Source organism: Paroedura picta, chromosome 4 (assembly GCF_049243985.1).
Source record: "Paroedura picta isolate Pp20150507F chromosome 4, Ppicta_v3.0, whole genome shotgun sequence".
NCBI classification, from domain to species: domain Eukaryota; kingdom Metazoa; phylum Chordata; class Lepidosauria; order Squamata; family Gekkonidae; genus Paroedura; species Paroedura picta.
In genome coordinates, this window is record NC_135372.1 from 137,156,384 (window position 1) to 137,300,562 (window position 144,179).

Consider the following 144,179-nt stretch of genomic DNA (forward strand, 5'->3'; position numbering starts at 1 on the left):
AAAAACCACCCTTGCCACTGTTTCCTTTTCTTTTAGGAAAAAGCCACTCTGAGCGATTGTGTTTCAAAGTGCTTTTCAAAAAGGCTGCCTCCCCGGCACACAAATACCCCCAAAGGTTCACAGAAATGGTTTGAACATTTTAAATATGTGCATGTGTAAGTCGGCGGCGGGCCGAAAACCTGAGGGGCAAAGCAAAACAATCGTGCCGTTGCGGAGAGGAGCAGGTGGGAGCAGTGTGAAGAAAACTGTTGTTTCCAGTCTAACGAGGACCTTGTGTGGGGGCGATGCGCTGAGAGGAAGTTCCTATAGCTATGGTAGTCCGTGGCTCAGTGGCGGAGCATCTGCTTGGAAGGCCGGTTCAATCCACAGCATCTCCAGGTGGTAGGTGGTGTGAAGGACCTCGCCCTGAGCCCCTAGAGCAGGGGTAGTCAAACTGCGGCCCTCCAGATGTCCATGGACTACAATTCCCAGGAGCCCCTGCCAGCGAATGCTGGCAGGGGCTTCTGGGAATTGTAGTCCATGGACATCTGGAGGGCCGCAGTTGACTACCCCTGCCCTAGAGAGGTCCTGCTAGGCTGAGTATCCAGGCATTCTTCAGTGCTATTCAGTCACCTCTGCCTTAGGACAACCTGTGAATTCAAGACCTTATCGTTAACCGACTTATCGTTAACCGACTTGCTCATATCTTGTATGCTGAGGGCTGTGGTTTCCTGGACGGAGTCAGTCCATCTCCAAGAATCATAGAATCAAAGAATAATAGAGTTGGAAGGGACCTCATGGGTCATCTAGTCCAACCCCTTGCACTGTGCAGGACGCTCACAACCCTATCGCTCATCCCCTGTAACCTCCCAGCTCCTTGAACCTTCACAGAATCAGCCTCTCCATCAATGGCTATCCTGCCTCTGTTTGAAAATTTCCAAAGATGGAGAACCCACCACCTCCCGAGGAAGCCTGTTCCACTGAGAAACCGCTCTAACTGTCAGGACTTCTTCCGGATGTTTAGACATCCAGCCAGTGCTGAGGCACTGGTTGCCAATTGCTGTCCGGATCCGGTTCAGGGTTTTGGTTCTAACCTTTAAGGCTTCAAGCGGGTTGGGGCCCACATACCTGAGGGACCGTCTGTCACCCTATGTACCCCGCAGGGCTCTATGCTCTGTGGGAGAAAACCTACTGGTCGTTCCCGGCCCCAGAGAAGCGTGCCTAGCCTCAACCAGGGCCAGGGCTTTCTCTGTCCTGGCCCCCACCTGGTGGAATGAGCTCCCACAGGGCCTGTAAAACGGAGCTCTTCCGCCAGGTCTTTGGTTGAGGCTGGAATTGGCAAGGAAGAACATTGCCCCCCCTGGGGGTTTGAAGTAGTCATCATCACCCTCTATTCCCCAATGCCCTTGTTCGGGTAGGGGAGAGTGGTACTTTCCGCCGTGTTGGGTATTTTTATAGTCTTTTAATGGGGGTTTTAATGGGGGATTTTAAGACTATTGTTACCCGCCATGAGCCTGTAGGGAGTGGCGGGATATAAATCGAATAATAATAATAATAATAATAATAATAATAATAATAATAATAATAAACTGAAAGCACACCAGAAATACACACCAGAACAAATCTAATAACAGATATAGCAATAAGCCATCTTAAAGCAGTATTGTTCCAACCAGTAAAGGAGGACACAAAAGATGTAAATAATATATGACAAGAACAAAAGTTTAAAAATTTAAAGGAATGGAAGAGGGGTCTTCCATCCAAGCTGGCGTTCTTTCTACATACAATTATTGAATCCAGTTATAAAAAATATTATGTGGGACACCTTCATCCAATTCTTTTTTTAAAAGATCTCTATCTGATGAAAGAACATTCTTAAATGAAATATATTCTGGAAATTGTATCTGTATAAAATTGATACTGTATAAAACCATTCCAGATTATCATAAAGTTATATTTCTTTTTTACTTCCCTGAACTAATCTAATTTTATTTGTAGGTTTCTCAAGTGTTGCCTATTCCTTATTTTTGCACGCCATCTCCCTATAGTGTTCTTTCAGCAATGGCTAATAAGCAATCTTTTCTGCAACTAAAATATAATTGATCAGTGTTTTCTGTTTTCATTAAGATATATGGTGAGAAGGGCCAATTCAACAGTAGGTTTTATTTGTTCCTGGGTGATTTTAACTATCTCGATAAATGTTGATTTCCAATATAATTAGACAGGACCAGCATGTAAACATTCCCTAATTCACCACAACCTCTCCAACAACTTTTATTCTCAGTTTTCATTATGTGGGCTATCCTTACTGGAGTTAAGGACCACCTTTGAGAGATATTTCATGGCTGTTCTTGTAAACCATTTGAAATTGATTTAAAAGGAAATCATTGAAACATTTGTTTCCAATCCTTGCTATTAAAATTTGTATTCAATTCTACTTTCCAGGTCTTCTTCATCACCGGTACTGGTGTTTGTCCCTGCTTTAATAAAATCTTGTACATTTTAGTAATTAATTTCCTTTCCTCCTTATATATAGTTTGAATTAGTTCTTCAGATTCAGTCATTGGTCTGTTTGATCTCTAATTTCTTTCATTTAGAGAAAGCTTAGGATTTGAGGTTTCAACAGGCATTTTATCCCTTTTAGAACCCTTTATTTGGTCCATAATCGACCATTATTGTATAATCATGTTGTTAGAGTTAATTGATTAAGAAAGGGATATTTGCACCATGAATTATAATTTTTAACTGAGATAAATATTTGATTATATGAAAAGGGGGTCAAAGGAGAAATCATTGGAAATAATACCCTTTTCCATTTCCCCCATACCAACAGAGGGGCATGAAGTGTTGACAACGAGTTCCCTTTCAGTTTTTTTTACTAAGAACAATACCAAATATTAAATAAGATCGCCCCATTTCTTTAACCAACTTATCTCCTTAGAAGTCGATAAACAAGGAATGAAATGTCTCAATTGATAAGCATCATAATACAAAGAAATATTGGGAATGCCCCATCCTACTTCTTGAATAGAATGATAGCTGAGAATTTTAGCCATTCTTGGTTTTTTCAAGTTAAAAATAAATGGATCAATTTTTAATTGCCGATCCTTCAAAATCTTATCCGAAATATGAAGTGACAGCACAGAATAGAAAAGATAATTTTGGGAGAATAGACATTTTGATCAGTGCAATTCAAGTACTCACCACTATATTTTGCTTTGCCCATCTAAACAAACCCATTTTTATCTGCCTCCACAGTAATTTATAGCTATGATACATGTTTTTCAATTGTTTGGCATAGATATTCCAAGCTATCTTAAACTCTTATGTACTATTGATATATTTAAGATGTGAGAGGCCTGCAATTGCCTTATAGGGAGAATATTGCAATATAACATATCAGATTTAGTGAAAGTAACCCTGAGACCAGACATTTGATTAAATGTTAATAGCTCTTCCATTAGAGATTGTATAGCTTCCATCAGATTTGTGAGAGATAACATATCATAAGTATACACTGTTAACAGATGTTTTCTCCTCCATATTTTATTCTTATGACATCTGGATTCAATCTGATTAGCCAACGGCTCCAAAACTAATATAAAAAATAATGGGAAAAGTGGGGAGCCTTGTTTGGTATCCCTCTCCCTGTATTGGCTAAAGAACACAGTGAGAACGAAGGCGACATTTTGCACAGAAAAAAACCAGCACCGTCCCCCCTTTCTCTGTTCCCCCTTTCTGCACTAATCCGCCTCCTAACTCGAGAAATTGTTTGCGTATTCGGGCTGGGTGCGACGCCTGCCACCAGCACTGCCCGGAATACCTTTTGCCGCAGTTGCATTAGGCTTTGTTGAATTATATCGATAGTGTCTGCTTCAATTTAACTGTCACTGGAAAATGCCACCGGTAAACACAGAAGACAGGATTTTGAAGGTGCACAGCTGCATCAGGGATTTTCAGAGGTGAAACCGGCATGGAATTTAGGAGGAGTGGATTTTATTTATTTTGTGACTCGTTAGCAGCTGCTCCAGGCCAGGTCGGCTCACGGCAACTTATATTAAGATAGGAAAAAATACAATACATTAGAATAGCAAAACCCTAGTTTAAGCAGTAGGTGCAAACTTAAATGGAATGGGAGAGGACAGGAAGGCCTGGAGGATCATTGTCCATGGGGTCGCGATGGGTCGGACACGACTTCAAACCTAACAACAAAGTTTAAGAATCCCCAACAATAAAACAACAGGGGCAGATACTACCTAATCTAGTAATTCCATGTCGGGTAACAGAACCCATGCAGCAGTAAGTAACAATAGGATGCAGTTTCCAAGATGGAACAAGAAGGCAGGGGAATGGAGGATGCTTTAGGATGCTTTGGGCAGATCCTGCGTTGAGCAGGGGGTTGGACTAGATGGCCTGTATGGCCCCTTCCAATTCTGTGATTCTGTGATTCTGAGGGGGGATGGGACCCAAGATCTTCCAGCCAACCCTAACCCTGACCAAACGCCTGGTGGAAGAGTTCTGACCTGTGAAACTATGATAGCTCCAACAGGGCCCTCAGCTTGTCTGGGAGCTCATTCCACCAGGAAGGGGCCAGGACTGAGAAGGCCCTGACCCTGGTCAACTGCTTCCCCTATCGAGGTTTGCTAGCCTTAGGTGGGGCCTGGAGATCTCCTACTATTACAGCTGAACGCCAACCCATAAGAGATCAATTCCCCTGGAGAAACACTGGCCTCCCTATTAGAAAACTTGACCAAGCCCCTCCCCTTCGAAGGATTTTAATTTTATGAAGGGACGGCTATTAACTTATTTAATTTTAAAACCTAAGGTATTATTATTATTATTATTTAAATTTATTACCTGTCACTCTCAGCAAAGCTGGCTCGTGGCAGGTTATAAGACAAAATAAGTAAATACAACCCCCTAAAAAACCCCGCTAAAACACAACAAATAATAAAATATAAAACCAGCAACAAACATGACGGCAAACCAACCCCACACCTACCCCCCTGGAGACTAGAGGGGAACTGCTGGCCACCACTGTTACAATGTAGGTAGGTAGATTTATTTAACTAATGCTTTGTGGTATGACATATTGGCATATTGAATGTTTTAATTATGGACATTGGGAGGCACTACTAAGGGTGTAGGGGTGTTATCTCCTTGACTGGGGTGTCTCTCCTTGTCTTAACTTGGAAGCCGCCCTCTGATCACCCCTCTCTATCTCGCTTTGTCCTCTCCCTCTCTTCACATGGCCTTCCATGGAGACACATGTCCCTGTAGGTCTTTCCTGTAGAGACAATGTCCTCATACCCCCCCCCCCCACACACACACACACACAGGATGCCAGACAAGTAGGCCATTCATGATACGATTCTCTCTTTTCTTTTGCCTGTAACCTGAATGTGAACTCAAATAGTAAGTTTACCGTTTTTTAGACCCTGACCTGGTTAGCCCAGGGAAGGTCAAGCCCATCAGATCCTGGAAGCTAAGCAGGACTAGTATTTGGATGGGAGACCTGCAGAGATTTGGAAGGTAGTTCCCCTAGAAAGCACTAGGGGTCATGATGCAGAAGTAGGAAATTGATTGTGTGTGGTCAGTGGCATGGCTGCTGTTGAACAGAACAGATTCTGTCCAAGCAGGCATGGGAAATTCTTGCAAACTCTGTTCTCTGAGGATAGATTCAAATGAGTAGCCGTGTTGGTCTGAAGCAGCACAATGAAATCAGAGTCCAGCAGCACCTTTACGACCAACAAAGATTTATTCAGGGCGTGAGCTTTCGAGTGCAAGCACTCTTTGGAGTGCTTGCACTCGAATGCTCACGCCCTGAATAAATCTTTGTTGGTCTTAAAGGTGCTACTGGACTCTGATTTCTTTCTGTTCTCTGAGTGTACTTTTCCAATCAAAACATGCAAGAGGTTCCTAACCGTCACAAAGCATTACCTCAGGGGGCCAACTCATGTTTAGTTTACAATCCACAAGTACCCCAAAGTCTCGTTCACACACAGTGCTACCTAGAAGCGTATCCCCCATCCAGTAGGCATGCTTTCCATTTTTCTGACCCAGATGCAGAACTTTACACTTATCTTTATTAAATGGCATCTTGTTCTCATTTGCCCATTTTTCCATTGTGTTCAGATCTCGTTGAACTCTGTCTCTATCTTCCGGAGTATTTGCCAGTCCTCCCAATTTGGTGTCGTCTGCAAACTTGATGAGTAGTCCCTCCACCCCCTCATCTAGATCATTAATAAATATGTTAAAAAGTACCGGGCCGAGCACCGAGCCCTGAGGGACCCCGCTACTCACCTCCCTGCAGTCTGATGAAACAGCATCAGTATTAGTATTAGGAGTAATACAAAACCAGTATCCTTAGAAGTCCCACTTAAAAAAAAAAAAAAAGACCAGACTCATCCCCAGCTTTTTGTTTTCCTCTCATGAGAGCTTTAAAAAATGAACACATATTAATTAATTATAAGCTATTGCAACAACCCCACAGTATGCATTTTGACAGGAATTACAACTGTTTTCCATCTTTACTTACCAACATTCTCCCCCTCCCCCCCCCCATATCTGCAGACTGAGAATTCACTTCATGCTTCTGATGAAATAGATTTTAGCTATGAAAACTGGAACTACAATATACTTTATTGGTTCTGCCGGAACAGGATTCCTTTTTTGTTTGTTTTTTGCCTCAACAGACTAACCCGGCTCTCTCTTTCGAATTTGTCTTTTCCAATGACTTTGTTCAAAAATTTCAGTAGGTCTTCGCTTGAGTTTGTTTTCACCCTTGCTGTGAGTTTTGGAAGAAAAAATTCTTCTGGGCATGAAAATTTAAAAAAAAAACAGTCTCCTTTCTTCCTACACCCTTTAATCTTTCAGTTGCCAGTTATCTCTTTTATCACCCAAAAGGCAACAAAAATCTTCCATCAGCCCTCAAAATCTATCATGTTAAAATAATTCCTCAGAATAATCATGGAATCCCAATATGGAGTGAAGCCTTTAATAATAACTTAGAAAACATCCAATCCTCCTTTTTCCGAAACCTATTAGGAGTCCCAAACTGTGTGGCAAATCATACACTTGTCGTAGACCTTGGCCAACAGAGTCTTGGCTTCAATCAATCCTTTAAATATTGGTTAAAGATTCATTTCCATGCCCAACCAGGTAGTCTGCTGATTAACTTTATAATTGATCCTTATTCTCTTAACTGGTTAAGTAAAATCTCAAAGAAACTTCAAATTATGGGTCTGGACATCCCACCCCTTAGCATGCAAGAAGAACTGCTTGTTGTCCTATGCCCCTTGCAGGGCTTTACGCTCTGCGGATACTGATTCGTTGGTGATTCCCGGCCCTAGAGAGGCATGCCTGGCCTTAATCAGGGCTGGGGCCTTTTTGGTCCTGGCCCCAACCTGGTGGAATAAGCTCCTAAATGAGCTGCAGGCCCTGCAGGAGCTTTCTGTATTCCGTAGGGCCTTCAAAACGGAGCTCTTCCGCCAGGTCTTTGGTTGAATCCAGGACAGTGAGGAAGATCATGCTCAGGGCTGGTGTTAGCACCTGGGTCATTGCCAGCAAGGCCCCATCTCCCTCCCCATTAGTGGGTGTATCAGTCATTTGGGCACGGGGATAGAGTTATTTGTCACCTTGTTTGCTGTGGTTTCTCTGTATTGTATAGGTTGCTGTTGTTGTTTTTGTTAGTTGCAAAGTTGTGTCTGACCCATCCCGACCCCATGGACAATGATCCTCCAGGCCTTCCTGTCCTCTACCATTCTCCGGAGTCCATTGTAATGGCATGTCCTTTTAATGGGGTTTTTAAAGGGTTAAAAGCTCGGTTTGTCTCCCCCCACCCACCTGCTCACTCCTTTAGGAAAGGAAAGAGACGAGCAGGCTGGTAGTTAAGTGCAGAAGGGTTTCTGTTTCAATTCATGGGGGGGGGGGATGACAAAACAGGAGGACTCAGATCTATCTGAATTCAGCAGAATCTACAGCAGAAAAAAAAGTAAGTGCAGAATCAGCCCTAGAGTATTCTGCCCGTGTACATGGAGGATCAATTCGGGCCTAATAATTAATGGCTATTTATGGACCTTTGCACCTCCATGAATTTGTATAATCCCCTTTCAAAGTCCTGCAAACCACTGGATATTACCTCATAGTAGTTTAGTCAAAAGTGCGTCTAGTCAAGGCTATGGTCTTCCCAGTTGCAATGTATGGCTGCGAGAGTTGGACCATAAGGAAGGCCGAGCGTCAAAGAATTGAGGCTTTTGAACTCTGGTGCTGGAGAAGACTCTTGCGAGTCCCTTGGACTGCAAGGCGAACAAACCGGTCAGTCCTAGAGGAGATCAGCCCTGACCGCTCCTTAGAAGGCCAGATCCTGAAGATGAAACTCAAATACTTTGGCCACCTCATGAGAAGGAAGGACTCCCTAGAGAAGAGCCTAATGCTGGGAGTAATTGAGGGCAAAAGAAGAAGGGGGAGACAGAGAATGAGGTGGCTGGATGGAGTCACTGAAGCAGTCAGTGCAAACTGAAATGGACTCCGGGGAATGGCAGAGGGCAGGAAGGCCTGGAGGATCATTGTCCATGGGGTCGCGATGGGTCGGACACAACTTTGCAACTAACAACAACAACAACAAGTTTAGTCAATTAATTAATTATGCAGCATGTGATATAAATTGAAGCTAAGGCATTCAGCAAAGGGATCCAAAACTCCGCATTTAACCCCCCCTCTCCCCAATCCAGATTAATTTAGATCACAATGCTTATAAAGTGTGTGTGGAGGGGAATTGTGTTTTTGCTGCTTTTATAGATCCTTGGGAAATATTATCTTGACGCTGAGGTGTTCTCCTCCTCTCCTACTAAGGAGAGACAAACACAGAAGAATTAGATTGTGAGGTGAGGGAGAGATGAACGCATTCCAGGTCGGTTGAGTTTAGGAACAGCTCTTGATGAGGAGATATTTTCCTGAGCGTCATGGTTTTAGAAGTGTGCAGCTGTGGAGAGCTTTCCAAGATAAAAATCGCTGTGAAAATACTGTGGCAAACAGCATCAGAAAGGACTTAACTTGTGTTTGCAGGGCAGAACTGCATTAAAAGCACTAAGCCCCCCCCCCCCCCCCCCCCATCCTCCAGTGGTCCTGAGTAGCTGAAAAGAGAAAAGGAGGTAATCATAACGGATTCCCTCACATCGCTGCAGCACTGTGGTGCATTTTGTTTGTGGTGACCTCCTGACCCTCATGGAGGATTTTGGATAAATAGAAAACTGCTCAGGAAAGTTAGAGAAGGATCCACGTTGTCAACCCCTTTTGCGAGATTTTTTCTGGATCAAACTCTGGAAGCTTCACCTGGGTGGGATTGGAGGATGGTCTTCAAGTTCAAAAGGTGTGTCATCCTGGTGGATTTCTGTCCAAATTCTTGTCTTTTTTTTAAAAAAAGCACTTCCTGGTTGTCTTAAATAGCACTCTGATGCTTATTCAACAGGATAATTTATCCATCCCCTTACTCCTTCCCTTTCCTGACAAATCATTGAAATACCCTCCAGAAGTTCAACATTCTGGCAGATTTCACTGCTGGTTTAAAGACCACTAGCCAAAAAGAATGCTGAGTTTATTGCATTTCCTGAAGGAAAAGGTAGACAGGACGCTAAAAGATCTGTGTTGATTTCTTTTTCTTGCTATCCTGAGGGGAAAACACAACAGGGCTGGTTGTGCACTTGCTTTGTTTATTCCATTGTGGATCCTGCTGAATTCAGATCGATTTGAACTCGGGTCTTCCTCTACCCCCCCCCCCCCCGAAACAGGGAGTGTTTTGCACTTGATTAGGGAAGCTCAGAAGGGAGGGGGAGCCAGGCATAGCAGGAGCCTCTTTCTTTCTTTTCTTGAGGGGGGAGGAGGATTGGAGACAGCAGAGGAGGGGGAATAAATGCAAGAGGCTTCTGGAGCTTCTGCTGAGATAAGTTAGGGCTTCCCCTTTGAGGGGGAAGCCTTGCAACGTCAGAACCAGGAACTGATGTCCTGGCCAATCACTGCTTTTCTGCAGTGATGGAGGCTCAGTAGCAAGTTATTTCGGGGAAAACAGGCAGCTGCATGCTTCCTCATGCTGATTTTTCAAATATCGAGGGTTATATCCACTCTAGGATATCGCGGGGGAAAGGTAGGGTCATTCTGGATGAATCATGCTTGTTGCAGAGGGAACATTTTAATCGCCCCAAATCAAAATGAAAATCGCATTCAGTGCAGACAGCAGGGATTGAATCAACCTGGGATTGGGATAAAAGCTCCGTGCAGATTCAGCCCAGGTCCCCCACCTGAGGCTTCTCATGTTTTCTCTGATAAAAAACATAAAGTAAGGGGAAAGAAATTGTGTAATTTAAAAAAAATATTTTTATTTATTTATAGTTAGATTTGTTAACCGCCACTCTTGGACCCAGCTGGATCATGGTGGTTTACAAAGCATTAAAAAAAAAAACCACGTAAAAACAATACCCACAGCAAAACCCCTAACCCAGAGGGCGGTAAAATCACTCTCTGCAGGAAACCCATTTTATTCCCACTCCCTCAACCCCCACATGCACAGCCGTCAACCCTCCAGGGGGATAGCTTCAGAGAGTGCCTGGCCCAACCCATTTCCACAAGCCCATACAGGGACAGAGACCTGTAGTCCTGTATAATAGTCTTATAATCTAGGGCATTACATAGGGTACGCACCAAACCCTTCTACAACCTTTTTCCAAGGAGCCCCTGAAATAATTTTTTTGGCTTTGCGGATCCCCGGAAGTGATGTCATCTGACCACGCCTCCCTGCCACACCCTCCTCTGGAAGTGACATATCACAGGAAGTGACATCACCACCTCTGTTAGCAGGCAGGCTCAAGGAGGACTGAGGGGAGGACAGACAGGATGTGGCTTAAGGCGGGAGTAGGCGTGCAGGCTCCACTCCCTCCCAGGTGCAGAAACCACAAGAGAACTCACACTAGGGAGGCGGAGCAAGGGAAGTGGTTGGTTCCTTAGCTTGTGGCTGAGTCCATTAATGCAGGAGGGGAAATGCTGTGGACCCCTCTGGAGCTCCTATGGATCCCTGGGGGTCTGTGGATCCCCTGTTTGGGAATCTGGACCCCCATAAAGTCTAATTTGTCCTAGGCTTAGGTGGAGAGACACCTTCTTGACTTGGAGGTAATCTGACAAGCTAAGTTTTTCCTTGTATTCGAGCTGATTTGGAACACGTGACTGGGTTTGTAAGTCGAAGAAGAGGCTTGTGTGAGAGAGAAAAATTAAAGTCTGATATCATGAAAACTAAGAGCCTCTTGTGGCGCAGAGTGGTAAGGCAGCAGACATGCAGTCTGAAGCTCTGCCCATGAGGCTGGGAGTTCGATCCCACCAGCCGGCTCAAGGTTGACTCAGCCTTCCATCCTTCCGAGGTTGGTAAAATGAGCACCCAGCTTGCTGGGGGGTAAACAGTAATGACTGGGGAAGGCACTGGCAAACCACCCCATATTGAGTCTGCCATGAAAACGCTGGAGGGCGTCACCCCAAGGGTCGGACATAACCCGGCGCTTGCACAGGGGATACCTTTACCTTTTTACCTTTTATCCTGAAAACTAAACCACAAGCAGGGCTCTACAGTATTCGGATTAAAGCTGTTACAAAAAAAGAAACTTTGTGGGGCATATGTGCAATGACAAAATCTAGACAAGTGAACTTATTGGGTGTTGAAGTGGCTTGGGACCTGAGCCAGCTCAATACTTTTGGCATATGCAAGATCTGCAGTCCGACTGATTTTAACAGCGTACGAAGAATATCCTACAGGGGCATTGGAGGAAATATGTGTTAGCATATTTAGAGTAGGAACTTCCTGATATTTTCGAATCTCCTCCTGTGTCCTGTTTGGCTCAATTGGAGACTTCCTGCTCCTTTGAGTATACCCCCTGCCTGCTTTTCCTCCTGAATATTAGTCAGTTAGACTGTTAGGACTATCTCTTTCCTTCCCCATGGACAAAGTTTGTTTCTCTCTTCAATAAAACTATTTTATTCTTTTAAGTAGCTGATGCTCAGCTCTCTTGCCTATGTAAACTCTGCTAACAAATACAAGAGGTGGGGGGATTTGCCTGCTCCCCCGGGGGCTGTTTAGAAGTATAGATCGCCGTCTACCTATCTATTGGCGTATAGGGTGTTTTTACGGGGTTTTATTGTATTTTTACTGTTTTATCTTGTGTAAACCGCCGTAAGACCACTGGAAGCATGGCGGTATTTAAAAAAAATAGAACAGAGAAAGGAGGAAGAGTAAATTGCTGGCAGATAGAGAGTGGTCTCTGGAACAAAGCTCCAAGAACAAGAAGAGAGAGGGAGAAAGAGAGTCAGAGGTGAAGATGTGAGAGAATCAGTTTGAGAGGGAGAACAGGGAAAAGAAGAGAGAGATGGACAAACAGATATGGAATAAGGGACAGAGGGAAAGTTTCATATTAGGAAGCCCTTTTGTTGGCCCTCCAGAGGAACTGGTTGGCCACTGTGTGAGACAGGAGGCTGGACTAGATGGACCCGTGGTCTGATCCAGCAGGGCTGAGGTTCTTATGAAGGCCTCAGCCTCTCTGCCCTGTTGCTGGCCCTCCAGAGGAACTGGTTGGCCACTGTGTGAGACAGGAGGCTGGACTAGATGGACCCCTGGTCTGATCCAGCAGGGCTCTTCTGATGTTCTTAGGAAGGCCTTGGTCTCTATGCCCTGTTGTTGTCCCTGTAGAGGAACTGGTTGGCCACTGTGTGAGAGAGGAGGCTGGACTAGATGGACCCCTGGTCTGATCCAGCAGGGCTCTTCTGATGTATTTATGAGAAATTGTTCAGCTAACATGGAGACAGCGTGGTGTGGCAGTTAAGAGCAGCAGCTTCTAAGCTGGAGAACCTGGTTTGATTCCCCCTTCCTCCCTCACATGCAGCCAGCTTGGGCTAGTCACAGTCTTATTAGAAACTGTACTCACAGAGCAATTCTGTCAGAACTCTCTCAGCCTCACCTCCCTCACAGGGTGTCTCCTGTAGAGAGTGGAAGGGAAGGTGATTGTAAGCTGCTTTGAGACTCCTTTTGGGCAGTGAAAAGAGGAGTATAAAAACCAACTCTTCTTATAAAAACACACACGAAGCATAATCACAAATTAGGGATAGTATGAATTTCACATGAACCCGCCTGACAGTTCGATTTACTGTGCCCATCAGGTGCAGGGCCGATTTACCGGTCTGTTCATTTCATGCCAAACATCCAGGAACGGCGGCCGGACTGGTTTCCATGTGATTTTTGCAAAACTGAACTCACATAAGGACACTGGCAATTCAAACTGATTGGCAGCCATTCTCATTGTTAGGAACTAGTTAGATGAAAACTGAAGGCTAAGGGTCTGTTAAAGCCCAGCAGTTGTTTATGACAGATTTAGGAATAATATTTTAAAAATTGCCTGCAGAGCAGAACAGTCATGCAGGGAATCTGGGTGGGGATTAGGAGAACACATTCGGGCTACCTGAGAACACGGGTGCAGAGAAATTCAGATATCCTGTACTGCATGCTTTGTTTTTTTTTTAGGAAAACAGTGAAGTAACATAAGATCCCTGCTGGATCAGACCAATGGTCCATCTAGTCTAGCATCCCATTTCACACAGTGGCCTACCAGTTCCTCTGGAAGACCAAACAACACGACCTAGAAGCCAAGATCTTCATAAGAACATGAGAGCCCTACTGGATCAGACCAATGGTCCATCTAGTCTAGCATCCCATTTCACACAGTGGCCTACCAGTTCCTCTGGAAGACCAAACAACACAACCTAGAAGCCAAGATCTTCATAAGAACATGAGAGCCCTACTGGATCAGACCAATGGTCCATCTATGCAAGCATTCTGTCTCACACAATAGCCAACCAGTTCCTCTGGAGGTCCAACAACAGGACCTCAGGACCTCAGCTTCTGAGGTCTTCATACAAACACAAGCAGAGACCTGTTGGATCAACCAGTGGTCCATCTAGTCCAACACAGTGGCCAACCAGTTCCCCTGGAGGGCCAACAGCAGGGCATAGAGGCTGAGGCCTTCATAAAAAGAGCTCTGCTGTATGAGACTAGTGGTCCTTCTAGTCCAGCATCCCATCTCACATAGTGACCAACCAGTTCTTTGGGAGGGACAAAAGCAAGGCATAGATGACAAGGCCTTCATAAGAACAGCTCTTCTGGATCAGACCAGTGGTGCATCTTGTCCTGCATCCTGTCTCACCCAGTGGCCAACCAGTTCCTCTGGAGGACCAACAACAGTGTAGAGAGGCTGAGGCCTTCCCAAGAACATTGGAAGAGCCCTGCTGGATCAGACCAAGGTCCATCTAGTCCCACATCCTGTCTAGCCCAGTGGCCAACCAGTTGCATTTTTTAGAATCTGGGTCAGATTTGATTTTGACTCTTGGAAGCTTCTACCCTGGCAATCTTGTTGGTCTTTAAGACGGTACTGGGTTCGAATCCTGCGCTTCTACCACAGACCAATGCGGCTTCCCACCCGAAGCTATCTTTTAAAATCTGCTTTCCTTTCTTTCCTTTCTGTCTATTGTTGAACTCAACAAAGACGGTGTGTGGGTGTTAAGTATTGCCAAGCCATTTTCAACTTATGGCGACCCTATGAACCAAGGTCCTCCAAAACTTCCTACTATGAACGCCTCGCTCAGGTCTTGCAAACTAAAGGCCGCATAGTCCTTGATCGAGTCAATTGAGCTCATGCTGGGCCTGCTTCTTTTCTTTGCTGCCTTCAACGTTTCCTAAAATCCTCGTCTTTTCCAGTGACTCTTGTCTTCTCACAATCTGGCAGTGTTCAAGCAAAGGCTGGATACACACTTTTCTTGGATGCTTTAGGATGCTCTGGGCTGATCCTGCATTGAGCAGTTGGATCCTGCATTGAGGGGTTGGACTAGATGGCCTGTATGGCCCCTTCCAACTCTATGATTCTATGAATTGGACCAAAGTATGACAGCCTTGGTTTAGTCATTTAACATCCTAGGGAGTGTTTAAGAGGCTTGATTCAATGAAGATTAACTGAGTTTGGTTAAAGATTTCTTCCCGTCTTTCATATCTGTTCCACTTAATATTTCTGGTAAGAGCTTGGAGGAGGAGCTGGTCTCATGGCTTAAGTGCCACCCAGCGCTTAACACCCACTCATGGTGGCTGGTCCCGCCCCTGAGTGCCTTCTCCTCCAACCAGCTTGCCTGTCTGTCCAGTGGCCAGCCAATCGCCTTCCATTCCCCCACCCCTGACCACCCCCTCCTCCTTCCACTTTCCTCCGAGGTTCGGAGGCTGCAGATCCCTGCCATGTGAGAGCTGTCCCTGCTGGTGAGTTCCTTGCCCGGGGACCTCCAGCCTTCCCAGTTCCTGTGAGGAGGGGGAGGCTATCTGCAGAGTTCTTCCACCCCCACCCCCCAATCTAGCGCCCATTGTATTCCTGAATGCAACAAGCAAATATCCCTTGTTCTCTAAAATATTAATATATCGTTTCATAGAAAGGAGTGCTTTTGAGACAAGAGTGATTCTCCCAATCCCTCTGGGGAAATTGCACCTTTCCCCTCTTATAAGGAATACCCCAACTCTTCCCTCTAACTGACTCAGGTTATCTATAGACGGACTTAGAAACCCAATCTAGAGGTGGGAGTTGCACATGTAAAACCCACATATGACCGTTCTCCTTACAATCCCGGTGACAGCTCATTCAAGTGTTCTTGGCCTAAACTACCTCACAGGATCGTTGTGCGGATAAACGGCAGAAGGGAAGAACTCTGCATATAACCGGTATCTCCTTTGTGGAAGAGTGAGAGAAAAACTCAATAGATCTATATAGATTTTGTTTTTGAAGCAGCTTGAGGTTCTACCAAACAGATCAAGGACACAAATCTAAGAAAATATTTTTATTGAGTTTCTTGCGGGTGGAGAGCACGGTAAAGGGAGCATACATCCATCACTGGACCGACAGGCATGGTAGCAGATCTCTGCAGATATTACAGGGTTTAAAAAAGGCCAGTTGTTGGTAACCCATATGCAATTATTTGTTCATCTGACCTCATTACCAGTGCAAAACACAGCTTGCGAGCGAGAGACGAGACGTGGATGTAATACGGCCGTAGGCATATTTATCTAACCGCCGAAGGTGGCGGGGTCATTGCGATTATAATAAGAGTGCCTTTCATTTCGAGCAAACGATCGGCAAACATGGTTATTTTTTGTGTGATGGCAGAACAAAGCGGTGGCAGATTTCTATTTGTTGTCGTTCTTGTTGTTCAAAGAATGCAACGTGATTTAGAGCAAGGACGCTCAGCGCATGGAGGCGCGCCTGCAGTTCTCCGACAGACGAACTCTTAAGTCTTAATTCCTTTTCGCACGCAGTTAATTGGCTGCTGTTCAGTTGTGAGAGTAGGCAGTACTCAATATGATTAACCGGGAACGAAAGAGCATCCAAGGTGTATCAAGTTGTATTTACAGGCAGGCCGGGGAAATAACCGAGCGCCTCGTCTTCTTATAAAATAATGTTATCTAGATGTTATTTCCCCTCAACAGCACCCAGGCAAGGATACTTCTGGATGGAATCTCTCCCAAGGCTTCAGGTCAACCTTTTGACCATGGAGGAACGCCTGGAATAATTTTTCAGACTTCAAGGAGCCCGGAAGTGATATCAGCTGGCCACGCCCACTGCCACACCTCCAGAAATGACATCACTACCTGCAACCTTAGCCCTCCTTTTGCTCCCTCTCCCACTTTTACCACTACCGTGATGGCTCTCCCTCATGTAAGCCAGAAAAACTAGCAGGAGCTGAGAAGACAGCCCAGACCCCACCCACACCACACGACTTCAGAGTTTCTGTGGACTCCCAGGGGACCATAGACTTCTGGTTGGGAAACCCTGCCTTAGGGTCACTGATTCTATCCCCCAAGACCTATCTGGCCACCCATCCATAGCTCACCCCCCATCCCCCGCCTCACAAATGAGGGCAACTAGTGGATGAGCGATAGGGTCGTGAGTGTCCTGCATAGTTTCAGGGGGTTGGACTAGATGACCCAGGAGGTCCCTTCCAATTCTGTGATTCTAGAACATATGATATTTCATGTTGGTGCATTAGAGACCATACGTGTTGGCACAAGAAGTCTCAGAGTGAACACACCCTAAAATAGGCACAGAATGCAGAAAACATTTGGATAGATTGAGATGGGTAGCCATGCTAGTCTGTCTGTAGCAGCAGAGAAGAACAAGAGTCCAGGAAAACCCTAAAGCACACTTTTCCAACCCTTTGACCACGGCGGTACTGCTGAAATATTTTTCAGGCTTCGAGGTATCGGGATGTGATATCAGCTGGCCAGACGTCTCTGCTGTACACATTGGGGGGTCTTTGTGGTACTGTATAGCAGGGGTAGTCAACCTGTGGTCCTCCAGATGTCCATGGACTACAATTCCCATGAGCCCCTGCCAGCGAATGCCAGCATTCGCTGGCAGGGGCTCATGGGAATTGTAGTCCATGGACATCTGGAGGACCACAGGTTGACTACCCCTGCTGTATAGTACCTCAGGACCGTGGTTGGGAAACCCTGCCTTAAAGGCTAACACATTTGGAGCTTCCGTGGGCCACTGCCACAAATTTGTTAGCTCCTGCCACAAACCCTGCCACAAACTTGTTAGCTCCTGGGCTCTGGGTTGGGAAACAGCAGGAGATTTTGGAGGTTGAGCCTAAGAGAGATGCGGTTTGGGGATGGGTCGGAGTTCAGTGGGGTATAATGCCACGGAGTCCACATTGCAAAGCAACCATTTTCTCCAGTGAAGTGATCTCTGTAGCCTAGGGATGTTTTGTTATAACAGATCTCTAGGTGCCATCTGCAGATTGGCATATAGTCTTTGTAGAGAGAACAAGCAGAAGAGCTGGTTCTTTAATGCCACTTTTCTCTACCTGAAGGAGTCTCAAAGCAGTTTGCAATTCCCCTTCCCTTTCCTCTCTCCACAACAAACCCACAACAGACACCCTGTGAGGGAGGTGAGGCTGAGAGAGCCCTGATATTACTGAAGAAGAAGAAGAAGAGTTGGTTCTTATATGCCACTTTTCTCTACCTGAAGGAGTCTCAAGGTGGCCTCCATTTGCCTTCCCTTTCCTCTCCCCACAACAGACACCCTGTGAGGGTGGTGAGGCTGAGAGAGCCCTGATATTACTGAAGAAGAAGGAGTTGGTTCTTATATGCGACTTTTCTCTACCTGAAGGAGTCTCAAAGTGGTTTACAATTCCCCTTCCCTTTCCTCTCCCCACAACAGACACTTTGTGAGGCTGAGAGAGCCCTGATATTCCTGAAGAAGAAGAAGAGTTGGTTCTTATATGCCACTTTTTCTAGCTTCTAAACTGCGTTGAAAGTGTATTATCCAATGTGTGCAGAAGGAGCCCCGGTGTTCCCATTTGGCAAACTTAGGTGATTGCTCTCAGTATTCCGCAGTCTCAGGTGAGTTGTTCTTGGCATTCCACAGCTGAGGGTGCACCTGCCCATTTATCACCAATTTTGACAGATTTGTGTCCTTCACTATGTTTCCCCCACACACGTACAATTGAACCCAAACAAAGGGTAACCATATATCCTGAGTTTGTTATTCCTGTTTGCTCCCTGAATCTGTTAAACCATTAGGCTGCCTACTAATGTACTGTTCACCCTCTACCTATAAGGATGGACTGGTGATTCCCATTGTATTGGGTCTCAGGGAGTGTGCATGCGTAAGAAAGCTTACCCCTTGAAGAAAACATTTTTGGCCATAAAGGTGCCACTGAGGAGGCCGCCACTGAGCCTGAAGTGGCAGACTATTTTTTTTTTTTAGTCTTTGTGGTATCACATGACTCAAGTTGAGTTTTTAAAACAATGTCTTACTGTGACACTCTTACCCAAGGGCACCTTGAGTCAGCGTGGTGTAGTGGCTAAGAGCAGTAGCTTCTAATCTGACGAGTCGGGTTTGATTCTGCGCTCCCCCACATGCAGCCAGCTGGGTGACCTTGAGCTAGTCACAGCCCTGATAAAGCTATTTTGACCCAGCAGTAAATATCAGGGCTCTCTCAGCTTCACCCAACTCACAGGGTGTCTGTTGTGGGGAAAGGGAAGGTGAGTGTAAGCCGCTTTGAGACTCCTTTGGGAAGAGAAAAGCAGCATATAAGAACCAACTCTTCTTCTTCTTCTTCAGTAATATCAGGGCTCTCTCAGCCTCACTCACCTCACAGGGTGTCTGTTGTGGGGAGAGGAAAGGGAAGGCGACTATAAGCCACTTTGAGGCTCCTTTGGGTAGAGAAAAGTGGAATATAATAACCAACTCTTCTTCTATGTCAACTGCGTTGCAGTGACGTCACCTCCAGGATGTTGGGACGTCTTTGTCAACGGGGCATTCTGGTTTTTGTGGCAACAATCCTGAGTGTGTCCAGCCTAGACCTCCCCCTACTGCTGGTAAGTCCCTCCCTCTGACCAGCTGATTGGCAGCAGGGGTCGTTTGCACTGGGACAAGGAATTCTATTCCCCTGGTGGGGGGTTGGCAGTCCTATGAGTGGCCAGCATGGAAGGCTTTTAAGAGGCATGGCTCAGTATTGGGTCACGTACGTATCAGGTTGCCATCTCCGGGTTGGGAAATACCTGGAGATTTGTGGGATGAAGCCTGAGAAAGGAGAGGTTTAGGGAGCATGGGGGATGGTGTATAATGCCACAAAGCCCACCTATTCTCCAGGGGAAAAAGAGTTGATTTTTATACCCCACTTTACACTACCCAAAGGAGCCTCAAAGCTTACAGTCGCTTTCCCTCCCTCCCCCCAAAACAGCTGTAAGGTAGGTGAGGCCGAGAGAGCTCTGACAGAACTACTCGGTCAGAACAGCACTATCAGGACTGTGATGAGCCCAAGGTCACCCAGCTGGCTGCATGTATAGGAGCGGGGTATCAACCCTGGCTCTCCGGATAAGACGTTGCCGCTCTTAACCACTGCACCAAACTGGCTGGAGATCAGGTGTAATCCCTGACATTGTAATCCTGGCTGCCGGGAGCTCAGTGGTAATCCCAGAAAACCTCCAGCGAGCACCTGGAGATTGGCAACCCCGTGTACGTAGCATGTAGACTTCCACTGGTTCTGTGTCTGCTTCATGAATCTTGAGCAGCAGGGCTAAGACTGACCGCTCCGTAACCTCTTGGTGAGTTTGTCCCTTGTCATTTCCCCCGCCCCTGTCGCCCCGCTGAGCGTCAGCGCCAGTTTAGCAGTGAATTGGAGAGTGCTCGTCTTGTGTACAAATGTGGAGACCCCAGCTCAAAACAGCCAGCCTGCCTGGTCCCTTTGGCCGTCATGCGTGCATCAGGCGCCAGCCTCCCTCTGCGTGCCCCCAGGCCCCTCGAACCTTCTCTCGGGCCCACGTGCCAGCCTCCCAGCAGCCGTCCTTTCAGAACCGGCCAATGGCTCTTTCCGAGTTACTTCCAGCATTTTTGGAAAGAGCTGTGGGGCTGGATCTTCAGTTTCTTAGGGCACAGGAGTTTCATGAAAGCCCTCCGGAAGCTGTAGTGGCACAGCGGGTACAGGACCGGGTTGATGGCCGAGTTGATCCACAGGAGCCAGAAGGAAGTCTCGTACCAGTAGTCGGGGATGCAGTGGCCATGGCAAGCCGCCCGGATGATCATGAGGAGCGTGTACGGTGCCCAGCAGAGGCCGAAAATGCCCACGATCACCGCCAGCGATTTGGCTACTTTCTTGTCCCGGCTGAGCCTGAAACGTTGGGTCATGTTCTGCGAGACGGCCTTCATCCGCTTCTCCAAGGAGAGGGTAGAAGCCGAATGCTTATAATTCCTTTTGGTTGAAGGTTTCAGTTTGTTGCCCGGAGGCTCAGAGCTCTCCAAGCTGGACGCCTGGGAATTTTTTCCGGGCACGTCCTCCTGGCCGTTCTCCTTTTGCAGGTCCCACTTGGGCACCTCCAAGGTTTCCGCCGGGTGACTCTGCTCCCACTTGCAGCATTTCAAGGAGACCTTCGTTTCCGGGCTGATTTCTGTCTCCTCCATGAAGTTTTGGCTCTGGTTTTCCTGGAGCACGTCCAGCCGGATTTTGGTGCGCCTGTGAATGTTCAGGTAGATGCTCAGGTTGAAGAACATCACGCTGAGGAAAGGGGTGAAGAACTCGATGGTGGAGGCGGTGATGAGGAAGTACCAGTTGTAGAAAAACTCCGCGTAGCATTCCCCATCAGGAATGATGCTCCGGCCAGATATGTACTCCCAGCTGATGATGGCCGGCCCATAGAGGAGGAAGGCCAGGAACCACACCAGGGTCATCTTGAAGACGGCTTGTCTGGTGTCCCCTTGCTGAGCGCGGTAGGAGACCTGCCAAGGAGGAGAAAAGAAATACATCCATCAGCTCTGGGCTTAGGGTTGCCAGCTCTGGTTTGGGGAATTCCTGGAGATTTGGGGAATGAAACCTGGGGAGGGGAGATTGGGGGGGGAGGGTTATAATGCCATATAGGGTTACCAACCACCAGATGCTGGCTGGAGATCTCATGGGATTACAACAGGTCTATCGCTGCAGAATCTATTCATTTGTTTAATTGCAGTCATTGAGCAGCATCGAAACATAGGTAAAACCATGGTAAAAGGTAAAGGTAAAGGTATCCACTCTGCAAGCACTGGGTCATGTCTGACCCTTGGGGTGATGCCCTCTAGTGTTTTCATGGCAGACTCAATACGGGGTGGTTTGCCAGTGCCTTCCCCAAAAAAACATGGTAGCGTAAATTAATAACTAAGTCGTTTAAAATTGACCAAGGATTTCTGCACTTTACTGAAGAAGAAGAGTTGGTTCTTATATGCCGCTTTTCTCTATCCAAAGGAGTCTCAAAGTGGCTTACATTTGCCTTCCCTTTCCTCTCCCCACAACAGACACCCTGTGAGGGAGGTGAGGCTGAGAGAGCCCTGATATTACTGAAGAAGAAGAGTTGGTTCTTATATGCCGCTTTTCCCTGCCCGAAGGAGGCTCAAAGCGGCTTACATTTGCCTTCCCTTTCCTCTTCCCACAACAGACCTATGACGGAAGTGGGGCTGAGAGAGCCCTGATATTATTGAAGAAGAGTTGGTTCTTATATGCCGCTTTTCTCTACCCGAAGGAGTCTCAAAGCGGCTTACAGTCACCTTCCTTTTCCTCTCCCCACAACAGACACCCTGTGAGGTAGGTGAGGCTGAGAGAGCCCTGATATTCCTGCTCTGTCAGAACAGCTTTATCAGTGCTGTGGCGAGCCCAAGGTCACCCAGCTGGCTGCATGTAGAGAAGGAGCGGAGAATCAAACCCAGATTAAAAGTCTGCACTCCTAACCACTACACCAAACTGGCAATATAACAAAAATATAAGAAACAGAATTATCTTTCTCTGCAAGTCAGAAGATAGCTAACAAATCGTCAGTATATCTAGAGAACAAAAGTGAAATGGGAGTATTTCTGATATCCCAGTAAATATCGCAATGCAGTAGGATATGAATCATGTATCCGAACGGCAAGGACACATTTGATCCTGCATAAGCACATGCTGAAAACTTCCACTAAGCAGTGCTGATGGAAATGCATTGAAATGAGCTCTCGAGAAAGCCCATTGGAATCCAGCAAGTGTTGAGAATGGAGTGGTAAGAAATCCACCCTTCAAGATTTTAATAGCCTATATGGGCTTGGAAGGAGGACCGCCCCCCCCCCATTTTACAACTCAATATGCATGTCGTTGATTAGCCTATTTGCTCACCGATATCCTGGCAGCAGAATAAAATGACAAAGCTCAAATTTCTCCCTCGATTCTCTCCTTCAAAGTGATCTGCCAGGTGTGTGCAATTCACAACAACAGTAACAGCAACAATAACAACAATGATCACAGCAACAACTATGATATTTTTTTTATTTAGCCTAACCTGTGAGGAAGGTTAGGCTAAGAATGCATTACTAGCCCAAGCCAGCATGGTGACATGGTTAAGAGCGGCAGCTTCTAACCTGGAGATCTGGGTTTGATTCCCCACTCCTCCACTACATGCAGCCAGCTGGGTGACCTTGGGCTAGTCACTGTTCTGTCAGAGCTCTCTCAGCCCCACCTCCCTCACAGGGTGTCTGTTGTGGGGAGAGGAAAGGGAAGAGGATTGTAAGCCACTTTGAGACTCCGGGTAGAGAAAAGCGGCATGTAAGAACCAATTCTTCTTCTTCTTCTTCTTCTTCTTCTTCTTCTTCTTCTTCTTCTTCTTCTTCTTCTTCTTCTTCTTCTTCTTCTTCTTCTCCTTCTTCTTCTTCTTCTTCTTCTTCTTCTTCTTCTCCTTCTTCCTTCTTCCTTCTTCCTTCTTCCTTCTTCCTTCTTCCTTCTTCCTTCTTCCTTCTTCTTCAGTAATATCATGGCTCTCTCAGCCTCACCCACCTTACAGGGTGTCTGTTGTGGGGAGAGGAAAGGGAAGGTGACTGCAAGTCGCTTTCAGACTCCTTCGGGTAGAGAAAAGCAGCATATAAGAACAAACTCTTCTTCTTCTTCTTCTTCAGTAATATCAGGGCTTTCTCACCCTCACCTCCCTCACAGGGTGTCTGTTGTGGGGAGAGGAAAAGGAAGGCAACTGCAAGCCACTTTGAGACTGGGTAGAGAAAAGTGGCATATAAAAACCAACTCTTCTTCTACTTCGGTACTATCCGGGCTCTCTCAGCCTCACCTCTCTCACAGGGTATTTGTTGTGGGGAGAGGAAGGGAAGCTGATTGTAAGCGGCTTTGAGACTCCTTCAGGTAGTGAAAAGCAGGTTATAAAACCAACACTACTTATTCTTGCCCAGCAACCTTCTAAGGCAGGCCGAAGATTTGAACCTGGGTCTCCGACAGAGTAGTCCGACACACTTAACCACTACACCATCTGGGCGCTTCTTCTTTTTGAGGTAGAATAAGAAGTTCCTGCATTTATGTGCTTCATTTATACCATTCCTTTTGTCCCTGGGGGGGGGGACCCACTTGCTCCCCTTCTCTGTTTTATCTTCACAACCACCCTGTGAGGTAGGCTAGGCAACGAGTGTGAGGGGTGTGTCTCCCGGATTCTAGCCTGGTATTTTTACCATTACACAACACTGTAATACATCCTGGTTTCTCGAACCACCAAAGCTATGTCCTTACACGTAGAGTAGTTAGTATTTTCTGCAAGGATGCTAAGAATACGGGAGCACCAAAATTGTTCTGAGGACACCAGTACTCTCTGCTCAGATTATTCCCCGCGATGCATTTGCGTAAAAGCAATATTAATTATATCGCTGATGTAAAAAAGGCTTTTACTGCACACCATTGTTTTGTTGTTTCCCCAATTAGCTCATTAGCGGCTGTGTCAAAATGGATGGTGCTAAATTAAATGAGGCCTAAAGAGCCTGCCCTGGTCACTAAAACGTGATTTTGCAAAGGGTGGATTCTAAAAGGGTGGGACTAGATGGCCTGGATGGCTCCTTCCAACTTTATGAGTCTATTATTCTTATCCTGGATGGATGCTTGAGGCTGATCCTGCACTGAGCAGTGAGTGGACTAGATGGCCTGCATGGCCCCTTCCCATGCTAGGATTCTAGGAGTCTAGTTCAGCAGTGGGATGGGCTGCCTAAGGAGATGGGGAGCTCCCCCTCACTGGCAGTCTTCAAGCAGCAGCTGGACAGATCCTTCTCCTGGATGCTTGAGGCTGATCCTGCCTTGAGCAGTGAGTGGACTAGATGGCCTGCATGGCCCCTTCCCATGCTAGGATTCTAGGAGTCTAGTTCAGCAGTGGGATGGGCTGCCTAAGGAGATGGGGAGCTCCCCCTCACTGGCAGTCTTCAAGCAGCAGCTGGACAGATCCTTCTCCTGGATGCTTGAGGCTGATCTTGCACTGAGCAGAGAGCTGGACTGGATGGCCTGTATGGCCCCTTCCCACTCTAGGATTCCAGGAGTAGTTCAGCAGTGGAAGGGGCTGCCTAAGGAGGTGGGGAGCTCCCCCTCACTGGCCGTCTTCAAGCAGTGGCTGGACAGATCCTTCTCCTGGATGCTTGAGGCTGATCCTGCATTGAGCAGGGGGTGGTACTAGATGGCCTTCATGGCCCCTTCCCACTCTAGGATTCTCTGAGTCTAGTTCAGCAGAGAAATGGGCTGCCTAAGGAGGTGGGGAGCTCCCCCTCACTGGCCGTCTTCAAGCAGCGGCTGGACAGATCCTTCTCCTGGATGCTTGAGGCTGATCCTGCACTGAGCAGGGGGTGGGACTAGATGGCCTTCATGGCCCCTTCCCACTCTAGGATTCTATAAATCTATTTTCTCACCCTACCTGGTCTCACAAAGTTTTGTCAAGGCTCATAACTCCTGGAACACTTGGTTACAAAGTCCTTGGGGAAAGGGCAGGGGGAATGAACAAAACCTAATATAACCCAAGCATCTGATTAGATAATAGATCTTCCCCTGGTAATTTGTTCCCACTTTTATATGCCTTTAAATATCTCTGCTTATCTCCCGGTGAGATAATTGAGTTTTTAACATGTGCACGATAATCCATTAAAATATCGTTATTTGCGATTCCAAATCTTCACTTGTCTTTCTCTGTACCGTGACTTTGAACCGCTGTTAAAAGTTTCAAGCAAGTCCTTTCCCTGTTCTTTTTTTCTTGGGGGGGGGGTCTGTTAGTTAATCTTAATTTTCACAGGCATCCATAATATATTCTCTCAACTAGGGTTTGGGAGAGTTTCTTGTTTCATAAGAATGCCAGCCTTTTAAGAGGTTTAAGGTTAATTCTCGCCATATTATATAGAAAAGTTTTCAACTGGGTGGATAATCTCTCAATGGGGGGGGGGGGAGTGTGCAGTCAACAATTCTTTCCAGACCCTCAATCTGTCCTTTTATTCCTGTTAGCTTTGTATCCTTTCTCACCTATCATGAATTCTTTGCAAAATAATAATCTGAAATCCCTTGCCCTGAAAAGACCAAATTTTACACTCATGTACAGTAAAACCAAGAGCCTCTTGTGGCGCAGAGTGGTAAGGCAGCCGTCTGAAAGCTTTGCCCATGAGGCTGAGAGTTCGATCCCAGCAGCCGGCTCAAGGTTGACTCAGCCTTCCATCCTTCCGAGGTCGGTAAAATGAGTACCCAGCTTGCTGGGGGGTAAACGGTAATGACTGGGGAAGGCACTGGCATACCACCCCGTATTGAGTCTGCCATGAAAACGCTAGAGGGCGTCACCCCAAGGGTCAGACATGACCCGGTGCTTGCACAGGGGATACCTTTACCTTTTACAGTAAAACGAACAAATTAAATACTGTTGCAAACTTGGCTCTTGATCACTGTGGATCAGGATTAGGTCTCTTGAGAATTGTAAATATCCCCTTTAGGAATGTTGAAAGTCAGGAAATGGTTTTGTCCAAGGATCCATCAGGGCTTGGAAGAGCCATAGGGGAGCCAGCTCTATGCTCTGGGAAATTTGGAGGCAGTACCTGGACAGGGGCCCAGGGAGGGAGGCCCGTTTCAAGGCCCGTTCTTAGCAACGGGCCTTGAAGCTAGTTCGTGAATAAAGCAAAGACAGGATAAGCTCAAACAAGACAATTACAGAACACCATTGGTGGTCATAGAATAGAATCATAGAGTTGGAAGGGGCCATACAGGCCATCTAGTCCAACCCCCTGCTCAACGCAGGATCAGCCCTAAGCATCCTAAAGCATGTACAGCTCATGTACAGCTCTTGGCTCAAACCAGTTCAATACGTCATTAACTCCCTTCAGCCTGTGTTGGACAGTGATACCCCTTTCTCACAGGGAAACCTTCTCTTGCCCCCAGAAAACCTCTTAACTTCAAACAATTTCTCACCTACATGGACATGGACTCTGGGACCAAGCGGTTGGAATATACAAAAGATCTATTGTGTGCGTAACTGAGCAGAATATAAGGAGTATCCTGCAGGGGGCATCAGAGGAGGTGTGGATTTTAGGCATAGTTAGAATTGGAACTTCCTGGTGATTTTCAAATGATTCCCTCCAGTGTCCTCAATAGGAGATTTTCTGCTTTTGTGACCACTTTCTCCCTGCTTCGCTCCAGAACAACAGTTGTTGATTAGAAGAATGACTGTGGACAACAGTTAGTTAGACCTTCGGTTGGTTGGTCGGTCAGTCACTCTTTCTCTCTCTCTCTCCATAGTTGTTTCTTTTCTAAATAAAAACTGTTTTATTCTTTAAGCAGCTTGGTGCTTTGCCCTCTCTGCATATTCAAGCTCTGTCAACACTAACAGCACCAGCCGTATCATCTCAGGGTCATTCACAGGTTCCTTCCAATGCTAACTATGCCATCCAATTTCAGTGTTTCCCTTCTATTCTTTCTATTAGACAAATGACCCAACTCTTTGTCGAGTGACGATTCTGTCTGTCTGCCACCATCTGTTCAGACACTAAAATCTGCAGCATGTATTTGGGTTAAGAATTCCGCCTGCTTATTGAGTACATAGTATTGTGTGAATATCAGTCTTTAGTTTGTCAGACTTTATTACTGCCTGCGAAAAATCTTTCTGCTCGTGTCTGGAATGACTATTTCAAAAAGACCCAAGCGTTTATCTGACAAATTACCCTCCCAGGAGAGAAAGTCTTGGCCTGGAAAAGCAAAAGTTTTTAAAATTGTCTAAGGTATCTGTGCTGCAACAAGGATTTTATTGTGGGGAGTTAGATTCAGGTGACTAGTCGTGTCAGTCTAAAGCAACAGAATGAAATTTGGATCCAGTGGTCCTGGTAAGATCATAGAATCATAGAATCATAGAGTTGGAAGGGACCTCATGGGTCATCTAGTCCAACCCCCTGCGCTATGCAGGACACTCACATCCCAATCACTCATCCACTGTCACCTGCCGCCCCTTGAACCTTCACAGAATCAGCCTCTCTGTCAGATGGCTATCTAAAAATGTAAAGGTAAAGGTATCCCCTGTGCAAGCACCGGGTCATGTCTGACCCTTGGGGTGACGCCCTCTAGCGTTTTCATGGCAGACTCAATACGGGGTGGTTTGCCAGTGCCTTCCCCAGTCATTACCGTTTACCCCCCAGCAAGCTGGGTACTCATTTTACCCACCTCGGAAGAATGGAAGGCTGAGTCAACCTTGAGCCGGCTGCTGGGATTGAACTCCCAGCCTCATGGACAGAGCTTAATGACTGCATATCTGCTGCACTTACCACTCTGCGCCACAAGAGGCTCATGATGGCTATCTAGATACATAGATGGCTATCTAGCCTCTGTTTAAAAATTTCCAAAGATGGGGAACCCACCACCTCCTGAGGAAGTTTCTTTTGAATTCATTTCATCCCATTCGTTCTGGTCCGTCCCTCCAGGGCAAGAGAGAACAACTCTGCTCCATCCTCTATATGGCACCCTTTTAAATACTTGAAGATGGTTATCAGATCCCCTCTCAATCGTCTCCCGTCCAGGCTAAACAGTCCAAGCTCCCCCAATCTTTCTTCATGTCTTGGTCTCCAAACCCCTCACCATTTTTGTTGCCCTCCTCTGGTCACGGTCCAGTTTGTCTACATCCCTCTTCAACTGGATTGCCCAAAACTGAACACAGAGTTTAAATATGGGTATAAGACTTGGTGTCCATGCACACTTCTTCAGATATTCTGGGAAGGGGTCGAAGTGGGCTGTGGTCCGATCAAGGAGCCTCCTCCTCTCGGTGTCGGGAGCAGCCCTGCTGGGGAACCAAATGTTAAATAAACCTGGAGAAAGAGGCTGGACTGCTCTCAGTTCAACCCTCCTTCTGGGATTTCTCTTTGCTTCTCCAGAAGCTGATCTAGCCATCAGCGATTCCAAGCCAGGCCTAGACATTAGCTTGACCTATAGCATTGCATTGACAATTGAAGCCTTCCTGGACCTGGTTTCCACTCCACACTTCCAGCACCTTGGACAGCGCATCTGGCTTCTCCTTGACTCTGCCTTTCAATCGTCTACTTCAGTGGTCCCCAACCTTTTTTAGGCTGGGGACCGGCAGGGCATTGGGCCGCGCCCGCAGGGACCGCGCCCGCGCGGGCCACGCCCACGCTTCGGGCCGCGCCCGCGGATCGGGCCGCGCCCGGCCGCGCCCGCCAGCCGCACCCGCGAGCCGCGCCCGGCCGCGCCCGCCGGCCGCACCCGCGAGCCACGCCCGGCCGTGCCCGCGGATCGGGCCACACCCGCGGGCCGCGTCCGTGGATCGGGCCGCGCCGGCGCGGCCTGCACGGGCGCGGCCCGGCCCTGATTCCTTCTCCCGGCCCTCCCGCAGTAAGTAGCTTCCCGGGCCGCAAGCTTGCGGCCTGGGAAGTTTTTTACTGCGGGGGTGGGTGGGGGGGGGGCGGGGAGAGGGAGCCGCGGCCCGGCGCCATGGCCTTTGCGGCCCGGCGCCGGGCCGCGGCCCGCAGGTTGGGGACCACTGCTCTACTTGCCGGCATCCTTAGTTGATCCTAACCAACCTGAACTGCTTTCTGGGGTTTTGGTAATGATTGGCAGATATATTTGCCTCTTGCGCTTCTCCTCTGCCTCGTCTCCGATCCCTCGCCTGCAGGGACTTGGGCTTCACCCTCTGTATGCTTGGCTCTCTCAAGCACTAAATACATCCCGTGAAGTTGAAACTAACTTATGGTGACCCCAGCAAGGGCAAGTGAGCAGCTGAGGTGGTTGGCTACTGCCTTCCTCTACAGAGTCATCCTTGGTGGTTTCCCTTCCAAATACTGACCCTGCTTAACTTAGACTCATGGTGATATCAGCAAGGGACTTGCAAAACAAGTGAGAAGCAGAGGTGGTTGTCCATTTCCTTCCTCTACAGAGCCTTCCTTGGTGGTCTCCCTTCCAAATACCAACCTTGCTTAGTTTAGACTTATGGCGACCCCACCAAGGGACTTGCAAAACAAGTGAGAAGCAGAGGTGGTTGTCCATTTTCTTCCTCTACAGAGCCTTCCTTGGTGGTCTCCCTTCCAAATACCAACCTTGCTTAGTTTAGACTTATGGTGACACCAGCAAGGGGCTTTCAAGGTGAGTGAGAAGCAGAGGTGGTTGTCCATTTCCTTCCTCTGCAGAGCCTTCCTTGGTGGTCTCCCTTCCAAGTTCCAACCCTGCTTAGTTCAGACTTATGGCAACACCAGCAAGGGGCTTTCAAGGTGTGTGAGAAGCAGAGGTGGTTGACCATGGCCTTCCTCTGCAGAGCCTTCCTTGGTGGTCTCCCATCCAAGTTCCAACCCTGCTGAGCCTCTGAGATCTGATGAGATCAGGCTCTACCATGCTGCCTTCCCTCTCTGCAGCATGGTAGAAAACATTTACCCACCATTTTGTACAAGACTCAAAGAACATCAGCAAGACATGATAGTTCTAGTCAGATCTGGGGCCGCCAATGGGGCCAGACAACAGACCCTTGGATCCAATATTCTGTCCGCTCTTTGCAAGTCGGGACTCACCGCTCTTGTCACCGAGACGAACCGGTCATAGCTGATCAGCACAATGTTGAATACAGAAGTGGTGCAGAGCAGGTAATCCATCACCAGCCAGAGCTTGCAAAAGCTTCTCCCAAAGGTCCATTTCCCAGTGAGGACGTAGGGGACGTACAGCGGGATGCAAAAGGCACCTGAAATCAGAGAAGTTGACTTAGCTTTCCAAATGTTCTCTGCTGCATCCAACATAAACTAGGCATAGACCGAGGGTGGTGTGGTGGTTAAAGAGTGGTGTACTCTGGTGGGTGGGGTGTGATTCCCCATTCCTTCCCGTGCAGCCAGATGGGTGACTTTGGGCCAGGCAGGATTCTCTTAGAGCTGTTCTCATAAAGTAGAATGTCTGTTGTGGGGAGAGAGGGAGGGGAAGGAGATTGTAAGCTGCTTTGGGACTCCTTTGGGTAGTGAAAAGCGGCATATAAAAAACCAACTCTTCTTCTGCGTCTTGGTCCCTCAAGGTCAAGAGGGATGGCATCAGCATACCTTGAGATGTGGCAGCTACCTGGGCCCACAGTTTCTGGTGGGAGCATGGCAGCCCCCCCCCCCCCCCAGTCACATGCTAGCCATCCAACATCCCTGCTCCCTGCTCTCTCACACTGCCTGGGCCATGCAAAACAAAAAAGGGAAACCAAAACCCAACCTAATCTGAAAAGTTAGGGACCTAAAGGTGGAGCCGCAAAATTAATGTTTAAAATTTGCAAATATCCTTAACACTATTTCACTCCCTTATATATTTGGGAAACAGCCTCCTGGGAGGAGACTGTCCAGGGCCCTGTCCATCCAGGTCCTCCCATATCTGGCCGATAACATTCTCCATGTAGCTGAAAGCTATTACTGCGGGTCCTCTCCTCTGCTGCCTAAAGGAACCTTTCCCTGCCCTCCTCTAAGAACCTTTCAAATCCTTCAAGAGAGCATTCATGTCCCCTCTCCACCTCCTCTTCTCCAGGCTGAACATTCCCAAGTCCCTCAGACTTTCCTCCTTGGAGGTCTCCCCCTCCAAATACACTTCTACCATGGAGGTGAGGCATTCATCCCACTGGTCCAGGTCTCCCCAGTGAGGAGATCATTTCACTAAGCCTGCTTTGCCACCAGCTCTTTATAGAAGCCAAGACCCCAGCACAGCTTCCCATCATCATTCAGGACCATTGTTTCCCAGCATCATTATTCAATGAATGAATGAATGAATGAATGAATGAATGAATGAATGATCTCATCCATCAGGGCTCCTCTGATGTTCTTATGAAGGCCTCATGCTGTCTGCCCTGTTGTTGACCCTCCAGAGGAACTGATTGGCCACTGGGAGAGACAGGATGCTGGACTAGATGGACCACTGGTCTGATCCAGCAGGGCTCCTCTGATGTTCTTATGAAGGCCTCAGCCTCTCTGCCCTGTTGTTGGCCCTCCAAAGGAACTGATTGGCCACTGGGAGAGACAGGATGCTGGACTAGATGGACCACTGGCCTGATCCAGCAGGGCTCTTCTGATGTTCTTATGAAGGCCTCAGCCTCTCTGCCCTGTTGTTGGCCCTCCAGAGGACCTGGCTGGCCACTGTGAGAGACAGGATGCTGGACTAGATGGACCACTGGTCTGATCCAGCAGAGCTCTTTTGATGTTCTTAAAGTCAAAAGCCTACGTATACTTAAGCCCCACTGAATAAACTAGGCCTTCTAAGTAGACTTCCCTAGAGTTTTGCTTCATATCGCCTCCCTTTGATTGTTTAAAAGCTCTGCTTCAAAGAAAAGGCCGCGGACCTTCCCTTGCCTCCTGCATCAATCCATTATGTCTTTATTTATTACTTTCTGCTCTGACCACAGGGGCACGTTTTCAGAGTCTAACATAATTCATATTCAGGCAGGCGTTCCCCCACTTTCTCTTTGTACGCTGCAAAGCACCAGGTGTGAGTTGAGGCTTTTATGTTCTGCAAAAGTGACAAACTGACATACCAATTTTCCAAACAAGAAAAAATAATATATTGCTTATACATAAAACCACTGATTATGAAAATATAGAGTCAGGCAAGAAAGACCTGAGCAAACGATCAAAGACAGAACAACCCTCTTTTCCTTGGTCTAAATATGGATGTTTTTTTTTTTAAGCGAAAAAGGAGAAATAATAGTTTTGTTCTGGACTTATCTTATGCAGCTCGTCTTGGGGACGTCTGCCCATTATGTTTTCTCCCAGTCTAAATCCAGCCTTCCTACATAAGAAGCCATCCCATAACCACGAGGTGTGGCTGCCCAAGAATACTGGGCTGCCCGCTCGGAGCTGCCTTCACTTAGCTTTCGTGAAAATTTATCATGCAGGCCAGCCTAATCTGCCTCGTGTTTATCTTGCTGTTGCTCCAGCATGGAAGGCAGCAAACAGGGCTCTCCTATATTGTACTCTCAGCACAACCCTGCGAGGTAGTTTAGGCTGAGAGAGAATGAGAGAGAGAGAGAGAGAGAGAGAGAGAGAGAGAATGTCAGCTCTTGGCCTCAGATCAATCAACAAGCTTCATGGCTGAGTGAGAATTCAACCCCCAGGACCTTCAGATCCTAATCGGAACCTGTATCCACCATTCCTCAGGATGCCAGCCTCCAGGTAGGACCTGGGAGTTCCCCCAGTTTTACAGCTCATCTCCAGGGGACAGAGATCAGTTCCCCTGGAGAAGATGGCTGCTTTGGAGGGGGGACTCCATAGCATTATAGCTCATCTCCAGGGGACAGAGATCAGTTCCCCTGGAGAAGATGGCTGCTTTGGAGGGGGGACTCCATAGCATTATAGCTCATCTCCAGGGGACAGAAATCAGTCCCCCTGGAGAAGATGGCTGCTTTGGAGGGTGGACTCCATAGCATTATAGCTCATCTCCAGGAGACAGAGATCAGTTCCCCTGGAGAAGATGGCTGCTTTGGAGGGGGGACTCCATAGCATCATAGCTCATCTCCAGGGGACAGAGATCAGTTCCCCTGGAGAAGATGGCTGCTTCAGAGGGTGGACTCCATAGCATTATACTCCACTGAGGTCCCTCCCTGTCCCAAACCCCACCCACTCCCAGCTCCACCCCCAAAGTCTTCAGGCATTTCCCAGCCCAGAGATGGCAAGCCTAACTACACCACACTGGATTTTCACATGGTCCCCATCTCTGTTTCTCCTGTCTTCTTCAATCAAGAGTATAAGACCATTTAACATTCAGAGCAGAAAAGGCTTACTGGCTCCCACGGATGAGTGGCTGTGTGTTTTTCCCCCAGTTTGAGAACTACCAAAGGTCACCGGACATCGATCCCATTAATGTCAGAATTAGGCAGGTTGACGTCGATCCATTACAATGGGCTCATTCAAATGCACCGATAGTACCTAATTTTGTGCGTGAAATGAGACCAGCCCAGGTGCAGGAGCTGTGTACAGTATTATTGCTCAGAGCCACGATAATGAAGAGATCATTACGCATCAGCTAATTCGATAATGGATCAGTCCAGCTGGGTATGACCTCGATGACACATCAAGAACGAAACCTGTTTTCAGGAAAATGATACTTTTCTTTTGTTCGGCAGAGTCAAACGGCGGGGGGGGGGGGGAGAGTGGGGTGTTGGGCTCCTTGTTTAAAATTGCACTTGATTTATGCGGCTGATAATTCTGCGGCTGATCGTTGTTATCTCCCAGAGATACAGGATTGTACACTTTCCTTACTGCTTTTTAATTTGCTCTTTGTTTTGTGGATTCGAGCAGGTGCTGAACAGTCCTTGTCTAGTGTTAAGAAATAATGTAATCTTATGGACCCCAGGACAGGTTAAGGTACGCTGAGTCTTCTGCTTTCTATCACCAATTATGCATGGGGCAGAGGGGCCAGGCTGGTGGTGACAGGGCAGCAGGGCTAATCCCCGCACATGCACGACATTGCCGTCCTCCCGACCCTGGCCTGAATCAGGGCCTCAAATGGCCCGTGGCAAGGGAATGTGGATTCTTCTGGTTCCAGTTTGGAGAGCCAGTTTGGTGTAGTGGTTAGGAGTGCGGACTTCTAATCTGGCGAGCCGGGTTCGATTCTGCGCTCCTCCACATGCAGCCAGCTGGGTGACCTTGGGCTCGCCAAGGCACTGATAAAACTGTTCTGACCAGGCAGTGATATCAGCGCTCTCTCAGCCTCACCCACCTCACAGGGTGTCTGTTGTGGGGAGAGGAATGGGAAGGCGACTGTAAGCCGCTTTGAGCCTCCTTCGGGTAGGGAAAAGCGGCATATAAGAACCAACTCTTCTTCTTCTTCTTCTTCTTCTTCTTCTTCTTCTTCTTCTTCTTCTTCTTCTTCTTCTTCTTCTTCTTCTTCTTCTTCTTGTCTTTCAGAGGCTTAGCCGGGGCAGGCCTTTGAGGCCCGGCTCCTCCCCCATACCTACGGTGTCCCTGTAGGGACACTAAACACCGCATTTGGCTTTGTGGTGTTGTGGAGCTGAACAGGGCATTTCTATACCCCCATGATGGTGGGATAGCGGTGGCAGTGGTCATTGAGACATTGGCATGATTGCTGCCTTTAAGTATTTGAAAGGTTGTCACTTAGAGGAGGACAGGGGAAGTTTCCTGTTGGCAGCAGAGGAGAGGACCCACAGTAATGGGTTTAGACTATGTGGAGAACAGTGCCGGCTAGCTATCGGGGGGGGGGGATTTCACAGTCCAAGTAGTTCAGCAAGGAGGTGGTGAGCTTCCTCTCTCTGGTGGTCTTCAACCAGCGGCTAGACAGATCCTTCCAGGCAAATTCTACGTTGAGCAGGGGGTGGTCTAGATGGCTTGTCTGACCCCTTCCAACTCTAGGATTCTTTGACATTTGCTGAACTGAGACCACAACATTGACCACTCCAAGAATAGATATGAAGAGAAACCAGAGGGAAACATGTTCACAGAACAAATGCATTTGAATCCAGTAGCACATGACAGGTCAACGAGACATGGGTGGTTTCAGAATCCCCAGGTTTTCTGCCATGATTTTATTCTGTTTCAATGATTTGATTCTGTTGTTTGTGTTGTCTTCACCTGTCTTGCCCTGATGTAACACAGATGCTTTGGTTTTATACCCCAAGATTGTTTCCTGCCACCATGTTTTATGCCCTCCTATCCTCCTTCCACATTCCTTCTCCTCCCTTTTGTTAGTTCCCATAGTTCTCAGACTTGTTGTTCAGGATGGCCAAGTGGTTATCTCAATATTTTGACTCCTTTGAACTGTGCCGAATTCAAATTCCCAGGGGAGGGGGAGCGAACCCCTATATTGCTTGTTCTCTGCTTTGTACCTCAGTCCTGACTATGCCTTTGCTGTAGATGCTTTCACTTTTCCTAAATAAAAAAACTTCTATGAGTTTACTTATTTAGAAATGGAAGTTTCTCACAGGTGGGCATAAGTTTTTGAGAGTCAAAGCCCTCTTTGATTCTCAAAAGCTTATACCCCCGAAAATCTTGTCCATCTCAGAGGTGCTTGAGGACTCACATCTATCACAGCCACTATGGCTACCCTCTGAAACAATTATGTTTCTTGCTTTTCTTAGCAGGAATATTTTCTTTGTCCCCAAGGTCCAGGAAGAGGTATGCACACATCATTCCCTCGCTTAATAAGATTAAACCAGCAGCTGTAGGAGTTAATCCATCCACTGATCAATATGATATCAAGTTAGTGTCTCCAACCATTATGGTCTTTATAAGGCAAAGAGAGATGGATTTGTTGTGGAACTGCGGCGGAGAGGGATGAATGGTCAAGAATGGCCCTCATTTCTTTCTTAAGATATTATTGGCTTTTCTTCAGTACAGAGTAATCTAGTTTTGCTGTTAGCTGACTTATTTTTTGAGGAATTCTTGGCTCTTCCCAATGGGATCATCCTTGAGATGTGTATGTTTTCCATCTGCTTTTAGGGAAGGCTTATTTTTTTTAAAAATACCCTTCCTTCCTTCCTCCCTCCCTCCCTCCCTCCATTCATTCCTTCCTTCTTTCCTTCCTTCCTTCTTCTTCCCTTCCTTCCTTCCTTCCTTCCTTCCTTCCTTCCCTCCTTCCTTCCTTCCTTCCTCCTTCTTCCCTTCCTTCCTTCCTTCCTTCCTTCCTTCTTCCCTTCCTTCCTCCTTCCTCCCTCCCTCTCTCCCTCCCTCTCTCCCTCCCTTCCTTCCTTCCTTCCTTCCTTCCTTCCTTCATTCCTTCATTATTGAATTTATACCCCGCACCTCCCTACAAGTTGGCTCGGGGCGGCTTACAGAATAAAAAGGTGGCTGGAACACAATGGCTGGAACACAATAAAACAATAAAATCAACAAGCTCCCCTCTAAATTAACCATAAAACAATGTAGCAGCAACAATCAATTATGCACCTGTCGGGATGGGCGTATCGAGACCCCCAAGGAATATGAGTGATGTCATACAGAGACGGACAGTAGCAGAGCACCTCTGAAGATCTCTTGTCTCAAAAACCCTATGGGTGTCACCATACGTCAACAGAGACCTGATGTCCCCCCACCCCCAAATGAACCTAATTGTCCAGTAGAAACATGGTGACAATTGACAGCAGCTGTAGGACAGCTCGCAGTAAAAATAAAACACTCTTTACTTAAGAAAAGCCAATAACCTCATCTGATAACACAGCACTGGTCAGAGGAGGGGAAATAATTTCTGCACACATGACTCGGTCTCCTCTTCTAACCACATGCTATGATGAAAAGAAAATGATAGAGCTAAGCAAGTCCTGAACAAACGGAAGAGTTTCCACCTGACGTCTCCGGATAGATAGGCCAGGTGCCAGGTGAACATCTGTGGGGTTCCAAAGTCAACGTGCAACGGCAGGAAAATATTTCTCTGGTGGCTTCCCACCTCACCTCTGAAGGAGAACAGGGAGCCTCTGCAAAAAGCTTTTGGCAGGCAGGCAGATTCTCTAATGAGAACAGATGCCGGCTTCTTTCTGGAAGCCATGGAGAAGTGACTATCGGGGAATGCTTGCGAACACTGGTTTAAGTCCAGAGAAATATATGAAGCTGCCTTGTACTGATTTAGACCCTTAATCCATCAAGGATGGAGGATGGAGCGGAGTTGTTCTCTCCTGCCCTGGAGGGATGGACCAGATCCAATGGGATGAAATTAATGAAAAACAAATTCCGTCCAAACATCAGGAAGAAGTTCCTGACAGTCAGAGCGGTTTCTCAGTGGAACAGGCTTCCTCGGGAGGTGGTGGGTTCTCCATCTTTGGAAAATTTTAAACAGAGGCTGAATAGCCATCTGATGGAGAGGCTGATTCTGTGAAGGCTCAAGGGGGTGGCAGGTTACAGGGGATGAGCGACAGGGTTGTGAGTGTCCTCCACAGTGCAGGGGGTTGGACTAGATGACCCGGGAGGTCCTTTCCAACTCTATGATTCTAAGGTCAGGATGCTCTACTCCAAGCTTTCTCAACCAGGGTTTCGTGAAACCCTGGCTTTTCTTGATGGACCTGGAAGGATTCCCCGATGGGTGAGAGTTAATTAATTTTAAATATATATTTGAAATTTGTTAAACATTTAGCAGGTGATATGACCATATACAGTCATGTCAACCCGCCTCCCCTCCTTGCAAAATGGCCAATCATGAGCCTGGAGGGGGTGGGAAGGGGAGGGGCCCCAGATGGGTGTGTCCACAGCGCTGCTCCTCAGCCATATTCTGCACGTTCACACCACTTCTGAGGTTTCTCAAAACCTGAAGAACCTATCAGGGGTTTCTCAATGGTAAAAAAGTTGAGAAAGGCTGGTCTACTCATACTGGCAGCGTTTCTCCAAGATCTCAAGCACAGGTCTGCTCCCTGGTCCTTTTAGCTCAGTGGTTCTCAACCTGGGGGTCAGGATCCCTTTGGGGGTCGAACGACCCTTTCACAGGGGTCACAGCAGGGTGAGCAGCTTGGCCGAGGGGGGCACCGTCCACACAACAGCCTTGCGGGGTAGATTGAGCTAGAGCGTTTGTCTGTCTGAAGCAGAGGAAAAGAGCGAGATTGGCATGGTGGGACAAGAGGCAGAAGTGAACTGAGAAACTCTGGAAAAAACCCAATTTATAGACAATCATCATGAACAATGGATCTTCGCACCATTGGTCAGTTTTGGTTTGATTTCTGTGAAAGAACACTTGCATCATTTTATGGTTGGGGGTCACCACAACATAAGGAACAGCATTAAAGGGTTGTGGCATTAGGAAGGTTGAGAACTCCTGCTTTAGCTGGAGATGCCAGGGATGGAACCTGGGACTTTCTGCGTGCCGAACAGAGGTTCTGCCACGGAGCCACGGTCCCACAGAAGTCCAGTTTACTACATCCTGCAGTTTGTGAAATCTAGGCTACCGCGAAGCTACTGCGTTATCCTGCTTTCTACTTCATTGTTTTTGAGTTAAGTAATCCAGCATTATGGCACTGCTCAATGGACACAGTCTTTGTTGCTTTGTTCTCGCGTGCATCAAGTGCCATCAAAATGCTGCTGGCTGACGGAGACCTTATGAATTAATATCCTCCCCAACGTCCTATTGTGAACAGCCTGGCTCAGGGCTGGCAGGCGGAGGGCTGTGGCGTCCTTGACGGACTCAGCACGGTTCTTATAAATCTGCAATCTGCCTTCCCTGAGTCTCGGCGAGAAAGGCAGGTGTCGAAGTCAACACGCAAGCCAACAAAGTGCAAGAACAAAACGGCAGGTATTTTTACAATGTGAGCCTTTCGCCAATTGCTAGCCCAGATCTCAAATGACAACAAGGGCTCTCCCTTTCCAAAGAGCCTTTGTTTCTTTCAGCAGGGCCACATAAACCTAACTCACCATATGTAGGGAGTCAGTGTGATGTAGGGGCAAAGGGCGGCGGCTGATTCCCCACTCCCCCACTTGCAGCCGGCTGGGGCTCCTCACAGCCCTGATAGGACTGTTTCTCACAGAGCTCCCTCACTCCACCTCCCTCACAGGGTGTCTGTTGTGGGGAGAGGAAAGGGAAAGGTCAGATGCTTTGAGACTCCTTCAGGCAGTGAAGAGAAGGGTATAAAAACCAAGGGAAGGGGATTGTAAGCCCTTTGCTTTGAGACTCCTTCGGGTAGAGGAAAGCGGAATGAAATAACAAAGAACAGCCCCCACCCCAGAATGTCAAGTCGCACCTGACTTCCGGTGACTTCAATAAGGGCATTCAAGGCAAGTGAGGAGATGGTTTGCTGTTGCCTTCTTCTGCAGAGCAGCTAGATTTTAGTTCAGTAGCATTTTAGAGACCTACAAGATTTGGGGGGGCAGGGTGTATAAGCATTCAAGAGTAAAAGTGCTCTTTATCAAGGTACGGAAAACTGATTCCTCAAGGCTTCTGTCTCCAAAATCTTATTGGTCTCCACAACTTCCTTTATGGTTAACTGGAAACATCTCCTTGACTTCTTGCAGAAAGGAGAAAAAATGTGTGTCTCTCCAGAGTAGCAAGCTGGCAGGGCCTTATGAGAATTGTAGTCCATGGACATCAGGAGACCCACAGTCTGGTAACTAAGTCAGCATATCTGTTCTTTTTCTTTTCCCTTTTTTGGTGTGTGTGTGTGGGGGACTTTCCCCCACCTTTGAAACCCTGTATAAAAATTTCTAACAAAAATTCTTTGGAAAATCTTGTGGGTGCAACAGGACTCAGATTTAGCTGTGCTATTGCAGACGAATGCTGCTACTCTCCAAAACTGCATTCCTCTGCAGACTTTCCCTTGGCGATCCCCCATCCAAGTCTGGACCCTGCTTAGCTTATTTGCTCTGATACGATGGGGCTATGTCAGGCCACCTGCCAAACTGCAGACAGCTTTTGGCTGCCGCAGCAAGGGACTATTTCTTTCTTTCTTTCTTTCTTTCTTTCTTTCTTTCTTTCTTTCTTTCTTTCTTTCTTTCTTTCTTTCTTTCTTTCTTTCTTTCTTTCTTTCTTCCTTCCTTCCTTCCTTCCTTCCTTCCTTCCTTCCTTCCTTCCTTCCTTCCTTCCTTCCTTCCTTCCTTGCAATTAATTTTTTTTATTAAGCAAGAAAGAAAACAAAAACAAAACATAATTGCAAATGATACTAGACTGTTCCTCTAACCTGACCAAGTGAAATTGTCAGCGCTCATTCTATGATGCAGAATTATACAGATAGCCCACCGCTACAATATTAAGTTTTACAGTTCTTCGCAAAGACCAGAAAGTATTTTTTCATAAACTTCCAAAGCAAAGCCCATTGTTTATAACATTTTCCGGTATATTGTTCAATATATTGTCCAATAGTGGACAATTTAGCGACTCCAATTTAGCGTAATCCATCAATTTTCTTAGCCACTTGCCAGGTGAAGGGATGACAGAGATTTTCCAGCGTTCCAGAGAGCCAGTTTGGTGTAGTGGTTAGGAGTGCGGACTTCTAATCTGGCATGCCGGGTTCGATTCTGCACTCCCCCACATGCAGCCAGCTGGGTGACCTTGGGCTCTCCACAGCACTGATAAAACTGTTCTGACCAGGCAGTGCTATCAGGGCTCTCTCAGCCTCGCCCACCTCACAGGGTGTCTGTTGTGCGGAGAAGAAAGGGAAGGAGATTGTAAGCCGCTTTGAGCCTCCTTCGGGTAGGGAAAAGCGGCATATAAGAACCAACTCTTCTTCTTCTTCTTCTTCTTCTTCTTCTTCAGACAGACTGGAGGTCCCTGGGCTTCAACCAGGGCTTTTTTCGGCCCTGGTTCCAGACTGGTGGAATGAGCTCCCAGAACAGCTGATGGCCCTGACGGAGCTAAAGCAGTTCCATGGGTCCTGCAAGATGGAGTTCTTCCACGAGGCCTTTGGTTGCGGCAAGGTGGGGCAAACATGAAGGAAGATCTAACCCCTCCTTCAGAATGTTGTATTGTTATATCCGCATGTGTATGGTTTGGGAGGGATGGGGGGAAGTGTGAGATGATGGCCGGTGTGGCATTGGGGTTATGGGAGGGTGGAAGAGGATATTTTTTTACTGTTGGATTGGTTTTACATATTGTGATCTGTTGTGAGTCCGCTGTGCTGGAAACAGCGGAATATAAATGCAATTAAAAATAATGAACAACACAAAGACCAATCTGCATACAGGAACAAAACCCTAATCTCCTTAAAAAACTTCCCCTCTAGAAAAACCCCAAAAATTAATTCCGAGTTTTTTTCAAAATTAGATTTCAATCTTTTTTTGCAATTCCTCAAGAACGTTATTCTGATATTGTCTTGCCTTCTTATAGTCCCACCAAAGACGGAAAAAATCACCCTTCTCGTGTTTGCATTTCCAACATAGCCCTCGCCTTTCTCTGCAGTCTTCCTTGGTGGATTCTCTGTCCAAGTAGTGCCCCTGCTCAGCTTCCCAATCTGATGAGATCCAGCTAGACCAGCCTTTTCCAACCTTTGGACTATGGAGGAGCCCCTGAAATAAATTTTCAGGCTTCAAGGAAGTAATGTCGGCTGGCCATGCATTCCAGCCACACCCCCTGGAAGTGACATATCACTGGAAGTGACATCACCACCCAGGAGGACTGAGAGGAGAAGAGATAGGAGGTTGTTTAAGGCAGGAGTAGATGTGCAGGTGTTTAACCATAAGAGAACTTACTCATGCTTGGGGGGAGCAATGAAAGTGGCTGCTTTCATAACTTGTGGCTGAGTCCATTAAGGCAGTAGGTGAAAGGCTGTGGACCCCCTCTGGGGCTCCCTTGGACCCCTGGGGCTCCCACGGACAACTGGGGGTCCATGGACTCCTGCTTGGGAATCCCTGGGTTAGACCACCCCATTAACAGAAATGCTAATTCTATGAACGTAGACAGATTGTAAATGGATGGACAGAAGGGATTGTGTGCATGCTTGGCTCTTGTGCCCCTTTCTTGCATTCTGCAGGGGGTTGGACTAGATGACCCCAGAGGCCCCCTCCAACTCTATGATTCTATTGTCTTCTTTCCCGCGATCCCCAAATACGCCAGCATAAAATCAACAAAAGATCCGCAGAATTCTAAACCAGCAAAACCAAGAGCAACCGTTTCAATTACACAGTACTTGAAAAACATCAGACAAACGGACAAAAATAAAAGCAATCAGCAAGGTGAAAAACCATCAAGCAGATTACTAATTAAAAGCAGGCGAGACATTTTAAATGCCTTGAATGGGCCTTGATGGGCCTTCCAGTGATTGGAAGTGCTTTTAGGAGCACATTGTGTCGAAAAGGAACACTCTACAGACGATTTATGGTGCAAATCAGCACCTCATCTATACAGCCATTATGAGGTTCAAAAATGTCATTCTGTTAAGAGACAGCTTGGATTTATGTTAAAAACGTATGGTCTTAATACAACTTATGCAGCTTGGGACCCACATACCTGAGGGACCACCTATCGCCCTATGCTCCCTGAAGGGCCTTACGCTCTGCGGGTGAAAATTTACTGGTCGTTCCCGGACTCAATTCTTTGATGCTCGGCCATACATTGCAACTGGGAAGACCATAGCCTTGACTAGACACACTTTTGTTGGCAGGGTGATGCCTCTGCTTTTTAGGAAACTGCCGAGCGTCAAAGAATTGAGGCTTTTGAACTCTGGTGCTGGAGAAGACTCTTGCGAGTCCCTTGGACTGCAAGGCGAACAAACCGGTCAGTCCTAGAGGAGATCAGCCCTGACTGCTCCTTAGAAGGCCAGATCCTGAAGATGAAACTCAAATACTTTGGCCACCTCATGAGAAGGAAGGACTCCCTGGAGAAGAGCCTAATGCTGGGAGCGATTGAGGGCAAAAGAAGAAGGGGATGACAGAAAATGAGGTGGCTGGATGGAGTCACTGAAGCAGTCGGTGCAAACTTAAATGGACTCCGGGGAATGGTAGAGGACAGGAAGGCCTGGAGGATCATTGTCCATGGGGTTGCGATGGGTCAGACACAACTTTGCACCTAACAACCCTTCCCCAAGGAAGTACGTCTAGCCTTGAGCAGGGCCAGGGCCTTTTCGGTCCTGGCCCCGACCTGGTGGAATGAGCTCCCGGGTGAGCTGCGGGACCTTCCAGTGTTCCGCAGGGCCTGCAAAACGGAGCTCTTCCGCCAGGTCTATGGTTGAGGCTGGGGTCAGCAAGGATGATCGATACTCCCCCCCCCCCAGGTGTGAGTTATCTTGACCTCCTTCCTCGCCCCTTTGGTAGTAGGGATGGGTGGGGGTTTTCCCGCCATATTTGTAATTTTTATGTCTTTTAACAGGGGTTTTAATTGGGGTTTTTATGTTGGACATTGTAACGTGCCACCTGCCGGCTTTGGAAGTGGCAGGCAATAAATCAAATAATAACAACAACAACTTTGAACCTGTCCTGTTTTTTTATAGGAATTACTGCTGTAAGGCCATTTTTGTGAAGAGATTACTCTCAACCTTTTCTGAAGGAGCGTAAGTTTCTACTAAGACACTCAATCTCTATCAATAAGTTGTAGTGACGCTTCGTATAAATGAAATGTGTTAAATGGAGCGATGGTACTAGTATATTAATATTTATGATCGGCAATATTGTGATCTTTAACTTTAAGAATGTGCTAATTACGTACACAGCTGCGTGGAATTAACCGGAGAGTTGTTTGTTATAATAGCTAATATTATCAGCCTTCTCAGAGAACATTCCACAGCTTATATCAAAACAAGGCTCTGCGTCAGACCAAGAAAATATGAAGAAAACTGGAAACACCTGTGCCAAGGAGGCTACCAGGTTAATTAACAAAAAAACCCCTCTTCAACTGTTCTTTGGAGTCCTCTGGATTGATTTCGTTTTCAGGGATCTTTCCTCCTAATATAATAGTACAGGGGTAGTCAAACTGCGGCCCTCCAGATGTCCATGGACTACAATTCCCAGGAGCCCCTGCCAGCGAATGCTGGCAGGGGCTCCTGGGAATTGTAGTCCATGGACATCTGGAGGGGCGCAGTTTGACTACCCCTGGTATATGTCCTAGCCATTGAGGAAAAATCCTTGAAAATGAAATAAAGCCGGAGGTCATTTTAGCTGGACTCCAAAGAAATAAAATGTTTGGGGAGTTTTTAAAGAGCCTACTAGCACAGGTGTTTCCTGTTTTCTTGCTTATTGCTGACCTGTGGTCTTACCCTCCCTTGTATTTGGCTTCAAGAAAATGAGAAAGCTGGCATTGCCCCTCTTACAAGCTTAGAGATATAAACAATAAGGTAAGATTCTATAGTAAAGCTGATGATGTTATGGAACACTTAAATTGCATTCAGCAAGGTGATGTTTTCAAGTCGTAATTGCTACAGTTTACTTTCGGAAAATCCGATAGGAATCTCTGAGGAAGATCACCACAAAATGGGCCTAGATTTTTCTATAAAGGAAAAACCATATACACCAATATAGGATGGGGGAGACTTGTCTTGGCAGTAGTATGTGCAGTAATATCAGGGCTCTTTCAGCTTCACCTCCCTCACAGGGTGTCTGTTGTGGGGAGAGGAAAGGGAAGGTGAATGGAAGCCACTTTGAGCCTCCTTCGGGTAGAGAAAAGCAGCATATAAGAACCAACTCTTCTTCTTCAGTAATATCAGGGCTCTCTCAGCCTAACCTCCCTCACAAGGGTGTCTGTTGTGGGGAGAGGAAAGGGAAGGTGACTGTAAGCCGCTTTGAGACTCCTTCGGGTAGAGAAAAGCGGCATATAAGAACCAACTCTTCTTCTTCTTCAGTAATCTCTGAGCTCTCTCAGCCTCACTTCCCTCACAGGGTGTCTGTTGTGGGGAGAGGAAAGGGAAGGGGATTGTAAGCCACTTTGAAACTCCTTCTGGTAGAAAAAAGCGGCAAATAAGAACCAACTCTTCTTCTTTAGTAATATTAGGGCTCTCCACAGCCTCACCTCCCTCATAGGGTGTCTGTTGTGAGGAGAGGAAAGGGAAGGCGTATGTAAGCCGCTTTGAAACTCCTTCAGGTAGAGGAAAGCAGCATATAAGAACCAACTCTTTTTCTTCTTCAGTAATCTCAGGGCTCTTTCAGCCTCACCTCCCTCACAGGGTGTCTGTTGTGGGGAGAGGAAAGGGAAGGCAAATGTAAGCCACTTTGAGACTCCTTTGGGTAGAGAAAAGCGACATATAAGAACCAACTCCTCCTCCTCCTTTGTCTTCGTCTTCTTCACCAGCTCCTTCAGCCAGAGAATAACCCTGTCTCAGGCAGGCCTTTCCTTAATCAGCCCAATTACGGACCTATAGAATCTCAGACTTATCTAGACCAAGTTTCTATTTCTCTGCTCGCAGCCAGCCCATCCCTGCATCCAGACGCTGATCTGAGAATCCGCAACCTCACCTGATTAAGACGGAACGGAGACAGAGCCGTGCAAGACATCTGTGTATACATGACATTTAACTCCCAATCTCTCCCTGTGGTTTCACGCCACTGTTGAAAAACTCCCCTGGAGCGGTGTTTTCCAGGGAGGGGGAGACTCACAGGGTATTTTTAACCCCTTCCCCCATGCAATTTGCAGACTGTGCTTAAAAATAATCCCAAATGGAATATAAATAGACTTCTGGCGTTCTTTTGTTTCCCAGGTACCTTTTTAAAATTTGCAGCAGCAAATCGTAGGTGGTGACTGCAGTTTTGCAACATAATTTACTAATGGCAGTCCTATAAAAGAGCCTTTCTCAACTATTTATTTATGTGTTTATTCACTCACTCACTAACTCACTCACTCCCTTTCCTTTCCTTTCCTTTCCTTTCCTTTCCTTTCCTTTCCTTTCCTTTCCTTTCCTTTCCTTTCCTTTCCTTTCCTTTCCTTTCCTTTCCTTTCCTTCCCCTTCCCCTTCCCCTTCCCCTTTCCCTTCCCCTTTCCCTTCCTTCCCCTTTCCCTTCCCCTTCCCCTTCCCCTTCCCCTTCCCCTTCCCCTTCCCCTTCCCCTTCCCCTTCCCCTTCCCCTTCCCCTTCCCCTTCCCTTTCCCTTTCCCTTTCCCTTTCCCTTTCCCTTTCCCTTCCCCTTCCCCCTTCCCCCTTCCTTCCCTTCCCTTCCCTTCCCTTCCCTTCCCTTCCCTTCCCTTCCCTTCCCTTCCTGCTTTTTCTACCCCCTCCAGGCCCATCAATGGCCATTTTGGGAAGGGGTGTGAGTCAATGTGTCCATATATGGTCTTATCCCCTGGTAAGTGTTTAACAGATTTAAAATATATATAAAAATTAATTCCCACCCACTCCATGAAACCCTGGTCGAGAAAGTCTGCAGGACAACAATGTTGAGACACTTTTTGATGTACTCTGCCCCCAACGTGCAAGCAGGGTTGAAACTGAACCCCCAGCCTTGAGGGCCGATTGGCTAGAGAGGCAGAGGAGGTAGAATTCAGCGTTGTGGAAACTGGAACATCACCACCATAGAGTTGAACAGCCTCCGTGAACCAACCCCAAGATTTTGGAACAATTAAAAAGGCAGGAACAGAATTACCAGGTTTCCAATTCCCATCTTGCTCTCTCATTCATTCATTCATTCATTCATTCATTCATTCATTCATTCATTCATAATTATATTTATATACTGCCGCTCACAAATGTCTCATGGCGGTTAACAAGAATAAACAAAATGCAATAAAATCCCCAGCAATACCCTTCAAAATTATATAGATCACACTAAACAAGATGGCGAGCCATAAAACATCAACTTTCCCCTGCTCCATGCAGCATGTAGGTCTGGAAACTGGGAGCGAGGATCCTAGCTGATCTTTGTTCATCTCAGATGGTATCTCTAGGGACACCGCCCTGACTCTCCCCCAGAAAGATTAGCCAGCTGCCTGGAAGCAGTGACAGGATGGCTCAAGCAGAGTTGTCTGAAGCTCAACCCTTCAAAGATGGAGGTCCTGTGGCTGGGCAGGAAAGGCCCAAGTGAGGAAGCAACCTGGATGGAGTGCAGCTTATGCTCTAGGAATTCCAACCTCCTGGTGGTCCCTGGCCCCAGGGAAGCTTGCTTGGCCTCAACCAGGGCCAGAGCTTTCTCCATCCTGGCTCCCATCTGGTGGAATGAGCTCCCAGAGGAGATCAGGGCCCCAATGGAACTTGAACAGTTCTACAGGGCCTGCAAAAGGGAGTTCCACCACCAGGCATTTGGTTGAGGCCAACCTGTACCACCACTTCCCAAGGGCCCTCTGTTTCTGTCCTGTGAACCTCCCTGAGCCTTTGTTGAGGGCAATGTACAAATATAATAAACAAACAAACAAACCACATGCCTGGCGGAAGAGCTCCTTCTTGCAGGCCCTGCGGAAAGCCGACAACTCCGACGGGGCCCTTAGCTCTTCCGGGAGTTCTCTCTCATCTTGGTGAAAAGATTCAGAAAGATCCCCTGTGTGGTGGCGTTAGACCCTGCTCGGAGCACCAGCACAAACACACACACTCTCTCTATCACATTCTGGGTGAAAGTCATCCATCAGCAGGGCCAACGCAATTTCGGTTTCAAAGCTGCACCCAAAACCCAAACTTAAATTGATCTAGATCTCATGAATACACATGAAGCTGCTTTAGAATGAATCAGGCCATTGATCTATCAAAATCTACTCTGACCAGCAGCAGTTTTCTAGGGCCTCAGGTAGAACTCTTTCACATCATCACCCGCCCCGTTCCTTTTTTAAAACTGTTAAATAATTTCTTAGGTTTCTAAAACGCCCTCCCGGCAAGCCGGATCGGGGCAGTGCACAAAGTGATATATAAAACTTAAAATTAGTTTATGAGTAGGCAACAAACAGATTAAAAATTAACAGGAACCGTTTCTCCAAGGTAGCTTTTTAAGGTTATTCCAAATAGGTCAAGCTGGTCTGAGGATGCATAGATAGAGGGATAAGTGGGGCAATAGATAGGTAAGTAGGGAGATGTTAATTTTGGCCCAATCAAAGGCCTTGTGGAAGAGCTGCATCTTACAGGCCCTGTAGAATTGTGCCAACAACTGTCTGACTACTGTGTGAGACAGGATGCTGGACTAGATGGACCCCTGGTCTGGTCCAGCAGGGCTCTTCTGATGTTCTTATGAAGGCCTTGGTCTCTCTGCCCTGTTATTGGCCCTCCAGAGGAACTGGTTGGCCCAAATGGGAGACAGGATGCTGGACTAGGAGGACCACTGGTCTGTTTCAGCAGGGTTCTTCTGATGTTCTTATGAAGGCCTTGGTCTCTCTGCCCTGTTATTGGCCCTCCAGAGGAACTGGTTGGCCCAAATGGGAGACAGGATGCTGGACTAGGAGGACCACTGGTCTGGTTCAGCAGGGTTCTTCTGATGTTCTTATGAAGGCCTTGGTCTCTCTGCCCTGTTATTAGCCCTCCAGAGGAACTGGTTGGCCCAAATGGGAGACAGGATGCTGGACTAGGTGGACCACTGGTCTGGTTCAGCAGGGCTCTTCTGATGTTCTTATGAAGACCTTGGTCTCTCTGCCCTGTTATTGGCCCTCCAGAGGAACTGGTTGGCCCAAATGGGAGACAGGATGCTGGACTAGGTGGAACACTGGTCTGGTCAAGCAGGGCTCTTCTGATGTTCTTATGAAGGCCTCGGCCTCTCTGCCCTGTTGATGGCCCTCCAGAGGAACTGGTTGGCCCAAATTGGACACAGGATGCTGGACTAGGAGGACCACTGGTCTGGTTCAGCAGGGTTCTTCTGATGTTCTTCTGAAGGCCTTGGTCTCTCTGCCCTGTTATTGGCCCTCCAGAGGAACTGGTTGGCCCAAATGGGACACAGGATGCTGGACTAGGTGGACCACTGGTCTGGTCCAGCAGGGCTCTTCTGATGTTCTTATGTTCTCAGGGCCTGTATATGCTCAGGAGCTCATTCCACCAGCTAGGGGCCAGGATGGAAAATGTCGCCCTGGTTGAGGCCAGATGTGTCTCATTGGTGACAGATACCACCAATTGGCTGTTATTCAAAGAACAGAGTATTCTTCCGGTGTGTGTGTGTGTGTGAGAGAGAGAGACAGAGACAGAGACAGAGACAGAGAGGCAGTCTCTCAGATACACAGAATGGCCTTATGGGTAACAACCAATACCTTATACTGAATCTGGAATTCAGCTGCAAGCTGCAAGCTGTTAGAGGACAGGTCCAATGTGTGCCTTCCAGGGTGTACCTGTAAGAACCCAGAACACTGCATTCTGGACCAGTTGTGATTTCCAGCACAAGAATAAGGCCAGATACACATAGAGCAAGTTCCAGAAATCCAAGCTGGAGGTGACCGTTGCATGGATAACTGTGGCCAGGTGTTCTGGGCTCAAGTAGGGTGCTAGTAGTTTGGCATGGCATAGGTAGAAAAATGCCAGCCGTGCCACTCTCAAGTCTTGCACCTCCCTAGATGAGGAGGTGACAAGAGATTGAACCTGGGGCCTTCTGCATGCCAAGCAGATACCCCCCCTGTTGAGTCACAGCCCCTCTCCTGATGACATCATGGGGCATCATGGGTTCATCATTGATGCTTGGGGTTGAGCAGCCATCACATTGCTCAGCAAAGATTGCATTGTAGGTGCCAGCAAGTCACCATTGAGCTATGGGCCTTTCAGGGCAAGAGAGAAACAGAGGTGGTTTTGCCATTGCCCTCCTCTACAGAGCCTTCCTTGGTGGCCTCCCTTCCAAGTACTGACCCTGCTTAGCTTAGACTTATGGTGATCCAAGACAGAGGTTTGCAACACGAGTGAGAAGCAAAGGAGGTTTCCTGTTGTCTTCCTCTGCAGAACCTTCCTTGTTGGTCTCCCTTCCAAGTACTGACTCCTGCTTAGCTTCTGAGATTTGATGAAATTAGGCTATGTCTTGGCCTCTGTGCCCTTTTGCTGGACCTCCAGAGGAACTGTTCGGCCACTGTGAGACACAAGATGCTGGACTAGATGGAGCCTCACTGGCCTGATCCACCAGGGTTCTTATGAAGTCCTTGGTGTCTCGACCCTGTTGTTGGCCCTCCTGAGAAACTGGCTGGCCACTATGTGAGACAGGAGGCTGGCCTAGATGGACCCCCGGTCTGCTCCAGCTGGGCCATTCTGATGTTCTTACACCATGGCACCGGCCCCACCTCAAAGTACAGTGCCACTTGCCCTGGCTACCACCTAAGTTACCAGCAGCCATGCCCAATCCAAAAGCACTCTCAGTTTGAGAGCAGATGAGTGCGGACAGGGAAGAGAGATGGCGTTCAGCCAAGTCTACAGGATCAGCACAGTTTCTCCAGGCTTCCAGCTTTGATCCTTCCAATAAAAAGAAGCGGGCTTGATATTTTCACTGGGAAGGAAAGGTACACATAGGACTTCTTTCGAAATGCTAGGACTTCATCCCTTTATAAGAAAAGCACAAAAAAAAAAAAGGACTGCACACTCGGCTCAATTATGCTTCTTAAATCCCACCAGGTTTGCGGGACCCAGCCCCCTCCAGCCCCGCATTTCAGAGGCCACAGCGATTCAGAGCACCTTCCCGGAGGATTAGTTCTACGCACTTACGCAACTGCATTTCCGCACAGGGAGACAAGCCACGTAAGCAAACCAAAAGCGCAAATACCCTTGCACTTTTTTTTTTTTAAAGGAGAAAATCGCCTGTTGCTATAGTTATTGTGAAGTTGTTGTCTTTTTTTAAAAAATCATAAGAAGTGTTCTTAAAATACATTGCTTTTTGGCATTCAAGAGGAGAGCTCTGTGGAGTGTCTCCTGAGCTGATCCTAGAAGAAGATGAAGAGTTGGCTCTTATATGCCACTTTTCTCTATGCAAAGGAGTCTCAAAGCGGCTTACAGTCGCCTTCCCTTTCCTCTCCCCACAATAGACACCCTGTGAGGTGGGTGAGTCTGAGAGAGCCCTGATATTCCTGCTTGGTCAGAACAGCTTTATCAGTGCTGTGGCGAGCCGAAGGTCATGGCTGCATGTGGGGGAGCAGGGAATCAAACCCAGCTTGCCAGATTAGAAGTCCTCACTCCTAACCACTACACCAAGCTGGCTTTCCTATGGCGAACTACTGCAGTTGAAACCCATTCCAGAACTTAAATCGGGATTGCATCACCAGGCTCACTCCCACCCTGCTTCATTTCTACTCTGCCTTCCTCCCCAACAAGGACCGAAAGTGGCTTACAGAGTTCTCCTTGCCTCCAGTTTATCCTCACAACGCCCCTGTGAGGTAGGTCAGGCGTACGACTAGCCCCAGGCCAGCCAGCAAATATCTGTGGCCAAGCAAGGGTTCAGACTGGGTCCCCCCGATCCTAGCCTGATACTTGGACAACCACAACACACCGGCTTCCGAGTAGCCTGTCTGTGCCACAGAGACAGTAGCAAGAAATGCCCCGTGCATTTTTTTTACTCGGTCTCTGAGCACTGCATTATGCACTGCATGCATGCAGGAGCAAGAAGCGCAGAGAGCATGTGATTTAGCGATAGCCGTAACTGGCTCTCAGGAAGACCCATGGAATGCAAAATGCTTCAAGCTCTCAGGGAGTATCTCACACATCGTAGGCAGGAGAAACCACTTAAACATAAAGAAATCCCTGCTTGGAGGCCAGGGGTTGGATTTAAACATGTTTTCCCTAGGGAATACGGAAAGGGGAAGGTCTGCTTGGACCACCCAAAAGGGCTATGCCGGGGATCATGGGACCTACCCGGAGAAAGGACAAGAAGAAGAAAAGCTGGGTTTTTTATATACCTGCTTTTCACTTATCAAAGGAGTCGCAAACTGACTTCCAATCACCTTTTCCTTCCTCTCCCAAAAAGATACCCTGTGAGGTAGTTGGGGCTGAGAGAGCTCGGTGAGAACTGCTCCGAGAGGACTGTGAGTGGCCCAAGATCACCCTGCTGGCTGCATGGGCAGGTGTGCGGAATCGAACCCAGTTCTCCAGATTACAGCCCACTGCTCTTTAACCACTCCACCACACTGGCTCACTTAAACACGTGGAAGGGAGGAGGGGGATGTACCAAGGAGCGAAACGGGGGTGAGACGGAGTGAAAGAAACCTGGCTTTATCCAACCCTTCTAGCAGGCCAGCCCTAAGCAGCTGCACCCTTCAAAACTGACTTCAGAGGCGGGGACTCTGTTTAAGACTGCCCAGGAAACCACATCACTAATCTGCACAAAACAGATTTGGGCTTTCTGTCCCTGCATGCTCCCCCCTTTTGCTGACAACGCCCGTCAACGCGATAAAAAGTGATTCTTCCCTTAAACTTCTTGTCCTCTTGGGTTTTTTTATTATGCTTCTAAGCGACTTGGCAAGGAGCTAGTCCACCTCGTTCCCCTTTACTGTTAGCCCTCCATCCACCTTGGCACGCCATCCATCTAGTTTGGCATCGGTGGGGAATCTGTGCTGACGACCGTTTTGCACAAGCCCTGCTCTCTCCGGGCTGCCTGGCAGGACCATCCGTCTTTGTTTGAGAGCCTCTGTGTTCAGGGACTGAATCCTGCCATGTGGAACTCTGCCTTCTGGCACGGGAGGCTCTCTGCTTTGAGCTTTGCTATCCAAGGGTGAGCTGTCGGCTTCCGAAAAAGCTACGGGGCAGCTGGGAGGAGGGGGAGGGTCCTCTGGAATCTGTGAAAAGAGATTTCGCTCTTTGCCATTAAGAGGTTTTACTTCAAAAAGCATGTGGACACAATGGAGGGGGTGCAGAGGAGAGGGATGAGGATGATCCAGGGCCTGGGGACCAAGCCCTGTGAGGAAAGGCTGAGGGGCTTGGGAATGTTCAGCCTGGAGATGAGGAGGTGGAGAGGGGACAGGGTGGCTCCCTTGAAGTATTTGAAAGGTTGTCATTTGGAGGAGGGCAGGGAAAGGTTCCTATTGGCAGCAGAGGAGAGGACCCACAGTCATGAGCTTTAAGCTGCTTGTAGAAAGATGTTGCCAAGAAATGGGGAGGGGGGGGATTGTTCAAAGTCAGGGTAGTTCAGCAGTGGAATGGGCTGCTTAAGGAGGTAGGGAGCTCCCACTCACTGGCTGTCTTCAAGCAGCAGTTGGATAGATCCTTCTCCTGGATGCTTTATGCTGATCCTGCATTGAGCAGGGGGTGGGACTAGATGGCCTTCATGGCCCTTCCCATTCTAGGAGTCTAGTTCAGCAGTGGAATGGGCTGCCTAAGGAGATGGGGATCTAACCCTCACTGGTGTTCTTCAAGCAGCGGTTGGACAGATCCTTCTCCTGGATGCTTTATGCTGATCCCGCATTGAGCAGGGGTGGGACTAGATGGCCTTCATGGCCCCTTCCCATTCTAGGATTCTAGGAGTCTAGTTCAGCAGTGGAATGGGCTGCCTAAGGAGGTGGGGAGTCCCCCTCACTGGCGGTCTTCAAGTAGTGGTTGGACAGATCCTTCTCCTGGATGCTTTATGCTGATCCTCCATTGAGGAGAGGGTGGGACTAGATGGCCTCTATTTTCCCCTCCAGCTCAATGATCCTGAGAGCAAAGGAGGTGATATGGTCTGTGCTGTGTCCAGACACCCCAAGCACTAAATGCTTGCAGAAGACCCTGACAGAAGAAACCCACTTAACCCATCTCACTTAAGCCCTTGCTAAATGCTGATGAATAGGAAATTAGCTTTTCACCTTTCACAGGTCCCTATTCCAAGGCTTGGAGCTTTTGTAAACGTATGTCTTTAAAGGATGCTTTCAGACAGAGGAGAGCAGTGGATCAAAGTAAAATATCCGTGCGATAAAGCCATGGGGATCGTTTTTGAATTGCATATTTAGAACTAGGTTGATGGATTGGAGTGGCCAGGCATTTCCCTCCCTGGATAACAGCGCTGTTTGTAGAATGATCGCTTGCATCAGACTCCCATATGGTTGCTTCTCCCCTCTGACACAAACCCACCCCCAGAGCTAACGCCTCCACTTCCCCCAAACAAAACTCCCTGCTAAGATTTTCCCTCTTTCGCAACACCCTTTCAGAACTAGCGTCTCTCTCTCTCACGCGGGTCTACTTTGATGAGCCTGCTGGTGAGAATGAATCAACAGCCGTTGTTAGGTCAGCGGTTACTTCTCACAGAATCTCCTACCACTTGCATTAGGTCTAGAAGGACCTTGCGGGATCATCTTCAGGGTCTAAACCGGAAGGTGGGAAGAGGATCGAGATGGTTTCGATGGGAGAGACATTCTAAAGGAAAAAGCGTGCAGGGGAAGGGGGGTCCTGTTTGTGCTTCCCCCCCCTCTCACGTACGAACACATGGGAGGCAAGGACCACAGATGTAGCCCTCCCTCCTGTCTCGGGTAGAATGAAGACGTGCATAGGAGTTCGACAGCCTTCAGCGAGCACAAGGGAGCAGGTTTTAGAAGATGCATGTCCTTTGATGCGCATCTCTCTGGTCGTCTGATCCCCCCCCCCCCATTTTCCTTTCATAGTATGGGAAACTACTCTTTATTACAGAAATGAATGTAGAAAGAGGGAAGTACCACAAGCTCAACCAACATCTCTGATCCCCACAGAGGGAGTTTAACCCTTCCTCGAGATACTTAATTGTTTGAGTGTCTTGATGGGAGACAGATGGGGGTATGGGGAGGGGGGGAATCCTACATTTGGGGGTTATTGCTTATTCTGTTTAGGACTAAGGTGGCAACCCATCTCTGCCAGCCTGTAGGGGTTTTTTAATGGTTCAAAGTCTGCAGTAGATCATACTAGATTTGGGTCCTGCAGTCCTTAGAGACTATTAGATTGGGGGGGGGCAGCTTTCAAGAGTCAAAGTTCTCCCTATCTGACAAATTCAAATGAGTAGCCGTGTTGGTCTGAAGTAGCACAATAAAATCAGAGCCCAGTAGCACCTTTAAGACCAACAAAGATTTATTCAAGGCGTGAGCTTTCGAGTGCAAGCATATAGTCTGATGAAAAGCTCAATAGCACTCAAAAGCTCATGCCTTGAATAAATCTTTGTTGGCCTGAAAAGGTGCTACGGGACTCTGATTTTATTGTCCTATCTGACAAAGAGAGCTTTGACCCTCAAATACTTATGCCCTGCCCATTCTTATTGGAATTGAAGGTGTTACGAGATTAAGCTGTTTTGGATGTGCCTTTGTAAACACAAGGATGTGCCTGCACACGTTCCGGTGAAAGGAAGTTCTTCCAAACTTCCTGGACTTTGGGCTGATCCTGCGTTGAGCAGGGGGTTGGACTAGATGGCCTGTATGGCCCCTTCCAACTCTATGATTCTATGATTCTATGACTTGTGCCAGTTTAGGCTGCGTTTCTTATCTGGAATGGAGGGTTTTTTTTTAATACCGATGGGGATTATTCTTAGATACCTTTTCAAGCTTTGGTTCAGGAATCAAGGTAGGCAGTCAGTACAAGGAATAATGCCAAAACCCAGCCCCAACATGGATCTCAAGTGGGTTCCACCCTCCGTGCCATGGTTACAGGGTGGAGAGAGAATGCCTGGTTATATAAACCAAGTTGGACGACCATGGCAGATATGAATTCCACCAGTCCAAGCCTCTTTGTGACAACACCCCTCTTGCTTAAAGTCCATTTTTTTCTCCGACTCTGAAAGCCACGAGAAAATGTACTGGCTTTCCTAAACACAATCGGAAAAAATATTTCAGATGTATCTTGTTAGATGTTAGACTGGAAAAGACCAAGCCCTGTGAGGAAAGGCTGAGGGACTTGGGGCTGTTCAGCCTGGGGAAGAGGAGGTCAAAAGGGGATAGGATGGCTCTCTTGAAGGATTTGAAAGTTTGTCACTTGGAGGAGGGCAAGGAAAGGTTCCTGTTTGCAGGATAGGACCCACAGTAATGGATTCAAACTATGTGTATAATGGAATTGGCTAGATATCAGGAAAAAAAATTCACAATCATAGTAGTTCAGCTGTGGAATCAGGTGCCTGAGAAGGTGGGGAGCTCCCCCTCACTGGTGGTTTTCAAACAGGGGCTGGACAGATCCTTATCCTGGATGCTTTAAGCTGATCCCGCATGGAGCAGAGGGTTGGACTAGATGACCTCTAAAGTGCCTCCCAACTCTAGGTTTCTATTTCCCTCCAGTTACTTTTTAGAAGCCCTAAGGAGTAGAAGGCTGAATTGCCCCCTCCGGGCCAGCCCTGCTAAGCTTCCCCCACCCCCACCCCTGTTTTTCCAGATTCCCATCCGAGCTGCATCTGCAGAAAGGAGTGGTGACTCACGAAAGCTTGCCCGCCGCCCCAAATCGCGTAAGCCTGGACGGCGCTCCCTGGACTCCTGGCTCCTCTCTGTCGCTACAGACAGACTCTTGAACTCCCTTCCCTGCTTTTTCTTTTGGGGCGAGGGGGGGATTAGCTGTGGACCTCCCCCCCCCGTTCAAGTCCCCGAGACCAGGGTCTCCCGGGCAGCGGAAGAAGAGAGGTGAAGCCGAGTCGGGTACTTTACCTACTAGGAAATCGGAGATGGCAAGGTTGAGGAGGAAGTAGTTGTTCTGCGTCCGCAGGCTCGAGTCCACCACGAAAGCCAGCATGACCAGCGCGTTGCCCACCACCGTGGCCACGATCAGCAGCGCCATCAGCACGGCCAAGGCGACGGTCCACAGGGTGGAGAAGCGGCCGGCCAACAGCTGCTCGCCGCCGCTGGCACCGCCGCCGCCTTTCTCCGCGCTGCCGGAGCCGTTCAGCGGCCAGGCGGCCGGGGAGCTGTCCATTTCAGCACCACGGCGGGGCTCAGCGGATCCAGCGGGCGGCGAGCGGCAGCGCCATCGCCGGCCGCCGGGGCTCGCGTCCTCCGGGCGGGCAGTCAGAGGAGAAGCGACCCCTGGAGCATCGCCGCTTCGCCCCTTCGCCTTGAGACGCGCAAGGAACCCTCTGACTCCGGCTCCGCTTCTTTCCTCGACGGAGTCCGTCTCCGGCTCGCCCTCCTCGTCCCTGTCCTCTCCGCCCTCCTGATTTTTGCTCCCCCCCCCAAAAAAAAGGGGGGAGGACGAGAAGAAGCCTCTGCTCGCTGCGAGAGCGCCTGGATGATCCCTCTGCAGCTTGGCCAGCGAGCGAGCGAGCAAGCGAGCGACTCGCCTGCAAGCCAAAAATATAAGAAGCGGAGCGGCGGCTGCTGCCCAAAGGAGGCGGAGGCGCGCCTCGAACCCGTTGAGCTAAAGAGCGCGGCGAGCGCTGGTGGGCAGCGCCAAGCGGCGCCCCCAGATTCCTCTCCCCCTCCTCTCAACTGAGCCGGCGCTTCTGATCTTCTGGCTTTCAGGCGCAGCCGGGGAAAGTTCGCGGAGGGGTGCCGAGGCAGAGGGGCACGCACGACCCCACCGCCCGGGCGAGCGCCGCGATTGCGCTTGGGGGACAATTAGAACTGATTGCATGAATAATCAGCGAGGATAAGGCTTGGCAGGAATTGGCCGGCGCATTTGGGGATGCCTCGGTGTGCCTGCCTGTGCCTGCGTTTATCCACAGGGAGGGAGGGAGAGAGAGAGAGAGAGAGAGAGAGAGAGAGAGAGAAACTCCTGTTGAAATAATACCACTTTCCCTCCAACTCCAGAAAATATCGCTTTAATGATTCCAGTACCGGCTGTCTTTCTGATTAATATGTAAACAGCACTTTTCTTTTGCATCCTGCGTTGTGCTTGTTTATGTTTGGAGCAAATGGTTTCTACAGATTCCGTTGTGATTTACTGGTGAATAAAACATGTTGTTGTTGTTATTGTTTTATTAAGGCAACAGGGCCCTAGCAGAAGTGGAATCTGGATCCCATTCTCTCACATTTTTAAATGTTATTTTTTTCCCAGCCCTCCCTCCCTCCCTCCCTCCCTCCCTCCCTTCCTTCCTTCCTTCCTTCCTTCCTTCCTTCCTTCCTTCATTCATTCATTCATTCATTCAGCTTTATACTGCCCCCCGTCTGCAAATGGGCTCAGGACAGTTCACAACAATGGGATAAAACAATCAATAAAACAATCAAAACAGCATAAAATTACTAAAACTAATAATAAACTATCAGCAGCCAACAAAACCACACCTCCCCAGCCATCTTCCTTCTGGCCTACAGGGCGGATAGTATATTCCAGAAGAGGAAGGAGAGCAGGGAAACAGAGTTGCTTAGCCCTGACCTCAACCATAGACCAGGCAGAATAGTGCTGGTTTACAGGCCCTGCAGAACTATAATAGCTCAGCCAGAGGCCCGATCTTGGATGGCAGCTCCTTCCACCAGGTTGGAGCCACAGGGAGAAAGGCTCTGACACTGATTGAGGCCAGGTGGATAATTTTGGTACCAGGCATTACCAACAGATTGGCACCTGAAGAATGGAGTGTTCTCCATCTATCCTCCAAAAAACTCAATGAAGCTTATGTGGTTCTTTAACCCTCCATGGTATCTTCACAACAACCCTGTGAGGTAGGTGAGGCTGAAGGAGAGAGTGACAGGCCCAAGGGCAGCTTCACAACCTTCCAGGGCTTCACCCAACTCTCTGATTTCTCCACCACGATGGCTTTGGATACAGGTACGATTGGCTGGACATCAGTTTGGCCATTAGTAAACATAAGAGATTTATTGAGATTTCTGCTTGAGATAGGGCCCAGCCTCCTCCCAGGGGTGTCTTATTAGGTCAGCTGTAGATAAGGGTGTAATTTCCTGGAGGCACAGAGTTCTTCTCCAGGTGGGAAAGGCAAAAGCTTTTTATTCCGTCTAGGGCTGCCATCCACAGGGCTATGGAAATCTTCAAGTGGCTGCTAGAAAAGAATGCCTCACAAGCAAGAATAATAGTCTAGACAGATAATAAAATACTAGTGCAAGCGCTGGGACGGCAGAATGGACTACACCACTTAAAACTGCAGGGGAGGAATTACACGTTTTTGAGATTTCCTCTGCATTAATGATGTATTTTGAATGATAGCACAGCATGCAGAGAGCTGGCCAGACACTTTCATTTCAGGGGCTACTATTTTTCCCTCCCTCCCTCCCTCCCTCCCTCCCTCCCTCCCTTCCTTCCTTCCTTCCTTCCTTCCTTCCTTCCTTCCTTCCTTCCTTCCTTCCTTCCTTCCTTTCTCCATCTCAGCCCTTTGGTTTGGACTTGTGTATACAGCTGCTGAGTGAACAGTTGAGTAGACAGATACCCCCTGTTAGAATTGCAATCAGCAAGTGATTTGGTGAAGTCAACCCTGAAGGGTTGTTGTTATTAAGCCGATCTACCACTAAGCTGCACCTATGTGCTCAATAGTGACACCAAATGGTGACCTCTGGGATTGCAGCCATAAGGAGTGGAATTTTCCAAGCAAGTAGCTGGAAGATCCCTTTGTTTAAGTTGAGTCACCACCCACTTCCTCCTTCTTCTGGAAGAGAAGTTTCCTCTGCAAGTGAGGAGGAAGCAATCCTCAATTAAGCTCTCAGCTCTCTCTGTCTGCTGATGTGTGGGCATGCAGTCTTGCTTGCAAAGCCCAGCCATAGGGGCTTGCAGTGTGTTTTCTTAGTAATTACTCTTTAAGCTTTTGTGCACTGCTTCGGTAAGGCAACTGATGCAGATGAGTATGATAGACATTCACGTATAATCAAACAATCATAGAATCATAGAGTTGGAAGGGACCTCCAAGGCTATCTAATCCAGTTCTCTGAAAAATGTCAAGATTATTCCTTTTAAACCCCAAACCGCTATGAGGCTGGCTCTGTGCCTCATCCATTAAAGGTAACCAAGAGCAGCAAACCCTTTGCTACTTTCTAGCTCTTTACCGCCACATCACACTGTCTGCTCATATTTAGCTTTGGGTTCACATGTATCCCAAGATCTTATTCGCACACACTGCTACCCAGCAGTGTCTTTCCCATCCAGTAGGCACCCTTCTCATTTGAGTGACCCAGATGTAGAACTCTGCCCTTCTCCTTATTGAATTGCATCTTGTTCTCATTTGCCCACTTTTTCAGCATGTTCCGATCTCGTTGATCTCTCTCTCTATCTTCTGGGGTGTCCCAATTTGGTGTCATCTGCAAATTTAATGAGTCCCTCCACCCCCTTGTCCAAATCATTGATGAAAATGTTAATCTACTTTCACTGCGCTTTGCAACTGGATTTTCCAGGAGAAATGGCAAAAGCCATTTGGAAACGGACACGGAAGTGGATTGGAACGGTCTTATTTAGCCTGCTATTAAATTCAAGTCAGCGTATTAATTTTTTCCTAATGTTAGTACATTCATTTGGATGTTGGCACTTTTCTTAAAATTAAAAAGCTTCTCAAAGTAGAAACAATTTCTTCTTGTTTTCCTGATATACGGCATGGAATACACAGGGTACAGTACCTTCGTTGGCATGCTAAGGATAAAACTGAACAGTAAATAATAAATACCAATTATTGCCAAACATCATATATAAACAAGCAGTCATGGAATACATAAATAATACATTAGTGTACAAATTTACCATTTTATGCGACGGGGATTGATTGATTTATTCCATCCATTTCAATACCGCCCCTCTCGGTCACCCATCTCAGGGCAGTGAGCAGCAAGAATTCATTGTATAAACAATAAAACAATTCAGCAATAACATCTACAAACTCTAAAATCACAATTTAAGGTATAAAGAATTATCTACGTTATCAGCATCAACAGTATGTTCCAGGGTTGAGCTGATTGATGACAATGTCAGAAGGCCCGAGGAGTAGGAAAGAAGGGGCACAAAGGGGGCCTGGTAATTTTGGAGGTGTAATTTCCTAGCTGGCCTCAACCATAGGCCTGGCAGAGGAGCTCCATCTTGAAGGCCCTGTGGAACTTAGTCAGTTCGGCCAGGGCCCTGATGTCCCTGGGGAGCTCATTCACTGGCAGTCTTCAAGCAAAGGTTGGATACACACTTTTCTTGGATGCTTTAGGATGCTTAGGGATAGTCCTGCGTTGAGCAGGGGGTTGGACTAGATGGCCTGTATGGCCCCTTCCAACTCTATGATTCTATGATTCCATGATTCCACTAGGCAGGAGCCAGGGCCAGGTTGAGGCCAGGTGAATTTCTTCAGGGATCATGCATAGCCATTGTGCATCGCAGGTGCAAAAATGAGCAATACAGTTATTCAAAAGTGGCACAAATGCAAGAATTCTCTCATCATTGGGGAGCTCATTTGGTTCAGGTCCAACCCTCTGGCATTGACAGTGATGCAGTACTCAAGGCCTAATTCTTCACTTTAATTAGAAATCCTCATCATGCCCACTTGGACCCCCATCAAATGCATTATTCTAAGATTGTTGGCTAAAAGTATTGCTGTCAAGGATTCCTTGTCTGAACGCCATGGGCTCCCAGAGCTGCACATGGAAAACAATCCTTGTTTATTTGCATAACATTCAAAAAAAAATGTCTCATCTCTAGGCAACACAGGGCCCCAAAGTCATATAGCAAAGAAAACATGAGCATCTAGTTTAACTATCTAACACATTTCAAGCCTGTATTAGAGGACCCAGCATTAAACTCCCAAAAGTCAAAGGCTGTAACTCTAGGGCTCTCTACATTGCAGCTTTTTTCTTCCAGATTTTAGCCCTGTTATTAATAATTAGATTTATAAAGCACCCCTCCCTTAGGGCAGTTGTGGTTTTTTGTCCAACCGGCGTCCTGTGGTGATGACCAATCGGGACATGTTCTTGCTGGAACCCTCATCACTCCTGATTCCCCACTCCCATCCTGTGCGCTGCAGGTTCTCGTGATAAGCCAGTGACCCATTCCTAACGCTGGCCTTGAGGACCCCTGCAAGTCAATGGCCTATTATGCACGGCCGCTGAAACGGCAGCATGGAGAACGCGGAGGAGGAAGAGGCGAAGCAAACCGCTTACGCACGGGACAGAACGCAACAGTGGCAAAACCCAGAGTATCCGATTATGCACACGGCTACTCCGGAGCCGCTTCTGGTTGCGCCCTGGTCCCGGGAAGCTCCACTTTCTTCCGCATTTCGCTAATGTGGCTTTTTCGGTGGCCTATGTTGACTCTGCGCCCGGTTGCCGCCTGCAGCGTGCATAATTGGTGATTATAGCTGCTACCATTCCACCCCGAATGCGGACCTTCCGCTCCATGCATAATGGGCCGACGTGAGCCCATGACTACACCTAGTAACCCATAAGAGGAACGGGAGAGCTTTGCCTCACAATCGCTCTGAAAAACATTGATTGATCCCCCTGCTTTGCCCTCCCACAGAATTCACAAGAGGTGACAGTGATGGATTTTTGAATTTTATTTTGTCTCCTGCAGTCAAGCCCACATCCTTAGGAGTGACAGAGATGGATTCTCGGTTGTCTGTTTTCCTCCGGCAACAAACTTGAGTGCTGGAATTCTAATCAGAGGCTGAAAGTGGAGAAAGGGGAAGAAGAGAGAGTGAGGGGATCGGACAGGGGGAGATGGAAGGGGCGTTAGCAGAGGAAGATAATGAAGAGTGTGCAGTAGACATTCTGCCTGCTATCAGAAGAAAGGGAGGAAGGAACCGGCAAAAGAAGAGATTGACAAAGAGGACTGAAAAGAGCCAATGGCCATTTTTCTCTCTGCAAGGATTGTCACCCTTCTCGGCAAGCTAAAGATTTGGGGCTTTATCTTTCTTTTTTCTCTTTCGGCTCACGTTAGCGCTCCAGCGAAAGATTGTTGGCTTTCTCTCGATAACATTTCTGAAATCCAGCCAACCTAAACTCTTTTTTAGAGTCGTGTTTTCTCCAGCGCATATCGACGGGCGTAATCTTTTGTGTCTCAGTCTTTCTGCCTCTTATGTCAGTCCTGTTCTCTCTCATCTCAGATCCTCCGCCCCCCGTCTGCCTAATTTTTCCTTTCTTTGCAGTTCCGTGTCACGTCTTTGCGGCATTCTTTCCCCTGCCTTCCTCTATTGTTTCATAGTCAGTTGAAACCTCTTCATTTGATGTTCAAGAGTCTTCGTGGGCTTCTATTGTCTCATTTATCTTTGTTGCTGTCTTTTCTTCTCTGCAGCCCCTTCATTCACCAAAGCTAATCTTCTTACTAATCCTCTGCTCTTTTAAGTTGTTTCTGTGTGGCCGTTCCTTAAGTGTGCAACTTGCTCCCTTTGAGACCCTTGGTTGTCTCCTTAGATCCCACATGGTGTAAATATGAACAGCTTGCCTACTACACCTTTCTCCTACTTGATCTTCTGTCCATACTATCCTTTCCATTCCTGCTTTCATTTGCATAGTTATTCATTTATATCCTGCTTTTTCTCCCTAGAGAGGCTTACCGTTCTGTAGCATTCTGTTTATTCCTGCTTTCTTTTGTATGTTCATTTATACCTTGCTTTTTCTCCCCGGTGGGGAGCCTGAAGGGGAGAAACAACAGTTTTCCTATATCTACCACCTGCATTTGTTGTATTCCTGCTTTCTTTTGTGTATTTATTAATTTGTACCCTGCTTTTTTCCCCCAGTGGTGGACCGAAAGGGAAGAAAATCATAGAATCATAGAGTTGGAAGGGGCCATACAGGCCATCTAGTCTAACCCCCTGCTCAACGCAGGATCAGCCCAAAGCATCCTAAAGCATCCAAGAAAAGGGTGTATACAACCTTTGCTTGAAACAACAGTTCTCCTATATCTACTGCCCATTCTGTACCATTTGTTGCATTCCTGCATTCCTTTGCATATTTATTCATTTATATCCTGCTTTTTCTCCCCAGTGGTGGAACCAAAGTGGCTTACAACAGCTTTTCTACATTTGCTGCCCATCCCATAGTCTTCTTTTTCAAAGTGTTCTTCTTCTTGTGGGTGTGTAAATGGCATGCCGCAGCCAATTTATGGTCCCCAGTCCAAACACTAGCCAGAGTCAACCTTGTTTAGCTTCCAAGGTTTGGCAAGACCAGACTCACCTGGGCCATCCAGATCAGGGGGGGGGGGGTGGAAACAACGGATTTATGGCATAGGGTTTTCAAGGCAATGGACAAGCAGAGGAGGTTTGCCCTTGCCTGCCTCTGCAAAGCACCCCTGGTCTCCCCTGGAGGTCTCCCATCCAAATACTAAGCAGGGTCAGCCCTGCTCAGTTTCTGAGATCTGACAAGATTGGGCTGGCCTGGGCCATCCATGTTAGGGAATATCTTAGTTATTTTTTTCACCTAGAGTTTTGCAAGTTTGTGTACGGCTCTTATTCTTTTTTTTTTCTTTAAGTGGAGTTTGCAGTTCCGCATTTAGCTGCTTTCAGGCTCCTGCCCTTTTGTGACTCTTTTCTCATGATTCTGCTGTTGCTTCCGGTGATTTGTCTGCTGCTGTTTTTGTAACACTTGTTTCTATTCCTGCACATTTTAATGAGTGTTGTAAGCCACAAAGGAAATGCTACATTGAAAACATAGGACATTATATATATATATATATATATATATATATATATATATATATATATATATATATATATATATATATATATATATATATATATATATATATATATATATATATATATATATATATATATATATATATATATATATATATATATATATATATATATATATATATATTTCAGTATCAATTATTGCATAGACATTTGTTCAATTTTAACCAGATGGCACAAAGCTTCCCCTATCTCTTTCATAGCCTTTTTTTTTTAAATCCTTTTTAGATTGTAACTCTGTGAATAGGGGACCTGATTAACTTTATCCCCGTACAGTGCCAAGATATATCATCATCAACAACATCACTGCCTCTGTTGAGCTTAAAATCATAGAGTTGGAAGGGGCCTCAAAGGCCATCTAGTCCAACCCCCTGCAGAATGCAGGAAATTCACAACTACCTGCCCATCCACAGTGACCCAAATTCCATGCCCAGATGATGCCCTCCACAAAGCCAGAATCTCTCACCAGTCTGGTTTGGAAGAAATCTGCTTGATGATGATAATAATGATGAACACATATGAAGCTTCCATATGCTGAGTCAGATGTTAGTCCATCAAGATAGGTATTGCTTACTCTGACTGGCAGCTGCTCTCCAGGGTCTCGGGGAGTGGTCCTTCACATCATCTACTACAATATATGAAGTGACCATATGCTGAGTTGGACCATTAGTCCTTCAAGGCCAGTATTGCTGACTCTAACATTGTAGCGATTTTCCAGTGCTTTGTACTCTGTCTGGTCCCGATAAATTCTCTCTCCGGGTCAGGAGGAAGGTGGTCAGTGGGGATCAGTATAAGATCAGTGGTAGACTGGAAGGCCAAAATAGCTCTGGAAAAGGCCCTGACCTTTCTTCTTCTTTTTACTGACAGAAACCAAGGTTTGAAGGATGACAGTACATTTATGGTTGCCTAGCAAACCCCCCTTTGGCCATTGAGATCTCAGAGGGCCTCTGCTTCTTAAAGATACAGGCGCCGCTTCTATTATTTGTGGGGAGGGGTTAACCCCACCATCTATTTTTTAAGCTTTCTGATATTTGTGCAAACCTGGGTTTACAAAAAAAAAAAATTCTGGTCCGTCTGTAGCTCAAAACCCTGGATTTAAGAATCCACAGATAGATCCACGCTGAAAATTAATATTGTAAATGGGTAGCCTGAGGAACAGGAGATCACATGAGTTCATGGTAGGAGTGAAAATGGCCTTCCTGACCGCTATGCTCCTGGGCCATGCCAGCTGCCATTTCCTTTGCTCACTGGCTTCTATGTGTGTGAGCAGTTCAGACTCCACTGGGTGGGAGAATAAAACCATTCAAATAATCTTTATTCTAATGTTTTGCAACGGAGTCATTTTATCCAGCTGCCACTCTCAAGAGGAGAGTGGTACAGTACAGAATAATGAGATGCGCATGAATGTCTAGAGCTCCCCGCGCTGGCCCCGGTATTTTGGAAGCCCCCAGGAAACACGCCTACTCAATTCGTAAGTCGGTAAACAGAACAGTGGCTGTGTTTCCTCTGGAAGGACATTCTGTCCCATGCCTGCATCTTCCTGGGGCTTTCGGTAGCGAAAAGCAGCCTTTCTCTATTAAAGAAAGGCTGAAAAACCAAGAAGCTCCAAGCCTAGAGCTGAAGTCCAACCACTAGCTGGTTGGAGCTCGAGAAGCAGCATCACCAACAATGCTTGTCCCCAACCGGCAGCGTTTCTTGAACACTTAGTCATCTGATGGACAGCAGCTGATCCATTTGGCAGATGCTGTTTGAAGGGAATGATAACCTGAGGGACCACTTAACGTAACTATGCCACCCGAAAGACATCAGGATCGTCCAGTGCAAATAAATTGATGATCACTGGCTCAAAAGAAGAAGAAGAGGAAGAAGAAGAGTTGGTTCTTATATGCCGCTTTTCCCTACCCAAAGGAGGCTCAAAGCGGCTTACAGTCGCCTTCCCATTCCTCTCCCCACAACAGACACCCTGTGGGGTGGGTGAGGCTGAGAGAGCCCTGATATCACTGCCCGGTCAGAACAGTTTTATCAGTGCCGTGGCGAGCCCAAGGTCACCCAGCTGGATGGAGGAGTGCAGAATCGAACCTGGCATGCCAGATTAGAAGTCCACACTCCTAACCACTACACCATCTGGCCCCAGGCCAGACTTGGTGGAAGGAGCTCCCAGAGGAGCCAAGGACCATGATAGAACTGAGTCAGTTCCACAGGGCCTGTAAGACGGAGCTCTTCCACCAGGCATTTGGTTGGGGCCAATGAACATCTGGGCAGCTCAATTAACATCTTGGGCCCCATCTATACCAGTGGTTCTCAACCTTCCTAATGCCGCGACCCTTTAATACCGTTCCTCGTGTTGTGGTGACCCCCAACCATAAAATGATGCAAGGGTTCTTTCACAGAAATCCAACCAAAACTGAGCAATGGCGTGAAGATCCATGGTTCATGATTGTGTATAAATTGTATATAAATTGGCGGGTGCTTTCAGGGGGAGCAGCAACAATGGCTGCCCCCCCTCTGGTCAAGCTGCTTGCCCTGCCACAACCCCTGTCAAAGGGTCATTTGACCCCCAAAGGGGTCCCAATCCCCAGGTTGAGAACCACTGCTCGATACGGAGACGCCTCCTCTGAAACCGGGGTTGCCACACAGTAGGTAGGATTGTTTTATTGTGCTGTTAGCTGCTGTATTTCTGTACTGTTTTATATAATACTAGCAAAAGAGCCCATTGTAATTCCAATACAATGGGCGCTAGAATGGGAAGGGAAGGGTAGCGAGCAGAAAGGGCAGCAAGGAGAAAATGGGCGCTAGAATGGGAAGGGAAGGGTAGCGAGCAGAAAGGGCAGGAAGGAGAAAAGGAGCGAACCTTACCGGAGGCGTCATTGAGTGCTGGCGGGCTGCAGCGGCGGCGGCGGGGCATCCTGGGCTGGGTGGAGGCGGCGGCGGCGGGTAGCTGGAGGCGGCGGCGGCCATTTGCGTAGGTCTGCGATGTTCGGCGGCAGCCATTCTCGGCGTCAGCGGCTGGCTGACGGCAGCAGCGGGGGATCTTTTCGGCCATTCTCGGCCATTGTCGTCGTCGGCGGCTGGCTTGCTGGCTGCGTCGGCGGCTGGCTGGGGGGGGCAGCGGTTGGCTTGCGGCGGCGGCCATTTTCGGCAGCATCGTGGGCTGGCTGGCGGCGTCGAGGGCGGGCTTGCGGGGGCAGCGGCTGGCTTGCGGCGGCGGCCATTTGCGGCGACATCGGGGGCTGGCTGTCGGCGGCAGCGGGTGGCTTGCGGCGGCGAGGGCTGGCTGGCGGCGGCAGCGTCTGGCTGGCGGCTTGTTCGCGTTGTTGGCAGCTGGCTGGCAGCGGCGGCGGCCATTTTTTTAGGTCCGTGGGAAGCACGGACTTGAGTCCCCGGCAGCCGCACGCTGGCCGGCCGCTGGGGGCTCCCTGGGCGGCGGGCTGACGCGGTGAGAGGCGCTTCGCGCCTCTCGCCGCGTCAGGCCGCCGCCCAGGGAGCCCCCAGCGGCCGGCCAGCGTGCGGCTGCCGGGGACTCAGTAGCCGGCGGCCTGACGCGGCGGGAGGCGCTTCGCGCCTCCGGCCGCGTCAGGCCGCCGGGCAGGGAGCACCCGCCAGCCGCGCTACGCGCGGCTGGCGGGTGCTCCCTTGCCAGCGGCCTGACCCCTCAGGAGGCGCTTCGCGCCTCCCGAGGCGTCAGGCCGCCGGCCAAGGAGCAACTGCGAGCCGCGCTGCGCGCGGCTCGCAGTTGCTCCGGCAAGGAATTGGAGGGACCAATCGGCAGGCGCTTCGCGCCTGCCGATTGGTCCCTCCAATAGTCTGTCTGGGGGAAGGGGCCACTCGGCACCCTTCCTCATCCCGGACACAGCCCGCCTTCCAAGGGCTTACTCTTTTATTTAGTCCGTGGCGCCCGCGGCGCCACGGGCGGTGTACAGATGTTGCAAGCACCCAGAGCTGGCATTGCCGGGAGGGGCAGGGTATAAACTTTAAAACACACCAACAAACAAACAATGTTTATTTCTATCCCACCCTTCTGTATCACTCAGGGCGGGTAACCACAACAGAACCACTTCCAAAGTTACATTTTAAAACATTTTCAATCAGCAGCAATCTTGGAGGGGAGAAAAGCAAGGTACGCCGTAAGGACCACCTCTCCTGCTACAACCACCCATAGCGCTGTCTGCAGGAAATGTCAATCCCAGCTATCTCCAGTTCAAAGGACCTGGCAGAAGGTGATGTGAAAGACCTCTGCCTGGGAACCTGGAGAGATGCTGCTGGTCAGAGTAGACAATACTGACCTTGACAAACCAAGGGTCTGATTCAGAATAAGGCAGCCCTGCGTGTCCTTGGAGAAGCCTTGGAGAGATTGTCTTGTCACCCCCTTCCTTTTAGACTACAACGCAGAGCTTTAGCACCATTCAGTGGAGAATGGTCACTTATTTTGCATTTACTTTGCGAACAGAAAGTTCCAAGCACTGACTTTGCAAACTTAACCCTGCAAACAGAAAGTTTCAAGCTAAATCCTCACCCCCTGACCCCAGCATCTCCTGATGAATGCACCAAGCAGGATGTGATGTGACAGACCTCTGTCTGAGACCCTGGAGAGCAGCTACCGGTCAGAGAAGACAATGCTGACTTGGATAGACCAGGGGTCTGACTCAGCGGAAGGCAGATTCATGTCTTGGAAGTGCACAGGTTTGTTTAAGATTTGGTTGATGTGCACTATCTTTCATCCTGTTTGTCTGGGTGGGGGATGGAGTGTTAGGAAACATGGAGGGAGGGGAGGAAACATCTGGCTTAGGGTCAGAGAGCTCCCCGGACCAATTGTGTAGCTCAGCACTCAGTGGGAAAGCTCTGACCTTCCGCAGTCATGTTACAGCTTGGACAGTGGGTGTCACTGTCTGCTAGTTGGCACCGCAGCTGCCTAAGAAGAGGAGCTAATTTTAAGGAGAAGGGGATCGTAAATAGAAGCGTAGAATCCTAGAGGGGGAAGGGGCCATCTGGGCCGCCTAGTCCAGCCCCCTGCTCAGTGCAGGATCCGCCTCAAGCATCCAGGAGAAGGATATGTCCAGCTGTTGCCTGAAGACTGCCAGTGAGGGGGAGCTCCCCACCTCCTGAGGCAGCCCATCCCACTGCTGAACTACTCGGACTGTAAAAATTTCCCCCCTAATATCTAGCCTACACGTAGTTTAAAGCCATGACTCCAGGTTCTCTCCTCTGCTGCCAGCAGGAACCTTTCCCTGCCTTCCTCTAAGTGACAACCTTTCAAATACCAAAGACAGCAGTCATGTCCCCTCTCAAGAAACGGAAATAAGTATGCAGTCCAAACTATTTGGTTTGTTGTTGACCAGTGGGTATAGATGCCTGTGTACACTTTGAGGATTTTTGTAGGGGAAGATAAACTGAGGAATGTTTAGTTTAATTGTTGTTGTTTAAGCATTTGTTTTGATTGTACTTTTATTTGTTGGTTTTGGGATTTATATTTCGCCTTGCCTTTGGAAACTCAGGGCAGCTTCCAAACTCAAGATTAATAACAATTCGAACCAGAGAGAGCCGGTTTGGTGTAGTGGTTAGGAGTGCTGACTTCTAATCTGGCATGCCAGGTTCGATTCTGCACTCCTCCACATGCAGCCAGCTGGGTGACCTTGGGCTCGCCACGGCACTGATAAAACTGTTCCGACCGAGCAGTGATATCAGCGCTCTCTCAGCCTCACCCACCCCACAGGGTGTCTGTTGTGGGGAGAGGAATGGGAAGGCGACTGTAAGCCGCTTTGAGCCTCCTTCGGGTAGGGAAAAGCGGCATATAAGAACCAACTCTTCTTCTTCTTCTTCTTCTTCAGTTCTATGTTACATTAACATTTTACATGTGAAAATAATAAAATATTAAAGTTTCTCTCATAGTCATGGGAATATTATTTTAATTTTTCAAAAAATAACTTAGAAAGAGTCACTTTTTAGGCCCCGCTTTTCACTGTCTGAAGGAGCCGGCCCCCCCACCCTCCTGAAAGACTCAAACGGGCGCCGGCTCCCGCCCGCCCCCTCCCCAAAGACAGAAGAGCAGCCTCGCCGGCTAACGGGAGCTTACCAGTGGCTGAGGGTCGAGGGCGGCCATGTCGATGTGGAGGCAATGGCGGCCAAGGAGGCAATGGCCTCCTTGGTCCAGGATTGACACTCGGAGGAGCGAATCAGGAGCCGCTCCGAGTTTTTATCCCAGACAGAGCCCCGCCCTAATTCCTCCCCCCATGGCCTTACTGCTTTATTTAGCCGTTTTAAGATGATTCTATTATTCAAAACCCCAGGAATTTCCTAGGCCTGACTTGGCAACTCCATACGGAAGTGGTAGCATTGCATGGAAATATGCCCTCCAAAGCAGCTGCAAGAATCATATGGTGATTGGTTGCTAGGCTGGTGGGGGGGCAGTGCAGGCTTGCCCACAGGGGGTTAGACTTGCCACATCTCCCTGGCCTCCAGTAGGCGATAGGGTTGCCAGCTCCTGGGCGGAAAACTCACAGCTTGTAGCAAACTTGGGGAATTTTGCTTTCTTGCTCTCAGAATCCCATTGCTTTAAACTCATGGTGAAACCAGTGTCAAAACTCGTTTGGGTTTGTGATTGTGTTCTAATAATAGTTCATTGTCCTTCTCCCAGACTATTACTTATTGATTTAGAAATGTCATGAGTCCCAAGGAGAATTCAATATGATGGCAACAATAACGTCATAAAACAGCTGTTAAGTCACAGTGAAAACACTGCAATCCAATAAGGTTGATAGAAAGCGACCGGCATTCAACTAAAAAGATGCAGTTGTGTGAGAGGCATCAGCTCAGGGGTGGCCAGATGTGGCCCTCCAGAGGTTCATAGACTACAATTCCCATGAGATTCATAAAATCATCTGTAACAGTTCGCGCTGTATAAATAAAAGGGGAAGGGGTAGGTGGGCAGGGCCTGTCCAGACTTTGGGCCCCCCGCAGCCCGGGCAGGGGCAAGCTGGCGAAATTGCAGCCAGTTTGCCCCTGGCATCTGAGGGAGACAGAAGTACGTGGGCCTCCTGGGTGAGGGGGGGCAAGGGGACTGCCCAGCATTGCCTGCCCAATCCTCGGCCTACCCACTCACCCACCCACCCATCCAGCTTGGTATAGTAATTAAAAGTGGTGGTTTCTAAGCTGGCAAGCTGGGTTTGATTCCCTGCTCCTCCACATGTAGTCAGCTGGGTAGCCTTGGGCTCATCACAGCAATGATAGAACTGTTCTGACCAAGCAGTAATCTCAGGGCTCTCTCAGCCTCACCTATCTTGCAGGGTGCCTGTTGTGGGGAGAGGAAAAGAAAGGTGAATGTAAGCCACTTTGAGAGAAAAGCGGCATATAAAAGAACCTTCTTCTTCTTCAGTAATCTCAGGGCTCTCTCAGCCTCACCCACCTCACAGGGTGTCTGTTGTGGGGAGAGGGAAGGGAAGGTGATTATAAGTCACTTTGAGCCTCCTTCGGGTAGAGAAAAGCAGCATATAAGAACCAATTCTTCTTTTTGTGACTTCTGGTACAGAAAGGCAGCATATAATAAACCCTCCCCCTTCAAAATCTACCATTTTCCTCCTTGTCAGAAGCAGCATCTGTTGATTTTTATGGACATCTTCAGACTGTGGAGGCCGCAGTGCATTCTGGAGACCCCTCCTTTCCAAGACGCTGCCAACCAACCGCCACTCTCCACGAATTTCTTCTCACCAATTTGATCCAGCTGAGAGCTTAAAGTCATTTTGACCAGTCTGCTATTTCTTCCCAGGAGTCTGCTGGTGGGATTCGTTTGGCACTCCTTCCTCTAAGGCAGTTTAAAAAAACCCAAAAACGTCCTCTGCTAAGTGAGTGGCGGAGAGGCAGCGGGGCTGGCATCGGTTCAATCACTTGGCAAATGGCAGGAACACAAAAAGAGCGGAAGAAGGATCACGCCAGTCAGAGTTTCTGCAGAACTGGAGAAAAGCAGACTTGGGCTCTAAGGTAAAATCAGTACATTATTGGGCAACAGGCCTCTTGATTGGGAGGGACAGGGGGCTTGTCTTGTGTGGAAGAATAAAAACACAGGGATGGAAAAATCGTATATACTTTCTCAGCACATCTCAACACTTCTAGAATTCGTATTTACAGCAGTCAAAGAGGCCAAACTTGATTCCTGCCCAGGTTATTAAGATCTCAGGGAGACTGCAGTCTGGAGGACCATGTTTCAAGCCTCACTCCTCCACGTGCAGCCAGCTGGGTGGCCTTGAGGTAGTCACAGCCCTGTTAGAGCTGTTCTCACAGAGCAGTTCTCTCAGAGCTCTCTCAGCCCTACCCACCTTGCAGGGTGTCGGCTGTGGGAAGAAGAAGGGAAGGTGAGTGTAAACCGCTTTGAGACTCCCGTGGGTAGTGAAAAGCAGGGTGTCAAGCCCAGTTCTTCTTCTTCCGAATGTGAATTTGAACATAGGTGACCCTGGTTGTTGACTGACCTTCTGACCACATTTTCAAACTGGCCCTGTAATCTCCAAGGTCATTGATTCACAGCTCTTTCTGCCAGTTGGAGGGACGGCACCTGTGGAACGATATGTGGTAAGGGTTCAAAGACAGCCCAGCTACCTCCGAGAGGTAAATTCACCTGAGCAGAGGCACAGAATACAGCTATTTATGGACAGAGGATGAAAGAGGTGACAGTGAAGCGATTGTGTCACCTCATCTGGTAGATCCTGCTGTTTAATTATTCCTGGAGACAGGAGGAGCCTGCTATTGGGTTACAACGCTGGAGCGTACTGCATGCAGCTATCCAATATTGCCTTCCACGCTTCACTGGCAAAAATCAGCTCCTCGGCACCAGGGCTGGTTCAGCTTCAACTCGAAGGCTTGCTTTGTCATTAAGATGATAAAGGGGCTGTATTTGGATCTCAGACGTAAACCCAGATGAGAACTCTTATTGCTTCTGTTCGTTACGCAAGTGAAGCGCCTTCCTTCCCGTTTCCACAAATCCTGTGATGTGCTAGAGGGGCAGTCAAACTGCGGCCCTCCAGATGCCCATGGACTACAATTCCCAGGAGGCCCTGCCAGCGAATGGGGAGATGCCATAGGATTTAAAAGGCAAGAGATCATAGAATCATAGAGTTGGAAGGGGCCATCCAGGCCATCTAGTCCAACCCCCTGCTCAACGCAGGATCAGCCCAAAGCATCCTAAAGCAAATGATGTCTAGAGGGGTTTGCTATCGCCAGGCTCTTTGTAGCCACCTTGGACTTCCTTGGTGGAATCCCATCTGAATACTAACTGGGTTCAGCCCTGCTTAGCTTCTGAGATCTGGAGAGATCTGGGTAGCCTGAGCTACCACAGGGTAAGGAATAAGTACATCTAGTATCCAGGGAGCCAAAACTGTCATGAACCTGCACCGAGCTGGCTGTGGACTCCACCTCAGAAGCCTCAGAAGAGGAGCCAGAAACAAGACCCTTGGGAGAACAGGGAACTCTGGGAGATGTGTCTGTTCAAGACGCTGCCCTGAGGAGCTGAAAGTTGCAGCTCCTCCACCAGAGCTTCCCTCTGCCCTCCCAGGCTCTGGGGCAGCTAGAAGAAGAAGACTTGCGTTTTTGTACCTCACTTTTAACTACCCGAAGGAGTCTCAGAGCGGCTTACAATCGCCTTCCCTTTCCTCTCCCCACAACAGACACCCTGTGATGTAGGTGGGGCTGAGAGAGCTCTGAGAGAACTGCTCTGTGAGAAAAGCCCTAACAGGACTTTGACTAGCCCAAGGTCACCCAGCTGGCTGCCTGTGGAGGAGGGGTGGGGAATTAAATCCTGTTCTCCAGGTTAGAGGCTGCTGCTCTTAACCACTATACCAAGGTGGCTCTCACTAAGCACCAGTCTGGCCCATGATCCATCAGGAGCGGCAATGGCATGGGGCTCAAGCAGAGATCCTCCAGTGGAGACACCAGGCCAGGCTGCCTGACCGCAATCCACCTCATGGACCAGACCATGTTGCCAGTGGATGTGATCCTTTGAGGATTCTGGTCTCCGTTAAGCCTTGATGAGTCCCAGGTGTTGCTTCTAGACCAGGTCTGGCCAAATTGTGGCTCTCCAGATGCCCAAGGACTACATTTCCCATGAGCCTCTGCTAACATGTGCTGGCAGGGGCTCATGGGAATTGTAGACCATGGGTTACACCTGGACTATAAGAGCATCTAAGAAGCCATGTTGGATCAGGCCAACGGTCCATCCTGTCCAACACTCTGTGTCACACAGTGGCCAAAACCCAGATGGAGCTGCTTTTCTCTCAGCCTATCAAAGCTTTATGCCAGGAGGGAAATCTTCCTGGATCAGCCAGTCCGCCAGGTATAAGCTTAGCATCAATTCAGATTCAGCTGCCGAAGACCAGGGTCAAGGAAACCTGCAGAGAACAGGACAGAGCACATGGTGGTGAGTAACCATTGGCAAAGGCTTCTTTGAATGTTTTCATCTGTAGAATTACATTAGTATAGCAAGGATCAACAGGATGGCAATGAGCAATGTAGTGGTTAAAATGCTGGAATGGAAATCAGGTGACTTCACCTTGGAGGTTTGCTGGGTGACCTTGGGCCAGCCTCACTCTCGCTGCCTAAATTACCTTACAGAGTTGTCGTGATGGTAAAAGGGACAAAGGGGGGGGGGGAGTAATGCTTACAGTCCTAAGCTCCATGTGGGAAATGCAAGATTTAAAAAAATTAAATACATATATAATTAAAAAATAGCTTCAGCATCCAAGATGCATGTAGTTACTTCCCAGTGATGCTACAAAGCAAGATTTCAATCAAGGATTCTGCCTCTTAATCACTCTAGTAAGGCTTTGCTGAAGAATAGAGTTTGGGCACCCAGGACAAGCTTGCTTCCTTGTTTAGGTGGCTCAGTTGAGCTCCAATTAGGGATGTCAGTCCCCAGATGGAAATCCCCTTTGCAGGAAGAAAAAGAAGAGTTGGTTCCTAAACAGAACTCTTCCGCCTGGTCCATGGTTGAGGCCAGGTTAGGCCAGGAAGAGCAATTGGGGTCCCCCTGCTGCCAACAACGGACACCATTCTGACTTGTCTCTCCTTTCTCCTCCCTCTTGTAGTTGAGTTAGGGGGGGTTGAGGATTCCGCCATCTTGCTTTGCTGTTGCTATTGTGTTGTTATGGATACTGTGATAGTCCATTTTGGTTTTAACGGGTTTTTTAGCTGGATTTTGTAAACCGCCATGAACCTCTGGGAGTGGCAGTCAATAAATTGAACAAACAAACAAACACACTCACACATACACACAAATACGTACATACATACATACATACATACATACATACATACATACATACTTATCCATTGTTGTTCCTCTATATATTTATGAAACAGCCTAGGGGGTGGGATGTGTCCGGCTGTCCAAATTGGAATAGGGCCAATCAGGGTGCAGCCAGCTTGGCTCTGATTGGCCCTGCCCCTGCAGCTCCCGCCTTCTGTCCCTGGAATCTAGCCTCTTTGCTCTCAGATGCCTCAGTGCCTGGCGCCAGCAGCAGGTGAGGCCCTGGGCAAAGGGTCGTGGTGGAGGGCTTGCTAACGAGGGTCTCTTGGCCTGCTAGGCTGGGCCTGCTGACGAGGGCCTCCCGGCCTGCTGACTGCTCGTTAAGGACTGCTGAGAAGCTGACTAGCTGACTGCTGAGGATCTCTGTCCCGGCCCTGCTAATGACCTGCCCGGCCCCCACCCACCCCACTTGATCTGTCTGCAAGCTGCGGTCCAAGGCCACCTTAAGCTGCCTGGCCGGGGCCCAGGAGAGGGGGCCCTTTCAAGGCCCGTTCTTAGGAACGGGCTTTGAAGCTAGTGCATACATAAATATGGACGAGGAGTGGGGAATTGAACCCGGTCCTCCAGATTAGAGTCCGCTGCTCTTTAACACCCTGCTTCTGCACCTCTTGCAAGCTCCTCAGGAAGTCTGCCCAGCCCCAGTTGGCGGCACAGCTCCAGACAGACTGGATCATTGGTTGCCTCTATTCCGTTGTGTTCTCCTGGACTGTAGTGCTCCCGACTAGACAGCCAGGCATCCCTGGAGGCTGTGGAGCCTTGTCTATTTCCAGGGTAACAACCTCCCCGGCGATTCCCTGAGCCGTGCGTTCTACTCTTAATAGCCAAACGGCAAATGAAAATGTGAGACGCGTTATTTTGAGCACTCTTGACATTCAGAGGCGTCTGGATCTTGCGCCTGAGAAACAGAATTCAAGTGGCCGATGATCAGTCAGGATCAAGCGGGGAGGAAAAAGAGGGAGATTGCAAAAGACTTCTCCGCCAACTTGGAGACATGCAGGTGCGCATTTCCTTGTATATTTGGACATGCATGTGAGGGGCAAAAATGGTGGATGAGCTTTCCCTCTCTGTGGTACTATGGAGCTCATACATGCATACAGCCATATGACAGTCATACTGTGTTGGCGGGTGGTATTTGTATGGAGCACCTCCCACAGGTGCGCTGATCCCGATGTTCCCAAGGAAACCTATAAAGCTGTATGCAGTAGTATGCATGAATGCTTCTAACTTACAGAGTGCATGTTTGGGTGGAAAGGGCCATCGAATCATAGCAAAGTTATCACAGAATCATCAAAGTGGAAGGATCCTCCAGGGTCATCTAGTCCAACCCCCCTGCAGAATGGTGACCCCCGTCATGGGGTTTTCGAGGCAAGAGACTAACAGAGGTGATTTGCCCTTGCCCTGTCTCCATGAAGCAACCCTGGATTTCCTTTGTGGTCTAAGCAGGGCTGACCCCCATTGAGTGTCAGAGATCTGACAATATTGAATTACCCAGGGCTATTACCCTGCTAACTTTTGTCAGCAATTGATTATAGATTTGCTCATTATGTAGGCACCTTTAAAGGTAAAGGTAAAGGTATCCCCTGTGCAAGCACCGGGTCACGTCTGACCCTTGGGGTGACGCCCTCTAGAGTTTTCATGGCAGACTCAATATGGGGTGGTTTGCCAGTGCCTTCCCCAGGGAGTTCAATCCCAGCAGCCGTCTCAAGGTTGACTCAGCCTTCCATCCTTCCGAGATCGGTAAAATGAGTACCCAGCTTGCTGGGGGGTAAACGGTAATGACTGGGGAAGGCAATATATGCACACATAGAAATTCACGGATACACACGCACACTTACGTATATAGATTCAGGAGTGTAGCCATGTTGATCTGAAGGAGCAACACAAATGTTGACTCCAGTGGAACCATGAAGACCAACCAAATTTTATTCAAGGTGTGAGTTCTCATGTGCATGCACACTTCCTCAGAGACAATGTCATGGAGTGAAAGTCATCATTTCATACTTCTAGGCATAGCATGAGAGCAAATCAACATACAGCACTGTAAAAACAGTTCATAGATGCCAGGGATATTTAGGAAAAACCAACCATTTGGATGTGTTTGTATTATTATTAGTGGTACTAGTCATCATCGTAGTAGTAGTATTAAATTTGCATACCAGCCCTCCCCTTATGCACTCAGGGTGGATCACAGCAATAAAACAACATGCACATCCCAACCCAACCCAAGTTTGGTGTAGTGGTTAGGAGTGCGGACTTCTAATCTGGCATGCCGGGTTCAATTCTGCGCTCCCCCACATGCAACCAGCTGGGTGACCTTGGGCTCCCCACGGCACTGATAAAATTGTTCTGACCGAGCAGTGATATCAGTGCTCTCTCAGCCTCACCCACCCCACAGGGTGTCTGTTGTGGGGAGAGGAAAGGGAAGGTGACTGTAAGCCGCTTTGAGCCTCCTTCGGGTAGAGAAAAGTGGCATATAAGAACTAACTCTTCTTCTGCTTCTAATAAATTCAGTACTAAAACACAGAAACCCCATCTCTGCCCATTGCCTTACCCTCTCTGCTGGCTCCCCCAGACTCATAGGTAAAAGGGGAGCCAAGGAAGAGGAGATGGAGGGAGACCCATGAAGCTTTGAACAGCCCTGGCCTCAATCTAATTAAAATTCTTAAATGAGATATATTCTGGAAAATTCAGTAGGTACTTTATAACATCATTTCAAATTATCATAAAGTCATCTTTCCTTTTCCTCCCCTGAATTAATCTAATTTTATTTATTAGTTTCTCGAGTGCTGTTATATTTCTTATTTTTGCATGCCACCTCTCTAAGGAGATCCCTGCAATGTTCTTCCGGCATTGGCTAATAAGCAATCGAGCCACAACAACGAGATACCTAATCAGTGCTTTTTGTTTACATTGGGAATTTTCATTAAATGTTGAATAGGGACAATTCAATGATAGGTTTTATTTGTTCCTGGGTGATTGTTACAATCTCTGTAGATACTGATTGCCCAAATTTGGCTGTAACTGGACAGGATTGCCACCTATGTATAAATGTCCCTAATTCATCACAACCTCTGCAACAATTTTTATTATGTGGGCTATCCTTACAGGAGTATTGTCCCAGCTTTGAGAGATCTTTCAGGCATGTTCTTGTAAACTTCTTGAAACTGATGTAAAAGGAAATCGTTGAATTCCAATCCTTTGATTCCAATCCTTGTCATTAAAGTTAGTATTCAATTCTACTTTCCAGTTCCTTTTCATCATATGCATTGGTGTTTGCCCTTTAACCATATCTTGCATATTTTAGTAATTGCTTTCCTTTCCTGTTTTTCTATAATTTGAATTAATTCTTCAAATTCAGTTAATGGTCTGTTAATTTGATCTCTGATTTCCTTCATTTGGAGAAAACTTAGAAGCCGATGTTTCAACAGTCATTTTATGCTGTCAGGAAACTTCCTTCAGTCCAGAATGGACTATTATGATTTAATAGTGTCCCATTTGCATTAGTTAAACTTAATGGGTTAAGAATAGGATGAATTATGAATTTTTAATTGAGAAATTTGGGGAGCCAAAGGAGAAATCCTCGGGAATAATGCCCATTTCCATTTCTCCCATACCAACAGAGGGCTATGAGAGTTTGACAATGAGTTCACATTTAATCTTTCACCAAGAGCACTGCCAGATATTAGATGAAGTTCCACCATTTCTTTAAGATTAAAATCTTCCTAATTCCAGCCAGCTTGTTTCCTTAGAAGTAGATAAAAAGGTAAAGGCATCCCCTGTGCAAGCACCGAGTCATGTCTGACCCTTGGGGTGACGCCCTCTAGCATTTTCATGGCAGACTCAATACGGGGTGGTTTGCCAGTGCCTTCCCCAGTCATTACCGTTTACCCCCCAGCAAGCTGGGTACTCATTTTACCGACCTCGGAAGGATGGAAGGCTGAGTCAATCTTGAGCCAGCTGCTGGGATCGAACTCCCAGCCTCATGGGCAAAGCTTTCAGACAGCAGCTCAGAAGTAGACCAGGAATTAAATGCTTCAACTGACAAGTGTAATAATACAAAGAAATATTTGAGATGCCCCACTTTCCTTCATGAACAGAATGCGATAGCTTCGAATTTTGGTCAGCCTTGGTTTTTTCAACTTAAAAATAAACCAGTCACGTTTTAATTGCCAGCCCTTCAAAACCTTATCTGAAACATGAAGTGGTAGCATTTCTAGCCATCTTTTCCTTTGATAAGATAAAACGTAACACACAGGTTTGTAGAACCTGTCTTCTTGTGGTGGTGACCGATGCCCCCTGATATACCCCGTAGACGAGGGGGGGCCGACCTGTGACTCTCCAAATGGGCATGGACTACCATGACCATGAATGCTGATGGGGGCTCATGGTAATGCTAGTCCATGGACACCTGGAGAACCTGCTGCAGATGATGAGAGGAAAGAAAACATAGGAGTCCTACTGTAAAGGTCATCTCCTCTACCTTCTCCAGGTTTCCGTTACCCCAGGAATCCCGGGGAACTTGAGCCTCATTGGTGCCTCCATAAAATATTTAAAAGACTTCCTGAACTAATTAAGCAAATGATGTTTCGAAAGTATCTCATCTTGGCTGCGTATCAAAATTTAATTGTGAGTCGTTCGCGGCTGTCACTCAGAACTGCGGGCCAAGTTCACAGTACCACCGTCCAAGCCCCCATGAAATGAAATTTGATCTGTATCAGAGGAGGGATTTATTTATTTTGCTGGAATAAATGAGAAAATAATCTAATTTGAGGATTAACATTTTGCTCCCTGATAAATTAAAATAAATGTAATTAAGTTGCCCAGCTGGAACATTGTTACATGTGTTTAATAATCATGAGCAATAACTCTATTAGGCAAGAATATAGCAGCCCATCTAGACCACTTGCCTGCCTCCGACGGTGTTCTTCGCAGGCCAATTAACCTAAGCTTTGAAAGCGCTCCTCCACATGCAGCCAGCTGGGTGACCTTGGGCTAGTCACAGTCCTGATAGTAGCATTCTGACCGAGCAGACCTGTCTGATTATAAGCCACTTTGAGATTCCATTGGGCAGGGTATAAAAACTCTTTTTCTTCTTCTTCTTCTTCTGAATGCAGGAAATTTAAACTTATATATATATTGGAGTTATATATACTCCTCCTCCTCATGAACAAAATGCACACAAGAATTTATTATTATTATTATTGTTGTTGTTGTTGTTGTTGTTATTACTATTATTATTATTCAATTTATTTCCTGCCACTTCCTACAGGGTCGTGACAGGTAACAATAGTCTTAAAATCCCCCATTAAAATCCCCGTTAAAAGACTATAAAAATACCCAACACGGCGGAAAATACCACTCTCCCCTACCCAAACAAGGGCATTGGGGGATGGAGGGTGATGATGACTGCTTCAAACCCCCCAGGGGGGCAATGTGCTTCCTCGCCAATCCCAGCCTCAACCATAGACCTGGCGGAAGAGCTCCGTTTTACAGGTCCTGCGGAATGCTGACAAATCTCGCAGGGCCCGCAGCTCCCCCAGGAGCTCATTCCACCAGGTGGGGGCCAGGACAGAGAAAGCCCTGGCCCTGGTTGAGGCTAGGCGCGCTTCTCTGGGGCCGGGAACGACCAGTAGGTTTTCACCCGCAGAGCGTAGAGCCCTGCGGGGCACATAGGGCGACAGGCGGTCCCTCAGGTATGTGGGTCCCAACCCACGTAAAGCCTTAAAGGTTAAAACCAAAACCTTGAACCGGATCCGGACAGCAATTGGCAACCAGTGCAGCTGCCTCAGCACCAGCTGGATGTGGGCCCTCCAAGGTGTGGCAGTGAGGACCCTGGCAGCTGCATTTTGCACTAGCTGAAGTTTCCGGATCAAGGACAAGGGCAGGTTCACGTAGAGCCATATATATTAATCCACATTTTCTCCAAAGAACACAGATTAGTGTAAAATACCTGGAGATTTGGAGGGTGGGGCCTGAGGAGGGTGGGGTTAGGGGAGGGGTTAAGACTTCAGTGCGGCGTGATGTCATAGAGCCCAGCTTCCAAAGGAGGCATTTTCTCCAGGTAGACTGATCTCTGTCACCTAGAGAACATTGGGAATCCCAGGAGATCTCCAGCTGGCTTGCAACCCTAAAGATTGTCATATCAGAGGGGGGGAAATTCGCAGTCAGAGCAGTTCAGCAGTGGACTGGGCTGCCTCAGGAGGTGGGGAGCTCCCCCTCACTGGCCGTCTTCAAGCAGCGGCTGGACAGATCCTTCTCCTGGATGCTTGAGGCTGATCCTGCACTGAGCAGAGAGCTGGACTGGATGGCCTGTGTGTCCCCTTCCCACTCTAGGATTCCAGGAGTCTAGTTCAGCAGTGGAAGGGGCTGCCTAAGGAGGTGGGGAGCTCCCCCTCACTGGCAGTCTTCAGGCAGGGTAAAATGTGTGCCCTAAGTATTCAAATGCTTCCCAATACCCCTGAACCCCTAATGGCCTCAGTCACAGAGTGTGGTCGTAGGCAGTGGGAAAGAGGGGGGAATGTGGACCCAAAGCCAAATGGCTATTAGAATGTTTATACTGAGAACACAGCTGCCTCTTCCACGCACGTGAACCAGCGATGCCCTTAGCAGCCATCTGCACCTCCATAGCACAAAACAAATGCTTCTCCTTTTATAGGGTTTTCCCTCTCTCCTGATTTCCCTAATGAAGTCCCTTTGAACGTTGCTTCCTCCGCCAGCTAATGACAGTGTCAGCCTTGGCCTTAGATCCCTCTGTCGAACAAAGAGAAGGGGAAATAATTATTTTATTTGCGCTGAGCCTCGATGATTCGGCTAATGCCAGGTCTCCCCCCCACCGCCGATTCCTATTAGCCGTAGCTTTAAGTCGTGATCTTTGATTCCTCGTCTTTGCAGATTCCCTCTTTGATGTCTAGTACTTGCTGGGTGAAGAGAGAGAGAGAGAGAGAGAGAGAGAGAGAGAGAGAGAAAGCAGAGAACTTATGTGTGTGGCTAGCCATGGAAAGGAACCCAGGGGGAAAGAGGGATTCTAGCAACTGAAGAAGTTCCCAAGCTGAATCCAGAATATATCTCTTAAGAAATGGTTTGGGGGCTCCTCCTTCAACAAGCAGACAGGCACGGAAGCTCAATTTTGGTTAGGCTAGACAACCCCCCCCCCCAAAGCTTGCCGTTTTATTTCTCTCTCTGCCAGTATGGGGCGCTCTTGTCAAGAATAGCTGGCTTATTCATTTGCAATAGCTTCTTCCTAGACTGCTGTAGGTTTACCACTAAGGAACAGTTCTCAAGAGCCTATAAAAGCGAAGCAGGGGCACATCCACACGATGAAGGGTTTTTTAGCACTACTTTATGAGTGATTCTTGCCTGTCAACTCTCATTTTTTTTTTTAAAAACGTTAGTTTGTAGGGAAATCTGTGTAAATCTTCTTCTTCTTCATCATCATCATCAATAACTATCTAACCCCGGAAAAACCCCAATACTTAAAGTTAAAAGTCCCACAATTATCATAGAATCATAGAATCCTAGAGTTGGAAGGGGGCCATACAGGCCATCTAGTCCAACCCCCTGCTCAACACAGGATCAGCCCAAAGGATCCTAAAGCATCCAAGAAAAGTGTGTATCCAACCTTTGCTTGAAGATTGCCAGTGAGGGGGAGCTCACCACCTCCTTAGGCAGCCTATTCCACTGCTGAACTACTCTGACTGAAATTTTTTTCCCTGATATCTAGCCTATATCGTTGTACTTGAAGTTTAAACCCATTACTGCGTGTCCTCTCCTCTGCAGCCAACGGAAACAGCATCCTGCCCTCCTCCAAGTGACAACCTTTCAAATACTTAAAGGGGGCTATCATGTCCCCTCTCAACCTCCTTTTCTCCAGGCTGAACATTCCCAAGTCCCTCAACCTATCTTTAGAGGGCTTGGTCCCTTGGCCCCAGATCATCCTCGTCGCTCTCCTCTGTACCCTTTCAATTTTATCTACGTCCTTCTTGAAGTGAGGCCTCCAGAACTGCACACAGTACTCCAGGTGTGGTCTGACCAGTGCCGTATACAATGGGACTATGACATCTATGACATCATAAATATCAGATGGCATTAGTGGGTGAACCATCCAACACCTGGTGACTTCTGCTTCACAATGTTAGGAAGAGCCGTCATTGAAGGATCAAAAGTGACATTGCTATGAACGTTAGGCCACCACAAGCCTTGTGATAACTTTTCTGACGCCTCCTGCTTAAAACCCCAAAAGTCTGAAGGATCGCGAGGCCCCGCTTTCACGGTCTGTGTTCATACTGAAAATCAAGATCAAGCGAGCTTTTGCCCTTCTGCTCCATGGGAGGTTTTGTCCTCCCTGAACTCGCCTTAGGACACCTTAGGACACCTTAGGACACCTGTCCCCAGTCAAACTCCTCACCTGATACTGTCTCCGAACCGGTTTGCGCCTGGCCCATGCCGGGTGCTTGGAGCCAGAGGCGAGAGCCCCTTGGGGCTCACCCTCCCCCTCACCAGGGAAGTGAAAAAACGATGTACTTTTAATGTGAAAGGATCTTATGCGGCAGTGAAAGCGGAAATCTTTAAGACCCTTTATGCACTGGGAACTTCTCTACCCCAGCTCCCGTGCAGGAGCACAAATCAGGGGCGGATCAGGTGCACCAGGCCAAATCCTCCCCCTTGTGGATACAGGAAGAAGTGGGATAACCTGCCACGACTGAAACTCCAGCCTGCAGCTGGCATGAAACCTCCAGTGCGTAAACGGTCTAAGACACGCAACCAAAAATGCAACGGAAATTGGTTACAGAAGGAATTGTCAACTGGTAAAATGTAAAGGAAATGAAGACAAGCTGTAGACATCCTGGAGGCCAGGTGCGAGGTGCGCACCGCGCTTGTTGACCATACTCTGTAGGTTACGGCTAGAGGTAGTAAGCATAAGGCTCCAGCATTGCATTGCGGTATTTCTGAGAGGTCAGCGGGTTCTGAATGTTTCTTCTGGGTTCTACTATAGGCCTGCTGGAACGGCTCTTTATTACAAGCCCCGTGGAACTGTCAAAGACCGAACAGGGCTCTGACCTCTCTGGTATGTGAGCCTACATTGCGTACTTTCAGCACAGCACTATGGTATACACACATGTTGTTGTTGTTGTTGTTGTTGTAATTGTGCTGTCTCGTTGTGCTCCAAAGACGGTGCCTGTTGAGTTGCCTTCTAATACACTGAGTAGACTGAGGGATGTAAAGAAGGGCGTGTGTAGGTAAAAAGAGCAGAACATGCATAAGTAGAGGCTTTCAGTTTTCTGAGATATGCACACTTTTCAGTTAGAATGTCTGTAAACATTCCGTGACCACCACCACCACCAAATTCAGCAGTGCATTACAGGGCGCAAATCTTGGAACTGGTCAACAGGAAAGGAAGATGACTGTGATAGTTATCTATACCAGCTCTGGAAGGCAGTGAAATGCAATACCTTAAGCCGCGCGCTTTCTTCTGTAAGGGATGACAGGAGACAGACGACTGGACTGCCTAATTCAAACTCCACTTATTTGTCATTTCCCTTATGTCTCACTTCAATCAGCACTACAGAACATTGCCTGTGTGAATGGTGCAGCCAGATACAATCCCCCCTCCCTCCTCTCTTTTGTTCTCTTTCCTTTCTTACCCAGGATATACAAGGCAGGGAATGCTCGGAATTAAGATGAGAAGGATACAAAAACTCCGGTGCACAATTCTTGGGGGCTGCGCTAACAAATGAAAGCTAGACAGGTATTGAGAAAGAGGTGCTTAGTGATTCACTTGAGGTGACAGAGCAAAATAGCTGCCTTAACAAAAAAAAATACACAACTTGAAATGAATAATTTGAATGACTGGAAGGAGACGCAGCTTCTTGGTTTCATTCCCCCACTGGAGGAGCATGGGGATGCCAACCTCCAGGGAGGACCTGGGGATCCCCTGGAATTACAGGTCATCACTGGACTAGGGAAACCAGTTCCCCTGGAGAACAGGGCTGCTTTGTAAGAATATATACGTATGGCAGTAGAAGAGGACTTGAACCATTGGGTTGATATTAATTCAAAATCATTTTCGGCTAAACATCCGGAAGAAGTTCCTGCCAGTTAGAGTGGTTCCTCAGTGGAATAGGCTTCCTTGGGAGGTGGTGGGTTCTTCTTCTTTGGAAGTTTTAAAGCAGAGGCTGGATAGCCATCTGACGGAGAGGCTGATTCTGTGAACTTAGGTAGATTGTAAATGGGTGGGCAGAAGGGACTGGGCTGGTGCTTGGTTCTTGTGGCTCCTTCTTCCAATCACCACTTTGGGATCAGGAAGCAAATTTCTTCCAGGCCAGACTGGCTGGGGACTCTGGTTTGGGGGAGGGGGCACCCTCTGGGTATAGAATCGGGGTCACTGTGGGTGGGCAGGTAGTGTGAGTTCCTGCATTCTGCAGAGGGTTGAACTACATGACCCCGGAGATCCCTTCCAACTCTATAATGCTAGGTGGTTTTCAATTATTTTTAATAATTATTTTTCTGAATTAATCGTTTATTATCTATATATATAAGATTTGATTCCTTGCTCCTCCATATGCAGCCAGCTGGGTGTCCTTGGACTTACCACAGCAGTGATCAAGCTGTTCTGACCGAGCAGTGATATCAGGGCTCTCTCAGCCTCACCTACTTCACAGGGTGTCTGTTGTGGGGAGAGGAAAGGGAAGGTGAACATAAGCCACTTTGAGACTCCTTCGGGTAGAGAAAAGTGGCATATAAGAACCAACTCTTCTTCAGTGATATCAGGGTTCTCTCAGCCTTGCCTCCCTCACAGGGTTTCTGTTGTGGGGAGAGGAAAGGGAAGGTGAATGTAAGTCGTTTTGAGACTCCTTCGGATAGAGAAAAGCAGCATATAAGAACCAACTCCTCTTCTTCTTCGACTGCCCTTAGAGTATTGTGCTCTGTTTGGGGGTGTTACAGTTTAAGAATGATGTTGACAAGCTAGAACCAGTCTGGGGCAGGACAACTAAGCCAGTGAGGGTTCTGGAGGCCATGAGATGTTGAAGGAGCTGGGCATGTGTAGGCCGGAGAGGAGACAATTGGGAGATGATATGAGAGCCATCTTCAAGTATTCAAAGGGCTCGTTTTCTGTTGCTCCAGAAGGTTGGACCAGAACCGAGCGATTGAAATGAAATCAAATAGGTTTTCTGCTAAATATTAGGAAGAACTTCCTGATGGAACTTCCTTGGGAGGTTTTTTAATGCAGTGGCTAGAAGGCCCTTTGACAGCAGTGCTGATTCTGTGAATTTAGGCAGATCAAGAGAGGCAGGGGTGGAAGGGATAAGCCATCAGTCAGTTCTTGTGGCCATTTCTTATGTGGCCATGGTAACACTGATCACCACTTTTGGATCAGAAAGGACTTTTCCTCCAGGCCAGATTGGCCATGGACCCTGGAGGTTTTCTAGCTGTCCTCTGGGCATACAGCGAGGGTCACTGGAGAGGTGTGGGGGAGCAGTTGTGAATTTTCTGCATTGTGCAGATGACCCTTGAGGTACCTTCCAGTTCTATGTTTCTGTGTTTCCTCAGTCCACCTCTACATGAAACCTGCTCGGTGACCTACCTTGGGCCAGTCATGGATCTCTCTGAACTCTCTCAGCCCCACCTACCTTACAAGGTGTCCATTGTGGGGAGCAGAAGGGAAGGTTATTGTAAGCCTCCTTAAGGTAGGCTTTCTCAACCAGGGTTTCATGAAACCCTGTGGTTTCTTGAAGGTCCTGGAAGCATTTCCTGAATGGGTGGGAATTAATTTGTAATATATGTATTTGTTAAACATTTATCGGGTGGTAAGGCAGCAGAAATGCTGTCTGAAGCTGTCTGCCCATGAGGCTGGGAGTTCGATCCCAGAAGCCAGCTCAAGGTTGACTCAGCCTTCCATCCTTCTGAGGTTGGTAAAATGAGTACCCAGCTTGCTGGGGGGTAAACGGTAATGACTGGGGAAGGCACTGGCAAACCACCCCGTACTGAGTCTGCCATGAAAACGCTGGAGGGCGTCACCCCAAGGGTCAGACATGACCCGGTGCTTGCACAGGGGATACCTTTACCTTATGACCATATACGGTCATGTCGACCTGCCCCTCTGTCCCAGAATGCCCACTGATGGGCTGGAGGGGGTGGGGAGGGGAGGGGCCTCAGGTGGGCGTGTCCACAGCTCTGCTTCCCAACCATATTCTGCATGATCCTGCCACTTCTGGGGTTTCTCAGAGCCTGAAGAATGTTCCACGGGTTTCTCAACAGTAGAAAAGTTGAGAAAGGCCGAGGTAAAGAAAAATGGGGTATAAAAACCTACTCGTCTTCTTCCTCACAGCACCCCTGCCTTCGTCTCCCATTAGATTTTCTTTTAGCCCGAGCTGAATATCCTTTCTCACAGCTCCTGACTCCAATCTATTTCTTTGCTGGACAAAAAAAAAAGAAGAAAAGAAAAAGAGGTTCACCTGCGTAGTTTATTCTCTGAAAATAAAGTGCTTTCTCTTAACAAGGTTACACACCAAATTACATTCAGGATTCATTCAGGGCTGGGGAGGGGGGTCCTTTTGCTGCCCTTCGTTCTAGTTTCCCCCTTTAGAACCTTTCCATTTTATTGCGAGGGTCCCGACTTGTTAGACAATAAACCTCCTGGATCCGGCAGGAAAAAAACCGTGCAAAATTTCGAATCTCATTTGTAAACATAACAATATCCCTAGCTGGTCTCCCCTTTGGCTCGGCACCATTCCGCTCAATAATGCATTTCCTGTGTATTACACCGCGGTACCGTAAAGGGGCAAAGAGGAGGAGACGCGCGGCATCAAAACCAATAAATTACGTCTGGGTTCCAGTGCAAGCTGCCTTGTCAAATTGAAATTGCAGAGCTGTCACTCGACAAGCTGTCGGCTGTACTGTGTTCATTTCATCCCTGTACCTATAACTCCATCCAATGATAATGAATTATGCAAGGCGGAGTACCAGCCTAGCCATCCAGGAGACCCGGAATTCTTGGCTTTTCTTTGCATACTGGCAATAAGCGGGGAACACGGACGACTCATAGCAATCTTACAAGCAATTTGGGAGTCTCGACGTATTCCTAGCCGTTCTTTTGCGGGGCTTTTGAAGTTGTATTATTGATTGATCTGCTTTAGAATGTTATCACGAACCAGATTCCGGGCGCTGGGTCTGGTGATGCCACAGAGTAGGATTCTGGGCTAAACGCTGTGCCATAGTTAAAGGCTTGTTTACACAAGCAAGATGCAAATCTTGTTTTTTGCTAGTTACCTTTAGAGACCCACGTCCTGGATAACCCAGGCTAGCCTAATCTTGTCAGACGGGTGAGGCAAATGTGGTTAGAGAGTCGGACCAGGGTCTAGAAGGAGAGGAGTTGGTTTTTATACCCCGCTTTTCACTGCCCAAAGGAGTCTTAAATGAGAGCCAGCGTGGTGTAGTGCAGGGGTAGTCAACCTGTGGTCCTCCAGATGTCCATGGACTACAATTCCCATGAGCCCCTGCCAGAAAACTATGCCAGGGGCTCATGGGAATTGTAGTCCATGGACATCTGGAGGACCACAGGTTGACTACCCCTGGTGTAGTGGTTCAGAGTGGCGTCTTCTAATCTTGTGAACTGGGCTTGATTCCCTGCTCTTCAGCATGCAGCCAGCCGGGTGAACGGGGGCTCATCACAGCATTGATGGTGCTGTTCTGACCAAGCAGTCCTGTCAGAAACTCTCTCAGCCTCACCTACCACACAAGTTGTCTGTTGTGGGGAGAGGAAAGGGAAAGCGATCGTAAGCCGCTTGGAGGCTCCTGGTAGAGAAAAGCAGCATATAAAAACCAACTCTTCTTCTTCTTCATCATCATCATCATCATCATCATTTTACAGGTCTCGTGGATCTTTGACATAGGCCTGGTGGAAGAGCGCCATTTTACAGGTCCTGCAGAGCTTTGACAGTTCTGTCAGGGCCCAGATCTCGACTGGCAAATAACCCAAAAGGGAAACAAAGAACCCAACCTGTTTTAAATTGTGTTATATTAAATGACCATATTCTTTTGGTCTTTTATGTATTACCTTCATATAACTTGGTCTGAACGACTATAGTAACTTTTTTTTTTTTGTAATTTTATTATTATTATATAAAGCATTTACAGAAAGGTAAAAGAGAAAAAAGCGACCAGCTGATAAGTAATTATTTCATTGTCTATACATCATCTATACAAGTATACCATACGTAGTGTAGTCTAATATTATCTCAAGAAATATATAATCAGTTCCCATTGCATATTGGTCCTCACCTAACAGTTACTGCTGTCCTTCTTAAGAAAGTCCAGATAATCACTCCAATGTTCATCATATTCTTCCGGTGATCTCTTCTTAACCATGTTGGTGAGTCTTGCCATTTTTGCTAAGTCCGCTAATTTGTCAAGCCATGTAGAAATAGTTGGAGTCTCAGTCGCCTTCCAGTGCTTCGCCCACACCAACCGTGCCGCCGTAGTTGCATGGAAGAAGAGGATTCTAGAAGAAGTTGATAAAGCACTTGGGTGGAAACTTAGCAACATAGATTCAGGCTTCATTGGGTATCGCATTTTAAATATTTCCTGTAACACCATATGTATTTTAGCCCAATACTTTTTTGCTTTCTCACAATTCCACCACATGTGATAAAAGGAACCTATTGCTTTATTACATTTCCAACATTTATTATCAAACCTATCTATAGTAACGTTTGACTGACTGACTGACCAACCTGAGAAGACAAGTTAGGGACCTAGAGATTGAGCTGCAAAATGGTTTCTGTTTAAAATACAAATATTTACTATAAGCACTTGCACACAATAAGAGTTAACAAAAACATTGATAGAATCTCAGTTATAAATACTGTGTAGTACAGCAAGAGCCTCTTGTGGCACAGAGTGGTAAGGCAGCAGAAATGCAGTCTGAAATCTCTGCCCACGAGGCTGGGAGTTCAAGCTCAGCAGCCGGCTCAAGGTTGACTCAACCTTCCATCCTTCCGAGGTCGGTAAAATGAGTACCCAGCTGGCTGGGGGGTAAACGGTAATGACTGGGGAAGGCACTGGCAAACCACCCCATATTGCCATGAAAACGCTGGAGGGCGTCACCCCAAGGCTCAGACATGACCCAGTGCTTGTACAGGGGATACCTTTACCTTTACTTTCAGTACAGCAAGCACAAAATCAACAATAACGCATAGAACACACGAGGAACAAAGACCAGATGCATTTCCTAAGTGACCCTCAAGGGTCAAGAAATTTATAATGCGCTTTTACAGTATGAAAATATAACATTAGGGCTTCCTTGGTGGAAAACAGTTCTAGAAAGCAATGCTCCAAGTAGTCTGGGTTGTATATAAGAATGTCTAATAGGGAGAGCCCACCATTTGGAATATAGTTCAAAGAGCACCACTCTAAATGTTGCCTGACTCTCATTCAAGGTGCATTCTTATTGAGCAGGGGGTTGGACTAGATGGCCTGTATGGCCCCTTCCAACTCTATGATTCTATGATTCTATGATTCTATGATTCTTATGTGTTAAATAGCAAGAAGCCTTCCGCCATGGAGGAGTCAGGGCCTGACTCTGATTGAGGTCAGGCAGATCACCAACTGGTTGGTATTTGCTAAACGCAGTGCTTGTCAGGGATCATACTGGGAAAGGCGGTCCTTCAGCAGGGCTTGAAGACCTCCTGGAATTACAACCAATCTCTTGGCTACAAAGATCAGTTGCCGTGGAGAAAATGGCTGCAGTAGAAGGTGTCTTCTATAGCATTATACCACTCTCAAGTCCAGCCCCTTCCTAAGCCCCACCCGCCTCAGACTCCACCCCCAAATCTCCAAGAGTTTTCCGAGCCTGAGCCGGCAACCCCATATAACACAATAATTTTTATTATTGTCATGTGCTTGCAAGAGCCGTGCCACAAAACTGCTGCATGCACAGGAAATGGATGCAGCATGAAATGAAGCCCAAACTAGCATTGGCCGTGCAAAACCGCCCTCTGTTGCATCCCCCCCCCCAAAAAAAATATAAGAATACATTTAATTTTTCTGTCTTGAGACTGTGTTGTCAGAAAACGCTCGTCTTTGGGAGGAAGCACAAAAGATGGTCAACAAACCCGACCGATTCCCTGGAGGCCAACATACATTGTTCCAGCGCTAATGGGCCAGTGTCGAATTCCCGAGGTGTCTGCAACCGCTCGCAATCATTCGGAAAGCGACCAAATCTTGATGCCAGAAAGTCCCCGCGGATCGGGCCTTTTCCTCTCCCGTCGAGCAGACAAAAACACTTTTGCATGCGTAATTTGAAGCGTGGCATCGGGATGCAAGGCAGCAAAGGGAGAATAAAGGAAGAAATCCTTGGATACCTCCCCAAAGCAGACAGATCTCGAGGGCTTGTGAACGCCCGCGCCGTCCTGTTCAGATAATGGACAATGGAAATGATTACCGGAATGTACCTTACCATTGTACGGACGCTCGGCAGTTCCGCAAATGAAAAACCATTCAATGTGTGTCTGAAATTATTATGAAGCAAGGAAGGGCAAGAGAACTTTCTGGGTATTTTTGTCCAGGCTCCGACACCGGAAGCCGGACCGCGCGGTAGGACATGTCCAGGGTTCTAAATAGTTCATTATGTTTTAAAAGCATTTTTTTAAAAAATAAAAAGAAGTAATTGCCTTAGATGCAAGATCAATAGCTCAGCTTGAAAGGCTGCCTGTAAAGGCTTTAGATCCAACTCTGTTGTAAGTCCTGCTAATGTTGGGCGCTTCGGTTGTTATAAGAAGGAAGCCGTCCTCAAAACACAAGGAAATTTCATTATGGAACTACTCATCCACTCTGTTTTTTTAAAAAAAAGAAATCGAATCACTAAGCCCAAGTCAACTTTACCTTTTCCTTTGATCTTCTTTAGCTGCGACCTTTGATGTTGCTTGTGGAAGAAAATCAGGGCCCTCTTTCCCTTGTTTTTTCTTTTTTTTCTTTTTAATTTGCCTTTTCATTCTCTTTAATTTTCCTCTCCCTCCTTCCATCACCCAACATCAGAGGAAGAGCCTAGGAACATCAAGGAGAGAGACCTCATGCCTACCATGAGAGCATTGGGGAAATTCAGCCCATAGAACCAGAAATACAGCCTTAGGGTTGCCGATTCTGGGTAAAGGACTTCCCGGAAATTTGTTGGTGGAGCCTGTGAAGTGTGGCATTGGGGGGGGGGACCTCCGTAGGATATAGCAGCATTATATATAGTTCACCCTCCAAAGCTGTCATTTTCTCCAGAAGAACTTAGCTGGATTGAGTGGAGACCAGGGCCTAGTCTGCACACACAGGATAATGCACTTTCAATGTGCTTTGGCAGCTGGATTTTCCTGTGCGGAACAGGAAAATCTACTTTGAAAGTGCATTGAAAGTGCATTATCTATTGTGTGCAGTCTAGGTCCTGTTCTAATTCCAGGCCTCACTTCAAGGTTAGCAAACATGGCAGTGATAGTCTGTTCCAGCCCTATTAACAAGATGCTAAGAAGAAGCACATACAAAGGGCCTTGCTGGATCAGACCAATAGTCTCTCTAGTCCAGCATCCAGTCTCCTACAGTGGCCAATCAGTTCCTCTGGAGATCCATCCACAGGACATAGAGGCCACTTCTGGGGATTCTCTCGAAGCCTGAAAGATGATTCAGGGGGTTCTCAATGGTAAAAAAAAGGTTGAGAAAGGCTGCCTTAAGGGATCATGTTAAAATAACAATACCATACATACAGTAAGGGAATGTCAACAAAGTCACAACTGCTTTCAATGTAATAGATATCTCCCCAACATTTTCTTTCACAAGCCATATCCCTTCCTTATACCTTAAAGGCAGTATATTTGGATTTTCCACTCCCCCCTTTATTTATATATTTTATTTACATTTATAGTGCGCCCCTCTTAGATTGAAGGTGGATTATACATCAACAGGATGGAGCACCTAATGAACAGTGCAAAGGGTTTTGTGACTGCAACCGATATTTCAGGCAAATATGTTCGGGTTAATGTTAAACCCATGGGTACAATGAAGACACGAACATCTCCAAACAACCAACACAAACACTGAACACAGACAAGCACACCTAGTGAACGTAGATACATGCTTGAGTCTCCCACCAAGACAGGTGATTGGCTCTTAATGGGAGCTGGTGATAGGTCCATAAGTCTGCTCATAGGACAGAACCCAGAGGCTGGTGAGTCTCTGGCAAGAGTTCATGATCCCAGCCCTTGCTCTAAGCTCGACGTTTCTGAATGTCCACATACGCAACAGGTTGGGAGATCAGGTTGGGAGATTCCTGGAGGTTTGGGGGTGGAGCCTGTGGAGGGTGGAGTTTAGGGAGGGGAGGGTGTAATGCTGCAGAGTCTACCCTCCAAAGGAGACATTTCTCCAGGGGAAATGATGATTGTGGACTGGAGATGAGTTGTGATAACTGGAGGTCTCCAGGACCTACCTGGAGGCTGACAAGCCTAAAATGTGCTTATCAAGAAACCTGGATAACACTGTACAGAAGAAGAAGAAGAAGAGTTGGTTCTTATATGCCGCTTTTCCCTACCCGAAGGAGGCTCAAAGCAGCTTACAGTCGCCTTCCCATTCCTCTCCCCACAACAGACACCCTGTGGGGTGGGTGAGGCTGAGAGAGCCCTGATATCACTGCCCGGTCAGAACAGCTTTATCAGTGCCACGGCAAGCCCAAGGTCACCCAGCTGGTTGCATGTGGGGGAGTGCAGAATCGAACCCAAATGCTGGCAGGGGGCTCTTGGGAATTGTAGTCCATGGACATCTGGAGGGCCGCAGTTTGACTACCCCTGTTCTAAGAGATTGTTATGCCCCTCTGTCTTCCCAAGTCACAAATCAGGAAGGAGGGAAGGTCTCAGAAAAGCAATATAATTTATTGGCCAAGAGCCATAAAGGACACATTCTACCATCCCCAAGAGATCGGAGAGAATGCGCAAGGACCATTCTCGATTGCCTGTATTTATACTAACAGAGTCCATCTATTTTGAGTTAACTATAAACCATAACATAATCATGAATCAAGCAATACACCATAAAACGTAGCATGAGTCCTGATATAAAACAGATCTGTTGCTGCTTTCCTGGTAATATGTTCACATCGTTTATCTTCTAATGGCAAAAGAATTTAAATTCATTATTTTTTTCAAAACCTATGACAATATCTAACATCCCCTGTTACTATAAAAGATAGTATCTTTAATCTACCTGCATTTCATTCTGACATCTTTTGTTTTAATTAAGATCTGTTTATCTAATAAAAGATTATCTTATCAGTGAAAGCCTCCAGCTCGGTGGGGCTCATGTTTACATATGCCTTTCACTTAGGCAGAGAGAATGTGTGCGTGAAAGAGGGAGGAAAACTTCAGGCATTCCCCAGACTTTTAAATGGTTAGTGTTGTCAGGTCCCCCTTGGCCACTTGCCAGAACCAGATTGGGAAACTCCTGGAGATTTGGTGGTGGAGCCTCAATTCATGAAACCACATCGTCCACCCAACAAAGCATCCATCTTGTCCAGAGAAATTGATCTCTGCAGTCTGGAGATGAGCCGTGATTCCAGGGCATCCCCAGGTCCCACCTGGAGGGTGGGTGGCTAGCATCCCTAGTTGGTCCAGGGGTTTGGACATGTATTGTTAATGCAGCCAGAAATGTAACTAAAGCAGGCTTCGGCCTGTCTGTGGATGTGTAAACAAAACGGACGTGGTACAAGTATTCTCTCCCCAGAAGGAAATGGAGTCTTGTAAAGGCAATCCTGAACCCGTCCTATAGGGCTGATCCTGCGTTGAGCAGGGGGTTGGACTAGATGGCCTGTGTGGCCCCTTCCAACTCTAGGATTCTATGATTCTATAACTGGGGGAGCTGCAGAATGTAAACTATTTAAAACGCCAGTGGCTATGGAGGGGAAAGCCTTGCATCACCCCAAAAGAAAGGATATAAGGGAATATATGATATGTTTTGAGAAAGAATTCTTCCTCAAGTAAAAATTCTTTGAACAAGTTGCAAGGCTAGATGTAACAGCTTCAGGATGTTGTCCAGAGAATTTCTGTCCGACCCCTGAGGAAGAGTTTCATTGCCAAACTGACTGGAATTATTCTGTTCCTTCGTAGGATTGTTAGAACTTTCCCCCTTAGCGGGTTTTTGTTGTTTCTTCTTGCGGCGTTTCTGCTTTGGTCCTGTGTTTTCTCTCGCACGATCTTGCATCTTATATTTCCTGTCTTTTCATCCCGGCCTCAAGAAAGATGGCCGCATCTTCCCTTTGCCTCTTGAAGCAGATTTGGTGGCCTGCGAGCAGAGTCACCGGCTATGACATCTCTTCTTCTCTGAATAGATCTCTGGGCTATTCCATTCAGTCTTGGGACTTGTCCAATGAACTATGACCTGAAGAAGATTTCTGCCTCAAAACAGGTAACATTTATAGAATCATAGAATCATAGAGTTGGAAGGGACCTCCTGGGTCATCTATTCCAACTCCCTACATTATGCAGGACACTCACAACCCTATTGCTCATCCACTGTCACCTGCCACCCCTTTGAGCCTTCACAGAATCAGCCTCTCCGTCAGATGGCTCTCCAGCCTCTGTTTAAAAATCTCCAAAGATGGAGAACCCACCATCTCCCGAGGAAGCCTGTTCCACTGAGAAACTGCTCTGTTAGGAACTTCTTCCGGATGTTTAGACAGAATTTCTTTTGAATTAATTTCATCCCATTGGTTCTGGTCCGTCCCTCTGGGGCAAGAGAGAACAACTCTGCTCCATTGCTTTGTTTCCTTCTCTTTGGGATGCTAAAAGCTTTGGTTTTCTCCACATGGTTTCTTTTTTAAAAGAATGTCCGCCATTTTAAGTAGCTCAGAGTGGTTGACTTTTGAATGTTTTGGAGTAGGGTCAACCTTTCAGGGGATCTTTGGGCGCTTTAACCTATGGCAGAACTGCCAACTTAGAATCATAGAATCATAGAGTTGGAAGGGGCCATACAGGCCATCTAGTCCAACCCCCTGCTCAACGCAGGATCAGCCCAAAGCATCTTAAAAGCAATTTTTTTTTCCAGGTGGTAATTCAAGATCTCCTGCTGGTACAACTGATTTCCCGGTGGCAGATATTAAGTCTGCAGGTTTGGTTAACACAGACTACTCCTCAGGCTCCACCCCTAAAATCTCCAGGTATTTCTCAGCTCAGAGCTCGCAAGACTAGTCTACAAGGTATGGTGACCAACACTTTCCTTTGTGTTGTCCTCTTAGTGATGGTGTGTCTTTAAAAAACGAATTGGCCATTGTCAGATCCATCCTCCAAGAATTTTAAAGCCAGGTAACTGACATCAGTAGAGCCATCTCTGGAGCAGTTGAGTGAAGAATCGTTTCCCCCTATCATTTCTCAGTCTACTTTTATTTATTTGTTTGTATATTTATTCATCAGACTTATTGATGACTGCTCTTGAGCCAGCCGGCTTGCAGCGGCTCACAAGATAATAAAATCTCAATAAAATCACAAACGCAGCCAATAAAAATCCGATCCCCCCCCCCCCCAGCAACCCTTTTCGGCATCGCTAAATTAACCCGGCTCCAAGCCTCAAGGTAGGTGTAGATGTTTACTTTTTTGTGTGTCTGTGTGTTTAAAAATTAAAACATTTGGAGGAGATCTTTCTTGCTCTGGCTTCAACGCATATCAGAAGAGCTTTGTCTTTCAGGCCTTGCGGGATTGTGGTAGCTTTGACAAGACCCTCAGCTCTTCTGGGAGCTCATTCCACCAGGTAGGGGCCAGGACGGAAAAGTCCCGGGCATACCTCACATGGGCTGGGGAGTGGAGAGGTCTGCCTGGGGTCTAGGGAGGGGCATATGGCCGATCAACATCAATCTACAGCTGCAGTTCTAGTATTATGGGAGAGGGATAACGCACTCTCTCTATTCACTTTCTCCCTCCCGTGCATAATTTTATAATCCTCTTCCACATCTACTCCTTCAGTTCTCAAAGCATTTATGACTAAGAATATTTTCATAATTGCTGCCAAATCATGTTTGGCATTTTCTGCATCTGCAATTGGAAAGTAATAACTACATAGGCTAGAATGGACGTTCTGTTTCAAAAACCGTCGTCTTCTTTCTATTAACAGCATTGATTGTTGTATAAAAATACTTTACAGCTACAGAATCAGTAAACCACTTTAAATGTCATCCCCTCCTCCCCACAGAGAATCGCTTGTGGGGGAGGCAGTTAAGGGTAACCAATAGAGAATTTTCACCATCCCAACTCAAAACATATTCCCAGGAGTCTATGGGAAGAGGCTGTGACATCCACATATTTTGAGCTTGTCCTTTCCACGTTCTTCCCAAACTACTCTTTTCCTTCTGAACCCAGCAGAAAATTCCTAAAGATTCCAAAGTTAGAAAGAATACCACATGGTTTTCTAGCAGAACAAAATTTGAGCTCAGGAACGCCTTAAAGACCAACAAGATACTCCAGGGTCCAAGATTTTTTAAATTAAAATCTCACTTGGGTCTGTTAGAATTGCCTGCAAAAGTTCCCTTGGGAAATGCTAATGGATGGGAAAAGGAAGTCATGGGTCAGTCTCCATTGCATTGCATGGGTGGCGTCTTTTTTAATTGCGTAGAACCATCTTTCTCAACTTTTTTCCCACTGAGAAACCCCTGAAACATTCTCCAGGTTTCGAGAAACCCCAGAAGTGGTGTGATCATGCAGATTATGATAGTGAAGCAGAGCTATGGACACGCCCATCTGAGGCCCCTCCCCTTCCTGCCCCCTCCAGCCCATCATTGGCCATTTAGGGAGGGGGGGAGTGAGTCAACATGACCATATATGGTCATATCACTTGATAAATGTTTAACAAATTTTAAAAATATCTGTTCCACAAAATATATTTCTGGTATGGGCTTGGAGGCGGAGCATGTCTCGTGGCTTAAATGCCCCTCAGCGCGTGACACCCACACAGGGTGGTTGTCCTGCCCTTGAGTGCCGCCTCCAACCAGCTTCCTTGTCTGTCCAGTGGCCAGCCAATCACCTTCTGTCCCCTACCCCTGACCGCCCACCTCCTCCTTCCACTTCCCCCCGAGGCTCGGAGGCTGCAGATCCCTGCTGCATGAGAACTGCCCCTGCCAGTGAGTTCCCTCACAGCTGCCTGCAGCCTTTCCAAGTCCTGGGGGGAGGGAGAGGCCATCCGCAGAGTTCTTCCACTCCACCCCCTAATCTAGCACCCAATGTATTCCTAAATGCAACGGGCTTGGCCCCTAAATAAATTAACTTCCACCCATTCAGGATACCTTCCAGGGCCATCAAGAAACCCTGGGGTTTCATGAAACCCTGGTTGAAAATGCCTGGCCCAGAATTTGCCTTGTCCACACATGGATAACAATACACGTGATGGAAAGTGCCATCACCACTGACTTACAGTCACCGCGTGGGATTTTCAAGGCAAGAGACATCCCAAGGAAGCCCATTGAAAGCAGGAATACAATGGGTGCTAGGACGCTGGGGACACCAGGAGGTGCAGATCTCTTTCTGTGTCTCTATCTCTCTTCCTCTGCATGTCTCAGTGTGCCTCGCCTCTGCCTCCCTTGCAGCAGGAGCAATAGGAGGGAATGAGGGCTCGTGTTCGGTCTGGCACGGCTCTGTGTGTCTCTCTCTGTTTCTGGCACGTCTGAGAGGGACATGGCTAGGGGCCAGGGAGGGAGCTGTAGGGGCAGGGCCAATCAGGGTGCAGGCAGCATTGCTGGCTGCACCCTGATTGGCCCTATTCCAGCTTGGACAGCCGGACACAGCCAGACACACCCCCTAGGCTATTTCGCAAATATATAGAGGAACCGTGGAGAAGGATTTGTAGGCCAGCCAGTCTCATAGAATCATAGAGTTGGAAGGGACCTCCTGGGTCATCAAGTCCAACCCCCTGCAGATTGCAGGACACTCACAACCTTATCACTCATCCACTGTAACCTGACACCCCCTTGAACCTTCACAGAATCAGCCTCTCTGTCAGATGGCTCTCCAGCCTCTGTTTAAAAATTTCCAAAGAAAGAGAACCCACCACCTCCCGAGGAAGCCTGTTCCACTGAGAAACCACTCTGTCAGGAACTTCTTCCTGATGTTTAGATGGAATTTCTCGTGGTGGTTAACATCAGAATTTCAAATACAAAATTCAGTAAAACAAAACATAATACAGTAAAACAATTACAAACCATCCTAACCCCCTACCCACCTACCTAACCCTCCCCAGATGCCAATACTCAATGGAAGAGAAGTTGAGGGGGACAATTGAGAAGGTGGGGCCCACAATGTCCCCTCTCTCTGCCTGGCCTCAACCAAAAGCCTGGCAGAAGAGTTCCATCTTACAGGCCCTGCAGAACTGCATTGGTGGCTGAGGGGCCTGAGTTATTCTGGGAACTCATTCCACCAGGCAGGGGCCAGGACTGAAAAAGCCCTGGTGCTGAGCGAGGCCAAGGGAACCTCTTGTGGGCCAGGGATCACCAACCTATAGAGTAAAGCATCCTTTGAGGGGGGCGTAGGGAGTAACATGATCCGTCTATCCAGATCAAGGCAAGAATCCATCCACTGGCTATCTATAATGGAAAAAAAGCATTTTTGGCTGGGTATATAAATCAACTCTCCGCAGAAAAACCCATGAGACCCAGGATATTCATCCAATATACCATGCAACTAGAAGCTGTAAATACTTTCAAAAAGGTTTTTTTTTTTGTTTGTTTGTTTCTTGGTTGCATTTTTAAAGCTAGAAACGTACCCTCCAGTGGACACATTACTCTCATCAATTGCTGTGCATGAGGTGGTGTCAAGATCTGTTAAATGTTGATTTCTAATATAGCATGCCTTCGAAAACTCGGAGCAAATGCAGAAAAAACATTCTCCCACTGAGTGATCTTGGCTTTGCAGCTTATTTTGTATGCATATACGCTGACAAGTCGAATACTGAATTCGGCTTCTGTCATGCTTCAGGGAAGTTTGCCTGCCAATGAGAAAACAAATTAAACCACTGCATGCATCTTTCACTTGCTCTTTTTCGAGAACACAGACATTTTAAAGGTAGCTGGAAAGCTGCTTCTGGGATGGGAGTGTTGGTGATGTTACAGTTGCTGGCCAATCTGCACTTAACGCTGAGCTAACACTGCAGGCCTGCCGAACTGGCTTCTCAGAGGTGACCTTGGGTGAAGAAAATGCATGCTTGTGTTCCAACACAGTTAAGGTGCTTCCAGATTAATCCCACAACTCAAAGCATGTTATTTAACTCTCTGATAAGTCGTTCTAAATGCACTATCCAATGTGGCAGCCAAAATTAACTGAATATAAGGGATGGGGGAGATGAGGCATTAAAAAGAAGGGAGAAACCCTTCAAACACACAAAACAAAACTTTGGAGGGGTACGATATACAGGTGACAAAAGGGTACAATAAAAACACCAAGCCCCTGCTAATTGAAAATGATAAATATAGTCAATTATATAATCATAGAATAATAGAGTTGGAAGGGTACAATAAATGACCTCATGGGTCATCTAGTCCAACCCCCTGCACTATGCAGGACATTCACATCCCTATCGCTCATCTACTGTAACCTGCCAGCCTTTTGCCTTCACAGAATCAGCCTCTCCGTCAGATGGCTCTCCAGCCTCTGTTTAAAAATCTCCAGAGATGGAGAACCCACCACCTCCCAAGGAAGCCTGTTCCACTGAGAAACCGCTGTGGCTGTCAGGAGCATCTTCCGGATGTTTAGATTGAATTTCTTTTGAATTAATTTCATCCCATTGGATCTGGTCTGTCCCTCCAGGGCAAGAGAGAACAACTCTCCTCCGTCCTCCACATGGCAGCCTTTTAAATACTTGAAAACGGTTATCAGATCCCCTCTCAGTCGTCTCCTCTCTAGGCTAAACAGACCAAGTTCCCCCAACCTTTCTTCATACGTCTTGGTCTCCCAACTCCTCACCATCTTTGTTGCCCTCCTCTGGACACATTCCAGTTTGTCAACATCCCTCTTCAATTGGGGTGCCCAAAACTGAACACAGGACTCCAAGTGAGGCCGAACCAGAGCAGAGTAAAGTGGTACCATCACCATTATGGTAATATATACAATAGAAATCAGAGCCTCTTGTTGCGCAGAGTGGTAAGGCAGCAGACATGCAGTCTGAAAGCTCCAGATCAACATGGCTACGCTCCTGAATCTATATACATATGTGTGTGTGTGTATCCGTGAATTTCTATGTGTGCATATATTGTGTCCCTTTCCTTGCTCCCATGAAGGGGAATGGTTCAGTGCATTACTATTATTCTGTTGAGATTGAATAGCATGGGAAGCATTTTGGTTCCTATAAAGGTGCCTATAAGCCTCTCGTGCAGCAGACAACCATAAAATGATGCAAATGTTCTTTCACACTGACCAATGGTATGAAGATCCATGGATCATGATTGTAGATAAATTGGGTTTTTTCCCCGGGGTTTCTCAGTTCAGATCTGCCTCTTGTCCCACCATGCCGATGTCGCTCTTTTCTGCTGCTCCAGACAGACGAACACTCTATCTCAATCTACCCCACAAGGCTGTTGTGTAGATGGCGTCCCCCAGCTAAGCTGCTTGCCCTGGTGAGACCCCTGTGAAAGACTCGTTTGACCCCCAGGTTGTGGACCACTGTTTTATTGTGAGAAAGGGAGAAAAATATTTCTTTCTCTACCTTCTGTTTCCCTTGCATAGTTTTGTAAACCTCTATCATGTCACCAGAGCCTCTTGTGGCACAGAGTGGTAAGGCAGCAGAAATGCAGTCTGAAAGCTCTGCCCATGAGGCTGGGAGTTCAATCCCAGCAGCCGGCTCAAGGTTGACTCAGCCTTCCATCCTTCCGAGGTTGGTAAAATGAGTACCCAGCTTGCTGGGGGGTAAAACGGTAATGACTGGGGAAGGCACTGGCAAACCACCCCGTATTGAGTCTGCCATGAAAACGCTGGAAGGCGTCACCCCAAGGGTCAGACATGACCCGGTGCTTGCACAGGGGATACCTTTACCTTTACCTTTTACAATAGAAATCAGCAGTATCAATTATTGCTATTTCAACAGTGCATTAAATAGCATAAGGCACAAAAGGATCATACAGTGATGAGTACGTTACATTATGATTGAAAGGTGACACATTCTCCCAAATGTTCAGAATTATCATTTTCAATTCGCACATAGGAATACACGAGAAATCCATCCAATCTACTCTGTGTGACAGAGTGGCAGGTGTCAGCAGGAGGTCTGTCAGTGGAGACCAAACTCCAGTTTCCTTCATTTATGGCACTGCATGTTCTATCCTCAAAGCTGGTGGCCAGTTCTTGAGTTCTTAACTTCACTTTTTGATGTTATGCCTTCCACAAACAAAGAAGAGAAGAACGTGAGAGAAGTTGTGCTGGATCCGGCCAATGGCTCATCCAATCCAACACTCGGGTGCCAAAACACAGGTGCCATCAAGAGGCCCCCCATTGGGACCAGAGCTCTAGAAGCCCTCCCACTGCGGCCCCCCAAGCATCAAGAATACAGAGCATCACAGCTCCAGCCAGAGTGTGACTAATAGCCACCCATGCCCCACTGCTCCAGATGTTCACCCAAACCCCTCTTGAAGCTGTCTATGACTGTAGCCACCACCACTTCCTGCCGCGGTGAAGTAGTCCTTGGGTGAAGAAGTACTTCCTTTCTCTGTTCTAAACCTACTGCTTATCAATTTCATTGAGTGCCCAAGAGTTCTTCTATTGCAATGGTTCTCAACCTTCCTAATGCAGCGACCCTTTAATACAATTCCTCATGTTGTGGTGACCCCCAACCATAAAATTATGCAAGGGTTCTGTCACAGAAATTAAAGCAAAACCGACCAATGGCATGAAGATCCATTAGTTATGACTGTGTATAAATGGTTTTTTTTTTCCTGGGGTTTCTCAGTTCAGTTCTGCCTCTTGTCCCACCTTGCTGATCTCGCTCTTTTCTGCTGCTCCAGACAGACGAACACTCTATCTCAATCTACCCCGCAAGGCTGTTGTGTATATGGCGTCCCCCAGCTAAACTGCTTGCCCTGCTGCGACTCCTGTGAAAGGGTTGTTTGACTCCCAGGTTGTGGACCACTGTTTTATTGTGAGAAAGGGAGAAAAATATTTCTTTCTCTACCTTCTGTTTCCCTTGCATAGTTTTGTAAACCTCTATCATGTCACCAGAGCCTCTTGTGGTGCAGAGTGGTAAGGCAGCAGAAATGCAGTCTGAAAGCTCTGCCCATGAGGCTGAGAGTTTGATCCCAGCAGCCGATTCAGCCTTCCTTCCTTCCGAGGTCGGTGAAATGAGTACCCAGCTTGCTGGGGGGTAAACGGTAATGACTGGGGAAGGCACTGGCAAACCACCCCGTATTGAGTCTCCCATGAAAACACTGAAGGGCATCACCCCAAAGGGTCAGACATGACTCGGTGCTTGCACAGGGGATACCTTTACCTTATCATATCACCCACTCAGCTATCTTTTATCCAAACAAAAGAGCCCAAACCTCTTCAACTTTTCCTCATACTCAGTTTTGTCGCTCTTTTTGAGTACCACTTTCAATACTATAATATCTTTTTTGAGGTGTAGTAACCTGAACGGTACCCAGTATTTCAAACGAGGCTACACCATAGATTTCTACAAGGGCATTATGATACTGGCTGATTTATTTTCAATTCCCTTCCTAATAATCCCCAGCCTGTGCCCAGAGCTGACCTTTTCAGAGCCTGCCTGGTGTAGTGATTGAGAGCCGCAGCCCCTAATGTGGAGAGCCAGGTTTGATTCCCCGCTCCTTTTCCACAGGCAGCCAGCTGGGTGACCTTGGGCTCCTCACAGCCCTGATAGTGCTGTTCTCACAGAGAAATTACAGTCTTTGAGAGCCTGGCCAATATAAATTCAAAGGCATGTAATTTGCACCTTTGTCTAAATATATTTTTTTGGATTCTCACGTAACATGGAGGGTTCAATTCAAAGCTTCTGCAAAGGTGATGTTCTAGCTGCTGGGTTCACGAAGGTGGCTAACCACATCCCATTTATAACTTGACCCATCGTGATAAGATGTCTTCTCACTTGATACTCAAAAAGGATACCTTAACTTGTCAATTTTCTTGCAGATCATTGGTACACAGACCTGAGAATTAGCTAGAAAACAAGTGAAAATAAGACTGTGTTGGGAGCTGAAACTTTTCTTCTGCCGACGGTGGAAACTTCCACCGAGGCAAGGAAACCTCCGCCGGTGAAAGAGGCCTGTTGCGTCAGAGGAAGGCTTCTTGCACCGGTGGAAGGCTCCACCATTAGAAGAGAGCCTTTGTCTTGAGTTATAATCGCCGAATGCTGGATCTCTACAAGTACAGTCTTGTCAGCATGAGCTAGCGAATGAGTGTTCCATATCATCCCATTCAAATGGTTCTTTGCTTCCCAGGTTCATTGGGGGATGAAATGGGGGTGGGCAACGACTCCCCAGTCAAATGGAGGACATCGCTTTGGTGGCCTATGGAGTGGAACAACTTGTGTTATTTGTTTTCATGTGAGTGCTTGGTTGGAGCTAGGTGGTATATATCTGTTGTGGGGAAGGCAGCATGATAGAGTCCCATCTAAGGTTGTCCTCTGCAGGTTGGGAAAAACCTGGAGGCTTTGGGGTGGAGCCTGGAGACTTTGGAGATTTGGGGAAGGAAGGAACTTCATTGGGGTCTAACGCCATAGAGTCCACCTTCTAAGTGGCCATTTTCTCCCTGGGAACTGGTCTCTGTTGTCAAGAGATGAGCCATAATTCTGGGGGATTCCCAGGTCCCACCTGGAGGCTGGCATCTCTCGGTCGCATCATGTCCCATCTCAGAAGCAGGATTAGTACTTGGATGGGAGGCCTCCAAGGAGCTCTGTGCAGAGTAAGGCAATGGCAAATCACCTCTGCTTAATTACTTGGCTTGAAAACCCAATTGGGTGGCCTTGAGGGGAGTGGATGGTATGGCATGGTCCCACCTCTTCAGATCTCAGAAGGTAAGCAGGGTTGCTCCTCAGATTGGGGACCACCAAGGACAACGCTGCATAGAAAGGCAACGGCAAACCACTCCGGCTTCTCACTTGCCTTGTAAGCCCCTTGTACGGTCACCATATGTTCAGTGCTGTGGAGGGGCATGGGATATCCCATGAGAGCCAGTTTGGTGTAGTGGTTAGGAGTGCGGACTTCTAATCTGGCATGCCAGGTTCAATTCTGTGCTCCCCCACATGCAACCAGCTGGGTGGCCTTGGGCTCACCACAGCACTGATAAAACTGTTCTGACCGGGCAGTGATATCAGGGCTCTCTCAGCCTCACCCACCACACAGGGTGTCTGTTGTGGGGAGAGGAAAATGAAGGCGATTGGAAGCTGCTTTGAGACTCCTTTGGGTAGAGAAAAGTGGCATAGAAGAACCAACTCTTCTTCTTCTTCAGTAAGGGCTCTCTCAGCCTCACCCACCTCACAGGGTGTCTGGTGTGGGGAGAGGAATGGGAAGGCGACTGTAAGCCGCTTTGAGCCTCCTTCGGGTAGGGAAAAGCAGCATATAAGAACCAACTCTTCTTCTTCATATCATGGCCGGGGTGTGCTTGGTGGTTTTCAGAGGAGTCCTTTTCCTCTCTGGCTCCCCTTGCACGCAGAGAGAGTATTCTGAATTGTCACCCACAGTCTGTGGCATTTCAATTCGCTCTGGAAGAAATTACGTCCAGTTTTTTTCCAGCCTGCCCCAAAACATCAGGCTTGATCTGAAACGGGCTGACGTGAAATCCTTGGCCAAGTTATTCCTGTCTAAGCCCATTGATTTCCATCAATGGCGGCGTGAGACGAGCCGACAAAGGATATGTCCCGGAATTAGGAAGAGTGCCAATCAGGGCCAAATGAAAGGCTATCGCCCCCGAAATCATTTAAGGCAGAGAAGCACCCGCTGTCAATTTTCCCGGTTGCTGAGGGATGGTGGAGGGGACGCCGCGATTCAGGGACATTGAAACAGAGTGCAGAGACTAATGACGACGTACACAAAAACAATCTCCCCGTAATTGTATGGATCATGAATTCCACGGAAAACTGTATTTAATGAAGATAAATTCCACCGGGTAGCCATGTTGGTCTGAAGCAAAAGAACAAATTGAGAGTCCTGCAGCACCTTTAAGTTTTATTCAAGGTGTGAGCTTTCGTGGGCACACTCACTTCCTCAGATACAATATAGTGGAAGGGAAATGATAGTTCAGACTTATAGGCAAAGTGCAGGAGTCGATTTATTTACAGTGTAAATGAATGGGTAACAAATCCCAGAGATAAATAGAAGGGAAAAAAACCAAACAGGCATTTGGATTTGTTTGCATTCAGCTGAGATGGAATTGCATGGGAAACAGTTTGGGTTCAATAAAGGTGTCTACATATAGGAGAATAATGGGCAGATCGATAATCTTTAATCGACTGCTGACTGCAGTTAGCTGAGACCTTGTCCTTCTGCCCCTTCTTGTCCTCTCAAGCCTGGAAGTATTTTGGGGCATAATCTTCTTTGAAGTAGAGCATTTGGATGTCTCCTCTGTTCGCAGACCAGCGAAAAAAATACCGTCATGCCTTTCCAAACTACAATGCATTATATCAGTCGTCGTTACATTACAATCGACTCCTGTTCAAATCAGTTTTTTTCCAAATAAGAGGTAAATTAAAATACAGATGACATTTGGCCTTCCTGAGGGACTCGAAATTTGTTCTGTATTGAATGAATATTGGGAAAGAGGCATCCCTTGATTTAAGCGAAGCCCAGTCCAGGAAAATAAAGCCAATGGAAAAGTGGGGCAGAGTTTACAACTCTTGAGCCGCTCTGCCTCTTGGCTGTAGTTCCAAGAGTCTCCCATAATGGAAGCAGGCTATCCAATTTCCCTTCTTGAAAAGCTGGCTCCGTCTTCTCCGCGTCGGGATCACCAGATGCGTGCCGGGCAGTGAAACTGGCCTCAGTTGGCTTCATTAATCCCCCCCAAATGTCCCTCTGCTTCCTCGAATCCTTTCTTTGCTCCTGACAACCATTCTGCTGTCTAACAACTGGTTCCCCTGCAGGCTCTAAAATCTCACCCGGACAGACAAAAATAATGTTGAACTTGTGAGGTGGCACGGTGAATAGTAATGAAAGCTATGCTCCCCCCTCCCCCTAGACCTTCCCAACAAAGTAAAGAAAGTCAAACAAGGCTCCCAAAAGGCTGGAGACATGTTGTGCCTCCCCCCAGGTTTTACCAAATTATGAAGCAGAGGAACAGCCAAAATTTTAGAGAAGTGTCTGAAGGTCTCCAAAACAGGAGAGCAAAATTATAAAGGCATTCATATTGTGGATTTTAAGGTCAGCAGGAGGCCTCACATGGTGGAGAACACTGGTCTTGTTTCTTTCTCTGCCTTCATCTCTCATCTCAACATAACTTTTCTATGGAGAGCCAGTTTGGTGTAGTGGTTAGGAGTGCGAACTTCTAATCTGGCATACCGGCTTAGATTCTGCACTCCCCCACATGCAGCCAGCTGGGTGACCTTGGGCTCGTCACAGCACTGATAAAGGTGTTGTGGGGAGAGGAAAGGGAAGGCGACTGTAAGCCTCTTTGAGCCTCCTTCGGGTAGAGAAAAGTGGCACATAAGAACCAATTCCTCCTTCTTCTTCTTCTTCTTCTTCTTCTTCTTCTTCTTCTTCTTCTTCTTCTTCTTCTTCTTCTTCTTCTTCTTCTTCTTCTTCTTCTTCTTCTTCTTCTTCTTTTGTGGGCTCCTTGCGTCCCATTTGAATATGAATTCAAATATGAATGGCATATCTCCAGGATTTGACTGGAGGCTAGGCTACAATAAACAGAGAGGAGGAAGAATCCACTGGTCTTATCTGCACTGGGCTTTAGACCCTTGTTCAGCTTGGATTTAAATAAGCAATCTGCACCTGACCCGATCTCCAGTCTGATTTTGATCGCTTTTAATTTTGCATCTGCAATGTCCAATTCTGGAGTCATGCCACCCTTTCCCCAGGATATCTGAGCTGAGGAGCATTCAGTGATGCAGAGACGGTGTCAGCTGCCCTGAAAACTGGTTTTCCATTTTTTAGGGGAACACCCACTTTTTCCTATTCAAGTGCAGAAGACAGCACCCTGGGGAGGGCTGCTTTGAGTAATGTAAAAAGATCATTGCATATCTGGAGCAAAATCTGGGTTCAGATCGAACAGAAATTGGCAGGATCAAGAGCAAAAATAAACTTGTGAGTACAGAAGGTACCTATGGGGCATTCTGTCCGTTTAAATGCACTTGTCAATTCATAAATTGAAAGCACAGTTTTTATTAATTAAACTCAATGAGTGTTGCATTGTACTTTATAAAGGGCTTTTTTAGTACATGTTATTTTAGGGAATCCTCCCAGCTTTGGCCTTGCAACCTGTTGACACTTGGTAGGGCAGTGGGGGAAATGGGGGAAGGGGTTGAAACCAGCATCCTGCAACATTACTTCATGCTGTGTAACTGGAAGTGACATCGTCATATCCCAGGATATGCTAGGATTTCCCCTAAACTCTATGGTTTTACTATATATGGTTTTACACTGTTGTAAACTGCCCCAAGCTGGCGTTGCTGGTAGGGGTAGGGTATAAATGGATAGATAAATAAATAAGTCTATAAAGCAGTATAGATTTTGGGGAACTTTAAGAGTGCTCTACAATGTAGTGATATTCCTCCAGTAGGAGCCAGAGGTAGCATTGTGGGGTGTGGAATTTTATTTGCATAAATTGCCGCCCCTCATCTTCCCAGTGTTGTTGTTATTTATGATGTGTTATAAATTGTTACTTGGTTGTTGTGATGTTGTATTGAAACTTGTATGTTATAGATTAGATTATTATAATGTTCCATGTAAACCGCCCAGAGCTGTAAAGAATGGGTGGTATAAACATCCAAATAAATGAATAAATACAATAAGAGTTCTTAGCCGGGGGCCAGATAATGAGCCCTCCAGAGATTCAAGATATTTTACAAAAAAAAAAAAAACCAAAAACGAATAAATAAGAAATATTAACATTTATAAATCCAGCATAAAGATTCCAGCACTGGAAACGTACCCCATAGTTTTTAAAAACAACACAAAACCTTGAGCAGCTTAAATGAATCTCAGAACAATTCTCCGGCAAGAAGCAGAGTAGAAAACAACAGTGAAAGATCAGCCCTAATAAACAGTCTGCACAGGTGAGTGGGAATGAAAGATAAGAGCGAACTGATGTTCACGAAATAACATATGGGAAATAACAGTTGATGTATGAAAGTAACATACGCTGCATAAAATAACATAGAAACAGTTTTTTTCCATGCAAGACTGACCTGGTTATTAGCACATGATAACTCTACTGATTACGTTTGAGGGGAGGGGTCAGTACAGGTTTTGGGGGCGGAGGGTCAGAGCTTTTCAGCTGTTTTTCTTTTTTTTTAATCCATGACTGGGAACCTAATTATTTATAATGTACAGGGGCTTTAGGGCTGTGAAAGGTAAAATGCACTTTGGAAGTTCAATGGAACAAAATCAGATATTTGAAACAAAGTTGCCAACTACCAGATGACCCCTGGAGATCTCCTGTTGTTATCATTGATCTTCAGACAACCACGATCATTCCCCTAGAGCAGATAATAAATAAATAGATGATGGATGGATGGATGGATGGATGGATGGATGGATGGATGGATGGATGGATAGATGGATAGATGGATAGATGGATAGATGGATAGATGGATAGATGGATAGATAGATAGATAGATAGATAGATAGATAGATAGATAGATAGATAGATAGATAGATAGATAGATGTGACCAAACTGTGGCTCTCCAGATGTCCATGGACTACAACATGCAGGCAGGGGCTCATGGGAATTGTCATCCATGGACATCTGGAGAGCCCTAGTTTGGCCACATCTGCCATAGAGAAAATGGCTACTATGGAGTGTGGATATAAGATTGTGTCTCCTCTACAAACCTTGCCCTCCCCAGGGTCTACCGGCTAAGTCTTCAGGTATTTCCCACCCCAGAACTGGAACCCAAATCTGAAATCAGTTAGTTTTCTCATTCAATCAATGCTTTAATTCCTAGAAAATGCAGAGGTTACCCTTGTTCTTTAGGGAACGTAGGATGAACGTTAGTATCTTTTGATTTCACAACAGTGTTTCATCACTTAGATGCTTTAGAAAAGTCTAAAATCAAAGAATCTGTTCTCCCCACTTTCATGAATGTTTGCAGTGTTGAATGTGATTACTTAATACAGAGTCTTTGAAGACTTCATGTGTTTTGACATTTAATCCCTTTTCATGTAGGATTAATCACATTCTTTTCAGGATCTTTGCAACCAAAATGATGCTAGGCCTTGGTGAAACTCATGGGATAAACATCGGCAAGTCTGACCAAAAGCAGAGATGCCAGCCTGCAGAAGGAATTCAATCGGTTTGTGAAGTCCGAGTGCTGTGCATCTGATTCCTGACTCTCAAAGCTCCTTTAAAGTCCCCAATTTCAATTTATTGATTAATTATTACATTTATAGGCCTCTCTTTATGGACAGGCTTGGGGAGGTTCACCACAATTTGAAATCAGTTTGTTTGTTTATTATATTTCTACACTGCCCTCCCTTCTGGCTTGGGGCAGTTTACATCTAACAAAGAGGAAGTGCATGAACAAGAAGAGGTATGACACAATTCATAAATTCGAGTGATTTTAAGTGTCGATAATAGTGTTTATAACATCTAGCAACTTGCTAACTGACTATGTAACAGTGATTCCATGGCTAGACCAATGTGGCATTAAGTATACGGATAGGGGCTTTCTGGCGGCCCAGTAGATGCCATTGTTTTGGTCAGGCTCAACCAAATGCCTGGCGGAAGAGCTCCGTTTTGCAGGCCCTGCAGAACTTGAATAGTTCCGTCCTGGCCTGGTTTTCCGCTGGCAACTGATTCTACCAAGTTGGAGCCAGGCCTGATCTCAGCATGATGTTATAAGAGCCAAAACTGAACAGAGAAAACCCACAAAGAGCCCCAACTTATATATAAATACAGAACAAAAGGTTCTCTTTGTCCAGTAATCTCATTGGTCCTAGGCAGAGATCTCTCATTGGCTGCTAACTCTGGCATTTAATTAGTTACAGAACAGCGGTAATCCTTGTTCTCCATTGGCTGTTCTTACGATCACCAGCTGGGATCTCAAGGTCTCGATTGGGTGCTTTATTATTCCAGCTCGGATCGCAAACTCTGATCCTTTGGAGAACGGCATGCACAACACTCCCAGTTGTGATTGGTAAATATTGCCTTTCCCAAATTCTTTCTCCCTTCCTCCCCCTTTATTTTCCTGGAAATGTTTCCCCCCCCTAGTATTTTTGTGTTTGCTCTACCCCTTTTATTCCCCTTGAGAAAAAGCATCCCAGTTCCAGAGCTGACTGGTATATTTTGAGTTTCTCTAAGGCAGGATAGGCCAAACTGTGGCTCTGTCAGTAAGTAGGGACTCTTGGGAATTGTAGTCCATGGGCATCTGGAGAGCCACGGTTTGCCCACCCCTGCTCTAAGGGAACAATCCTTGTAGACATTGGTGGAGATCCTGAGTTACCGTCTCCTGAAGCTGAAATCCCTGCCGACATTAGGAGACCTCCTATTTGGGTAACAATGGGACCTGGGGGTCCTCTGGAATTATACCTCCTCTTCAAACAACAGAGATTGGTTCCGTTGGAGAAAATGGATGATTCGGAGACTGTATGACATTGTACTGCACTGAGGTTTCCATTCTCCTCAGGCTCCATCCCCAAATCTCCAGTTAATCTAATGCACTAAAAATCTGAATACTGCAATCCTATGATTGTAGTGACCCAGGATTGCTAGGCCGAGGCACGCAATGGCAAACCACCTCTGCTCGTCTCGTGTCTTAAAACCCTATGGACTGTCAGCTGGCTTGGTGTAGTGGTTAGGAGTGCGGACTTCTAATCTGGCATGCTGGGTTCAATTCTGCACTCCCCCACATGCAGCCAGCTGGGTGACCTTGGGCTTGTCACAGCACTGATAAAACTGTTCTCACCAAGCAGTGATATCAGGGCTCTCTCAGCCTCACCCACCTCACAGGGTGTCTGTTGTGGGGAGAGGAAAGAGAAGGCGATTGTAAGCTGCTTTGAGACTCCTTCGGGTACAGAAAAGCAGCATATAAGTACCAACTATTCTTCTTCTTCTTCTTCAGTAATATCAGGGCTCTCTCAGCCTCCTCTCCCTCACAGGGTGTCTGTTATGGGGAGAGGAAAGAGAAGGCGATTGTAAGCTGCTTTGAGACTCCTTCGGGTACAGAAAAGCAGCATATAAGTACCAACTATTCTTCTTCTTCTTCTTCTTCTTCAGTAATATCAGGGCTCTCTCAGCCTCCTCTCCCTCACAGGGTGTCTGTTGTGTGGAGAGGAAAGAGAAAGTGATTGGAAGCCGCTCTGAGCCTCCTTCGGGTAGAGAAAAGTGGCATATAAGAACCAACTCCTTCTCCTCTTCCTCCTCTTCCTCCTCCTCCTCCTTCTTAAGTCAGCTGTGGCCACCCTAATGTGTTTTGTAGTGCTCTGCTTTTAATTGTTTGTGGCCCTGATTGGGCAGAAAAGCAGGTTATAAATTTTAAACTAAACGAAAATATAAGCCCTTGTACATCTCTAGCTTTTAATGCATGCAGGGTTGGGCAGACAGATAAAATAGCTGTTTGCATTCTAACTTGTGCTTAAAATTTCCTCCTTCCCCCCGCCCCGAATTGTAGCGTGGAATGGGTTGGGTGGTCCCACTACGCTGAGGGTTTCAGTACACTGATATGACTTGCCTCGGGGTAACTTCCTGGAACTGTCGGCATTCAGAAGCTGAAGTCCGGGGGTTCTCATTGGCTGCTGAACAGAAGCCCTGCTTTCCAGATCTGGCCAGTGGAAACCTAATGGGATATGAAACATCCCTGATGCCTGGCGCATAAGCGGTGACATGCTGTGATGCCCGCTCTTGCCAGCAAATTGGAAATTAAAGCGACTTCATTCTAGTTCCCCGAGCAATCAGAAAGCGAGTTTCTGTCTTCATTATCAGTGTCTAAATCGATTCTCGACGGTGCAGCCAAAGAGAGGGGAATGCAGTTTTGACAGAGTCATAACAAAGGGCGGAAGCTGTCTCGGAGAGGAACCGGGAACGGAGGACTCGCAAGTAGAAAACGTTGCAGGCTGAACCCACAAATAGCGGCCAAACATTTCTGTAATATAGCAGAGAAGGATGGAAAGAGGATCCATGGAGTGGGAGCCTATGGGCTATTTCTGTGAATGTGAAAGCAGAAGAAGAGTTGATTTTTATACCCCACTTTTCACTACCCAGAGGAGTCTCAAAGTGGCTTACAATCACCTTCCTTTCCTCTCCCCACAACCAGGACCAGTTTATCCATGTAGCATGTGCTATGGGCCCCGTGGTCCCAGGAACCTACACAGTGATTTCCCCACATGGATCAGGAACCTCTCTTCTCCTCCCTTCCCCCTCTTTAAGGACACTTGGAGAGACATCCCTTTTCTCTGAGGGGGGAGCCCTTCTGCCCCCAGTCTAGCTGGTCCTGTCACAACTGTACTCTGCTAGAGCCCTCTGTTAGGAAATCCTTAAACTGGCTCTGGTACTATAGGCGCCACAAATCCTTAAACCACTCCTGCCCACAACAGACACCCTGTGAGGGAGGTGGAGCTAAGAGAGCTCTGACAGCACTACTCTGTGAGAACAGCACTATCAGGACTGTGACTAGCCCAAGGTTCCCAGCTGGCTGCCCTAAACTGAGTGGGAGTATTGGATCATCTAACTAGTACTGAAGAGCCTCTTGTGGCGCAGAGTGGTAAGGCAGCCGTCTGAAAGCTTTGCCCATGAGGCTGGGAGTTCGATCCCAGCAGCCGGCTCAAGGTTGATTCAGCCTTCCATCCTTCCGGGGTCGGTAAAATGAGTACCCAGCTTGCTTGCTGGGGGGTAAACGGTCATGACTGGGGAAGGCACTGGCAAACCACCCCGTATTGAGTCTGCCAAGAAAACGCTGGAGGGCGTCACCCCAAGGGTCAGACATGACTCGGTGCTTGCACAGGGGATACCTTTACCTTTACCTTTACCTTTACCTTTAACTAGTACTGACCGGCAGCAGATTAGTGTCAGACTAGTGCCAGACTAGTGAATCTGGGTGGGGAGATGCATACCAGTCTGACACTGGCACGCATCACTTCCTGAGAAAAACTGGAAATGATGTCATGACACGGAGGGAAACACTCTAGAATTCCCCACAACTCTATGGTTAAACCAACTGTGGTTCATCCATTCCATTCCACACCCATCAGCCTCTAAGGCACTGGTGGATAACAAAGGGATGCCCAAGAAATCCCCCATCATAGCAGGAGACCATGATGGGAGACCTCTTGGCCATTCCTCACATCTGTTGTCCAGGATGACTAGCAGAGAAAGGTTGTTGAATTCCCAGTTGATACCTAATGCTGAATCTGGGAACTTTGGCATACATATGAAACTTCTTCATCCTGAGTTGGATAATTGGTTGGTTCATTTAGATCTGGTATTTTCTCCGGTTGAAACAGTTTTCCAAAGTCTCAGGTAAAGAAAGACCAAGAGGTTGTTGTGGCACAACATCTTCTTGGCATGCCTAAAGTCTCAGGTTCGGTCAACGGCATCTGCGGTTAATCCAAAGACCTCAGCCTGAGACTTTGGAGATTCTCTTCCAGTCTGAGAAGACCAGACTGACCTTGATGAACGAACGTTCTGATTCACTATAAGGCAGCTATGTTGTTAGATGGGCAATTAGATGCCCTGGATTGAGAAAATCCAACTGTTGCATATGTGGATATTCAATTCCTACAGCTGATATGCAAATGAGGGGTTGTAATTTAGCCAATCACTGACTGACTGACTCTGGAAATGGGCCAATCTGAATGATCCATTAGGGACCAATCAGTGGACTCTGTTAAGGACCAATCAGAGCTGTTGTTTTTGAAGAGCTCTGTGGTCTGTTGCAGAACACAGCTTAACTAGATGGGCTTAACCTTATTGACTATACACAAAGCTTTCACTCTTGTCCCCTCAAGAAGTGCTTCAAGTGCACATTTCCTGTTGACCCTTGAACCAGGAATTACTCTCACCGCAGCTTCCTGAGTCCACCCCAGCACCGTCACCTGAGATTCTTCAACTGGGATCTTTTGCATATGCCCTGAGCCATGACTTCTCCCCAGTAATCCAACCAGACAGTGCCAAAGGCTTAATGGATCAAGTCTTTGGAAAAGGGGGTAGTGGTTTCCACTTATTCTCCCTCCCACTGCATCACCTCACATTACCCCCAATGTAGGGTTACCAAACTGCAAGTGGAATCAGGAGATCTCCTGCAATTACAACTCCCCAAAAGTACGATGAAGTCTGAGCGCATTTCATTGGTTTTGTATCTATATAGAGAAAGACAGATCCCACGTTGGTAGAAGATCAGATCTGGAATGCTTCCATTTGTTTAGAACATGGTGCCTCATTATTAGAATGTAAAATGGAAATAATGGGATTAAGGGTAGCTTTCATGCTTGAAGCTGCCTCCCCATTTACCTTGATGCCAAGTTTATGACATTCCCTGGCAGTGAGAGAGCTTTACCCGCGCAGATTCCAAATTAGATTGACTCCCTTGATTAAATCTTCCAAGTGTCCCTGGCTTTCATTGAAGTGTTATTTGAAACTGTACTTTGCAGCCTGTTAGCTTAATGCACCTTTTGTTTTATTCCCGAATTTATAAACTCTGTGCTTATTAAACTTCAACTCGGTAAGACGGTTTTTATTAACATGCACGAGCAAACTTGCCTTTGCTTTCTTTGACAGGTTCCTTGGTTGCATTTCTAAATGTATGACTGCAGAGAATTTTTTAGCAAGACGTTGCTAGAAACATCACCTGATTTGATTGCAAATATTCACATAGAGTGGCGGGGTATGAACGTGTCAAAGGAAAGGAGGTATGGTGCCCTTGCTAGGAATCCATGCACGATGCTAGAGTTGTTCCACGGTAACATATCCAAACGTTCTCCCCTACGGGGACCCATAATGGCTTACATCGTTGTCCCCTCCTGCATTTTTTCTTCACGACCCTCTAAGGTAGGTTAGGCTGAGAGGGTGGGACAGGCCCAAAGTCACTCAGCCAGCTTCCAGGGCAGAGTGGAGATTTGAACCTGGGCTTTCCAGTCTCATTTTTCTTAATTGTTGAGAAACCCCAGAAATATTCTTCAGGCTTCAAGAACACTGTCCCACCCCCACCAAAGTGGTATGATCATGCAGAATATGGTTGGGAAGCATATCTGAGGACACTCCCCTTCCCACCCTCTCCAGGCCCATCACTGGAGGTTGACATGACCAAACTTGGTCATATCACCTGATAAATGTTTAATAAATGTAAAAAATATATCAAAGATTAATTAACTCCTATCCATTCGGGAAACCTTTCCAGGGCCGTCAGGAAACCCAAGGATTCCACAAAACCCTGGTTGAGAAAGCCTATTCAACACTGATACATTTTCACTACACTGGGTCTTATTTCTAGGTTCCATCAAGTCGTTTCCAACTCACAGTGACTTTATGAACCAAGGCCCACTAAACAACTCAATCTGCAGTCATTTCTTTAAGCTTTGTAAGGTCAATCCACTTATGTCCTTGATTCTACCCATCCACCTTGTTCTTTGTTTGCCTCTACTTCTGCTTCCTTCCATCCTACCAAGCATGATGTCAACAGTTAAACAGGTCAATTGCTGTTGTTGTTGTTGTTAATTGATGCAGCTTCTGAACTTACGTATCCACCATATGGTTTTCATGTTCCCTGTGAACCGCCCTGACCCGCAAGGGAAGGTGGTATATAAATGTAGGAAATAAAAATAATAGAAATAGTTTTTCTAACCAATCATTTGCATGCATTATGTGACCAAAGTATGAGAGGCTTTGTTGACAGGTCTTTGCCTCAAGAGAGCAGTTAGGTGTAATTTGCTCAAGAGCAGACCAATTTGTTCTTTTTGTAACCCCTGGTATTTTCATTAATCCTCTCCAGGTCCATAATTCAAATCTTCTTTATCTCACACTTTCTTAGGGTCCAGCTTTCACCTCCATACGTTAACACTGGAAAAACCACGGCTTTGACCATTCTGATTTTAGTTGGCAGTGACATATCTTTGTCCTTCAAAATCTTCCCCAAATTTGTAAAAGCTTTTCTTCCTAGGATTAGCCTTCTCTTCACTTCTCCAGCATACTGTGTCCATCTTTGTATGTTCTGCATCCCAAGAATATAATATGGCCCACTGTTTCCAGTCCTTCTCCATCAACTGCAAAATTCCTCATAGGTTAAGAATTTTGTCTTCTATATTTAGTGCTAGGCCAAATGTTGCACTTTCCACTTTTAATTTCCTGATGAGTTTCAACAAACAAACAAACAAACAAACAAACAAACAAACAAACAAACAAACAAACAAACAAACAAACAAACAGATCTATTAGATTGCCCCAAAAGCTCATGGGAATAATTCTCCTTTACAGCCTTCCCTCCTTTACAGGAGGGAAGAAGCCATCTTTTCCAGAAAGCTGGTCCAAAAATCATGTATACATGGGAAAAGGTAGGCCCATGCTGATTCCCACTAAAAGTACTTGAACCTATGGTTGCCTGGGTGCTCTGTTTAAACACTTGAACTTGAGAAACATAAGCCACCGATGAAGCACTTTCTCCTTGAAAATGAGTTTAATACCGGATCTTGTTGCTGTCATAAAGAAGATTCTTGGTTTGCACATAGTCAGACAGCTTTCGTTTTGTTCTTGAATGACCTTTCAACTAAGCGACAGCAGCATAAATCTCATTAACTTCATCACCATTTACCTTCCGAGTAGACATGAATACGGGATTAAAGAGCACCCTGGGCTGCATACCTATTATATAGATTCAAATGAGTAGCCGTGTTGGTCTGAAGTAGCACAATAAAACCAGAGTCCAGTAGCACCTTTAAGACCAACAAAGATCTATTCAAGGTGTGAGCTTTCGAGTGCAAGCACTCTTCCTCAGACTTGCACTCGAAAGCTCACGCCTTGAATAAATCTTTGTTGGTCTTAAAGTAAGGTGACTAGATTGTCCCACTTTTGGAGGGACATCTGGGGGTACTTGGCAAATTGTACTTATGTTGAAAATAAAATATATATATATTGCAATGCTATTTTTGCGTTCTATTAAACTTTTTGTTGCTCCACATAGACCAAATTTTTAATTAAGGACTACTGGACTTTGATTTTATTGTTATATAAATAGTAAAATAAGCAGATCTTTCAAAAACGGATTATTAATGCATAAAAAACCCCAGTGTAAACCCTTTCTAGAGGCACGAGCTGTTTTGCAACCGAAGAAATATACACAACAGGCTTTTTCGTGCAAACGGAAGAATTGCAACAATCCGTCCGGCTCCTCCCGCCGCCTGACCAGCACTGGGCAATTACGCAAAAGGTCGCTGGTCGGGATTCCTTCATTTGCATAACCCCGCCCCTCCCCAGGAAGGGAGCACCCGCATTGGCTTAGCCGCCTCACCCGCGAGCCACCTTAGCGCCGCGCGCGGGGCCGAGGACGACGCGCTCGCCCCCGCGCGCCCTCCCTCCGTGCGCGCCGGAGACGCCAGACTCTCCGGCGGGTGATTAGCATAATTCCACGCCCCTTTGCCGGCAGGCGATTGGTCGGCTGGCGGGAGGAGCAAGAGGGCAACGGAGGGGTGGGGAAAGAACGGAACCCGGTCGGTGTCTGTTCGCTCGCGTTGCTCTCCGCGGATTGGCCGGGTCGGGTTTGTCTGTCAAAAAAACAGACAAGGAGGCGGGATTAGAAGAAGGCGAGTGGGGAGGAGGGGGGGGCGGGCGGAGATAACAGAGAGGGTCTCACTTCCGCCTTGGTGTCAGTGGGTCGCGTCGGGGGGCTTCGGCGAGTGCGCGTGCGCCGCGGGAGGCCGCCCGAGGAAGAGGGAGCGCGCGAGCCGGCTGCCAGGTAACCAACCAACCGACAACGGCGCTCCAACGGCCCCCCCTGCCCCGCCTCCCCTCCTTCCCCCTCCTCCTCCTCCAGGGAATGATGGGAGGGGAACCCCTGGAGCCCTCATTGGGGGCAGGAAGGAGCCCCCCCTTGGCCTAGAGAGGGGGGTGGCCCTGAGAAGCTGGGGAGGGGGGCAAAGGGCAGCTATACTCCCCCCCCACACACTCTTTGGAGGCTTCTCCCCCCTTTCCCCCCTCCTCTTATTGCGCCTCTGCCTGCTGGGATGGTGGGGAAGGGCAACAGCTATTGGGGTTATGTCTGGTCAAGCAGTAGAAAGCCTTTCAGGAATTATGGGGGGGGGGGGCAGACTGGAACACCCCCACCCCCTCTTTCAGTTCACCCCTCTAGTGCCAGGCAAATGTATTTTGGAGGGCTAAGCCACGCCCCCCCCTTGACATCCTCTGCACATCACTGTAATCTTGTCCTGGTGTACAGGCAGGTGATCCAGCTGCTGTGTGGACTCTGCTCCTTGGAGTTGCTGCTGAAGAGGGCATGGTGGTCTGCGTGGTTTTGGGGGGTGGGGGTTATCTGCCTGGATCGTGGGTGAAGGCTGTGAGCTCAAGAAGAGGGAATTTGTTATCTTCAGCTGTCCCTCTGTGGTTGCTGATCTTTGGCCTAGATCAAGGACGGCTACTGACATCGCTAGACGTCACTGGAGCCCACTTCCCCTGCGTTTGCTGGCAGGGGCTCATGGGAATTGTAGTCCATGAACATCTTGAGGACCGCAGGTTGACTACCCCTGCTCTACAGGCCTCGTCTCTTTCTCTGCAATGGAAATGGTAAAGCATCGCTTGATTGTTCGGCTGGCTCGTGCATCTTCCTTCTGTGTCCACCTTTCTGAAGGGGCAGAGCACCACTTCCGGGGCTCCTCGAAGGCTTAAATACATGTCAGGGGTTCCTCTGTGGTCAAAAGTTTGAAAAAGACTAGCCTGGATGGAGTTGTCACCTCTTCCTCATTAGTTTCTTATGTTTCCGCTGTTCCTTCTGTCACTTGAGTGGGTTGGCTTACAATCTTTAGGTAATCCACCGAGGAGAATGCGAGCTTAAATGGACTCCGGGGAATGGTAGAGGACAGGAAGGCCTGGAGGATCCTTGTCTGTGGGGTCGCAATGGGTTGGACATGACTTCGCAACTAACAACAACAACGACATGGAGGAGAAAATAATCCCATTTCAGTTCTGATTGCTCTCTGTCACTTTGAGGCCTTACTTAGGGGCTATGGCTGTTCTTATCAGGCTGAGGCGGTGAACAGAAGCATTCTGTCACCAAAGCTGGAATTTCCAAACGTGTGCTTGGACTCCCTGAGGCAGGAGCGAGTCTTTCCCAGTTCTTGAACTGGGCAGAACAAAATGATCTTTTGCACCTTGTTTGCCTAAAGCCAGCTTGGTATAGGACTGGTAATGGAGGTGGAAAATGGCAGCTGTGTGTCCGTTGGATCCTTATTTCTATTGTGGAGATAGACTCCACTGTTGACATTCTTTTGTCTCGGGGGTAGGTGTGACCCAGTTCTAAGGCCTGCTGTTTTGCTTCCATTGTTCAATATCCTAGACCTGTATAGAATCATAGAGTTGGAAGGGACCTCATGGGTCATCTAGTCCAACCCCCTGCCCTACGCAGCACACTCACAGCCCTTTCGAATATCTACTGTAACCTCCCACCCCCTTGAACCTTCACAGAATCAGCCTCTCCATCAGATGGCTATCCAGCCTCTGTTTAAAAATCTCCAAGATGGAGAACCCACCACCTCCTGAGGAAGCCTGTTCCACTGAGAAACCACTCTGTCAGGAACTTATGGATGTTTAGACAGAATTTCTGTTGAAATCATGTAATCCCAGTGGATCTGGTCCGTCCCTCCGGGTCAAGAGAGAACATATAATATAACTTGAGATTTTATTGAGTCCAGAGATTTCCCTCATCTTGTAAAGAGAGAGTTGTATCTGAGACTTTTTGGCTTTCCAAGTGCTGAGGAGTAACCTAGCCTTCTAGAGATTAACAAACCTTATGATTCCTTGTGTAACAGTTTCTTTGCAGGTTCTGGGACATTACTCTTAGGGTGGAGATATCCCGTAAACTGGTTGCTTCAGCCTTCGGCAGTTCCTCTGTCAATTGTAGCTTGGAGACTGTCAGTAACTTTGGTCAAGATTTCCTGCAGATAGCTGTGGTGCTAGCTGAAACAGTGTTTTCTGTCAATTTATTTATTTGTATTTATATACCACCCTCCCCTGAGGCTCAGGGCGCTTTACATAAAGCGTAGAAACGGTACATAGAACTCAGTTTTCACAACAACTTTCCTGCAACAGTAATAATATTAACATTAAATTGTAACACAGGTGCAAATACCTCTGTGTGGAGCTGGGGATATGAAACAAGGCTCTCCAAGACTGTGGGAAAATGCGATAAATAATTTTTCTGTTTTCTACCTCTGATTTGGGCTGTACCTAGGGATCTGTAGGCAAAGTGATAATTTGCTTTTCAGTATAGGAGGGGACAGTTAAATAATTGCCTCTGCTTGTCTTTTTTTCTTGTGTTCAACAAATATTGCAGCCCTGGCTTGGACACCGCATTGGCAATTCATGCTGCTGTGGAAAGTACCAGAAAGTTGCAGCTGATTTATGGTGACCTTGTGTAGGGTTTTCAAGGCAAGAGATGAAGGTTTCTGCTTAGAAAGTGCTAACAAGGGCCAGCTCTGCTTAGCTTCCAGGGACTGACCAGATTGGACTAGCAATTCATGATACAAATCTTATTTTCTCTCAGCTCTCGGAAGAGCTGAGGGCCCTGACAGAGCTGGTAAAGTTCCGCAGGGCCTGCAAGACGAAGCTTTTCCACCAGGTTGAGGCCAGGGCAAGGAAGATGGTGGCCGCCCCCATTTACATCAAGACCCCATAATCCTGGATGATTGAGGTCTGTTGAGGGGTGGTGGTGGGTGGTGGTACTTCCTTTGCAGGCTGGAGTTTGTTTTATGACTGTAAATTAATAATTGTTGTACTCGGGGTTTTATTGTGGGGTTTTATTCTGTAACCCGCTGAGAGCCAGCTTGCCTGGGAGTGGTGGGCAACAAATCCAAACAATCAATCAGCCAATCAATAAGCAAACAAATAAGTACTACTAATATGGGGGACATATCTGTCTTGATAAGAAGTGACAAAGCGGTTTCTTAGTGGAACAGGCTTCCTCGGGAGGTGGTGGGTTCTCCATGTTTGGAAATTTTTAAACAGAGGCTGGAGAGCCATCTGATGAGGAGGTTGATTCTGTAAAGGCTTAAGGGGGAGGCAGGTTACAGTGGATGAGTGATAGGGATGCGAGTGTCCTGCATTCTGCAGGGGGTTGGACTAGATGACCCATGAGATCCCTTCCAACTCTGATTCTTTGATTCTATGATGATTTTTGAAGTATAAGAGTAGAAACTTTGGTATGAATAGCGAAGAGATGTGCTCTTTGCCAAGAAGATGAGAGAGGTGGATAGTTTCTGGAACTTCCAAAAATGATCAATAAAGGAGTTCTAACGTAATCAAACTGGAGTAGGCTAACAAACTTTGGGGAGTAGGCTAACAAACTGCTATGGCTTTATGGTTCTTGTAAGGAGCACCAATAGATCATGTGTAAAAGTGCCTCTGCTGCCATGTGTGATAAGAAGCAACTGGGCTGAACGGATAACTTCAAGTAGTACAGAGTGTGGGAAGTGGTTTATTATGTGCCGTTATCTCTCCCGGGTTGTTTTTTGCCATGGTCAAGTGGCCAGAACGATGCTAGTGAGATTCTTTTAATCTCATATAGCATGAACCACGAGAGGCACAAGCCCGGTGAATGTTGTTAAAGTGAATGTTTTTTGAACTTACGTTCAAAGCCAGGTCAGTCATCATCTTGCTTGAGTGACCAACTGTGGGCTGTGTTACGTGCATTGTAATGATCACCATGCAAAGTTCTTATGGGAGCCCATAAGGCATTCTGCACTGTTGATTCGATGGATGAACTAGTGCACAATACTTGGTGTAGTTTGATATGCTGAAGCTTGATCCTGCGACACAATATCAGTTGCAAAATTCTGTTGAGTTTCAGGCAGGTATTAGCTGTGTTACAAGTGCATCTGGCCAAACCTCCCCAGTCACTTCCCCTTCCGTAAGTGGGATTTCTGTGGAGCCAATACAATTTGTCCTCCAGTGGTCCTGAGTCACATGGAATTAATATCCAGAGCAGCTTATTTTGTGGACTTCACTCAATTGACTTTGCTTCCTGGGTGAAAAAAAACTGTTGTCATTGGCCAAATCCTGTTCCCGAAGTGTCTCATCTAGTTTTTATGCCTATGAAGGTTTTCTTCATCTGCCTAGATGCTCTTTTGTTTACAAGCCAAACTAGTTACTTAGCCCTCCTATGAAATTCCTTTTTCACTGATGTATTGGTCAGTGACACAAGAATCTGATACAGATCTGAAAAGCGAGCAGTGTAGTTCAGACCTTGTGAAATATTTATGCTATCAGTGGCTGTAGTGTTTTACAAATCACCTCTGATTATTCATGCTAACTATTATGGTGCATTTAATATTATTTTGAAAGGGCAGAAATGCAAACAACAGGTAATGAAGAGAAATAGATGTGTACTTTAAGAATACAGCTGTGTAAATATGAATGCAGGATTAAGAGTGGTTAGAGCAATGACTGATACCTTGACACTTCTCTTTCCCCATCTTCCATCCACCCGACCCTATCCCCTCCTTCAGTTTTCTCAAGTAGAATTTCATGAGGGAAGAAAGCAGATGTTTTAATGCAGTACAGATTCTTAGGATACTCAAGAACATAAGAACAGCCCTGCAGGATCAGACCATTGGACCATCTAGTCCAGCATTCTTTCTCACATATTGGCTAACCAATTCCTTTGGAGGGCCAACACCTGGCATAGAGTAGGGGTGGCCAAATTGTGGCTGTCCTGATGTCCATGGACTACAATTCCCATGGGTCCCTGCCACCATGGGAATTTTAGTCCATGGACATCTGGAGAGTCACAGGTTGGCCACCCCTGGCATAGAGGCTGAAGCTTTCCCATAATGTTGGTTCCTGGCACTAGGATTCATCGGTTGACTGCTTCTGAACGAGGAGGCTCCTCTCAGTCGGCACGGCTCGTATCCACTGATAAACCTTTTATCCATAAGAAGAATATAATCAATGCAGTGGAAAGTGGTGTCAAGTCTCAGCCAAATAATGGTGACCCTGTTGGGTTTTCAAGTCAAAAGGCTTTCAGAGGTGGTTTTCCATCGCCTGCCTCTGCATGCTGACCGTGGACTTCCTTGCTGGTCTCCCAGCACGAACCAGTTGTGGAAGAGATAGCGTGTGTCTTGAGCCTTCTTATAATACTTTGAAGTGTAGGCCTTCCTTAATCGCCATTGGATCCATTTGTTAAAAGAACAAGAGTAATGATGACTTCTCTTTGTTGTTGCCCTCTAGTTTCTTGGAGCACAACAGTGAATGTACGTAGCGAATACAAAATTGTGTTTCAGTGCATCACATTTTCATTCTTGGTTCATTCGCACCCTTCTATCTTCAGTCTGCTTGTACTTGGGAATATTGGCATGGGTTCATGGCTGTTGCTCGCGTGCGGTAGTCATTTGTCTTTCTTATCTTTGCAAAGACATCAGCACATCTGCACCGTGAGGCTGTTCTCAAGGGCTTGCTTTGTGACATTTCACATTAATGCCAGCTAGTTGGGATTAATGCTGGTTGGGAATCTTGTGATTCTAGCAATTTCAGGGGCTGCATTTTCAGTGGAAAGCAGACCTGGCCAGAGACTGGGTGTATGCGTTAAGGCCTTCAATTGACTTCAATTGACTTTGGGCTGATCCTGCGTTGAGCAGGGGGTTGGACTAGATGGCCTGTATGGCCCCTTCCAGCTCTATGATTCTTTGATTCAATGATGACCCTATGAATTAATGTCCCCCAACATGTCCTGTCGGTAACAGCCTTGCTTAGGTGTGACGGCTGTGCCTTTTTTGACTGAAGCAATCCATGTTATGTTGGGTCTTCCGCTTTTTCTGCTGCCGTCAACTTTTCCTAGCACGATTGTCTTTTCCAGTGTCTCTTGTTTTCATGAAGTCGCCATAACACAGTGACTAGGATTGGAAAAATCCCAGATAGCTGTTTGCTGGTGACCTGGAGAACCTGACTGTAGCTTGTCAACCAATCAATCAAACTTTATTACAGTTGTTCACACTAAGTTATATGAAGTCGATGCATAAGAGACCAAAAGAATATGGTCATTTAATATAATTTAATATGGGCGGTATAGAAATCCAAATAAATAAATAAGTAATACAGTTTAAAACAGATCATAAAATAAAACTTAAAACTACGCTACTTTGGAGCATCGGATTTTTATGGCGGCCGCACAAAACTTAGTCAGCTGAATTGTCACCTAGTGGACTCATCACTTAGCAGCCTCTTTGCTCCATCTATATCATGATGCTCTGGCAACTTTTTAAGGAGTGGTTCAATCAAGTTGCTACGAATGTCTACATAGGCAGGGCAGTAGAACAATATATGCTCCCTTGTCTCAATTTCGACACTCCCACAAAAACATTGTCTCAGTGTAATGGGAATGTTCTTATAGCGACTCTCAAACTGAAGGCAAGACGGAGCATCTTGCAAGGGTAAATGCCCTTGTTTGTTTACTTATTACCAGCGGAGACAGATAAGTGGCAGGGGCCAGAACATATCTTGTTTTAACCGAGGCCAAAAATGTTGGAGCTTGTCTAATTAAAATCAGAATGACGCATCTCCAGCTTTATGTTACTGGAGCTCATGTAGAATCACAGAGTTGGAAAGTACCTCTAGGGGCATCCAGCCCTCTGCAGAATGCAGGAAACTCATAACTACCTGCCCATCCACAGGGACCCCAGTTCAATGCCCAGATGGTCCCCCCTCATAGTATGCGTAGCTAGTCTGGCCTGGAAGAAGTTTGCCTCCTGACCCCAAAGTGGCAATTGGAATTTCCCTGGGTGTGCAAGAAACGGCCACAACAACCAAGCACCAACACAATCCCTTCTGCCCACCCACTCACAATCTGCTTAAGGTCACAGAATCAGCCTTTCTGTCAGATGGCTATCTAGCCTCTGCTTAAAAACTTCCAAAGGAGGAGAACCCACCACCTCCTGAGGAAGCCTATGTGACAAAACAACTGTGGTTGGTGCATCTAATGTAGTTTTACAGTCTAAAGTTGCGGAGATTAACTCCCCTGAGAAGATTTCAGGGAAGCTTTGGCTTTGATTCAGTAGTCTTAAGGGCCCTCAGGTGATGCAATGTGAAAAAGAGCTATTGTAACGTCTGCCATCCTTGTCATGGCAGAAGCTTCCTAAGGCTGGAGAGAAACTTTGGGGGATGGTAATTATTTCTGTGTTTACATAACTTCCGCGATCAGTTGACAAAGCCATGTTTAACGTCAGAGAGAAGAAAATATGTCCCTTGCTTGCCCATTTCTTCTGCCAGCTGGAAGGTGGACCGTGTGAGAGGGGGGAAAACTTTGCATGTCTTATTGCTAATAGTTCCACAATTTAATAGTAAATTAGAGAACATCCCATTTTTCTTTTTCAGAAATTTACTAGGAGTCCCAAACTGTGTGGCAAATCATACACTTGCCGCAGAGTCTAGAAGCCCAGGCTTGGTTTCAGTCCTTTAAATCCTGATTAAAAATTCATTTCCATGCTCAAATGGGTAGTTTGTTAATTAACCTTCTGAGTGACCCTTATTCTTTCAACTGGCTAAGCAAAATGTCAAAGAAACTTCAAATTATGGGTCTGGACATCTCAACCCTTAGGATGCAAGACTAAAGGACTATACGAAAACTAATATCACAGAGACTAGAAGATCAGGATACCCATATTCTGGGCTCCTCTAACAACAGTGTATGTTCTCCCCGCTTCTGGGATATTCCCTTAACATACAAATCCATGCCCACGTATCTCCAAATTTTGGAGACACGCCAGTTAAGCAGAACATTTCTAGTAGCTCGCTTAAACATCAAATGTCACCCGAGGTAGATTTTTGAAGATCCCTCCTCAGGAGAGATACTGTTTACATGGATGTAGTGTCCCTGACACATTGTACCATATACTTCTGGTGTGTCCTAAGTTTGAAGTATATCGTTGCCCGTTAGCTAATTATCTGAAGAAATTGAAATTCCCGGATGGCCCAGTCCAGCCCAGCTTCATCAGATCTTGGTTGCAGTACCTCTGTACAGGACTGCACTTCCAGTCTTTCTGCCTGTTGTTACTTCACCAAACTGGTATGGTAATAAGCTGGCGCCTGCTGATCTCCTTGGAAGAAGGGCAAGAAACAAATTTGATGAATGGATTTATCCTAGAAAGGCTCTGAAGGGTAGACTTAAGTTGGAGTGACAGTTTTGTAAAAGAAAAGAGGCTTTTATGTCATAAAAATCTTGGGTTTGGTATGAATATTTGCAGCAGTAAATAGAAATAAATAGAAATAAGTTACGTAACTGTGGCCATTTTGCAATAAATATATTTAAAATTAGCCAGAACTATGAACCAGCATATGACTAACTGTGCCCTGTTACACTATCAAAAGACAACACCAAGATTACTTTATCTCTGTATTTCAGTAGCCCTTTCTCTGTGACTTAGCTGGAAGTTGCATGCTGGGGGCAATCCAGAAGATGATCATTTAGGCATGAACTTTTCTTGCTTCAGACAGATCAGCCCTGGTCTTTGTATCCCTTCGAATCATGCGGGATCAGGCTGCGATTTATGGCAAGCTGCCCTTGAACATTCCAGTTACATAAAGAACCTTGTTACTGGAACTTCTTCCACATCAGCATTCTCTTCTGATTGTTCAGTCGATATGAGAGGGTCATCTGAGGTTACCCCAACCTCAGGAAGAAACTAAATATGCTGAACTTTCAAGCAGCCTAACTATTTGCTTAAGTATTATTGTGTTTTCCCTTCCAAGTTGACGTGCAGGTATTCCGAATTTGTATTTACAGCACAGCAAAGAAACATATCTGGGAATTTCGTGTTCATCTGTAGCTTGAGATTTTAAGGCAATAGGACTTTTTGGGTCGTCAGGATTTTCAGGTTGTCTTTGCGATTGTGAACCCTGAGAGAACTAGTAAGTTTGTGAGATTTGTGGATGGAGTTCATTGAAAGATTTGGGTACATAATGAGCAGGCGGGGAGTATAAATGTCCAGGATGCAACCCCTCCCCCCAAAAAAACCCTGCCGTAACCATAAGTCTGTTTATAAATGTTATTTGGAGGCATACATTATGGAGCATCATCTTGAATTTAGAAGAAGAAGAAGAGTTGGTCCTTATATGCCGCTTTTCTCTACCCAAAGGAGTCTCAAAGTGGTTTACAGTCGCCTTGCCTTTCCTCTCCCCACAACAAACACCCTGTGAGGTGGGTGAGGCTGAGAGAGCCCTGATATCACTGCTCAGTCAGAACAGTTTTATCAGTGTCCATGGCGAGCCCAAGGTCACCCATGTGAGGGAGTGTGGAATCGAACCCGGCATGCCAGATTAGAAGTCCGCACTTCTAACCACTACACCAAACCGGCTCTCTTTATAACCCTTAATTATTATTATTATTTATTAAATTTATATCCCGTCATTCCCGGTGGCCTAGCTCATGGCAGGTAGCAACATAAAAACCCACAACAATAAAATCCGATTAAAATCCCAGTAAAACATTACAAAACACATCACATGGCGGTAAAATCACTTGCTCCCCATACCAGTACATTTGCTTCTGGGGAAGCAGGGGGCTCCGTGAGTGAATCCTCCCACACATATGGCATGTCTTAAAGGGGGGGGGGGTGACACCAGATCTTCCTAAACTGGATAATCTGGAATGTATTTTGAGAGTTTGTCCCTACTCCGCTGGTAAGACTCTTAGGCAGAGCTCTCATCTTGGGAAAGTGTGAGTTTTACCACCATTGATGACACGGAGCAAGCGTCATGTGAACTTGTTTTACTGTGTTGCATTTTTAAAGTTAAATCATCACATCAAAGTGCCAAACAACTAGGACAGATTGTGTTTTCTGGCAAATTCAGGTGCACAAAAGCATTTTCTGAATTAGCCACATATAGTTTTGGATTATTTTACTTATTTATTTTATCTGTATTTATATACTGCCCTCCCCTGAGGTTCGGGGTGGATTACATAAAACATCGAAACGATACATAGAACTTAGTTTTCATAACAACTTTCATGCAATAATATGAACATTAAACTGTAACACAGGTGCAAACTATAACAATGTGAACAGGTCCAGAGCAGAACACGTGAGTGGATTTTTTAGGAGGGAGGGAGCAGGGGCCCTGTAGATGTTGCTGGTTGCTCGGTCTCAAATGCTGGCCAATCTGTCGACCGCTGAATCCTAGTGCCAGGAACCAACATTATGGGAAAGCTTCAGCCTCTATGCCAGGGGTGGCTCTCCAGATGTCCATGGACTACAATTCCCATGGGTCTCAACCAAATGTCTGGTGGAAGAGCTCCCTTTTGCAGGCCCTGCATAATTATTTTAGCTCCGTTATATATGGGTCTTAGGTCCTGAAATGCCGAAGAGAAAGAAAGGTATATAAATATATCGGTATATAAATATATCGGTATATAAATGAAGCAAGCTTTTCCAACCCATGTTTTTAATAATGCAAAACAAAGTCCCAAATTGTAAAAACTGTTTTGTTTTCCTAATTTTGGCGTATGCTTTGCTTTAGGGCTGGAAAAAACTTGCTTCCCTTGATCAAGAAAACGTATTTGTGGAGGTTCTATAAGGATATATGTCTATTCCAGAATTAGGCAGATCTAAGGAAAGTATGTGTTGAGGGTGTGATCAGGGCTGTGCTGAGTATTCACTGGATTTATTCCAGGGGTAGGAAACTGAAGCATCTGAGATGCTTTTGTACATGCATACAATTTAGCAATTGTCAGCTCATTCACCAATGAGACACACTGGAAGGATCTTATGGTCTCCTGGCTCAATTTTTAAAATGTAGATGTGGCCACCACCACTTGAAGAGCAGTCCAAAATCCTTTTTAGAGAAGATTCAAATGAGTAGCTGTGTTGGTCTGAAGTAGCACAATAAAATCAGAATCCAGTAGCATCTTTAAGACCAACAAAGATTTATTGAAGGTGTGAGCTTTCGAGAGCAAGCACTCTTTCTCAGACTAAGGACTAACCATCATAACAGTAGGAATATATAAGTATATTCCTACTGTTATGATGGTCAGTTCTTAGTCTGACGAAGAGTGCTTTCTCTCAAAATCTCTCGCCTTGAATAAATCTTTGTTGGCCTTAAGGGTGCTCCTGGATTCTGATTTTATTCTATTTAGAGAACATTCAGCTTGTAAAAAAAAAATTAAACACTGAATTAATTTCAAATTCTACTTTTCATTTTAGGCACACAATTCCAGCTGCTCAAGTGCTGTGAACCAACACTGTGGACTGTCTGGAAATACATTGTGTAATCAGTGTTGCAGTCTAAATTCAATTAGACAGGTAAGATTGCTAGAAAACGTTAGTTAGCCTCTTGATTTTTTTTTTTTTTTTGGCCAGCATTGTCTGTTTGTGATCGCTTTCACAGGACCGCTTGGCTTTCTGGTTCCTGTTCTCACCTTGGTCGAGTTTCTTTTTGGTATGGGTATGGCAGTTAAATGAGAAGGAAGGACTCCCTGGAGAAGAGCCTAATGCTGGGAGTGACTGAGGGCAAAAGAAGAAGGGGACGACAGAGAATGAGGTGGATGGATGGAGTCACTGAAGCAGTCGGTGCAAATTTAAATGGACTCCAGGGAATGGTAGAGGATAGGAAAGCCTGGAGGATCATTGTCCATGGGGTCGCGATGGGTCGGACACGACTTTGCACCTAACAACAACAACATGGCAGTTAAGTGCTTTAGTGAGATGGTATTTGGGCATCTGAGTGATTCTTATTAAATGGCTACATTCTTGTCAATAGAAGGAAACTGGTCCCTATGACTGCTTCAGAAAAGCATTAATTTCCAGCAGTGTGTATACAATCAGGGGAGTTTATTAATTATCAAGGGAATTTGATTGTGAGATTGAGGGGGGCAGCTTTCCATGCTAACGCTATGTTGGCCTCTGTTTGACTTATTGTTTCAGCTGCCGAGGATGATTGTCTTCCTGATGGAAGTGGCATTACACAGTAATAAGTGTTGTAACATTTTACAACTGCTGGTTTGATTATTGACCCCAGACATGTATTCTTCTTATAAAAGGAAGAGATAATGCTGGGGGGGGGGATGGGGTCTTGCACAGCACTGAAAGTATTCCTCTTTCCTAAATGTCAGCGCTTGAAAAGTAATCTGAACTGTGAGGGTTTGGGATTAATTTTAATTAATCATAGTTTCAAAATTAATCATGATGTGGAAATGTTGAATGTCAGACAACTGAAACTTAGAACGCCATCTCTCTGGGGACATATTCTGTGCTGTAACTAAAACAAAGCAAATCCCTCATGTAGGTACAGTGAAAGAAACCTCAACCAAGTATACGGTGGTCAGGTGGACTCATAGCAAGTCCCTTGGAGGTAGGAACATCATAAAGATGCAATCACATTTGATTGTCCAGAAATTAATATGGTTAGGGGTATATTTTCATTGTGTCTGGCTGTTTCGGAAGGTGTCAGATTGGCCAGCGAATTCTTTTCCTTCCCAGAGCAAGGGGAACTTCTGTGATCCTTTTTTTACACGGTCAGAAATATGCCCTGTCATGCCATTGAGACAACTGGGCTGGCCAGGCTAATTTAAATGATCAATTACCTAGTAAATAATTCAGTTGTGTTTTGTAATGCAAGAGGCATGAAAGAAAAGAAAAGGCTCGTTTGAAGAATGCATCCACTTTTCCCCCCTGGTGTTTCTGTCAGAAGCCTTCAAAGGTATATGACAATGTTTTGTACATGGAGGACACAGGATAGGTACAAACTGACAATAAGATTCTAGTAAGAGGTCCAGTGTAACAAAATAACGTGCTCTGCAGCATTAATTTGATCTGTTAAAAGTCACCTTGATTTTGAAAAGCGCAACCAGGAGGTTGGCCATAAAAATAACTAAGTGCTAGTACTGATCTCAGAACTTGGAAGCTAAGCAGTTAGGCTTTCAGTAGATGGGAGGACTACCAAGGACGTCCAGGGATATTCAGTTCTTTCTTTAGAATCCCTACAAGATCATTATAAGAAACACAGAGCTGGAAGGATCCAAGGGTCATCTAGTTCAGCCCCCCATATGCAGGAAATTCCTAGCTGTCTCCTCCACCTACTCTCCCAATGATCCCAGCACCAGCTGGCTAGATCAGGGGAATGCTGTGGACATAGTTTACCTTGATTTCAGTAAGGCTTTTGATAAGGATTCACGGGATATTCTTATTTAGTTGGTAAAATGCGATATGGATCCTGTTACTGTTAGGTGGTTCGAGAACTGGTTGACAGATCGCACCTAAAGGGTGCTTGTAAATGATTTGTCATCTTCTTGGAGAGGAATGACGAGTGGAGAGCCTCAGGGATCTCTCCTGGTCCCTGTGTTATTCAACATATTTATACATGATGAAGGAGTAGAGGGAGTCCTTATTAAATTTGCAGGTGACATTAAACTGGGATGGGTAGTCAACACACCAGAAGACAGAATCAGAATACAGGATGATCTTGACAGGCTAGAAAACAGGGCTCAAATGATTAAAACGAATTTCAATAGTGATAACTGTAAAGTTCTGCATTTAGGTAGGAAAAATCATATGCATCACTATAGGATGGGTGAGACTTGTCTTGGCAGTAGTACGTGTGAAAAGGATCTGGGGGGTCTTAGTAGACCAAACACTGAAGGTGAGTCGCAGTCTGACTCTGCAGTTAAAAAGGCAAATGGGATTTGGGGTTGTACTAAAAGAAGTATAGTGGCCAGTTCATGTGAGGTGATGTTACCACTTTACTCTGCTCTGGTAAGACCTCACTTGGTGTACTGTGGAGTACTATGTTCAGTTTTGGGCACCACAACTGAAGAAAGATGTAGAGAAACTGGAGCATGTTCAGAGGAGGGCTACGGAGATGGTGACTGGTTTGGAGACCAAGTTGTATGAAGAAAGGTTGAGGGAGCTTTGGTCTGTTTAGCCTAGAGAGAAGACAACTAAAAGGTGATATGATAACCATGTTCAAATACTTGAAGGGCTGCATAGAGAAGATGGAGCAGAGTTGTATGTTGCCCCAGAGGGTCGGACTAGAACCAATGGGTTGAAATTAATTCAAAATAATTTTTGGCTAAGCATCCAGAAGACGTTCCTGACAGAGAGGTTCCTCAGTGAAGCAGGCTTCCTGGGGGGGGGGGGGCAGGCTGGTGTGGTAAGTTTGGAAGTTTTTAAGCAGAGGCTAGATAGTCATCTGACAGAAATGTTGATTTTATGAACTTAGGCAGATTGTGAGTGGGTGGGCAGAACAGGATGTGTCTCTTACAGCCCTTCCTTGCATACCCAGAGAATTACTGATCACCACTGTGGGATGGTAGGTGAATTTCCTCCAGGCCAGGCTGGATTCTGGAGATTTTTGATGGTGGAGGGGATCCTTTGGGCATGAAATTGGGGTCACCGTGAGTGGGCAGGTAGTTGTGAGTTCCTGCCTTGTGTAGAGGATTGGACTAGATGACCCTGGAGGCATTTTGAACCACTATGTACAACCCCCCTCCCCCCAAGTGTTGCAAGCTACCTCTGGAAAGGCATTCACACTTTCCCCCCATACTGGGTGAAGTGCTTCCTTTGAAGGTAGAGCCTGATCTAATGGGTGGCCATCATGTAAAGACAAAATAAGTAGGGTGTCTTGCTTTAGAATGTTGATGATTTATTTGTTCATTCGTGATTATAAATAATAAATTAGAGTTGGCTGGCTCAGCATATAACATCTTTCCCAGCTTCCAGCAATCTGTTCTCCATGTATGGGTGGGTATTTGAGTGCAGAGACAAGTACATTGAACGTATCTTATACCGCATCAGACTCTTGGTCCATCAAAGTCAATAATTGTCTACTTTTCAGAAACAACAACAACAACAACAATAATAATAATTGTCTACTTTGAGTGGCAACAGCTATTCAGGGACTCATCATATCACCTGCCATCTGGTTCTTTTACCGGGAGATCCCAGGGACAGACTTTTTCTGCATGTCAAGCAGAGGCTCTTCCACTGAGCCAGTGCTGCCCCCCCCCAGTCCCCAAAATGAGTTCAAGAGACAGACTAACCCAGTGGTCCCCAACCTTTTTATCACCGGGGACCAGTCAACGCTTGACAATTTTACTGAGGCCCGGGGGGGGGGTAGTCTTTTACCGAGGGACGTCATCGCCGCCTGAGCCCCTGCTCCACTTGCTTTTTCACCGGCACCCCTGACTTCCTGCCACCTGCTGGGGGGTGCTGCCAGGAGCAGCTGTGCAGTGCCACACCGAGGGGGAGCCCCAGCCTGCTGCTGGAGAACACAAAAGGTGAGTCGGCGGCAGAGTGGCAGGGCAGCCCCCGAGGCAGCAGCCGGGGAGGAGGACGAGGAGGAGCTGCTGCCCGGTACAGACTGATCCATAGACCGGGACAGGTCCTCGGACCGGGGGTTGGAGACCACTGGACTAACGTATCCCCCCCGCTTTCCTCTGAATGTAGATTTCATGAGAACTAGCAGGAATAAAACCTGATCCGCCTTGAAAAGCAGTCTACAAATAAAGCAAATAATTGTTGTAATTGATGTAAACTGCCCTGAGCCTTCCCGAAGGGCGGTATATTAATAGAATAAATAAATAATCCCTCTATAATCATGCACCATGTGTTTAGTCTATGTATAGTGATGGAACATGCCTTCAAGTCTCAGCTGACTTATGGTGACCTCATAGGTTTACAGCAGGGGTAGTCAACCTGTGGTCCTCCAGATGTTCATGGACTGCAATTCCCATGAGCTCCTGCCAGCGTTTGCTGGCAGGGGCTCATGGGAATTGTAGTCCATGAACATCTGGAGGACCACAGGTTGACTACCCCTGGTTTACAGGACAAGAGCCATTCAAAGGTGGTTCGCCATTGGGTGCCTCTACACAGGACCCTGCTATTCCTTGGAGGTCTCCCATCCAAATACTAGCCAAGGCTTGACCCCCTTGTTGAGCTTCTGAGATCTGATGTGATCAGGCTGGCTTGGACTTCCAGGTCAGGGTAACCTATGCACAGTAGTCATAATTTTCTGTATAGCTTTCCTGACAGCTGAGCGAGATCCATGGGGTTAAAAGTCAGGTTCCAACTTAGCATTTTTAAAAGGACACTAGGGAAGGGGAATGAGACGCTCCATGGTGGAGAAGGGTTTAACTTCATTCTTGCTCCCTGCCATATAGAATCATAGAATCACAGAATCCTAGAGTTGGAAGGGGCCATACAGGCCATCTAGTCCAACCCCCTGCTCAACGCAGGATCAGCCCTGAGCATCCTAAAGCATCCAAGAAAAGTGTGTATCCAACCTTTGCTTGAAGACTGCCAGTGAGGGGGAGCTATTCCAGTCTATTCCACCTCCTTAGGCAGCCTATATGCTGTGAGGGTTCATGAACAAGCTTTCACTTCTATCTTTTACTCCTTATAATTTCTTTCCCTAAACAAATCTCACCACCATTCTGAGAATCGTTTGAAAAGTGCTGGTCATCGATGTGTCCTAGGTGCTCCTGGACTCTTTGTCCTGCTGCCACTTCAGACCAATATGATACACAACTGAAACTATTTTCATAGTTTTGTCATCTTCCGTACTGGTTTAAGAAAGAGGTCATGTCAGAACTATTAAAATGTGCCGTCTTGGCAGTAGCATCGTTTATTGTCGTTTTATTTCTTGACTGAATTTGATTGGAATTTTGTTTTATCAGTAGAGGACTGGATGCTGTGTAGTGATGTATTTATATTTGCAATCTTGCAGAAGTGCCTGCAGTGTCCTCAAAGAACTTAGAAATTGCAGAGGGCAAATTTTGATTCTGGTTCGCTCTAGCTGCTATGTTGTGCTCAGTACACATAGTTTTTCTTCCCAGCAGTATCGCCAGCGTAGATTTAATTGAATTGGCAGCTTTAGATATTTGCTCATTGAATTATTTGTTTTTAGCCCTATCAGGGGATTCTCAGTGGAAAGAGAGCAGAAGTTTGTGTGTCCTGTTTCCGCTCTTCTACCCACCTTATGGAGGGCGGAAGTCATGCAAGCTTTTCCTCACAGAGTTTGAGACATCCCACTTTCATATATTCATAGAATCATAGAGTTGGAAGGGGCCATACAGGCCATCTAGTCCAACCCCCTGCTCAACGCAGGATCAGCCCTAAGCATCCTAAAGCATCCAAGAAAAGTGTGTATCCAACCTTTGCTTGAAGACTGCCAGTGAGGGGGAGCTCACCACCTCCTTAGGTAGCCTAAAAAAAAAAAAAAAAAAAGGAGAGTACTGGTAATTGGAGACTCCCTGCTAAGAGGAATGGATCGCCACGTGGCTGGGCCCGACCCCCTAACCCAAGAGGTGTGTTGCTTGCCAGGGGCGAAAATTAAAGATGTTTCAGAAAGGCTGCCCAAACTCCTCAAATCTACGGATCGCTACCCATTTGTGATGGTCCATGTGGGAACGAATGACATGTCCCTGAATACCATCGCTCCTATTAAAAAAGACTATCAAGATCTGGGGAGGAAGCTCAAGCAAATGGGGGCACAAGTGGTATTCTCTTCAATCTTGCCTGTCAAGGGAAGAGGAATGCGTCGGGAGAGGAAGATAATAGAGGTGAATCACTGGCTGCGTAGTTGGTGCCGGCAGGAGAGATTTGGTTTCTGGGACCATGGGATAGGCTTTCTTAAGGAAGGCCTACTAGCACCTGATGGACTGCACTTATCAAAACTGGGGAAGAATGTGTTTGGCAGGAACCTGGGGAGATTCATCAGGAGAGCTTTAAACTAAAGCCACTAGGGGAAGGAGACGATCAACATAGGGAGTGTATGGAAGGAAAACTATCGGAGGCAGCCCAACCGGCAAGGCCAGCTCATAGGGAACCAAAAGTAAAAGGATTCAGATGTCTTTATACTAACGCCCGAAGCATGGGCAATAAAAAGGAAGAGCTGGAACTTCTCATGCTGATGGAAAGGTATGATCTAGTAGGCATCACAGAAACGTGGTGGAATGATTCTCATGACTGGAATGTAATGGTGGATGGATATGAACTGTTCAGAAAAAACAGAATAGATCGAAGAGGTGGAGGAGTGGCACTGTATGTGAGGAAAGGGCTTACCTGTCAGGAAATTCTAGTGAAGGAGAGCATATCTACAGTGGAAAGCATCTGGGTGAAAATAAGCGAGGGGAAAACAAACAGTGTGGTGGTTGGTGTCTGCTACCGACCGCCTGACCAACGAGAGGATGTGGATGCTGCACTTTGTGAGCAGCTTGAGAAAATATCCAAACGGCAGGACCTTGTCATCATGGGTGACTTCAATTTCCCAGATGTGTGCTGGGAAACAAACTCTGCGAAGCGTCCTCAGTCATGCAAGTTTCTGACCTGCCTGGCTGACAATTTCATTTATCAAATGGTAGATGAACCCACAAGAGGTTCAGCCATACTGGACTTAATACTGACCAACAGGCAAGAGTTGGTGGATGAGGTGAAGGAGGTGGGGACCCTAGGGGGAAGTGACCATGTCCTCATAGAATTCCTTTTGAGATGGGGAGCCAAGGAAGCTTGTAGCCAGACGCGGATGTTGGATTTTCGTAGGGCAAACTTTAATAAACTCAGAGACATGATGAGTGTCATACCATGGACGAGAATGCTGGAAGGGAAGGGAGCATGTGAAGGGTGGGCGCTACTCAAACAAGAGCTATTGCATGCTCAATCAATGACTATTCCAGAAAGACGAAAACACTGCAGGAGCTCTAAGAAGCCTATTTGGATGAACAGAGAACTTCAAGAGGAACTAAGAAAGAAAAGGAAAATGTTCAGGAAATGGAGGGAAGGACAGAGCTCTAAAGAAGAGTACCTACAGGTTACTAGGCACTGTAGATCAATCATCAGAAAGGCCAAAGCTGAGAGTGAGCTAAGATTGGCCAGGGAAGCCCATTCTAACAAGAAAAGATTTTTCAGTTACGTGAGGAGCAAACGTAAAGTAAAGGAGGCAATAGGCCCGCTGTTGGGTGCGGATGGACAAACTCTAACGAAAGATGCAGAGAAAGCAGAAAGGCTTAGTGCCTATTTTACATCTGTTTTTTCCCAGAGGTCTAAGTGTTTAGGCACATCTAGAGATGGCTGTAGCCAAAGGATAGTGTCTGGGTGGCAGGTTAACATGGATAGAGAGGTGGTCGAGAGGCATTTAGCTGCACTGGATGAGTTCAAATCCCCTGGTCCAGATGAAATGCACCCGAGAGTACTCAAAGAACTTTCCAGAGAACTTACACAGCCCTTGTCCATCATCTTCGGAACCTCTTTAAGGACTGGAGATGTCCCGGAGGACTGGAAAAGAGCAAACGTTATTCCGATCTTCAAAAAAGGGAGGAAGGATGACCCGGGAAACTACAGACCAGTGAGTCTGACCTCTGTTGTGGGGAAGATAATGGAGCAGATATTAAAGGGAGCGATCTGCAAACATCTGGAGGACAATTTGGTGATCCAAGGAAGTCAGCATGGATTTGTCTCCAACAGGTCCTGCCAGACCAACCTAGTTTCCTTTTTTGACCAAGTAACAGGTTTGCTGGATCGGGGAAATTTGGTTGATGTCATTTACTTGGATTTTAGTAAAGCTTTTGACAAGGTTCCCCATGATGTTCTGATGGATAAGTTGAAGGACTGCAATCTGGATTTTCAGATCGTTAGGTGGATAGGGAATTGGTTAGAGAACCGCACTCAAAAAGTTGTTGTCAATGGTGTTTCATCAGACTGGAGAGAGGTGAGTAGCGGGGTACCTCAGGGTTCGGTGCTCGGCCCGGTACTTTTTAACATATTTATTAATGATCTAGATGAGGGGGTGGAGGGACTACTCATCAAGTTTGCAGATGACACCAAATTGGGAGGACTGGCAAATACTCCGGAAGATAGAGACAGAGTTCAACGAGATCTGAACACAATGGAAAAATGGGCAAATGAGAACAAGATGCAATTTAATAAAGATAAGTGTAAAGTTCTGCATCTGGGTCAGAAAAATGAAAAGCATGCCTACTGGATGGGGGATACGCTTCTAGGTAGCACTGTGTGTGAACGAGACCTTGGGGTACTTGTGGATTGTAAACTAAACATGAGCAGGCAGTGTGATGCAGCGGTAAAAAAGGCAAATGCCATTTTGGGCTGTATCAACAGAGGCATCACATCAAAATCACAAGATGTCATAGTCCCATTGTATACGGCACTGGTCAGACCACACCTGGAGTACTGTGTGCAGTTCTGGAGGCCTCACTTCAAGAAGGACATCGATAAAATTGAAAGGGTACAGAGGAGAGCGACGAAGATGATCTGGGGCCAAGGGACCAAGCCCTATGAAGATAGGTTGAGGGACTTGGGAATGTTCAGCCTGGAGAAAAGGAGGTTGAGAGGGGACATGATAGCCCTCTTTAAGTATTTGAAAGGTTGTCACTTGGAGGAGGGCAGGATGCTGTTTCTGCTGGCTGCAGAGGAAAGGACACGTAGTAATGGGTTTAAACTTCAAGTACAACGATATAGGCTAGATATCAGGAAAAAGTTTTTCTCAGTCAGAGTCGTTCAGCAGTGGAATAGGCTGCCTAAGGAGGTGGTGAGTGCCCCCTCACTGGAAGTCTTCAAGCAAAGGTTGGATACACACTTTTCTTGGATGCTTTAGGATGCTTAGGGCTAATCCTGCGTTGAGCAGGGGGTTGGACTAGATGGCCTGTATGGCCCCTTCCAACTCTATGATTCTATGATTCTATGATTCTATTCCACTGCTGAACTACTCTGACTGTGAAATTTTTTTTCCTGATATCTAGCCTATCTCGTTGTACTTGAAGTTTAAACCCATTACTACGTGTCCTCTCCTCTGCAGCCAACAGAAACAGCATCCTGTCCTCCTCCAAGTGACAACCTTTCAAATACTTAAAGAGGGCTTTCATGTCCCCTCTCAACCTCCTTTTCTCCAGGCTGAATATTCCCAAGTCCCCCAACCTATCTTCATAGGGCTTGGTCCCTTGGCCCCAGATCATCTTTGTCGCTCTTCTTTGTACCCTTTCAATTTTATCTACGTCCTTCTTGAAGTGAGGCCTCCAGAACTGCACACAGTACTCCAGGTGTGGTCTGACCAGTGCCGTATACAATGGGACTATGACATCTTGTGATTTTGATGTGATGCCCCTGTTGATACAGCCCAAAATGGCATTTGCCTTTTTTACCGCTGCATCACACTGCCTGCTCATGTTTAGTTTACTATCCACAAGTACCCCAAGGTCTCGTTCACACACAGTGTTACCTAGAAGCGTATCCCCCATCCAGTAGGCATGCTTTTCATTTTTCTGACCCAGATGCAGAACTTTACACTTATCTTTATTAAATTGCATCTTGTTCTCATTTGCCCATTTTTTGATTCTTCACACCTCTTCTCGCGAAGCCAGCTGGGAGGCTGGTCACACTTCTCTCAGAGCTCTCTCAGCCCCAACTTCCTCACCTCCCTAGCTGATGTGGGGACAGGAAGGGAAGGTGATTGTAAGCTGCTTTGATGCTCCTTTGGTTAGAGAAAAGCAGAATATAAATACTAACTCCTAGTCCTCCTTCTGAAGGAGAGGACACTTAATGACCAGAAAGTGGTTTGTACAATCTAAGTATTTTACAAGCAAATTGTTTTGTTCTGCCAGTAATCCATGTTCTTGTTTCATCATTTGCCTGCAACTTTGTTTGAATATAGCTGTGTGGTTTGTTGCAGAAGTAAAGTTGCTTTTTTAAAACATTAATAATATGTACATTAAATGTTGATATCAAGTTTAGGTACATTTTTTTAAAGAATATTCCGCAAGCTCTGGTTTGGAGAATAATATCTCCGCATAGGGCTTTGTGACATTAGGAAAGTTTGTTTTTATCCGGAATTAATGTCCGCAAGTCACATGATATGATACAAACTTGGAGTCTTGTTTTGAATCAACAAAAATAGAGTCCAATAGCACCTTTGAGATGAACAAAGATTTATTCAAGGCGTGAGCTTTCAAAAGCTCACAGCTTGAATAAGTCTTTGTTGGTCTTAAAGGTTCCATTGGACTCTATTTTTGTTGTGCTACTTCAGACCAACATGGCTACCCACTTGATTTTAATCATAGAATCATAGAATCATAGAGTTGGAAGGGGCCATACAGGCCATCTAGTCCAACCCCCTGCTCAACGCAGGATCAGCCCAAAGCATCCTAAAGCATCCAAGAAAAGTGTGTATCCAACCTTGGCTTGAAGACTGCCAGTGACTATCAGATTTGACTACGTTGAAAATCAGTTAAAATATCAGGTTCTAATATCTTGTACATCTGTTTATTCTATATTTCTGTGTAATATTAATAATGCAATATGTAGAAAGTAAGTCTTCACACAACCCATCCAGCACTATATTATAAAGCTTAGGTATTCTTTTTCTACATTGTTTGCTGGCTCCTAGTTCTGGCTGGGTAATGCTTTTTCAATGATAGCTCAATATGGATTGAACTATAGATGGAAATTTCTGTCTCAGACTTACTTGGACCGAGTACGGTACAAATTTACTCAGTCAAAACAACCCTTCTTGACAAATTACATTCTGTTTACACTAGCCAAACTGCTGGTGTTAGCTTTTGTTTCTACTGACACAAAAATGACATCTTGGAGAGAGCCTTTATTTGCTCTCTGGCTTTGTTTCGTTTTGCAGAGAGGCATGTTGGGACTCTGATTCAGTACGAAGTTCTTATTTGTGGGCTGCTTGGAGTAAGGATACAAAAACTGCTATAGCATTACTTGGACATTTGTGGCTCATGCAAGTCCACCGGTCTTGTTGCATGTTATACAAGGTCCAAAGAATGTTTTTCATATAGTAAGGAGAGCCAGCTTGGTATAGTGGTTAGGAGTGCAGACTTCTAATCTGGCAAACTGGGTTTAATTCCCTGACCCCCCCCCCCCCCATGTGCAATCAGCTGGGTGACCTTGGGCTCGCCACAGTCCTGAGAAAGCTGTTCTGACTAAGCAGTAATATCAGGGCTCTCTCAGCCTCACCCACCTCACAGGGTGTCTGTTGTGGGGAGAGGAAAGGGAAGGCAAATGTAAGCCGCTTTGAGACTCCTTTGGGTAGAGAAAAGTGGCATATAAGAACCAACTCTTCTTCTTCAGTCATATCAGGGCTCTCTCAGCCTCCCGTCCCTCACAGGGTGTCTGTTGTGGGGAGAGGAAAGGAAAGGTGATTGGACCCTGCTTTGAGACTCCTTTGGGTAGAGAAAACTTGCAGATCCATTACAAGGTTCAGATTGATCAGAATTCAGCAGGATCGACAACGGAAAGTAATATGTTCTCTGGTTGTTAAGTTTACACTAAGGAAGTTCAGGGTTACTATACAGATGCAGGTAGTGGCAAACCATGTCTGTTCTTTGACTTCTATTTCAGTTTGCTGTGACACATCAATATAGCTATCCTGTTGAAATCAGCTCCAAGGGGTTTAATTTTCTCTGATCTTTAGGGGTTAAGATGGTGGGCAGTGATATGGAAAGTGCTTGGTTGTTGTTTTGCTGAGTGGCCTAGGAACAAATAACCCCATCTTAGGTTCCCTTGAAAATCCATCCTGGATCGCCATAAGTTTGCTGCGGCTTGATGCTACTCTCTGCCACCAGGGCTGATACAGTGGGGTCCTTGCTATAAACCACAGTGGATTTCCATGAGTAGGATGTTTGGTTTCTGAAGGGTATTTAGACAATTGTTAGCAGATGGGAGAACTTAAGACAGGGGTAGTCAACCTGTGGTCCTCCAGATGTCCATGGACTACAGTTCCCATTGTAGTCCATGGACATCTGGAGGACCACAGGTTGACTACTCCTGCCCTAAGACATGCAGGGCTCTGTAAAGTAGGTCTGTTTTGGTTGTAAAGCAGCACCTTTGGTTGCAGGTAGTCCAGTCCACAGGCTTGGCTCAGGCCCTTTAATCTGTGCTGACTGACAAGAATGACAAACACTGTAAATATGCAGTTGTTAGCATTTGTCCATGTGGAATTTAGTGAATAAGAACTCAAACAGTTGGCTGATAGGCTAGTATTTGTTTTGAAAGGTGTGTAGAGATGTCTGCATCCATCGACAACCTACGCAAGCATGCATGGACTGAATTAGCATCTAGAAGCAAGACCATGTGGGATATTCATGTGTACTTCTTAGTGTGAAGCTCTGTGCCCAGAATGTTGAGGCTTATCTTATCTGAATAAATGTTAAAGCATTGTTGCA

The 144,179-nt window shown here is 46.8% G+C and overlaps 2 protein-coding genes and 1 long non-coding RNA gene across 6 annotated transcripts in view; 2 read left to right on the top strand and 1 right to left on the bottom strand.

Moving 5' to 3' along the window:
* Positions 1–19,164: 19,164 nt before the first annotated feature.
* On the bottom strand, positions 19,165–57,475 carry HRH3 (histamine receptor H3). The gene is made up of 3 exons (XM_077335779.1): positions 56,561–57,475; positions 30,369–30,535; positions 19,165–21,314 (listed from the first exon to the last, which is right to left on the bottom strand). Exons 1-3 carry the CDS (start codon positions 56,823–56,825, stop codon positions 20,418–20,420), a joined length of 1,329 nt encoding a protein of 442 aa, XP_077191894.1. The 5' UTR covers positions 56,826–57,475; the 3' UTR covers positions 19,165–20,417.
* On the top strand, positions 43,650–87,320 carry LOC143836465 (uncharacterized). Its single transcript, XR_013230620.1, has 3 exons — positions 43,650–43,711; positions 50,631–50,753; positions 87,278–87,320. It is a non-coding gene; the product is annotated as an uncharacterized LOC143836465 (long non-coding RNA).
* A 32,282-nt stretch (positions 87,321–119,602) lies between these two features.
* Positions 119,603–144,179, top strand: part of OSBPL2 (oxysterol binding protein like 2) — a 100,662-nt gene continuing 76,085 nt past the window's right edge. Inside the window, exons 1-2 of one of the 4 annotated variants that reach the window (XM_077335783.1) lie at positions 119,603–119,756; positions 131,200–131,298. The gene's annotated coding sequence lies outside the window, so the exon portion shown is untranslated. The other 3 variants (XM_077335784.1, XM_077335785.1, XM_077335786.1) reach the window with 3 other exon arrangements.

Excerpts from the sequence above, each read along its gene's own strand:
- HRH3 (XM_077335779.1), bottom strand. The coding sequence starts at position 56,825 with ATGGACAGCTCCCCGGCCGCCTGGCCGCTGAACGGCTCCGGCAGCGCG. Across the intron at positions 30,536-56,560 it reads CATCTCCGATTTCCTAGTAG|GTGCCTTTTGCATCCCGCTG; the intron begins GTAAAGTACCCG and ends CTCTGATTTCAG. Across the intron at positions 21,315-30,368 it reads TCGTCTCGGTGACAAGAGCG|GTCTCCTACCGCGCTCAGCA; the intron begins GTGAGTCCCGAC and ends CCTCCTTGGCAG.